The following is a 107,427-nucleotide window of genomic DNA, read 5'->3' as shown; positions in this document are numbered from 1 at the left end:
TAAAGAAAAATTCATTGTCTTCCATTATGAAGAATAAAGACAAAGTTCTAGAAGCCTTTGAATCTCTGAGATTTGATCCAAAGAGAAAGAGACTGAGAACTGCTTTTTACACAGATCTAGAAGAGGCATTAATGAGATGGTATCGAATTGCTCAGTGTCTAAATGTACCAGTTAATGGTCCAATGTTGCGCCTAAAAGCTAATGATTTTGCCCAGAAACTGGGACATAATGATTTTAAGTGCAGTAATGGTTGGCTGGATCGCTTTAAATCCAGGTATGGTTTAGTATTCAGAGCTCAACCTGTAGAAGCTACAGGTGTATCAGTAGACCCTTCAACTGTTTGGCAGCAAAATATACTTCCTTATTATTTAAATGATTATCATCCTAAAAATGTTTTTAATATAAAAGAGACTGGGCTGCTTTATCGAATGTTACCTACAAATACATTTGCATTTAAAGGAGAAACATGCTCAATTGGAAAGTTGTGCAAGGACAGAATAACCCTGGTAGTTGGGACAAACATGGATGGCTCAGAGAAACTTCCTTTGCTCATCATTGGGAAAAACAGAAATCCACACTGTTTCAAAGGTATAAAATCATTGCCTGTGTATTATGAAGCTAACAGAATGGCATGGATGACCTCAGATGTATTTGAACAGTGGATGCGGAAACTCGATGAGAAATTTCAAGCCCAGCAGCGAAGAGTTGTGATTTTTGTTGATTCTTTTCCTGCACATCCAGAGGTAAAGAACCTAAAGTCCATTGAGTTAGCATTTTTTCCATCATGTTTGTCTTCCAAATTTATAGCTATGAAACAAGGTGTTATTAAAAGCCTTAAAATCAAATATCGGCACTGTCTTATCAAGAAATTTTTAAGTTCTGTTGAAGGCAGCAAAGAATTTACGTTTTCCCTATTAGATGCAGTTGATACGTTGCATCTCTGTTGGAGGGCTGTAACCCCAGAGACTATTGTTAAGAGCTACAAAGAGGCAGGATTCAAATCTCAACAGGGAGAAAGTGATAAGACAAATTCAGAGACCGACACTGGTCTTGATTTGGTTGCCCATGCCCAAGCAGCGGGGGTAGAATTTCCTGAAGGTTTATCTATAGAAGAGTATGCTGCCCTGGACGATGACTTGGAGACATGTGAAGTGGCACCAAATGGTGATGAGGTGTTGACCAAAGAAAGTAAATCGGATGAAACTGGATTTTATACTTCCGATGAAGAGGATGATGGTGGATCTCTGGGAAATGAACTTCCTGTACCATCCAAAAATGAGGCAATAACTGCTTTAGATACTCTTAAAAATTTTCTTAGAAGTCAAGATATGAATGATGGGCTTCATAATTCTTTAGCAGACCTTGAAATTTTTATTAACTCTTTATCACCTAAATGATTATTTATTTTATAACATCTGAAGAGTAATACCTTTTCCTGATGTATTTTACTGTATGAGGTATGTAAAGGGAAACTACCACTTAAACATAAAAAAAATGAAAAAATTAGTAATCTTGGTTTACTTGCAAGTGTCTTTGGTCTGAATAGCAAAATTCCCTAGGTAGATTAAATAATAATTAAGTAAATGAAAAACTTGAATTTCAATTTAGCAAGTAGAAATGTATTTCAGAGGCCTTGTACTTGAAAAATATGGTATATATGTTAAAAATAAAAAACTCTCCAGCTGTCTGATTTATACAGGCTGAACTGCTGATTGCTATTTTTTTTATGTTCCCATCATGTTCTAGAATATTTTAACTTATCTACCTCATTTAAGAAAGAAAATATCTATTATTGCTTAGGTATTTATTTTTATAAATACATATATATGCTGAGTATATCCTAACTACGCTCTTAAGTATCAAGTATTAATTTTAAATTACTTATTTTTTCTCATAACTAGCTAATCTTCCTAAAAAGAAATTATAAAAAATTATTGAAAATAAAATCTGAGCCAATTATATACCAAAATGATTAAAAATTTGTATGAACTATTTTCAAGTTATTTCTATATAAGGTCAAACAAAAGACTGTGGCCTTGTCAGATTTTTTTGTCACCTATAACCAGAAGATGATGTGGATTCTTCCTAAATATTTGTATGTATATGTGTGTGTCGAATAGCAAAATACATTATTGAAACATTTGTTAAACTCTTACGATATTTATACTTTAATAAGACTTCTCCTGAAAGTAAATATGAAGATTACATATGCTGTTAGTAGAAAATATGTGGTTCTTGGTTTCCTCATTTTAACAGCTGAAGCTTATAATCTATAATATTTAATTATTTTCTTGATTTTACTGAATTTTATTTTTAGGGAAAACTGAGTGCCCTTTCAGCATATTCTAATGTATTAATCCACCCCACCTATGGTAATATTTTGGATTAAATTTCTGTTTGAGGAAGTTTGGTCTACAGAATGTTTTAAAATATTGTACCAAATTGTTTACTCTTTATCCATAAAATAGTCTTTAAACAGTAGAAATATAACAATTTGTCTGACTTTTCTATTGTTAAATTTTAAATTGTGTGCTTATTTAACTCATTATAGCTAAATGAAAAGTATTTTGAAAAAATATAAACTGTTTTTCAGATTATTTTTGTTATGAATTATTAGTGTGCCAACAAAAGACACATTTGGAAGGAAATATTTATAGAAAGTATTTTTATTTTCCACTGTTGACTTACTCTGTTTTTGAGATTTTGTAATAGTAAGCCTTAAAAATGTATTAAAATGAAGAGAGTTTCTTTTACAGTGAAATATGGACTATTTCAATTTAATTAAAAGCATTTTTATTAAAGATTTGATTTAAAATTTATTGTGGTAGAATCATGGAGCTCTTCAGAGCCCCAGCTGTAACTATAGTGCCTGGCATATATTGAGTCCTCAACAATTTTTTCCTTTCTTTTTTCACTTTATAAATTTTTTTTTTTAATCCTCACCAGAGGATATTTTTTCCATTGACTTTTTTTTTAGAGAGAGTGGAGGGGAGGGAGAAGGTGGAAAGAGAGAGAGAAACATCGATGCAAGAGAGACACATTGATTGGTTGCCTCCCGCTTGCACCCCAACCGGGCTGGAGATCAAGCCTGCAACCGAGGAACATGCCCTTGACCGGAAATCAAACCCAAGACCCTTGGGTCCATGGGCTGATGCTCCAACCACTGAGCAAACCGGCCAGGGCATCCACATTATAACATTTTGATATCAAATATTTTTATTTTAATCACTCAAGATATTCTATGACATAAGAATTATTATCTTCATTTTTACAGATGAGCAAATTAAAACCTGGAAATACTAAATTATTTGTTTAAAATCTCAGAGCCCAAACTAAAATGCAGTAGTTACCTAGTCCTGTGTTATTTTGACTATATATCTTTATGCTTCTTTTCTATATAAAAGAAAATTCTATAGTTTCCCCTTGAGTTTAGGGGCCTGAGGGTAAAGTATTCAGAGAACATGCTGAATCTGTGCTGTCAGCTCTATTCGCAAGATCTCCCCTGCGATCCCTATTACTATGGAAATGCTGGGATACCTTCTATTTGGTAATTCTGTACACTCTAACGCTCAGGTTCCAGTGGGGTTCTATTGAAAGCATTTAAAGCAACTTCTCTATACAGTCAATGCAAGTTGGAACTAAATGCCACTTTTTTGTTTGTTTGTTTGTTTGTTTTTGTTGTTGTTAATCCTCACCTGAGGATATTTTTTCCATTGATTTTTCTAGAGAGATTGGAAGGGAGGGGGAGAGAAAGACAGACAGACAGACATTGGCTGGTTGCCGCCCACACGTGCCCCACCTGGGCTGGAGCCTGCAACTGAGGTTCATGCCCTTGGCTGGAATCAGACCTAGGACCCTTCAGTCCTCAGACCGACGCTCTGACCGCTAGGATACTGGCTAGGGCTGTCTTTTCAAAAGCCACTTGACTTACAGTTCACCTGTTTTTCAATTAAATGTGGTATTATTTTCATTGTTTCTTGCCTTATAAATCCCCACTGTTTCAACAATGTTTTTGCTTCTTTCTACTTCACCAAGCAACAGATCTTGAATTTGGGACATTGTTTCACTACCAATGGCTACAGAACTGCTGCGAAAAGCTTGGTTTAGGATAAAACAGGACAGTCAGTAAATCAAGGCCTGTGGGTTTCGTGTCGCCCGCCTGGCTTCTCCCTGGGACCTGACGTCAAATATCAGGCACCCCTTTTAGTGTATACAGAGCAGAATAATTGGGAGGGGGAGAAAGCTAGGGGAGGGAAGAGTTGAAGGAGAGCTTCCCAAGCAAACACCTAGCATGTCAAGAGAAGCCCTTTCCATTTACTGGCCCAGCAGGGGCTCAGTAGAGACTGGCAGAAAGAGATTTGCCCTTTAGGAGAGGCAGCACCACACATGCGCCCACGGGCGCAGAGTCCAGCGGCGGGCTGGGTCTGTGGCGGCACCAAGAGCTACCTGAGCATAAGGCAGCCGAGAAGCTGCACCAGATGCTGAGAGATCCTACCACCACAGGAGATAAAGGCCTAGGTTGGGGGCCATGGTGTACACGTAATAAGTTTTCAGAAAATAATCTCTCAATGGAGTGAATTAAACGAAACCCTAGTTTTATGCTACCTTGTGAAAGACATTTCGTTTCTCTGAACTGTTTGCTCCATCCATGAAACGAGACTGACACTTCATTTGAATTTCTTTTGTGGAAAGATATTTTAACATATGAATGTATTTAGCAAACTCTAAGATGTTCCACAACTATAAGGAATGACTAGAAAGGTGCTTTGTTTACTACCAGATATGCCCAAGTATTAACACTGTGGTCACTAAACATCAATGACCAATTTTCTTATTGGCATTCTTCTGTGCAATAAAATTGGGAAGCCAGCATTTCTAGAAATATGCAATTTATCCGTAGAGCTAAAAATTTATTTTCATTTTGCATGAGGGAATAAAGAGAAATCTTTATTTTTCCTGAATTGATCCTCATGCAAAGCAATTTAATAAAATAAGTACTCATCACAAAATAGCCCTTTCTGTCACCACATTAGTTCATTCAATTATACTATTTCCTTGAGCTGTGAAACCAAAGGTAACCCAGAGTTGTGGGGAGACTAAGTTATATAAACACTACTGTACTAACCAGCTTGGGCTGCCATAACAAATACCCAAACACCATGGACTGGGTGGCTTAAACAACAGAAATTTATTTTCTCATAGTTTTGGAGGCTAGATGTCTGAGAACAGGGTGCCAGCACGTTCAGTTTATAATGAGGGCTCTTCCCTTTCTCCCCTTGGTTTGTAGATAGTCACAAAGACTTCTTCTTTGTCCCAGCACAGACATGGCAAGGGGGGGTGGGGACCAAGCTCTCCAGTGTCTATCTCTTATAACAGCACTAATCCCATGATAGGGGCCTCACCCTCACGGCTTCATCTAACCCTAATTTGCTCCCAAAGACCCTATCTCCAAATGAAATACCATCACACTGGGTTTGGGGGTGGAGTTAGGGCTAAACGTGAATTTTGAAGGGGACACAACATTTGGTCCATAACAACTACCTAGTACCAATAAAGGTATTCACATATTTAATTTCCAATTTGCTATAGCTATAAACTAAAAGGGCATGCATATTTCAGAATATATTAATCAGCTACAGCTATTATAAAGAACTTTAAAGTTTATGAAACTTAAGCAATGTGGAAATATATCATGTCCTTGGAATAAACGGGAAGACTCAATATTGAAATATATCTTTGCCCAACTTGATCCCAATCAAAATGCCAATGCAGGTTTGTTGAAAATTTTGCAAAATAATTCTGATTTTCACCTGGAAGAATAGGTAGTATGTATCCATAAAATTTTGAGAAAAACAAGTATTTGATTTAACAGAAGTTTAAACAATATGGTATAAGAAAGAATTAATAGGTCATCAAAGAAATAATATATGATGTCTAGAAAAAGACAACACATGATAACATGGTTTTAAATCAGTAGTTAAATAGATGAATTATTACAATAACTGGTATTGGGGTAACTAGCTAACTATAGGATTTTTTTAAGTCATACATCAAAATGAATCCTAAAAGCATTAGACTCTTAGAAGGAAGGGAAGGAAAAACCGAGAGCAGAAACTTGCAAATACTAGGAAAAATATTGTTAAATGTAAATATTTTAATATTTTAGTAGGAAGATAATTTAAAAAGTGACACTCAAGAAAAGTCGTTGAGAATAAAAATACTAAAAGTATGAAAATGTTTTCAACATCACTAGAAATCAAAGAAATGCAAGCAAAGCAATGAAATATCTTTTGAGGGACTATCACAATAGACAAGATTATAAAGAATGATACTAGCCAAGAGCAGAGAGAAGTAGGTGCACTGTTGTCAGGACTATAAGCTCGCACACTCTTATAGCTGACATGTATTAAATACTAATTACCAAACATTGTTCTGTTGTGCGTGTGTTACCTCAATTAATTCTCAGAATAACTCCAACTATTCCCATTCTCATTTTGCTGCTGAGAAAATTTAAGTATAGGTATAGCTAATAAATGACAGACCTAGGATTCAAACCCAGAAAGTCTGACTGACATACGTGTACATGATATAAATTTAACCTAGCGAAACAAACATATCGAGGACATTTGTTGCAATGGATCCACGTCTACTGTCCCTTATCCAGAAGCTGAGAGCACGTTTCAGAATTCAGAATGTCTCAGATTGGAAGAAGATAATATATGTGTACACTCTATATTAGGTAGCACCCCCAGGGGCAACTAGGGCAGCGTTGCTCAAACAATGATTTTGCAGGAAACATTCACATGAAGTCAGATGTGAAGGTTATAAATAGCTTAATAGTTTCATAGGCTTATTGCCAAGTAAGTTCATATCAGGTCAGCTTTTGCCACCAAATGGGTTACAAACAGGCTTTCAGGGCTTTTCATGTTTCGGAATGCAGATAAAAGATTGTGGGGCGATAACAGCTTAAAATAAAAAGACTGAAAACTATTTGAGTGTTTTAGAGGATTGATTCAATATGCCTGTTCAAATGAAATGAAACATCAAGGTCCAAACTTTTTTTAAAACTTCTTTTACTTGAGTGTAGATACAAATTTGCTTGTCTTAACCGAAGTGATTATTTTCTACATTTGACTTGCAAACTCTGGAACTGAAATTTCCTATGGTTCTCTTTGTCGAACATCTTACTGTCATCACAAAAGCTACACAATTTCTTGCCAAGTAAAACAGGAACTATAGCATAGTATTGACTTGGCGAAAAACTAGACTTGCTGGTTTAACATCTGTTCATGCATTAGTCCAATTTAAGTCCAAAGAAGACAGCTTCCTTAATCAGAGAACTCTCAGTCAGTGTGTCAGAGAGGAAAATCGAAAGGATAAGGCCGCCAGTTCACTCCACTTTTATTTTTTCTTAGTTGTCAAATCCCAACAAGATAGTGGGGTGTGTGTTTTTTAAGGCAGGACTGTTGTATAATTGCTTTATATCTCTTAAATAGTACCTAGTGAATACAAGCAGACTGCTGAATATTTGCTCAAATGAAGAACTAAATGAAAAGTTTTGGTCTTGTTTCTTGTACTAGGATATAAGACCAGACTCTTGTTTTTTCCTAACTTCCTCTTTGTATGCCACTAAACTGTCCTTGTTATGAATGCAAAGTCACTGCTTGTGTTATTGGCTGGTACCACACCTTATTTTCTATTTTGCAAAACAGATAACTCAGCATAATGATATAAGCTATTTTCATGCCTCTACCTGCCCCATTAAGGAGCAACTCCTCAAAAAGATCCAGAATTGCATCTCTCAACTCTTGGAGTGGTTTATCTGCAGAGAGATATTTGCCCCAGTCCTATACTCTAAAAGAATAAGAGAATTTCATACTGTTCACATAATTATTATAAAAATTAAGGAAACAAAGCAAATAATTAAAAAGACTCAGGCCAGGCACTGCATCCACATTAATTTCTTATAATTATTGTAAAATCAGCTAATAATAAACTTGGAAAAAGAAGACTCATGTATAACATCACAAAAGAATAATCATTAATTTGACATACTCTAATGTTAATTTTTAAAAATATACATAGATTTCAGAGAGAGGAAGGGAGGGGGGAGAGAGAGATAGAAACATCAATGATGAGAGTCATTGATCGGCTGCCTCCTGCATGCCCCCAGCTGGGGATGGAGCCTGCAACCGGGGCATGTGCCCTGACCGGGAATCGAACCTCCATCTCCTGGGTCATGGGTTGATGTTCAACTGCTGAGCCACGCCCAGCTGGACTAATTTTAAATTTTAAATTAAAAAGTATAGGAAAGTGTATGCAATACAGATGTTTACCAATTTACATAATTAGTGTTGATATTATGTTTGTTTCAGATTACCATATGTATCCTTTATTTTCTTAATTCATTCCAAAATATTTTATAGTTTAGTTGCTACTGCAAATGGAATATTTTCCTTTTTTTATCTTTCTGATTATTACTAGTATAGAGAAAAGTGAATGATTTGGGGCTGCTTTGTACCTAGTCACATCACCAAAGTTTCTTATTGTTTGAAGTATTTTCTAGCCAGATCATTTCATTATCATTTAGAGATAGAGGTCACTTAATTCTTTGTTTCTTTTATTTATACTAATTATTTTCCTCTTGTCCCTACCTGAAGGCCATGAAATATTCCTCTCTATTTTCTTCTACTAGATTACAAGGTTGTTTTCCTATTTAGGTTTATTTTGTGTGCGGTATGAGGCAAGGATCTATCTAATCTTATTTTTCCTGTTGGGTGAAGTAACGGCCATATGCTGACTAGCTGACTGTTTCATAATGCCTTATCTATTTGTGACAAGTTCCTGTGCCTGTACCTATAGGTAATGCTGGGGAAGCATTTAATTCCTACAGTGTCTGAATAATTACCAAGAAGTAATTGTTTTAAACCAAAAGACATATTTAAGTGGAAATATTGTTTGTTGTTTTTCTGTACTGAAGGAAATAGGGGCTTACGGCCAAGTAAAGTTTAATTTTTAAAAAAAGTCTGTTTCTGCATTCCTGGCCTGTAGTGTGTGCAATTGACATCTAAACAAGGCTAGTAGCCTTTCACAAAATCAGCTTCTACTTGGCTATATTTCAACTTTGAGTCTTTTTCTTCCAAATTTGATCATTGTGTGCTGGGTTCAATTATTTAGTTAGAGAAATAATACAAAATCTTAGCAAGTCCAGATTTATCTTACATAAGTCATTTATTCAGGGTTTTCAAATTGAATTGATTCAAGCCTAGAGACTCAAGATTGTAGTGAAAACAAAACAAAACACTGTTTACTCCACAAGAGCCCATCACACTCATTATTGGAGGAACTGAGGATTTAACGGTGAGAGTGAAAAAAGTCGCTGCCACCACGGAACTGGCAGTCCCGTCGGGGAGGCAGACATTACTCAGCAATGACACAATTCTCTGAAAGAGCGGACCTGCTTCTATAAAATCATATAATATGGGGGTTTGACCTAGTCTCAAGGTCAGAAAAGGTGTCCCTGGAGAAGTGTCTGGAGCTGAGACCTGAGATGTGAATGGTAAATAGGGGTTGACTAGGCAAGGGAGGTAAAAGGAGACCCTTCTGGGCAAAGGCCCTGAGAGGAAAAGCACATGAATTGGTTAAGGAACAGAAAGAAAGCATCTAGGGTAGGGACAAGTGTCATGAGGTTGGTGGAGGCCAGGCCTTGCCGGGATGGCCTATAGTTCTGGGTAGGTAGGTAACTATAAGAAAAATAATGTAGGAAGAAAAGGAGATATCTTCCCACTTTTGTTTTCCAAAGCCAGGACCACAGTAGAATAGTGGGACTGGGAACACAGACAAAATGTTTTGCGGGAAGTGGGGCCTCCTGCGCAGATGGAAAAATGATTCCCTCCCGGTGTGAGAAGAACAGACAAAGGCCCCGAGAACAGAGATCAATGGGGCCAACGGGGGTGATGAAAGATCACAGTCAGGGCCACTGAGAGGGGCATTATTTGAAGGTCCAAGAGTGTGGGAGCCGAGTTGGTTCTGCACATGGCCCAGTCCCCCCAAAATGAGCACTGGAGTGGCCAGTGGCCAGTGCCTGGGCCTGGGGCTGCCTCAGTCACCCTGCTTCCTCCCAGCACTGCCAGGGAATTCTTACTTTGACAGCAGCTGGTATGTCACTTGGTGACTACCTTGCACGAAAGAGTCCAGGCTTAGCCCCACAACCTTAGCAGATCTCACCCACTTCCTTGTGTAGGCAACCTGCCTTGTAACTTCCAAGAGAAGGGCGGGTGGACTGCTGAGATGGTGGAATGAGGAAGGGGAATCTTCCCGGCCCTGAGCTTGGAATAGGACCTGGACTGAGCTCATGGGGGATCCCTGTAACTCTCCCCCTTTCCTCCCAACACGCACTCCTGTAGTGGTGAAGCCATTTCCTTCATGCTAACCGTATAACATGACCTGGAAGGAAAGAGTGTATATATATGGAACAAATAGATAAGGTCACACTATAACACACACATCTTTACAAAAACAACAAGGTGGATTTCAAGTGTCATATTAACATTCTTGATTTACTTTCTGTCACTTCTCTGTAAATATGCATGACTATAATATGTAATAAGGAAGCACAGAATGATTAACAGGGTTCTCCTAACTCACTGTTTTCAGGTGTGGTTTTACAGGGGGCAGCCTGAATTATGTTAGGCCAATGTTCTCAAGTGACCTCACGGGGAATTAACATCCTACTTGGAATAAAACCTCTCCAATGCGACTGGAAAAGAAGTGACTAATCCACCTGAAAGCTATGTATTTCTTAAGGTTCAAGCCTCAAAAGGAAGATTTAAAAACCCAAGGAGGGGGGAAACCATGACAAAAGGCAAAATAAATGTTTAAGAACAAATGATTCTTGTCCAGCTGGCGTGGCTCAGTGGTTAGCATCAACATAGGATCCAAGAGATGGAGGATCGATTCCCAGTCAGGGCACATGCCCGGGTTGCGGGCTCGATCCCCAGTCGGGGGCGTGCAGGAGGCAGCCCATCGATGACTCTCTCATCACTGATGTTTCTCTCTCTCCCCCTCTTCCTTCCTCTCTCTGAAATCAATAAAGACATTTAAAAAAACACACAATGGTTCTCTACTAAATGATTTCCCCCTCTTTTGTTTCTTATCTAGCATAGTAACAAGATGTGTTCTATGTAACAGACTGGGGCTTGGATGTCAAAAAGAAAAAGGAAAAGTACATCTTAGGACACGTAAAGCACAACAGATAAGATTCTTTGATTTTTTATTTTGGATATCTTCTTTGGTATTTTAATCACACTCTGCAGCTATCTTAAGCATAAAAGATAGAACATCTATTTTTAGAACTATTTGCTTTCCAAATGCTGCTGTTGTCACTGGAGTGACCACTGTTCCCAGCTGGGGTGTCACTCGCCCCTATATGATGAGCGGAGGCACAACCTTTAAAATTACTTTCACTGGAAACCTGTTTTCCTTCCCTCACTGCTTCCCCTCCACCCTACTTCATTAACAAGCCAGAGTTCTCAGGAACTAAGCCTGGTTAGAAGGTGGTTCTTTTGATTTTGATTTTCTGTAAGAACTTTTCCCACAGGCTCAGGCCACTTCTCCTTGCTTTCAATAATGAGTGTCATAGACACACTGTGCTGAGCAGTTTGAAGAGAGTCTTTGAGTCTGGAAAAGGCACAGCTCCTAATTAACTGTCCAGTGAATGGTTTCACTGTGTGGGAATCAGTTAAGTACTTCCAGTGGGTTTTGTGGGACTTAAGAGAGACGATACTACGTTTTTAATCAGGCAAATGAAAAAACTAACAGTTTTTAATGACTTAGCAGCGCTATTCCTATGAGGACCCCAGATGGTCAAAGCTCTCAAGAACAGTTCTAGAAACACTTGTCCCTTTCCATCGGCACCTGGGATCTTTAGAGAAGTTCAGCCTTTGAATAAATACTACCTGTGAGTTTTCTTTCTCCTTCTCTTAAATTTTGAGACTGTTAAAGATCAAGGATTGTTTTTTAAATTTACTATAAAATAAGTGAAAAATGCATTGAAATGTGAGATGGACCTGGAATAAAGATAATTTGAAAGTGTCTCCATCTCTCCTGTGAAACTCAAAGTAGTGGGCAGAAAGAACACCTATGTTTTTAAATCTCTCCGGTTAAAAGCCCCCTTTGAGAATCCAAACAAAGTTTTGCATTTTCTCCATAAAAAGAACATGTATACAAAGTTTGCTTAAAATTTCAGGAGATTTACTATTAGAAAATCCTGCTTCATCTTTCTACCATTTATAAAGTCTTCATTATTAAAAGCTATACAAAATGTTAAAATACAACCCAGTCTTTGAGGCCATTGAGATAACATCCCACATCTGCTTCCTCTTTTTAACCATCTCAATGTTACCAATAAATACTTTAAAATTTTAAAATAGAATTATTATTTTTTAAACTTGGATTTGAATTGAGAAATTCAGTCTTATTTTACACATTATTTTTAACTTTCTTCTTTGAGTGTTATTTTTAACAGCTTGCTTGTGTATTTTTATAAGGAATTAACTCCCATTGCCAATTAATAAATAGAACTGTCTGAGGCCTTCCTCTCTCTAAAATCTGAGCAGAGTCTGGAATTAGTGCCAGGTTGATTCTCTGTAAGCAGGACTCACTCACTGTGACACTCTCTGATATTATCCTCTAGTGAAGCCTCAGAAACACAATGTTTAAACACTGAGCATTACGAGCCCCAAGCTAACCTCCCAGGAATGATGTGTTTTCTGTTTGCAGAGAAAAGAAAATAACCATTCAATCATATAATCCTTTTTCGTCAAGTTATTTCAGAACTAGGAAGCCCTGGCCAGGTAGCTCAGTTGGTTAAAGCATCGTCCCAATACGCCAAGGTTGCAGATTCGACCCCTGGTCAGGGCACATACAAAAAGCAACCAATGAATACATAAATAAGTGGAACAATAAGTTGATTTCTCTCTCTCTCTCTCTCTCTCTCCCCCCCCCCAATAAAGAAAAGATAAAAATAAAAATATAAAAGAACTAGAAAGACTGTCACATAAGGGTGGAATGTGATTTTGAGAGACTTCTCTGCCAGGGATGGTGTTATATAGTGAGGGGGATACAGAGGAGTTAGATACTTGGTCTCTACCTTGGAGTTTGCTATCTAATTGGGAAGACAGAGTAAACGCTCTGGGTAACAGAAGCCACCATATGCTGTTTCGAATCAGTGTAGCAGAAGAGCTCCAAGAGTGCAGAGTGGAGCTTGGTGTGAGCTGCTGTGTCAGGATCATGCAGAGGGTCACAGGCCTGAGCAGGTGAAGTGCAAGGAATGTATCCAGGTTGGCATAATTTCTAGTTTTTTGTGTTTTTAAAAAAACTCTGTGTTGTATATAAGGAAGAAAGAGTGTACATTGACAATATTTCCGAATGTAGATTGTAGAAGACTACCCATTGATTCACCTAGGGATTGTGCATATTGTAGATTAATCCACAGAACCCCACCCTTGATTGCGTAAAGCTCCGAGAAAATGCTGTTTCATCCCAACTGCACATGTAATTTTCAAAAAGAAACTTTAAAAAATGATTAAAATAATAATTCCTGCCATTGACATGAAAGGAAAAGTTAGACAGGCCTTTACTGAAAGGATCGGGTAGGGCACACCAGAGTCAAAAAGAGCACCAAGGTCAAGAAAATTATTTTGGGAGCTAGCTGGTTATATCAAGCCTGTGAAGGAGTGGCTGGAAGGTAAGCCGGCTCACGTTGCTTCTTGTCGCCTGCCCCAGCAGCAGCAAGGAGACTTAAAAGAAGCACAACAAGGCTGGCATGACAGGGTTTGAAGCAAGAGCAAATTACCTCTCCCCTAACTTACTGTTTGGTTTACTTTCCAGTAATTCAGTTCCACAGGAAGTTTAACATTAACCAATTTAAGTATGAAATTTATTCCAACTCTCACTCCCCACTCCCCAAATCCAAGCCATTAAAATTTAAAAGTCCAATTAAACCAAGTTTGTGCTATTAAGGAAGTCTTGTGTAGGTGAAAATCACTAAGTTAACGATATATTCTAAGGAGCCAGGGCTAGCTCCATTCTCAGATGGGCTCGACTAGTTTTCTCATTCTTTCACAAGCTTCTATTTCTGTCCTTCTATTTCTTCTGTGGTAATAGTAATACTAGCTACCTATATTGGGTGCTTACAATGTGCCTGGCACTGTGCTAAGAATTTATGTTTATTATTTCATGTCATACCCAAATAGCAATAACCCTGTGAGGCAGCTGTTATCCTGATTCTGCAAATGGGGAAACCAGCAAGTGGTCAAGCTGGAATTCAACCCTTTGGAGGGTGACTCTCACTCCATTCTCAGCGACATGTCTCCCTGGCTACCTCCCCCACTCAACCCTGCCTGTCCAAATTTAGTGAAGGCCCAGTTTAGTCCTATGTCCTCTGCAAACGCTCCTACTGCCTACATTGATCTCATCTCAGAATTAGTAAAGCATTTACTTATTGAATGTAGAACAACAGCACATTACTAAAACATGGAGTGGTGGAGATATCACAGCCTAGTCAGAGTTAAAGCATATTGAGTGCTTACTGTGTACAAAGAATTGTAAGAATTATATATGGATTAACCGATTTCACAACAAAGCTATGAGGTCAGAATTATTATTTCCACTTTATAGATGTGCAAACTGAGGCAGAGAGAAGTTAAATAACTTTCCTAAGGGCACAGAAGTTAATATGTGTGACCACATAATATAGTACCTGCTACACGGAGTATTTTAGTGTTACCTGTTATTACTATTTCACTCTACTGCTTCTCCAAAAATTTGTCTCTGTCCAATTGATTCATCTTCCCAGGAAGAAAATAATGTGTTTTCAACAAGCCAGATGCTGGGTGAGAAAGTTTCACGCTTGTCATTTCAGTTCATCCATTCAACACATTCACTGAGCATCCGCCTTGTGTCAGATACTGTTCTAGGCATCAGTATATAGCAGTAAAATCAAACGAAAGGTCTTTTCACAACAATCCTGTAAAGGGGCTTTATTAGCTCCATTGTTATAGATAAAACTGAAGCTCATGCTGGTCACTTGAAGGCTTGGGATTTAAATGCAAATCTCTCAAACTTAAAAGGTTTGGGCATTTCTCCCCAAGGAGATTATGTTACTTCTGTCTGTGAGCCACCTGATATGACCTATTCTCCCCCATGGGACACAATGCATTGGGAGATTCAGAAGCTGCTGCTTCCCTTGCTCGTATTCATGTTACAATTTCCTAATAACATCGTCATCATCCTCAAACAGTATCTGAAGAATATGTGCAAGTGAGGCTGCTCCTCTGTGCCGCCACTCTGCCCCCCCCCCCCCCCCCCCCGAAAATCTTCAGGCAAATGAACTATCCTGGGAGAAGCAGAGTTGCTCTGGTTTGGAGCAAGGGATAGAGGTTGGTGGGCTTTGAGACCCGATTGCTCTCCCTTCTCCTCAAGTCCCTAAGGTAAACCCCCAAAGAACTCTACTGCTCCACACGACACAAGAGAAACCATTGTGATAGAGGGAAAAGCTCTGTTTTTTGGAATCAGAAAGCCTATTTTATTAACGTCTTTTATTATTTATTTAACCAACACCCAACATATCACTATGAGCCAGACACTGTTCAAAGCATTTCACAAATATGAACCCTTCCTAGATCTCAACTTGAGTCCCAATTTGCCACTTACAAATTGTGTGATTATGGTCAAGTCAGTTAACTTCTCTGAGCTTCAGTTTCTTTATCTGTTAAATGAGGATAATAAAATTCCTCAAATTGCTAGAAACAGATGAAATAAGTCAGTGTTTTACAAACTAACAAATGTTAGTTTCTGTCACTTCGGTAACTCTACAAGAGTTAGACATTTCTTCTCCTAGGAGGTCCTGACCTATGACGCTGGGAGTGGCCTTCTACAAGCCTGAGCTGTGGAGCCTGGGCGATGGAAACTACATCTCAGGTTTCAGAAGAGCATGAAATAGTAAGACAGCAGTCACAGTTAGTCTACAGGGGTGTGTGTGTGTGTGTGTGTGTGTGTGATGACTACAATGAACTTAGCTGATGTTTAATCCACAGGAGAGTTTCGATGTGGTCCCCTCACTATTCCCTTATCTAAATTCTCTCACTTTTGAGATCTCAGCTTAGACATTGCTTCTTCTGGGAAGCCCTACTGATTCCCAAGACCTGTGCAAGAGACTTCTTTTTTTTTTTCTGTGTGCTCCCATGGCATTTTATACTTTCTAGCCCCTTTTCTTCATAGTTTTCTAATCTGACTCCTCAATCAGACCAGAGGCTCTGAGAAACTAAGTCACACCTATCTTTTTCAGCATTGTATTCTCAGCACTTAACAGATATCCTGGCACTTAGTAGGACCTCAATAAATAATTGTGTGAGATAGTGATTCTGTATATGGACCAAAGAGGTAGGAGAACTTAGAGTCCTAATATGTATATAGAGGACTTCCAGAAAGTTGCTATGCTAGGAATATGGATCTCATTATTATTATTATAAAGCATATAGTGATCATGTGCTCCTAAGGTGACCCTGAGACCAGCCCAACATCCAAGGTCACACTGCAAATGCTTAAAATATTTGTTGATCTGATTTCTAGACGACCTTTGCCTACTAGCTTATTCAAGACCTTCACATGACAGCTTATTCCTGGCGACATGTATCTATAGTCAAGGCTTAAGTCCAGTCCTGGGAGTCGAGTGCATGTGGGACAAGTGCTTCTTTTTAAGAACTCAGCCTCTGAAGTGTAGGCTAGCTTGGAGGAGCCCGCAGGGAAACCAAGCAGTGTTGTATTATTGAACTTGTTTGGGGAATACAAGTATCAAGGGTCAGTAAGTATCCTGTTCGCTGAAAAATTTCATGCATTGCAAGGAGATGAAATGGTATTGAGAATGAAATGAAATGTCATCCACAGTGAAATGAAACGTCTGGGAAAAGGAAGCGGAGACAGGCAAGGATGATAGAGTTGACAGTCATGGGCAGACAGCCGTTTAGCATAAGTTAATTTACCAGCCAGCTCAATAAAAAAGAAGCTTATATCTGGCTTGCACTATGATATATTAGATTCTGACATGATGGTAGGAGGGGAGGGGATTAAAAAAGGCCATTTCCAAGGGCATAATATATTTTATGTATGAATTGCAGAAACGGCGTAAAGGCCAAGGAGAAACTGCTAAGTGTTTTTCATGTTTTTTAGACTCTTGTCATCCTTGTGTCTATGCCAGCTCCTCTGGAAGGCAGGACTCAAACAGTTTGATGCAGCAAGTTAAACTATGCATCTCCATGGAGGCAGATAAGAGATTTTAGCGGGAACCAGCCAGAGATATGCATATACCTGCACCCACATACACAAGAACATGCTTAACTTTCCAGGAGCGTCAATTAGAAGAAACAAGCCAGCCATATTCCATACATATGTCTTACGATGTGACTTTTTACTGGATATTAGTAAATAAGTCCTCTGGTTATAATTCAAAAACACTTAAAATGCAATAAATAAGCTCTTGGTTTTGAAAAGCATGAAATACTCAGAAAGACTAGAGGACAACTTGATTAGTGCTTTCCTAATTATAAGCTGGCGACAAAAGCAGTTCCTAGTACGGCATCTTAAACTCTGCTTTTCCTCCCCAAGTACACAGGGAGGGAAGCACAGAAGCAGTTACACAACCAAACATCAAGGAGATAATGAAGATAAAACACAATTAGACTGCAAACTACTCCCCTTGGAGCACCTCGGACGGAGTAGGTATTCAATACTTCCTTTAAACGAGAGGGGTTAGGGTTTCCATCTGAAGGAAAACCAAGGTCATTGTAATAGCTATCTAGTGACCTAGCCATTGCCTTCGGGTTTTGTCACGTGGTGAGCAAACACAGTAAAGGCATGGGGGGGAAAAAAGCCAATGTTCTGGGCAAAATGACTATGTCCTGGTGGGTGTGGTTCCCGCTTCTGCAGTCATTTTACCTGCCGGGTCTCAAAGTGCCTGGTGAGCAGCCAGGCGGGTAGGAGAGGTGAGCACCACAGTGGGAAGATCTCGCCTACTGGCAGCTGCCTCAGGCGAAAACAGGGGGCGTAATCTGATTTGCAAAGTGTCTATACTCTCGAAATTTTGAATTGAAATACAAAATGGAATCATATTATAAATGCACTTTAGGAGTTTATTGTGTAAAGAACATCTCTGATGAACCTTCTCTCAAGTGCAAACTCTCTTACTTTAAATCAAAACAAGACATAGTTTTTTTTAACCCATATATCCTTTAAGTTTGACTTTTACATGACAAATATATAGTGAAATACTTTTATATTCCAAAATCTATTTCTTTAATCATTCTGTGTTCCAAAGCAATAGGTTAATAAATTGTTGAAACATAAAACATATTCAGTACATTTTTTAAAAGTATGGAACAAACAAAAAGTTGCCCCCTTTATATTTTGTGAGGTAGAAATCTATTTTTATAATCATTTCATAAAAGAAGAAAGAACTTGACATCCAAAAAGTAAAAAGGGTATAGCAGAAAGAGCAGCTGGTAGCCTAAGAACAAACACAGGTAAAATATAGTTTTACAAGTACAGAGTGTCCCCCCAAAATGTATATACACTTTAACAGCTGATAGCTCAGTTTTGAAAATGAAATGTATTTTAATAAACACTGCCTTTGTAAATATTCAAAGTGTGTGTATACATTTTTGGGACACCCTATATATACATAACTTTTGAGTTTAGAAGAATTATAATATGAAATTTTACTTTACAAAATTACATTGTATATCATTGTTAGTTTGATATACATTTATCAGCTTGTGGTTATATATTCAACAGGATACCACGAAGTGAAGCATAAATGCTCAATTTACTCTCATATTTTACTCTTATCATTCACTATTAAGCTCAATTTCTTATTCGGACTTATTTGGAAGTAGGGCCTTTGCAGATGTAATAGATTTGTTAACAAAAATGGAAGTAACACTCTTAATGGCATTTCCCTTATTTGGAATAGTCTGTAAACTGAAGCAAGTTTATGGACAGCTCTGATGCTATTCTTCTTCCTTACTGGGCCCTGAAGAATTTGGGGATGGAGGCCAGGTGCCTATAAGAAGCTCCTACTGGACAACTCCTCTTAGCTGAGGCTGGGAAGCTGGAGGCCCTGGGGTCTCAACTACAGGGTTTATGGGGAAAGATGCCCTGATCTGTGTAAACTTCCCCTCTGACCAGAGCACCTCCATTGGCCAGCATCTGGGAACCACTGTCCTATGGAATATAGATAAAGGTCAAGTTTACTTTTGATTATCAACAATCATTAACTGTAGTAAGAGCAAAAAGTTAATAACAAAGAGTAAATAGATTTCCTGCCTTATAAATGTATAATCTCCCCATTTTGTCTGTTTTCTGTAATGAGTCACACATTGCAGTGGGTTGAATAATGCACCCCCCCAAAATCATGTCCACCCAGAATCTCAGAACGTGGACTTCTTTGGAAATAGGGTCTTTATAGATACAGTTAGATGTAATTAGTTAGGGATTTAGAGATGTAATCATTCTGGATTTTGGGAGGGCCCCAAATGCAATGACTAGTGTTTTTATAAAAAGAGGAAAGGCCACAGAGACACATCCCTAGGGAAGAAGGCCATGTGAAGACACAGGCAGAGACTGAAGTTAAGCTGCATGAACCATGAAATGCCAGCCGCCACCAGAAGCTGGAAGAAACGAGGAAGGATAGACAGTCCCTTCGAGCCTTTACAGGGAGCATGGCTCCACTGACAACTTGATCTTGGGTGTCTGGCTTCCAGCACTGTGAGAGAATACATTTTTGTTGTTTAAAGTCACCAAATTACAGCAGCCTTAGGAAAGTAATACAAACATCTTTTGCTTTTTATGGCTCAATTCTCTTGCTTCTGTATCCTTTGCAAGAATGAGGTTATTAAACTGAACAAGAGATTCTTTATGGAATCTCTTTGTTGACTACATAACACTTCTTCACAAACTCCTTGCTAGTCTTCAGGCTCCATCTTTCATCGTCTTGACTTCTCACCCTGGGCCATTTATCCTGTTTTTGCTTCTGTTTGGTTCCTTGTGCCCTGAGAGGCACTAGCAAGAGTGTGTTTGTACGGATGGACGGGTGCCCGTCTGCTGCCCTTTTTTTCCATGTGATGCCCAAGGAGACTCAGAACTAACTCAGTGATTTACACTTGGAAGAGTCAGTTATGCTCAGGTCTTTTCTAAGACAGTCATGTCTTTACTATTCATCTTCTTACATCAGCATGTAGGTATTTGCCATCGATATTTATAACTACTGGCCCATTTCAGAGACTCTTTTTTTTCTTTACAGAAACAATGTCTCCTTATTTGGTAACCCCTCCCTGGCCCCTGCGTGTCTGCTCTGGAGCTATAGTAATCTCCTGCTAAATTCAACGCCGAAAGCAGACTCCTACTGCCCTTTTTTAAACAGCTCACATCATAACTCAGTCAAGAAAGTACACAAGTATTTATTAAGCACGAGGTAAAGTCCTGACACTGTATCAGAGGGTTTCATGAGTATGTATCATCATATATCCACCAAATAGAAAGGAGAGAAAAATCCTTTAGTCTTCATTTCCAGCCCCCTGGCTCTCCCCTTATGCTAATCTTCTCTCCTCTAAGTCCCCCGGTACCACAAACAGGGCTGTTTCCTTGCTTTGACACCTAGAGTTTCTCCAGCTAATGTAAAAACAAAAGAGAAAATACATTCTCCAGTTTCTGAGCCCTATTTTTGTCTTTTGGGCAATAAAGCAGAGGGGAAGTGAAACCAACTATGCAGCATACCCCCTTTAAAGCCTCCTGTCCTGGGCTGCCTCTCTCCTGTGGCTCCCTGTGCCCCACTCCTATCTCCCCAACACCAGTTCCCAAAGGGAGCCTGTCAAGGCTGAGCAAAACCATGGTTGGACCCAGGGCCCCTGGAGATACTGGGCTATAGAGAGATCCGGAGGGTTTGCAGGGGAGGGGCCCAGGAAGCAGGAGTGATGGGGGTTTTGGGGGAGCTTGAGCCAGCAGCCATTGCCAATCTGTATATAAAAAGTCACCACTTTAATGACTGGTCTGGTCATACGGCTGGGTACCAACGGATAGTAGCCCTGCCTCACTGTGTGACCAACACTGAATGACTTAACCTCACCAAATTCTTTCTGCATCAAAGGACTCCTGTTTGTCCTGCCTGCCTTACAGCATTATAATGAGTCACAGTCTGTAGCAAATACTCAGTATTTAATAGCAGAATTAAAATGGGTTTTATGAAAACTTTACCTTTATATTTATCAGGACTACTATATAACCATGAGCACATTATTTAAATATGTATCTGTGCTTCTTTCCTCCCTTGTAAAATGAGAGGGGGAAAAGCTCCCACCCAGTAGGGTTGTTGTGAAGATTACATGAGGTGATGGGTATAGGGTGGTTGAGTAGTGCCTGGTGCCATAACAAGAATTAGGGGGCACTGAGCTGGCAGCTACCTAAGATAAGTCCTACAAGTTGAATGAGAGGATCTGGGCTCCAGTTACCAAAATGAAAGCCTTGAGGATCCAAACGGGAGGCTGTACTTTAGTTTCATCTGCTACATATTTATATTACCAGATGTTAATAGCTTACCGAAATACACTGAAAACACAAGATTATTTTTCAACCCTTTTATGCCTTCTAGAAAATTCTCTCTGATTTTCTGAGTCATCAAATATCATGCACCCTTTTTTCTTGACAACCTTGTTACTTTTTCACTATTCCCTTATGGGAACTTAGGCGAATTGCTTCACTTCCTGGAGCCTCACTTTCTTTTCTGTTAAACAGGAACAAACACATGAGAATCAGGCAAAATTAGGTATACGGAAGTCCTTTAAAGGTGAGAAATATTGTGTAAATATTATGGAGGAAGACATTTTTATGATTTATTAATTACATAAGCACAAACTTCTCTTTAAGATTGGAAATGTTCCCATAAGATGCATTAAAACCTCAAGATAGACAAGACCTCTGGAGATATTCAAGAGGATGGAGGGCTGTGTGTCTTGAATGTAGATAGACCGGAAGGAAGGTTGGAGACTGGCTTAACAACAGTGTTCACATACAGAAAATGTTGGAGAGGATTACATCCAACTGTTTCCATCTTCACTGACAACAGAATAAAAGGAAATGGGTATCCACAGGAGGGATTTAGATTAGACATGAAGAATTTTTCTGCTAGCGAAGATTTTTAAAAATTGAAATGCATGACTCAGTCTGCATGAGGTTTCTTCTCTGAAGGTCCATAGGTTGGATATATAATAAGGACATGAGAACTGGTCTATGGGGTCAGATCAGGGGTTTACTAGGACCCAGGAACTCTGGGTGAAAACATCCCAGACTTTCTTAAACTACCATGTCCACATCCATTCTTTACTTGAACAAATTTATATTTTTAGCCTTTGCCAATTTACTGATTTATGTGCCTCCAGTGTCTAAATTAGCATTCCCACTTATTAAAGGGTTGTTGCATCCAGAGATTAGGAGCATAGACTTGGGAGTGAAACAGCCTGGGTTCCAATCTTGCTTTTGCCCCCTTTCAGCTGTGTCTGTCACCTTGGCTAATTAACTGATTTCTACACCTTGGTTTCCTTACCTGTAAATGGACATAATAATGGTTCTTACATTAGGGGTGGTTGTAAGCACACCTGACATGAAAAAAATGCTCAAAAGTGGTAGCCAGCATTAGGGAGACTAAAGCAACCTCTTCATGGTTTCAAGGAGGTGCCTCTTACACGTCACCCTTGGAGATTCGTTTGTACTGTTAGTTCAGTGTTCTATGCATGTCAGCGTTCTAGTCTGTAGTGTATTTTTCTTCATTTAAAAATAAACATACAGGAAAAGACACCTCCTTCCTTGTTTACTCTAGTTGCCATTCTCTGAGTTCTCAAGCTCCATTACATCTGCCTTGAAGGGGAGTGACCTGGAATTGTTCAAGTGATGTCCTCCCTAAAGGCAGAGAGGTGAGCTGAATCATTTATTAAGGCTCCTTCTGGCAATATGAATGTATGCCGTGACTCTTAAATTGAGGGGGTTTTTCATTTTCAGACTGCCTCACCGGCTAGCAGAGATCTCTTTGTAACACTAGAGGTCACTGTTAAAGCAATTTTTCAAAAGCAGAAGCCTATAACAGCACTAAAATTCAGAAAGAATCCTTCAGGACACGGGTAGATGAAAAGATATCATACGGGTAGTCTGAGGGCGACAGCTGGGATTTTATCAAGTTCCTAAATTGAAACCCATTTCTAATCTCTTCTTGTTTCTCACCCCTAGAAAACAATTCCTTTCTCCCTGTGGTAGTAAGAACTCTATGGGGAAGCTTTGGGACTGAAAAGTCTGCCCTGCCTTGGACTTCTGACTTCCAAATCAGCCTCTCCAGCCCTGACACATAAACCCAGCCAGTGTATTTCTGACCACCTTTAACCATTTCCACGCGTCAGTGCCCCCTGCCTGCGCCGTCAAGTCAAAACCTGTTAAACGAGTATTCGCTTCCTAGTCCTTTCTTCCCCTCACTTTCACAACCAGCCAGACTTCTTACCGGTGATTAAGACCAGGTTCAACCTGCAATTTAAGGCCTCCCTCACTCACCAAGTTCTGTTGATTTTATGTCCTAGTTGAATGTATCTTCATCTGTAAAAATCAGAATAACAACAGTACTCACTTCATAGTGTGGCATTTAAATAAGGCACCATGAAGCGGTGTCCAACAGCGGGCCCTGCCCACTGGGAGACCGCCCTGTGCTGGATGCCACAGCTCTCCCTGCAGCCATCAAGGGGGATGCCCAGAGCCTGCCCAGATCCCTCACTACCTGCCTTGTGACCACTAGGACTAAGCCCATCATGTCCTTTATCTCTGCTGATGTCCATCTCTATTAGACCCAGGACTCTCAGGTCATCTCCCCTCCCTGAGAGCCTAATCCCCACATGGCTCTGTCCACTCCCCCCTTTCTGACCTCATCTGGAACCCCTTCCCTTCTCCTGAAACCCTCTCACCAGCCCTCTGGAAATTGGATTAATCACCAGCAAAATCCTCCTTTCCCTCCACCCCTCATCTCCTCTGAGTGTTCCTTCGCCTCCCTCACTGAAGCTCGACTCTGTCCCTTTGTCGGCTGGGGACACGGCTCCCCCTGAGCCCTTGGCCGTGAGGGCTGGGTCCTTTCCCACAGGGCCGGGAGGTGGGCTGGGGCTCCTCTTGCTCTTGCTTGTGTGTGGCCATGCTCACTTCGCTTTAATGATTTTACTGTTAAACTATAAAGCATACTCTCCAGTCATTTTTATTACTTTTTGATTATTTTAATGCCTGTCTCACCTTCACTCTCTCCAATATCACTCCTGTCTTGAGTGTTTGTAATTTTAAGTTACACACAGGTAATCCTTCCAACACCCAGGCCTCTCCTCCAATGATCTTGACCTCTACTCGACCTCAGCCACTTATTCCCATGGACATACCCTAGGCCTTGTCCAAAGGGCTTTTTGCGATGATAGAAATGTTTTATATCTGTCTGATAGGATAGCCCCAGACACAGGTGGTTACTGAGCACTTGAAAGGTGACCAGTGTGACTGAGAAACTGAATTTTGAGCTTCATTTAATGTTTAACTCATTTGAATGTAAAGCATCTATCTGCGCTTGTGATCTCTCTGTGCTCTCCGGTTTCTAGTGGTCCTAGTGGTCAGCTCAGCACCAGTGCACAGAGCCCACCCCCTCGCACTACTTAAGAATCCTCCCTCCTTTCTCCATCAGTTTATCTCTATAATTCCACCCACCTACCAACATGCTGTTATTTCTCCCATCTTGAGAAAAACCTCTCTTGACTCCAACTCCCCACCTGGCACAGCCGTCTTCCCCTCATTCCGTCCAGGGCAAAACTCCTTGAAAGAGGTACCTATGCTCGCAAACACCTATTTCTCTCCTATTATTTCTTGAATCTCTGCTCAGAAAATGCTCTTAACAGTGACTCCATATTGGTAAGTCCAGTGATTATTCTCCCATTGTCATCTAACGTGATCCATTAGCAGCAAGCGACGGTTGCTTGACTCTCCTTGAAACCCCCTTTCACTGGACTTCAGGACGCTGCCTGGTTTCCCTCCCAGCTTTCCAGCAGCTCTATCTTCATTCCTAAAATACTGTAGTTTCATCTTCCTCAGCTTCTCCACCTCTGGATGCCAGGATGCCCTCAGCCAAAAACCCTTATACGTATTCTTGGTTTATCTCCCCCTGACCCCCACCCCTTACACACACACACATATCCTAATCCTTGGATCCCCCTTCCTCCTTCTGCCATTTTTTCACTCCCTAGTTTCTCTCATCTAGTCTCACAGCTTTAAACATCGCCTGTATGCTGATCATTTCTTCATCTTCAGCTCCAATGCAGACCACGCCCCTGAAGCCCAGGCCAATGTATACAACTGTCAACCTGACATCTCTAGTTTAACAGGTTCCAAACTGAACTCCTGATATCCACCTCCCTGCAAAAATAACTGGCTCCTCCTGCAGTCTTCCCCATATCAGATAAGGGCAATTCCCTTCTTTCCAGCTGCTCAGCCAAAAACCCTTATACGTATTCTTGGTTTATCTCCCCCTGACCCCTGACCCTTACACACACACACACACACACACACATACCCTGTCCCCCCTTTTTAAGCTAACATTCAGGGAGCATTTAATATGGGGTGAGCACTATGCAAAGGCTCTACATGCATTATCTTATTTAATTCTCATCAAAACCTAATGAAAAAATGTAGCATGTGGATTCTACACATGAAACACACACACACACACACACACACAAAGGTTAAATGCTTTGCCCAAGGTCAGCCAACTTATTAAGTGCTAGAGGTAGGATTTAAATCTAAGGAATCTGATTCCAGGGCACCCATACTCAACATGGTAATCAATGGCCTTACCCTCCCAGATTTACCTGTCTTCAAATCCTGTGCTTTCTGAAAGCTCAGTTCTCCTTCCTTCATGAAGCCTTCCTGTAGACTCCAACGCACACTGAAGGATCCCCTTCTCAACTCCTGTAGCACTCACTTGTCAACCTATTGTGCTTTTATTTCAATTTAGTATTCTATGCTACAATATATTGTGCTATTATTTAGTAGTTTCATACAGATTTATTTTTTCTCAGTTCATTTCTGCTCCTCTATAACAACCCAATACTTTTGTATGCCACTTTAGCAACAGAATTAGGCTAGGTAGGGCTTAATAAAGACTAGGGGTCTGTGTTTTTGAGGCTCATTCTGTTATACTCTAGCTGAATTTTCAGTTCTTACAGCACAAATAATAGACAGCACATAGGCTTTAGGGCCAGGCTGACCCAGGTTCATTCTAGTTCTGTCATTTTATGACCCAAATAAATGACCTGTTTATGGAGCCTATTTAATCACTTGTACAAATGGAGAAAATACCTAAAACACATGGTTGCAATGAGCATTAAAGGTATAAATAAGTAAAACCTAAATGTTCAATAGGATTTTATATTCTCCTTTGTCCACTGCCCCTCACCCCCAAGATGGCTCTCAAGAGACTTCTGAGAATCATTTTATTTTTAACAAAACCAGATAAAGCAGAGTTTCTCAACCTTGACATTATCGACTGACCTAAAGATTGGAAACACTTTCCTTTTCCCATTTAAAGTCAAGATATAAGAAGAAGTGGAAGGAGATCTTTTCTATTTTTTTTCCTACATGCAAAATGATGTAAACTTCTTGTGTTTAGCCTGCTCCAGTGTCTTGGTAAATGTTGAACAACAACAGCAACGCCTGGCTTAATTAGTTATAATCAATAATTAAAATAATTTATAGAGCACCTGACCAGACTCCCAAGGTGAGCATTTTAAAGAGAAGGACAGCTTATAACATGATTGTTCTTTCTTGGGATTTAAAGGACGTTTTCGATATTTCTGAAGCCAGCTTAAAACATTTATTAGGAAAAAGATATTAATTTATAGTGAAGGTTTAAATATTCTTACATGTAGCTGCATTCAACCATTTTATAAGACAACTATTTTTCTCTTGCTTTCTTTTCCATTTTAGAGAACTATAGAATTTCTAACCTGAAAACCACTGTTGAGGTTTTAAAGAGTTTTTCATCTTATTGTGTCATTTGTGAAGCCTACTGACCACTTTCAGAATAATATATTTAGATACATAAAATAAAATGCATAAGATTCCATAAGTTGAATCATGTTGAAATACAGCTATCAATATATATTTTTGATTATTTTTAAAAATTAGGATAAAATACACAGGACAAAATTTGCCATCGTAACCATTTTTAAATGTACTGTTCAGTGTCCTTAAGTACATTCACAGTGTTGTGCAACCATCACAACCATCCATCTCCAGAACTCTTTTCATCTTGCAGAACTGAAACTCCACATCCACTTAACATAACTCACCATTCTTCCTTCCTCCACCCCCACCCCAGCCCTGGCAACCACCATTCTACTTTCTCTGTAAATCTCACTACTCATAACTCACCACTGTCCATAGTTTCTCTTCCCGTGTTTCAGTTTCCTGAGGTCAACTGTGGTCTGAAAATTAAATTAAAAATTCCACAAACTAAGAACACAAAAGGTTTAAATTACACACCATTCTGAGTAGTGGTGAAATCTCGGGATATCTGCTCAATCCCACCTGGGACATACAAGAATCGCCCCTTGGTCCAGCATCTCCAAGTTGAAGACACTCGGGCACCATTAGATAAGTGGGGACTCCTGTATTTGCCCTTTTGTGACTGCCTGATTTCACTTAGCACGGGTTATAGCATGTCATAATTTCCTTCCTTTTAATGGCTGAATAGTATTCCATTGTATGTATGTACCACATTTTATTTATCCACTCATCTAGTGAAGAACATTTAGGTTGTTTTCACTTTTTGGAGATTGTGAATAGTGCTGCTTTAGACATGGGTGTACACATACCTGTTTGCACCCCTTTCAGTTCTTTTGTGTATATACCCAGAAGTGGGATTGCTAGATCATATGGTGATTCTATTTTTAAATTTTTGGAGATCCACTGTACTGTTTTCCATAGTGGTGGCACCATTTTACATCTTCATCAACAGTGCACACTGGTTCCAATCTCTCCACTTCCTCACCAACACTTGTTATTTTCTGTGTGTGTTTTTAATAGTAGCCATCCTAATGAGTATGAGGTGAAGTTTTCAATATATTTTAAAAAACAAATTTGTAATATAGTTTAAATGTAAGCTTTTTATTAACTAACATTAATTACCAAAAAACTCTAACAGCAGGTCTAATAACTTCCATAATTTCTAAGTAATAATAAGCCTAAACAATATTTCAAAGTATCTGCAACAATTGCCATATAGTATGAAGATACTTGTGATTTCTGTTGGTGATAAAACACAGGTAATACATAGCTAATACTACTGGGGCTTGTTGCCTGCATTCACAATGGTAGGAAACACCCATTTTCAGTTAGAGGTTGGTGGAATTAAAACGCAATCTTTTCCCCTATACAAGTTTATACCTTGAAAATTATCCTTGAACTCCTTGAAGGTCGTGGACCCCAGGTTAAGAACTACTGATCTAGTTTCTCCCTCATTTATAGGTGAAGATAGTAAAGATGGGTTAAGTGATCTGCCAAGAGTCACATAATTTGGTGATAAAGCCAAGACTAGAACTCAGTCTCTTGGTTCCTAATCCTGTGTTCCTTATCATAGATATCCCACGCAAAATGATCCATTTCTAAGCCATCTCTAAATGTACCAAAGTTTTTCAGTTCATTTGTTTGCACATAGTAGGTCTCAGTAAATAGAAAGAAAAGGAATGCTACATATTATAGTCAAGAGAGACCAAAGTGGAACATGTGAGCCCTCTTTGCTGAGAATCTCAGTGTGAGGGCATTTTTTCCTATCCAGCAACAACATTAAGATAGAAATTATTATTTCATTTATATGACTAAAGAAAAGGAAATTAAAAATTAAAGGTGTTGTTTTGGTCCCAACATTCATATGCAGCAAACTTTTTCCCCCCCAAGTGAATTCACGAAAGCTTGGGCTTTTAAAAAGTGATTTGACTGATATTTATACATAAGTCTTAAAAAATAGTTTCAGATTGCAAACTATTTTTAAAAATATTGTTATCATTTCAGTCATGTGTTTTGGAGGATATCTCAACAGCATACGTCCCTAGATGTGTTCTTACCTGTTTAGTTTCTAAGACATTAGCTGGGCACTAGGAAAGCACCAGCCTCAGCATGAAAGAAACAGAACAAGAGACCCAAAGTAAAAGAAGACAGTAAACTCAGCCTTTCCTTACATTCCTAGGTCATCTTTAGATCCTTGCTTACCATTTTAAAAAATCTGCTTGATCTTGCTAGTAGTTTTAAGTTTGTTCTTAAAACTTATGATAACTTAAGAAGAAAATTTAGATGACAATTCTTCTAAAGCAGATGTCTATGTATTGTTAGATGTGTTTAGATTGGTTAGATTAATCATTTGTATGATACAAGACCTATTGCAATAAAATATTTAATGCCAGTTTTTCAAGTCCATAATCAGCTGGTTTATATAAGCAACTTTCTGTTTCTTTGACTGTGAAAGAAGCTAGAGAAACTTTCAAGCTGTCTGTTTGCTTCAGCTTTATCTGTCTGCCAACAGGACGCTTACCTATTCACCTGATGAATGGCTAGACTGATATTTCTTCCTGGAAAGGAATCACCTCCATTTCTGATATGTCTGTGGACTTGGCATGTCTAGCTTTTATTTGAGGCAAAGGGCCAAGTCTCTTAGCAAGTTTTACCTGTGTCAAGGCCAAGCGACTGTTGTTCTTTTGTCTAAACAGATGGACTGTTCCCTAAAAAGATTTAAAACTCACTAGCAGAGAGAAACATTGAAATAAGTTGGCATCATACCACAGCTGGTCTAGTTAAAAAAAAGAAAGAAAGAAGTTGGCATCATTTTTATTTTGTTTTCTTGGCTTTGGGGAATGATATAAAAATCCCTTTAAATTTTTTAAGCTTTTAGCTCCTTAGATGCTAGGTGTTTACTCTGACATACAAGTCATATTTGGTCCATAAATCCTATTTCTATGACATGACACATCCTGTTTTTACTTTTTAAAGTTTGGCAATCTCAAGGCATTTTACAATGAATGAATGAGCAAATTTTCTGGAGAAGGGGAAGCAGCCTCAAAGGTTCGCCCACACCACACGTGGAGCTGCACTCAAACACCTGCTGTCCTTAAAGCACGTTCAACAAGAGTGCAGAGCCTGGGGCACCTGTCCAACTCTGGTTTTTAAGGTCCAGAGTTACCATTTTATTTGATCTCCCAGACAGCTGTTTTCTTTTTTTCTTGGCACAGGAATAGGCCTGTCTGCTAAAAATGAAAAAATGTAGCCGAGGATCCACTGAATTCTCCCAGATCATCAACATTCTTAGCAGGTCAATGTAAATCTCCCTTTAAATCCCGCCTGCCAGTGTGTATTTACAGGTTGAAAGATTATAATAATAAAATCAGTCGAAGCGGGGAGGGGGGTGGTGGGAGAACCCTATAAACCTTATGAGATCTATTGCAACAGGTTGTGAGCCCAGGAGGGAGCGCGGTGAGGGGCCTGCGTGGTATTTTAACCCTTGCCCCTTTGAGTCCCTGTTTCTGGTCAGACAGGGCTGCTGAGCAAAGATGACTTGGCACCCAGCATCCCTCCTCCACCCTGCCCCCCACACGAAAGGAGGGTTCACAGAGGGAAAGGGAGGGTGGGGCCCAAGCGATTACACGGAAGGATTTGAAAAGCAGGCTGGTTCCTCCCTTTAATCCTCTTGTGCCCACCCCGACGGCCTCTTCCCCAGATGTTTACCATTCCACTAACACACCACCCTCTCCCTTTGCTTTCTCTGCAGTGGGGGACCGGGACAGCCCCTGTGGTTGACATCACTGATTCCTTCCCTCCCCTCGGGCCAGCAGGGCGCTGGAGAACAGGGGAGCAATCAGCCTGGGAGGCATTTTTGAGTTCAGCCGTCATTTTGACCACTTCTTCATACACGGTCACTCAAACAAATACTCATTAAATTCCCACTGCTGCAGCTCTGTTCTGGGTGTGAGATACAGTGATATGGGGCTCACATTCTAGTGGGGAGAGAAACAGATTACAGAGCAGGATAAGTTCATACGGTAATAAACATTGTGATGGACTAAAGTGGGATCTGTAAGGGACACCTGTCTGGTTTTGGGACCCAAAATTTAGGTTTTAGCTCTGCCATGCTGGCTGCCTGGCTAGGGTACCCTGAAAGGCTTCATTCCTGTGGTTCCCTGTTCAGGAATGTTCTTTCCCCAGATTTCCACATGACACTTGCTTATGCAGAGAAAACATTTTTCTTTACTTTTACTCAAAATGGGGAGGGAGAAATATAAGAACAGCGAATTCATAGGCTCTTTTCTCACCAATGGTTCAATTTGCTTGACTGTCAGCTTCTTGCTCAGGCATGTAAAATGCATCTTGTGCATTCTCTACCTGCTAAAGTTCACCTAGAAAGATACCCTGTGCCAACAGTGTGTGACTCTCTTGGTCTGTTATCTTTTTCTGACTTCCAGTGGCTGCTGAGAGAATGCAGCTCAATACCCTGACTCTTCCTATCACCCAGCAAGAACACCCGGTAGGGCTTGGAAAACAATCTTACTCTTAGCATCACAGCCAGGTAGAGAGTGGTCCCCTGGGTGTGGCTGTCCTTGCAGGGACAGTGTTTATTGGGCATCTACAAAGGCAATTATCTTTTTTTTTTTTCCTTAAGAAAGGAAATGTTAGAATCCTTGCACCAATTTTTCAATGTCTTTGGAAGCTCTAGGTGTTTGTTTTTCCTAAACATATTCTCTGGAGAAGCCTGGAGAGGAAAGAAAAGTGGCCCAAGTGTACACAGATGGTAAACCCACAGCTCTTACCAACAGCAGCACAGAAATCATCTTGACTCAAGCAGGCAACCTCTGAGATAGGAAATGTAGCCTCTGGGGAATGTGGGGAATGAAAGTCCCTGATCAGAATGATAGGCAGCTCCCAGGAGACCCACAAAATGGCACTGAGTCCCATCTTCCTCCAAGAGAGACATTTTTTAAATAGCAGCAAAGTTGATATTGAGCTGGGCAAACAATCAATTCATTGGGATAAGTTGTTTTGATTTTCTTCAGTTTTTCTCACAGGATCATTAAATCATTAAATAATATTGTTTGGAAAGAGTGGCAAGGAAATACCAATGAATATTCATCTTCTCTTGAGGTAGGAAAATACTTTCTAAATGTGGCTTTTAAGATAGAACATAAGGGAAAACATCAGGGAATTTCACACAGTCAAAACTAAAAATGTCTGTATATTTTATTTATTTATTTTAATTTTTTATTTTTTTAATATATCTTTATTGATTTCAGGCAGAGGAAAGGAGGAGAGAGAGAAAGAAACATCAATGATAAGAGTCATTGATCGGCCACCTCTTGCATACCCCCGACTGCGGATCGAGCCCGCAACCCGGGCATGTGCCCTGACCGGGAATCAAACCCCGATCGCCTGGATCCTAGGTCGATGCTCAACCGCTGAGCCACGCCCTGCTGGGCTGTCTGTATATTTTAAAAACTACTATAAACAACATTAAAAGGCAAATGACAACCTTGAATAATAATGTTTTCAATATACATAGCCGATATAAGATTTAAAATCTTAATATATAAGGAACTCTTATAAATAAAGTAAAAGAGAATACCCTAATAGAAAAACTATGTAAACAAGTTGGCTATTTATAGAAGAAAAATGTAAATAGCCAACAATTTTATGAAAAAAATTTTTTTATATAACTAGCAAAGGAGGAAATGCACATTAAAGCAATCATGAGGAAACATTTTCACCAAATAAATTACAAAGAAAAAATAACCAGCATTATGAAGTGGTCATAAAAAGTAGTACTTCCATTTATGTAGAATATCATTTGGTATGTTTCTGAAATTTGGAAATATGTATCAAAGTTCTCGAAAGTAAGTTTTCCCTTTGGCCTAGGAATTGTCATCCAGAAATAATTAAGCATGTGTATAAAAATGTGTATTAAGAATGCTCAAATTAGTATTGTTTATGATAGCAAAAAGTCTTTGAGTTGGAATATCTGTCAATATGGAACAGGTTTAGTAAATTATATTGCATCTTGAGTAAGAGGTTATGAGCATGGCCACTGAGACCGCCTGGGTTCAGGTTCTGGCTCTCCACTAATAGCTGTGTCTCTTTTCTGTGCTTCAGTTTCCTCAGTTGTAAAATAAGGATAATTTTACAGCATCTGCCTCATTAAGTAATTGTGAGAATTAAACTAGTTACTCTATGTAAAGTGCCTCCTATATTCTAAGTATTGTTTATGCTGTTATTATTTCTGTTATTCTAGCTGCTGTTATTACTACTATTCTTTCTATAGATACAACATGGCCATTAAATACGTGGTAGAAGGACATCTAAAAACATGGGGAAATGGACATAATATATGAAGGGGGGAACAAAGTACAAGAGTATCCATAATACTCATAACAACTTTGTAAATACATAACATGTAGAGAGAGAGGCAAAGAGAAAAAGAGTGGCAACAGACGAAAGGTTTCAGTTGTTTATTTCTGGGTGGCCTTTATTTCTCCTCAATCCTTTTCAATATTTTACAAAATTTCCACAATGGCAATATTTTTGCTTTTAATCAGAAATTTTAAAAATACGAATCTACTTTTAAACAAGCTTTACTTAGATTCTGGCCTGTGGCACATTCCCCCGTCCGATGGTGGCAGAGTGGGATGGAACATCCTTCTCTCTTGTTTGTTAGTCTTTGATTTTATCCCTCCTTGCAGTAGCTACCCCTGCCTCCTCCTGTCCCTGGCCAAGGCTGGGCCCCACTCTGGTCATGGAGGAGCAGATGGAGCTGGTGAGATCTTGGGTCCTGGAATCCTGCTTGGAAAGGATGTAGAGCCAGAGCAGGCATCTCCAGGTTGGGACTGGGATGGTCTCTGACTACTAAGCAGTGGAAGGCTGAGAAGCCCTGGGTAATGGGGCTTCCACCGGAACAGGGCCTGGCGGTAGAGCAAATGTTACAAAATACTCATTTTCCGGTTGCCGTGATGAACAGGAAGAATTATTAAGCAGGTAGGGTTCATCCCACCCCAAGATTTGGCAAGCCATTTAAGGTCTTTAAATGACTTGGCATCCTGGGCTTGCCTCATTGCCCAGAATTGCCAAATAATGGCTTTGCTCACACTTCCTGGGGGAGAACCAATGATCCTAATTGGTTAAGGGAAATGCCACTGAGATGTGTGAATAAAACAGGTTTTCCCCTTTTTCCCTGGCTGAAAGTAAGAGAGAATTTGGGCATACTTAGGTCTCTGAGTCACTGATGGGCTAGTTTCTGTCTTTCCTGAGGCTTTCTCAGTGTTTTTGTCTCTTGTTTCTGGAGCCTGGCACATTGTGGGTGCTTCACAAATTTTGTGAGCTGGTAAACAGATAAATGAGTGACTGAGAGGATGAACGGGTTAGGTGGATGGCTGATGGGCTGGCTCTGCTAAAACTCCCTAATCTTTCCCCTCCTTTCAGCCTCCGGGTAGGAAGGGTGCACCCCCACTCGCATCTTTATCACAGTTTTTCCTGCTCTCAACACTGAAGCTGAGGTTAAGCTAAACTGGAAAATGCTGGATGCTGGTTATTTGGTGTAAAGAAGACAGGTTATTTGATAGCTGTGGGTTTAAAGGTGTTTTCCATGTAAAGTCTCTTGGGAGAAGAACACAACTAGCAAACTTTCTAACCCAAGTCTCTAAACCTGGGGTCAAAAGCTGGGATTCATAGAAATCTAGGTGGACAAATAGTCTGCACTTAACTGAGCTGTCATTAATCTCAGGATTCTGGTGTTCAGGGTTAGGAAAACCAGTTTCTTGAGATCTTTGGGTCTGGTCAAGAGTTTATGTACAGGCAAGAACACTAGGAAACTGGGCTTCAAATGGCTGATTCACTCTCAGGGGGAAATAGAGTATAAGGAGAAACCACTGATCAGGGCTTGGTGGCTCCAGGAACACTCAGGGTCCAGCTGACTGAGGGCCCCATTTTCCCCACCAAGGGCTGCAACCCCAGGCGAGCAGCCAAGGAGAACTTTACACTCCCCTGCTGGAATCTAGTTGGCTAACCATCTCCTCTATTTTTGAACATTCCCACTCTATTAGTTCCTTCTCTGAATACCAACATGCTCCAGGATTTCTCGTCTTAAAAAAAATTCTCACCTTGAACTACCAGCATTATTTCCCCTTTACTACCAGAACTCTCAAAAAACACAGCTGTACTCAATGTTCCTCTACCTCCTCATAGCCCGCTTATTTCTTAATCCCTTAGAACATGACTTTCTCTGATGCTCTGTAATTGAAATTGCTCCCAAAGGTCACCATGACTTCTAAGTCCCCCAAATCAGTCATTTCCACTCAGTTATTATCCTTCTTGACTTTTTGGTAGCATTTGATGCTGATGACCACTGTTATCACTTGGAATTGTTTTCTTTTTTACTTTGGGGGCATCTCAGTACCTTGATTTCCTCCCCCGGAGCCTTTTCTCCCCATTTCCTTCCCTGACTAATTCTCTCTTTTGCTTGCAGAAGGCAGATGTTACTTAGTGGGACAGTATGCACAGTGGTCATATAAGTCCATACTTTGCAGTGCATAATATAGTGCCGGGCACATTGTAAGCTCTCAAAAAAAGTAAGCCTGAGAGAAAAGAGCCTGCCCCCTCCCTACCCCTGCCTCCTCAGCCCTCTCACCCACCCCAAGGGTCCCCCCACCATCAGCACCCTGCAGGTACCTTCCCACGGGCGTTGGAATCTGTTACTGCGGGGCCTGTTTTCTCTACTAATCTGAGAGCTGCATTAGGGAGGACTCTGTCTTTCTCACTTTTGTAGCCCAGTGAGCAGCACACTAGAGATTGCCATGTTTTGTTTGCTTGTTGGTAGAAAGACCTCAGTGTGGGTGACCTAAATGTCTGTCTCCAGGAAGCCCTTACTTTCAAAGCTGCAGAATTATTTTTCTAACTGGACATTTTCACAAACACGTCTCAGTTTTATTAAAACCAAGCTCATGGTTGGGAACTGTCCTTCTCCCAGAATCGCAGCATGACCACTGCCTTCTCTCCATCACCCCTGACATACAGCCACCAACCCTGGGGCATCTTCTTCCCCCACTCCCTCATCCAACCCACATTTCCTGCTCCCACAACCCCATGCGGGCAAAGGCCCTTCTGCCTAGACTGACACAGTGGCCTCCTAACTGTTCTCCTCACCTCCCAACTCACCTACTCTTTTTTTTAAAAATCCTCACTTGAGGATATTTTATTGATTTGAGAGAGAGAGGAAGGGGGGAGAGAGAGAGAGATGAGAGAGAAACAGATCTGTTGCCTCCCTTACACAGCCAGACCAGGAATCAAACCTGCAACCCTTCAGTGCAGGGATGACGCTCCAACCAACTGAGCCACACTGGCCAGGGCCATCTCACCCACTCTTATTTATCTAATTACATTAGGGCCAAGTCAACTTTAAATCACTATTTTGGTTCTTTCATTTCTGTATCTTCATTTAGCCACAAAATATACAGTTCAGGTAGTGCCAGAGGCCTTCCTTCACCCCTTCCTGTTTCATTTCTTCCCATGCAAAGACTGGGCAACATCCTTTCCCCAAAGACAGTGGGCACTCCCACCTTTGTGCCTTTCTCTTGGAATACCCTCTCCCTACCTGTCCTCCTAACCAGCTCCTAGTGCCACCACCTCCTTCCTGAAGACCATAGCTAGAAGTGACTCTTATCTTCTCTGACCTCTTGAAACATTTAGTTTATTTCTCCCAAGGTAAATGAGTGCAGATATATCAGCTTATGTCCTGTCCTTCCTTTAGGGAAGGGACTGTATTTACAGTGCTTTGCACATTACAGGAGATAAACATTCATTTGCATGACTGAATGAATCACTTTATCAGAACTTTGCACCCAGTGATCTGTGATTTCCAGTTACCTTTACTAGCTCATTTCCACCTGCGATAGGTATGTGATAGTTCGTCCCTATGGAAAAAAGATTCCATTAGACTAAGGCTCTGGGCAAAGTAAAATGGCCAACATGGCAGAGAGCCACATACCGAGTCCTTGGCTCAAGCAGCACTGAGAACATTTCTCGAACATTTCTATTGTTTCCAGGTTCAGGGAAACCTTTCTCTTAAACCAGCCTGGCTGGCATTTTTTTAGGAAACATCTAGAGCTCCTCACTGCCAAGGCCTCTTGCTCTGACCCCTCCTGACCTACCATGGTGGGAGCGGCAGGAATCATTCCCCAGAGCATGGAAATAGTTGTAGGAAAACTGACGTGATATCTCCATATACCACTCCACTTCCCCTTCTTCCCACCACCTCAGCCCAGCAGCCTCTCAAGTCACAACAGCGCCTTCACTTGAGTCAGGAAGGGAGGTGACCACATGAGGACTGGGAGGAATGGGGCTGTTCGATGGTGACAACTTTTCTCACTGTTGGCCCTTGGAGAAGGCGAGTCTCTGTAGAGTGGTAGGCTGCTGACAGCTTTTATAATACTGGCTCTTGGAACATGTTTTTAAGAGACCAATACAGAATGCCTATGGCAGTGCTTCTTAAACTTGGATGGGGGCACAAGTGATTATAGGATTGTGCTACGACACAGGTTCTGATTCAAAAGGACCTCAGATTCTGAATTTGTAGCAAGATCCTAGATGATCTGATGCTACTGTTCTTCAGACCACACTCGTGGAAGGGTCAGTCACAGGTGTTTAATCATTTAATAATTGCTTTTTAACAAGTGTTTAATCACTACCTATAAAACTCTGCTAAATACAGGCTAATTCCAGTCTTCCTCTCTCCTGGATCCCTGCAGCTATTGTGAATTGGCCAGGGCCTCCCATGTATGTGAATCTTTCTGGGGCTTCAGTCTGCACAGACCCTCTGAGTGCTGAGAGGTGGAGACAGAACCAGCCATGGACAGTCAGGCTTGGACTGGAATGTGGATTTCGTTTACAGTAGGCAGGCAGACTGGGCGGGGGGGGGAAGCCCTCCACGCAGGTGTGTTCCAAAAACCACTCCAAATAGGAAGTGACTCTGGGATGCAATTAGTTCAGCTATAGGGCCAAGATATAATCCAGAAGAACACCTTCAAGAAGCACCCAGTAGAAATGTAGCCTAGCTCTTGGCTATTAGGTGCCCACTTGCAAATAGTTACTGTGCTCCCTAACCTGCAGGATGGGGTCTGGGAAGTCATTCTTTTTTGTATACCCTGTTCCAACACCACATGTCTGATGGTGGCAAGACTTGGATAAGGCTCAGGAGAAGTGCCAGGAATGCCCGAGGCTGACTCTCCCAGATAGTAAAGACACATGAGATGGTTTCACTACTTTTGTTCTGCATGTGAAGACTTTAGAAAACAGTCATTCATTTAAGCAACCAGCCTACAGGCCAGACCCAGCAGGTCTGGAGGAGGGGTAGCACCTTTGTTTTCCTCAGGAGGGGTGTCTAGGTGACACATTTAGGGTTTGGGACCTCGACCAGAAATTGCTTTCACTTCATGATTCTATTCTGAAAATTTATAGATTTTTATTTGCAAGCTTAGTGATGTTCTAGTTTCAAACATTCTTCTTTGCTCAGTGAATGATTCCACACACACACACACACACACACACACACACACACACGCACGCACGCACATACACACACACACTGATGCTTTCCATAAACTCACATGAAGAGACAAATTCCTTCCCTAGAAAGGTCAAAGCTAGTTCTGTTTTGGGGGATACAGGATAGCCACCCCCTCCCTTTATCTGGGTGGGTGGTTTGGATCTGGGCATTGGGTGTGACCAGGGCATCCCCTGGCGGTTCCTATTTCACTGAAGAAAGTTCTTTCCTGGAAGAGATCTGGACCCGAGGCTTGCTTCTCAGGGGGCCCTGGCTTTACACTGCATAATCTTCCTTCTTCAAAACTGCACAGCTACGGAGTTCCCATTGCACTGGAGTCTCAAACAGGCTCGCTTGGGCAGAGAATTGATAAAATTTACTACCCTATCGAGGGCTTCAAATTCCAGCTATTAATTTTTGAATGTTGTTTAGGTGCTGCTGCTGCATATAAGTTTCGTTCATTTGATTTTTGTAAGTATTTGTTATGGTATATTTGGTGTTGTTATAAATCATTTAGATTTACCAGTTGGTGTAGTCCATTCTTACCCACTCCCGGCAGAGCCCAAGAATGCTGAAGAACTCATTACTAAATATATACTCTGCTCTTAGATGCCCTGCAATAGTGCTCTTACCGCACCCATGAAATTTGAGTCCAAGGACAGATTTTGTAGCTGCCTTATTTTCTCCTTGCACTGGACATGGGTGTGAAGCTGGGTTTTTCTTTCTGCTCCCAAAGAACTCTAATTTTCTGATATAGAGAAGAACGTGGAGCTAAATATTTAATTAGAACAGCAGGAACATGTAAGAATGTAGTGTGAAGAAAAAAGGGGGACATTTTAAGGACAAGCACAGGAGGCCTTCTCGCATTAAATAATGTACAGTTGACCTTAGAACAACATAGGTTTAAATTACGCAGGTCCACGTACACATGGATTTTTTTCAACTACTGTTTTCGATTCATGGTTTAGAGTGCATGGATGCAGAGAGCCAACTGTATGCATCGATCTACACGTTTTTATATAGGGGACTTGAGCCTCTGTGGGATTTGGTATCTGCGGGGGGATTCTGGAACCAATCCCCTCTGGAGACTTAGGAGCAACTAAGTTTTGGGGAAGTCAAAAGTTATATGCAGAAAAGTGTGATTTACTCAGTATAGTACCCAGCACGGTGCCATAATTAAATAAGTACTTTCCTTTCTCGTGCTTTTGAAGGTGATGATCTTCATTCCAGAGTTAGCCAATGCCAATGACACCAGACACCCTGGGAACACACTGTAGCCTATTTTGATTAATTTGAATTTAGAATTGTAGTAATAAACCTATTTGGGTTGGTGTCAGATGATAGTTACTCATGTGAGTATTTGTGCTATGACTTCACTTACTATGTTCTTAAATAGGCACTCAAAAAGACAGCTGTTCACGATGCTATTTTCACCTGTCTTCAATTTCTCAGTAAATTGTTTCCTCCAAATTGGAGCAAAACACTCAGTCCTCGATGGAAACCCACCAACACCAAATGCAGTGCTTTAAAGAACAACCCATTTTGTAATATGGTCAGGAGGAATAAATGTTATTTACAAGAAGTGTTCTTCATTGAGTAAGCTTACTAAAATACCAGTTAAGTCATGCCGCTACTGCCCTTAAAAACTGTCCAGGGTTCCTCACTGCTGACAGAATCCAGTTCCAGTCATCACTTGATCTCCAGGGCCTTGTAAAGGATTTTCAGCCTCGTAGCCCAGTGTATCTCTTTATACACCCTGCTTTCTAACCACAAGGAGCTGCCCTTCCCTGAGCAAGCCAAGCACTTTCAGATCCGTACATCAAAAATTCTTCCTGCGGGTGTAGACAAAATGTGACCAGGAGCCACTACCAACGAGAAAACTCTGCAGCTCTTCCACTGACAGTTGAATAATTTTCCATCCATTTCTTCCAGTTGCTACACCCTGGAATTGGGGCCTTTTTACTTTTTGCTTCAATGGCCGTCCCTTTCCCCTAAGTCACCTTCTGGAGTATAGCACATAGTCACTCAGCCATTTAGTTCAAAGATGACTTCAATGTGTCACAGTTGCTTCCACAAGAGAGTCAGCAGAGCAAGGAACTAGGGGCAGAGACCTGGACTCCAAGGTGTGTGACCTTGGGTCAGTCCCTGGAGTGAACTTCCTCAGCTGCCACTGGAAAATAAGGATGTCTGCCTGGCTTACCTCAGGGTTTAAGATGAAGAGAGATAGGTGTGAAGACACCTTGTAAACTGTAGAACATGCACAGTGAGCAGAGTTAACATCTTAATTCATCTCATCATTCCCTTTAGTTAACACAGGGTTTCTCAGCCTCAGCACTGTGGACATTTTGGGCTGAATAATTCTTTGTTGGGTTGGGGTGGGAGACCTGGCCTGTGTGTTGCAGAATGTCTACCCACTCGATGCCATAGCACCAAAATGTCACATATAGAAATGTCTTTAGACATTGCCCAATGTCTTTGGGGAGAAAATTGCCCCTGGTGAGAACCACTGGTTTATTAACGGCTTTTAGGGTTGTGTTCTGGTCACCCTTCAATCTTTTCCCCCCAGCCCCATGCATGGTCTCATTTGGCCATCAAATAAACAAGGCTTTTTAAACCTCCATGTTGGAGGCCTTCCCCTGTGCTCTGCTGACCTGTTACAGAGACATTTTTGTAGTTGTCCATGTGCACATTTAGTAGCTTCTCTGGATTGTTTCCACAGAATCTCTGGAACAAAACATCATGCCCTGGACCTTGAACTTAAAAACGCTTCCTCTTTTCTAACCCATCCCTTCCATCTTTGTGTACTAGACAATTCTACTTTTGACATGCAAATTCTCTTAAAAATCGAAGCATTTTCCTTCATTCATCTCTTCTGTTCCCCATGGCATCACCAACCTACCTACCTGTGGGACTAAAAGTCATTCCAGACTTGTAGGTCTCCTTTTCTCCTCACACACATCTTTTGGTTTGTTTCAGTATTAGGAAGGTAATACGTGGTATTACATTTTTTCCCCAAATACCAATGTGTAGTAAAAGAAATCTATCCTATTCATTTCTCCTCCCCCGTCTCCTTCTTGCTCCCCTCCCACCAAGCTTTCAATGTCCCTCTGTTCCTTCCTGGTAGATCCAGTCCTTCCTGTTTTCTATCTATATGCAAGCATATGTTTTTTTCTCACTGCTTTTTCAATATGTTAATGTTTGTATGTGAGGGCAATGATTTCCTCTTATTCTGTCCATGGCCAGAATAATTGTCAGTCCCTACAGATGGCCAAAGAGGAGGTTTTCTTAGTTGGCAGGTATAGAAAATAGACTCCCCCTCCTTCCAAAGCCCCACAGAGGTGCCACGTGTGCTGGACTTGCCAGCAGCCTGAGCAGAGCTCCCAACATGGCCAAGCAAACCCCTCAGGTAGTTACACACAAAACCCCAAACATTAAAACCTTCATTCTATTGTGTTTGTGTTTTTCTGTTTGTTTGTTTTTTAAAGAGGCAATGCGTTTTGCACAGGATCCTGAGATATTGTAGGGGGTGGGATCTACACAGGGTGTTAGACCAGTGGGGTCACATTGGACCTGAGTTCAGCAATCTCCGTACTTGGGCTCTGGCTAGGAAAGAATTCAGAGCCAAGACCCAAACTGTAAGATAACATTTATTTGGTAAATCACAGAGGCAGAAAAAGTAATTTCTAGAAGAAATGGGCTTAGGGAACAAGTTCTAGCAGTAAAGGCAGGGCCCTTGGATCTTGGGACTGAGGAAGCTAATGGTAATTCACGAGGGGGGGGCGGGGGGGCGTGAATGGAGGGGGAGGGGGAAGGGAAAGTGAAAGGGCAGGGGATCGTTATCCAATGCAGCTGGTCCTGAGGTCAACTGTGGCTAGTTTTGTTGCTTTTCTGGGCCTAGATGTTATCTCTAGGGAGGAAAGGTCGGGGGCCTAAACCACAGGACTGGCGATATGCTAGGGGAGGAAAGGCCACCTGGGGGCAAGGTCTCATCCTAGGCACCAGGGGCTTTCCACCCTGATGACCTTCTGTACCTAGCCCATCATCCTTGCTCTGCTGTGTCTAACTGCCTAGTACAGAGAGAGGACAGACAAGTTTATGCAATGGGGAAAAAAATGACTACACCAGAGGAGAATTTAGGCAGGGTGTGCACTGGGGCTCACTTCAGTGAATGTTCTCCCTCACTGAGTTTAATAAGTTAAACTCCTGGCACGGAAATGGTAAGGATTATTTAGTTTCTGATTCAGTAACTTGTGATCATTTACAAAAAGAGGTGTCCAAGTGCAAAGAAGAAATTTTTTTAAAAATCCCATTTGGATAAGGGCCATTTTAATTTTTATTTCATTTTATTTTTTAATCCTCACCTGAGGATATGTTCTAATGACTTTTAGAGAAAGAGGAAGGAACAGAGAGAGAGAAGCATTGATCAGTTGCCTCCCACATGTGCCCCAACTGGGGATGGAACCCACAACCCCGGTATGTGCCCTGACCAGGAATCAAACTCATAACCCTCTGGTGAATGGGATGACACTCCAACCAACTGAGTCACCAGGCCAGGGCAAATAAGGGCCATATTTTAAAATTTTATTTTATTAAATTTTTAAATACATCTTTATTGATTTCAGAGGGTGGAAGGGAGAGGGAGAGAGAGATAGAACTATCAATGATGAGAGAGTTGTCATTGATTGGCTGCCTCCTGCACACCTCCTGCTGGGGATCGAGTCCACAATCTGGCATGTGCCCTGATCGGGAATCGAACTGCGATCTCCTGGATCCTAGGTTGATGCTCAACCGCTGAGCCACGCCCGGCTGGGCAGGGCCATTTTTATATTCTTTCTTTCATTCATTTGTTCATTCAACATGTATTAATTGGCTTCAGGTATCTCTTGGGGCAGAACTTTGAGAGGAGGGAAGGCATAAAGTTAACTCAGACAAGGCTCCTACTTCCAAAAGTACATGGTCAATTAGGTCAGAAAGAGATTGTCTAAGTGATATAATCCAAACATAATGTGATAAAGATCATGAGTACAGCTAAAATGCTGCAGGTGCTACCCAATACTTCCTCTCCAATAAACACTGTCATGGACCTGGGTTCTAGCAACTGTCTCCAGGGACTCAGAAATCTAGGAATGCCAGGGGTGACACCACAGCATGGCTCAGCCATTTATCTTTGCTGGCTCTGGACTGAACCGGGGTCCCTGCAGGAGAAGGGAAGAAGATGGCAGTAGTGAGTTAGGTGTGAACGGCCCTATCTTTACAGAGTCCTATCTTTACCATCTACAGTAAGGTGTGACAGCCATAGTTCTCGCTATCTCAGGGCTTGGCCAAAAGCAGCTCTTATATTCTAATCTGACTTTCTCCATTCAGGTTTACAACTTGCGAATGAAGAATCTTAAGAGATATATTAGTCAGTAACAAACAATCCTAAATCTTTCTGTAGCTTATAATCATAAATATTTATTTTCACATTCATGGATCTGTAAGTCAGTGGGGTTTGGGTGAGCTAGGCTGAGTTAGGCTGGAATCAGGTTTCTGATCTCTTTGAGATCTGCTTCACATTACAGAGATCATGATCTCAGGTCACAGAAATGTGTTGCTGGTGGGAATGCAGTCCTGTGCAGCCACTGTGGAAAGCACTATGGAGTTACTTCAAAAAATTAAAAATGGAACTGCCTTATGGCCTAGTGATTTTACTTCTGGGGATATATCTGAAGAAACCAGAAACACTGATTTGAAAGAATATATGCACCCCTATGTTCATGGCAGCGTTATTTACAATAGCCAAGATTTGGAAGCAGCCCAAGTGCCCATCAGTAGATGAGTGGGTAAAAAAGTTGTGGGATATTTACACCGTGGAATACTACTTGGCTGTAAAAAGAGAAGGAAATCTTATTCTTTGTGACTGCATGGATGGACCTGGAAAGCATTTTGGTAAGTGAAATAAGCCAGTCAGAAAAAGACAAATACCATATGATTTTACTCTTATGTGGCATCTAATGAACAAAAATAAACTAATAAACAAAATAGAAACAGATTCATAGATAGAGGACAGACTGACAGCTGTCAGAGGGGAGCAGGGTGGTGGGGCTGGGTGAGAAAGGTAAAGGGATTAAGCAAAAGACAAAACAAAACAAAAAAACTCATAGACACAGACAACAGCATGTTGATTACCAGAGGGAAAGGAGGGTGGGGGAGGCAGAAAAGGAGGCCGGGGGATAAACGGTGAAAGAAGGACTTGACTTGGGGTGGTGAACACATAATACAATATATAGATGATGTATTATATAATTGTACACCTGAAGCCTATTTAATTTTATTAACCAATGTCACCCCAATAAATTCAGTTTAAAAAAAAAGAAAGAAATGCAAGACCACAGAAATACAAGAAGATAAGCCCTATTATGTGATGGCTCGTAAAGAAGTTTGCCTACATTGTCTCTTCCACTCATATTTCTTTGATCATAGCAAATCATGTGAAGCCTGGCCCTATGTCAAAAAGGCAGAGAAATAAAGATTGCCTATGTGAGTGGAGGGTTACTGTCATGTCACAAGGGCATGGATATAATTTGTGGGATTCAGAGAAAGCATAAAGAACTGGGGGAAATGATCTAATCTACTATAAGGGATTGCCATTTTTCACGAAGAGAGAACCTAACCATGAGATATATAAGTGGCATCTTCTGTGCAGTGCACTTGTGACCTGTGGGCACCGAAACGTAGTGACAGACACTAGCGCCCAGTGCCATGTGTGGCTGTAGCTGAAATGATCATCACTGTAGACGTGAACAATGCTGTTCCTGGCTTCAGATAAGCTTTGCATTTGCTGCTTCCTAAACAGTGAAGGCACCACTTCATCTTTCTTTTCAGTGTCCTTGTCCACTTATTTCCTTCCTTGTGCCCCAAATCCACAGCAGTCACGCTCCTCCAGCCCACCGTGTTTATGGGGGCTCCATTTCAACTCAGTAATGCTCCCCTGATTGGCAGTCCTGCAAGGCCCCTGCCCTCCATTCTCACCCTGCCTGGGGCTGCTCCATTGCTGCAAATACATGCCTACATTTCTGGGTCTTGCTGATGATGGAAAGGCTCAAGAGCCTGGCTGGGTTCTGTCTTTAGAAGCTAAGGTGTATCTCTCCCTTGAAAATCTTTATATGAGCCTTCCCCTAAAAGAATCTCAGAGACTCATAGAATATGAATGCGGGGGGCTTTAGAGCTCATCTGGTCAGCCCCACTGTGTTACAGACAAAGCAAATGAGGCTGAGAGAATCTAGTTAGTGAATGAACTGAGACTGTAGCCTTAGACTTCTGATTCTCAATCCAGTGGACGCTCAGTGTCTCACCACATTCATCTTTCCCAGGGGAGGGGGTTAATTGCATTATATTGAAATTAGCATAAACATGTATGGCAGGATCCTAGATGAAATTCTATGGATATGTGAATTTGGGGTCCTTGGGCTCTCTCTGTTTACATACCCATCTAAAGCCACCCAAACTAACAAATTAGACTCTTTGGTCTAGGAAAAGGACATCTCAGCTACAATGCAAAGATAAATATAAACAGTTCTTAGCTCTTGATCTTCTAAGGACCCAAGGACCAGAGTTGCATTTTAGAAACAGCCTTCCTACCAACTCTGGCATTCCCAAAGCAATCTCAGAGCAAAATGGGAGTAGCAGAGATTGGGGAGGAGAGGCCCTGAAATAACTGAGGTTAATCCTAAATAACTGGGAAATCACTAAACTGACTGGTTGTATTTGTAAGTGACTGTATTCAATTTACAATTACCAGAATCAAATTTCAAAATCAATGCTTTAATAGAAAACTAGAGTAAGTTACCATTTACTCATACCTGAGTTTGTGACCTGTGAATTTTGTACATACAGTGAGTTGGCAGGATAGTAATACCAACTACTAGTACTGGAAATAAATGTAGACATAATACTGCTAGCTTAATATGTATAGGAAAAGATATGAAAGGATTTAAAAATGGGAGAATTTATTTTTGCTTATATGCATTTTTAATTTTTCTGTAATAAACATGCATTGTTTTGTAATAAGAAAACTTGTTTATTTTAATTTTAAGACAACCACCTCCTACCTACTATCCTCCACTGCTCTCTCTCTCTTACCTGATACAAATCTTCTCAACTTTCACTTACTTTTGGCACTACTTACACCCCCTGGCATCTTTCTTAATTCTATTACAATTTGCTATTTCCCCCAAACCTTTGTGCCTTTGTATTTTCCAGTTTCATTGAAGCTGTGGATTTAGTGGGCCACGGTACTATCAACTGTGAATCTGGGAAGTCAAATTAAACAGACAAACAAATACAAGAAAAAGCATGATACTGCTAATACGCATTCATCATTTTGAAGTGTCTTTGGTATAGATACTACATATTTATTAACGATGTGTGTCTTACTTCAAAAATACTTGAAGAGACTTTGAAAAAGATAAGTTGTCAAGACAGCATTTGATCAAAAACAAAACAGTGGTGGAAGGAAGTTTGGTTCCTTTTAACTGGTGTGGGAGGCCACAGATGAGTAAGACTGGGGCAGTGAGTTTCGGGAGATGTGACCAGAGATCTTCTTGGTATATTCTGATGGACACTTGGGGGTGGGGGTAGAGGAATGGCACTTAGTCCTTCCCAAGGACAGGGAAACTTCTGGAAAGGCAAAGGCTCCCTGGTGGAGATGGCTCCTGATCTAGGTCTTGAAAGATGAGTTAAAGTTTGCCAGGGAAAGAAATGTTCTTAGAAGTGGTAAGGAAACCTGGGTTTCCTGGCAAGCAAGGCAAAAAGGGAAAATATTGTGTTATTTATTTCTTACTACCTGAGAAAAAGGACATACCTTTTGAGGTGCTAAAAATGAAACTCTAGAGTAATGATTCTCAAGTGTTTGTGCATAAAAATCCCCCAAACATTATGGGACATCAGCTCTAGAGATTCTGAGTCAATAGTTCTAGGGTGGGGTCCAGGATTCTGAATTTTAATGAGCTCCCCAAATAATTCTGATGTAGGTGGTGCCCACTTAAGAAATATACTACTGTAAAAGAAAAATTTTAATTCACTTATTCATTCAAAAAATATTAAGCACTGTCCTAAATGTTTGGGGATAGACTGGAGAATAAGACAGGGAAGCCCCCTGCACTCAGGGAGACTAGTCAGTTAGGGGAGGGCCATAGAATCTGAGGTTCTGCCTCTGTTCCTCGGGTGCTCCCCAAAGGCCCTCCAAACCAGAGCTCTGCACCTTGTCTGGCAGGCCAAGGGCCACTTCAGCTCCAAACCACAATCCTTCTCAGTTTCATTTTTGGTCACCAGGCTATTTGTCTAGGCTCTGGGACTCTTCATGGAGGGGGTCCAGGCTGAGGCCTGTGGTGGAAGCCCCTAGGATTCTCCAAACCCTGTAGCAGCTGCTCTGAGTGACCAGCTGAAGAGTGCGTGTCTGGGGCCAGCAGCCAGAATGCAGGGACAGAGACCACTGAGGGTTCTGACAAGCACAGAAAGGCTGTCAAGGTGAACTTTGGTGTGTAGGCTCCCTGCTTCAAATGTAGTGACCCCCCAAATTCAGATGTTGAAGTCTTAGTCCCCAATGTGATGATATTTGGAGATGGGGGCCTCTGGGAAGTAATAGGATTAGCTGGAGTCACTGGGGTGAGGCCCTCTTGACGAGATTAGTGTCCTATAAGAAGAGACACCTGAGAGCTTGCTCTCGCTCTCTGCCATTTGAGGACACAGTGAGAGGCAGCCAAGCAGGAGGAGGGCTCTCACAAAAACCTGACCTGCTGGCACCCCAATCTCTGACTTCCAGCCTTCTTGATTTATAAGAAAATAAATGTCTGTTGCGTCAGCCCAAGCTGACTAAGACACAGCAGAATTGATATTGGCCCCTCTCCTGGCTTCGGCTTTTCTGCTTACTCTGAGGCCCAGTTTAATCCTTCTGTTCCACCCCCTGCCCTGCCCACTTATCTCTCTGGGCACTCCTTCAGAGCCTGAAACCTTAATCTGCCCCCTATGCCCTCCTAACTGGCTTCAGAGTGAGCCACAGGCCCACCTGGTATTGCTCTTACTATGTCTGAGTCCTGGCCACCTTGTCATGCAGAGCCATCAACTACCACCAGTTAGCATTCAGGCAGAACAAGAAGCCCCAGAAGGTGTATGCAAGTGTGTCAGTGTGGGTGTGAGTTTTTGTGTGTGAGCATGTGTGTATATTTATGTGTAAGTATGCATGTAGGTACGTGCTGAGAGAGGCTGGATACAACTGAACAATGGCCAGACACACAATCTGCAGCACACAACCCAGGAAGCCAGCCTGCTGGAAATCAAACTCGCAGGAAGTCAGACCCTATCTCTAGTAACCACAATCCCCGTAAAAACTGGCCCAAATTTTTTCCTCCCGCTTTCAATTCAGAAGAAGCAAATGTGTACCCCAAACCAATAACCAGGGCTCGCTTCTAGTTCCCCGTGCCAGTAGCGTCCCATTGGGGCGCACCTGAAGCCCCCCCCCCCCCCACTCCTCTTTGGCCTGCCTTTGAGTCTCGGCCAAAACACAAGTGATGGTGGCTGACTGCCTGGCTGTAGCAGGCTCGGAATAAACAGCCTTTGCTTGTTCTCAGTTGGTTGGCCTCCATGGGTTTCCAGTGTGTGTGGGAGGGAGCTCTGTATACATGCGTGAGTGTGCGTGTGTGTGAGTGTGTGCGCCTGTCTGTGTGTGGGGGGAATGGCAAAGTTGGTGAGAGGGAGTGTAACAGGAGCCTGTACTGACTGGAAGATCTCATCACTCTGAGTTTGTTCCCTTGGCAGTCCTCTTTTGGAGCTGACAGGAGGGAGGGGAGATGGGACAGGAGGGAAGGGAGGAGGAAGTGGACAACAGTCTCTCCTGTAACAGAGAGGAGATTGTAAAAGCTGGATTTGTTGGGGTAAAGTAACAAAGAGTCCCCAGAAACAGCACTTTCTCCTCCTGCCCTTCCGAGCGTGCGGAGGTCTCAGGGCAACTCCTAGGCCCCACACTTCATTACCTCCCTCCTTTCACTGCTACAGCCAAGGGCAGGTACCGATGTGTCATTACCGCTGCCTGAGTGCCTGCTGTTCCCTCCAGACGCTCCCAGTGCCTCCCTGTCGAGACTAGAGCCCTGACTTCCTGCCATGAGTGCATCAGGGTTTAATCTGAGGCTGGGCGGCCACTTGCCAAAATTAATGGTTGGTAAAATTAGAACAAACAGAGGTAAATAGCCCATTACCTACCACAGTCTCCCTGTGATTTTAACTGCAGTAAAGAGATCACCAAGGTGCAGCTATTTTCTGATCAATGATGGTAATTTTCTTCCCCCTAAGATCAGCTTAATCACAGCAAGGGTCTTAGAGAGCACAGGGGTCAAAGGAAAATTACACGGTTGTGCAGGATGTCTCCGCAGCCGCTGTTTATTTTGCACGTGATTCTAACTGATGCAGTGTCGTGCTTGCTCAGAAGCAACGCGTGGTGCACTTGGAGAAGCTATGAGGGACTGTCTGGCTATGCCTCGGGCCTCTGCAGAGGACTGCAGAACAGGGCAGTCTGTGGTACAGCCACAGGTACCTGGCTCTGCAAAGCTTCCTGTCAGCTGTAGTTTTAAAATCAAAGTAACCAGGGCTGACACCTTGCCCTATCCAAACACGTGCCTCAAGCCTGGCATCCAGCAATGGTTTTAAAAGGGTGTAAGTGGCAAAATGAAGAGAGCTCCCAAGCCCTCGGCATTTTCTGTTGCATGTGTGTGGCAGCTGGAGAAATGTGTGCTAATACAGGAAAAATTGCGAGCCAAACTCAGTGCTAGAGGGTCTCCGAGCTGGTGGTCTACTCGCTTGCTCAGCAAGAGTTTGATTAATACTTCCTTCCTTCCCTGTTGTTTTCCAATCAATCATCCAGTTTTGATCGCGTCTATTTTCTTCCACCGTTTGTTCTGTATTGTCTCCTAAAGGGCAAAGGCATATTAAATCAGGAGTTGACTTAATTGCCAGTTTAAAACATTAAAATCCATAGTGTAAACCAATTAACAAACTGATCATTACATGAATCACCAACCTACTTCTTGTGCATAAGAACTGAGACAAACAGTGACTAATGACATTAAAAAGCAGCAGTGCACCGAACAAAAAATTAATGGCTGTGTCAGGAGCATCGAAATTCCAGTCACCTCGAGTGTTTACAACAACCAGATCACTGCAGAAACCTACCGGAAAGTGGTGACTCATGGTAACCTGCAGGAAAGGGGTGAGAGATAGGTGTCTGATGCCTCTCTCTATATGCCTGTCTCTCTTGGCACCACAACAGCCATGAGTATTGCATTCTCTAGTGCTTAGACCCTAACCCTAGACCAAAGGAAGAACTTCAGTTAGAACACAAAAACCTAACACTCTAATCTCCCCTGCATACTGGTTTAAACAGACACCTCCTTCCTGCATTGTTTCAATTGGGTAGAATTTCCACTCCCATTCTAATCCATCTCAGTCCTATTTTGTTTGTTGTTAACAACCTCTGAGAAATTTATTGTTATGCAAAGAGGAAGAAAGGTAACTTGCAGACCCCACCCCCACCCTCAGAACAGACTTTGCTTTGGAAACAGGTCCTTTAAAAGATCATTTCTCCCTTACAATACAATCCAGCAATCAAATACCCTTATATTTTTCCAGAGGCGTTGAAAACTTATGTCTGCACAAATACCTGCACAGGGATGTTTATAGTAGCTTATTTATAATTGCCAAAACTTGGAAGTAACCAAGATGTTCTTCAGTAGGTGAATGGATAAACAACTGTGATACATGCAGAATATTATCCAGAGCTAAAAAGAAATGAGATATCAAGCCATAAAAAGACAAGGACGAATCTTAAATGCATATTGCTAAGTGAAAGAAGCCAATCTGAAGAGGCTACGTACCGTATGATTCCAACATATGATGTTCTGGACTAGGCAAAACTTTGGAGACAGTGAAAAGATCAGTGGTTCTCAGGGGTTGGCAAGGGCGGGGGTGCATGAGGGAGGGATGAACAGGTGGAGCACTGAGGATTTTTAGGGCAGTAAATCTAAGCTGTATGATACTACAATGAGAATACATGTCATTATTGTACATTTGTCCAACCCCAAAGAATGCATAATACCAATAGTGAACTTTGGGTAATTATGATGTGTCAATGCAGGTTCATCAGTTATAACAAATGTACCATCCTATGGGGGATGTTCACAATAGGGAACGCTATTCGCACATGGGCGTGGCATGGCCCTTCCCCTCTCCAAGAGTCTGGGAGAGGGGCATTCATCCAGGGCCCAGGAAGGAAGATGGGTCTGGCTGGAGAGAAGTGGCCTGGCCATGTTCTGATGGTGCAGATGTCCCTGTTGCCTGGGCCTGCACTGTCCAACACAGCAGGGCTAGCCACATGGAGTTATTTAAATTTAAATTAATAAAACTGAAAACTAAACATTCATTTCGCACTAGCCTCATTTCAAGTGACCAACAGCCTATGTGGCTAATGGCACCATCCTGGACAGCACAGATTTGGAACATTTTCGTCATCTCAGAAAGGTCTACTGCTGGCTAGCGCTGTTCTGCACTCTAGGTAGCCACAGAGGCTCACATGTGGGTTGAGTAAAATCACAAATCAAAACTGCATAGTTCAGGGCCCCCAGTTTCAGATTCCAAATGACACCTGAGCAACCGACACCGCATCCACAGGGACAATTTCAAAAGACAGAGGCCCGTGGCTGAGCCAGCCTGGAAAGGGCTTCAGAGGCATGCTAACTGCATCAGTGACTGAAGGGCAACTTCTCTTTTGCAATCCTTGCTGGTCTAACAGGCTCCTGCAGAATTACATCACTTCCTAAAAAACAGGCAAACACTTCTCCTTCAAGTTAGCACCTACCCAAACAAGCAGGAAACAGGAAATGTTCACGTTTCAGGGAGGCTGAAGCCAGCGCAGCCTCATGCCGGAGGGAGAGCCCAGGCGAGCTGACATGAAGGCGCCCCGAGCCGCCCTCATCTTCGCCCTGCTACTCGCGCTCCTTCCCACCGGCCGGGCTCAGGGTAAGCTACCTCCACTCGGGGAGCAGGGTGATGAAGCCTCGGCTGGTGCCCGAGGCTACAGAACTCTGCCCGGGAGGCTAACACCCAGAAAATGTTATCCTTTTTGTGAAAGAAGTGGAGAAAAGGAGAACTGTCTTTTTAAGGTGGTGGGGAGGGACGGTGAACTTGGCTTTCCCTGCAGCTATCAAAGCGCGCTCTAGCTCGCTCACTTAATGTAACCTCCCTGAAATCTTTTTGTCTTCTGAGATATGGGAGTCCCTGTAATTTACCAGTTTTAATGGGCATATTAAGAAAACCATAAAGTCTTTGGCAGTTCACGGAAAAGAACGTTTCATTCAGCTGAAACAGAGAAATCATAATAAATTTGATTCTAATAATGTGGGCTGAGAAGTCTGCTAGTTTTGAAAACTGGAAAAACTGGGGTATGGTAATTTACTACTCGAAAGTATACTAAAGAAAAGAATAAGTTTAAAAAGAATGTAAACAGGAAATTATCTGAGGAGTTCCCAGGCATCTACTCCAGCTTTTCAAGAAAGGTCTTTCATCTGTTTTTCTTTTATCTTGTTATTTTGGGGGATATTTTCTTTGCATTGATTGTTCCTAATGAAGCTTTGTTTAGGAAAGTAACGTGATAACAGCAAATCAAAGGTATTGAAAAAGAAAAAATATTAAATTTCATTCTTTTGATCTAAGAGCAGTTATTGGTTTATATCCTTGACAGTTGTTACAACAAACGTAGTCCCCCTCAAATGCCTCCTACAGTTTTGTTGACTCTCCCTTGGGTAAATAAACTTGCTGCCCATAGTTTCTTCAGTGGATACTACCTGCTTCTAGTGTAGGGCAGTGCTTCAAGCAAAAGGAAAGTTCTCAAGCTACAGTTCTTTAAATAGGATGGGCATAGGGCACTGATGACTTAACAGATGTCACAACTTCCTGGAGATGAGCAGTCAGCATCCAACTACCCCTACCCCGCGCCATCAATTTCTCTTTCCCTGGGTGCTCTCCAGGTGGTCTCTCCAGGCTTTTGAGGAGAAAGGCAAGCCATTCCAACTGTAAAGATGTTTGGTTGAAAATGAGGCTAGCATTCAAAATAAGTTTGGGGACAATGTTGTTTTATTCACAAAGTTTTGGAGCTGGAAGGGAGCCTAAAGATGAAGCAGCTCAAGCTGCACTGGGGGTACAGACGAAGAAACTGAGGCGGAGGAAGGTGAGATGTCTAGATCCCTGCTAGTCAGCTTTTCTGACTTGGACTTCACGGTTCTCTCCTCTCACCCAGGGGACCAGCCACACCCCCTGCCAAGACCACTGGACTAGACTCCTTTTTCCTCAGGGCATCCCTCAGCACTCCCAAGGAAGTGGGGCCTAGCCATCCCATTTCCACTTCTGGTAACTCTTATCACTACCACAAACACACCCCAGAGAGTAATATTAACCTTGCCTGAAGATTTTCTTGAGCGTCTTGAAAATGATTGAATCGAAGTGTTTGCAATTTGGGAGATGTAGAAGGAAAATCTGAAGCGACTCAATCTGTAAAACTTCTCTTCCTGGGACCCATACCTGATCACATGAGTCTTCCACTTAAAGAGCTTCAGTGGCTCCTCATCTATGCTCCTTGGACTCTCACATCAATCTCCTTCCCAGTGGCACCTCCTTCCATGTGTCCTCCCACTCCCCAGCCACAACTCCTCTAGTCACACTGAATGGAGCATGTGCTCCAGGCCTCTGTGGTTCCTGCCACAAACGAATGACAGGTTCTCTTTTTTCTACTTAGTGAATTACTATATAACCTTAAAATGCTCAAACTGAATGTCACCTCCACCTTGATGTCTCCCTGTACTTCACCCTCCCTGGTGCTGTGCCTTTACCCCTGTTATGCCCCTTAGACCTAAATGTATGTAAACAGAGCTCATCACTTTGAATCACAATTATGTCCATGTTCTTATCTTCCACCAGGCTGTGAACACCTCCAGGGGAAATCCTTTTTAGTTCTTTTTTTGACTTCCTAAAACTCAGTCAGGGGTCAACATAAATTAGGAACTCAGTAATTGTTAATAAATACTAAAACCATCCAAGAATGGCTATGAGGCTAATGACTACACACTGGTGAGCTATTGATAACAGGTAGTGTTAGTATGTCAGAAGAAGCCAAAGATAAAAAGTTGCATTTAAATCACAGATGAAAAGCTGTATTTTAGTAGAGCACAGGGATTATCTAGCTAATCCAACAAGTTCATTGGGTCCTTGCTGGATTCCCAAGGTCTGGAAATATAAAAAATACCACTTGCAAAAAGCTGTATGATCAAAGCATATTACTTTGAGCTTAGTCAAGGGAAAGGCTATTCCAAATTAAAGACTGATTATATATTTTTAAATTAATGAAGGTATGTCCTTTTGATTTCATGGTGCCTCAGACGTCAGGATGTGAGTTGGTTTATGGGTGTCACAATTGTATTTCCTGGAATTCTTCAAGAAATACCTTGGAGATGTTTGGTGGAAGAATCTAATCTACTGAACAGCCCAACTCTCTCCCTTACAAACATATCATGGGACGTATCTCAAATCAGGTCTTTATTAACCACAACCTGGCAACATTATCTAATACCTGCAGTTACCTGAGACCTGCATCATTACCTCTGAGTCAGCGTCTTCTTCTTTACGTAGATTGAGAGCCTGACGGAGACTTGATTACTCTCCCAAGTGAATAATCCACTTAGAAGTCTCCTAGAGAGAAATGAGAAAACAGTTTATCGGGGATTTTGACCAAACACATGAGCGTAGTTAAAGGAAAGCTCTGGGCCTTGGTGTCTTGGCCAGTGTAGGATATTAAGAAAGTTCAGACTCAAGGTGACATTGTGCCGCTGGAGTGAAAGGAGGCATTCCTCCCCCATTCCTCACCCTGGGCCCTGTCAGTGTCAGTTTAACACTGTCAGGAAGCTAAAAGCAGCTTCCCAGATACCAGCACCGTGGGCTTTGTTAGCTGCCACAAGCAGAATGGTTTGTAGGAAGAAGAGTCATAAGACAAAGCAAGGTGGCTGCAAGTGTTTGATGGGGCAGAGCCAAACACCGGATTTGACAGAGAGGACTGGGAGATATTCTGGGCTATTTCAGAAGAGTAAGAACCATGTAGTTATTGATTAATGAACCTTGAGAAGATAAAGAAGAGAAGAAAATTCTAGTTGCATAAATGAAGTGGCACTTTCTGACATTGTTCTCGTTTCGGTAAATGTGACTGCCACCTGCTGTTTTCTGGGACAGTCCCAATGAAGTAGTAATAATGATGATAGGGAACATATACAGTGTTCATTATATGCCAGACATTTTCTAAACACTTTTCATATACTAATTCATTTCATTCTCATAACAGCCTTATAGGATGAGTACTATTATTCCTGTTTTACACATGAGAAAACTGAGGCACAGAGAGAGGTTAAATGATTTGCCCAAAGTCACACAGCTAAGTAGTAGATCTAAGTAAGATTCAGCTTCAGGAGTCTATGCTCTAACCATATACTATATCACCTCTGGGTTTTCAGGCTGTGTATCCAGTTTCAGGTTTGGAAAAATGTCTCTGGTGAATTCCCAACTATAGATAGACACATAAACTCTTGGCTGGGCTCTAAGGTTACGTACCACATATTCATAAAGGAGCTGTATTTGGTGCAGTCAGAGACTGGCTGACAGGAAAAGGAGTGGTGAGAGTTGGGTTAAACTTTGGCCTGAAAAAGGGGAAGGGAGGGGCTGAAAGGTACAGAGTGAGCAAAACAGAATCTAGGGATTAGCACAGTTAAAACCAGAAGCAGGTAGATGAGTGTTGAAGTCACTGGGTGAGAGGCTTCAGAGTGTGGGAACCAGGGAGGAAAAGCCCAGCTTTGCTGTGGGGAAGGCCTGTTGAGAACTGACCCCAAAGACCAGACACACACACACACACACACACACACATACACACACTCACCAGAGAGGGATTTATTGAAGCTTAAAGTCCCTCTGTGTCTAAAAGGCTGACAAGTCTGACCTAGAAAACCAGAAGAGGGCAGGGTCTTGGCTGGGATGAGCTCAATTCTATAAAGAAACAATGCAACCTGTAATTTGTCTACCTGTTTGCACCACCCTCAAATGTTGGCGAAGATGTGGAGAAACAGGAACTCTGCACCGCTGGTGAGAGGGTAGATTAGTGCCATCACCTAGCCTACTTTGCTGCTTAACACAGCCACTGGGCTTTTAGTTTCAGCTATCATATTTTTCATTCCTAGAAAAAAAAAATTATTTCTAGAAAATTCTTCATATGTGTAATATGTATATGCATATATAGTGTCTTGGTTTTATTATTGTCTTGATATTTATTTCTTTTATGTCTTTATTTTAAACATATTATTTGGTAACTGTTATCTGAAGTTTTTGTAGACCTATTCTTGTTGCTTATTGTATATGTCGACTCCCATTCATGATGGAATTCTTGAGGCCACTGAGGGCAGAACTTGCACATAGAGGATGACTCACCTTATTTAGCAGAACCCCAAATTTTCTGATCCTATCACCAAGCTACTGTAAATGTTTAACCAATGCAACCCCTGTCCTGTCACCACAAAATAGCATTTGAAAGAGACTCAGACAGGGATGTGCTGGGCTTGAGGGGAGCGGGTGCTTGCACCCCACGCTTAAACCTCAATCTGGGATGGGGAGGGGCAGCCTCCGGGATCAGCCTTCAAGAGTCACATAAAAAGGTGCCAAAACCTCATTAAAAGTGTAGGCCAGCAAACCAGAGTTAGTAGTGGTAACCAGAAGCAGATAATCGAGGGGACCAAAGTGATGGCCAAAGAGAAAGAAGTAGACAAAACCAAATTCAAAATCTGAGGAGGGGCCAGGGTCTACTGTGTCAAGACAATGGAGAGATCAGCCTGACTTTGACTTTGGACTTTTCAGGAATCATTGCAGTTGCTCTTTTTTTTTCTCCTTCTCTCCCTTTCTCTCTGTCTCTCCTTCCCTCCCTTACTTTATTCTTCAAGCCTTCATCTTTGGACACTCCTGTGACAACCCTCCTCACCACTCTCCCTGCCTCAAGCAGCTCCGTAATAACCTCAAGTTACTCTTTTAAATTGTAATTTTGAAACTGGCCACTTAAAAGAAAGAGAGAGAAATACAAAAAATAGAAAAGTATTCAAGTTAGTGATGATAATAGCTTATTTTAATAATCCCTGATCTTTTCTTTTTTAAAGCACTTTTGTGTCTACTATCCCACTGATGGTAGGGAGAAGTTTTAAATGTTAAAAGTGTGTATGTATCCTGTCCTATACATTCCTGTCTGGCTGGTGTGGCTCAGTGGTTGAGCTTCAATCCATGAACCAAGAGGTCCCCAGTTTGATTCCTGGTCAGGGCACATGCCCAGGCTCGATTTTTAGTAGGGGGTGTGCAGCAGGCAGCCCATCGATGTCTTTCTCTCATCGATGTTTCTATCTCTCTATCTCTCTCCCTTTCTCTCTCTCTAAAATTAATAAAAAACCATATTAAAAACATAATAAAAACCATATTAAAAAACATTCCTTTAAACTTCCAGACACTACAGGCCAGAATAGGATTCCAGCGTATGAAAATACAGTCAGATGGAACAAAAACGCAGCTTCCCCAGGTGGTTAGCTTCAAACAAGAGACAGCCTTAGGGTCTGGGCAAGCCTGATTAGATATGAGCAAACTTTCTCCAAAAAAGACAACAAAATAAAATAGAAACAGACATCAGGGCCTCACAGGCCCCCATTGTGGGGTGTGTTTTAATCTGACAGCAACTTGCAAATACAGGTGTGCGTTTCTCAAGGCAATGGGATAAAAACACAGCCTGGCTTCACAAGTCAATTCCCAGAGCAGATGACTGCATGAAGGCATTTTACTAGATGGCCCTCCTCAAAATAAGCAAAGGAAACATTTTTTTAACATTCTTTAGATATAAAGTGTTTTCACCATCAGATGGCTGACACGAAAGGGTGTACAAAACATTGGCATTGCTTTACCTGAACTACCCTTCAATGCATACAGTCTGCCATTAACTTTCCACGCATGCCTTTGCCTTGCATCTGCTAAACCAGCTATTTATTCTGACCCTACCTTCTTCAAGTGAGTATGTCAGGAAGAGCATATCAAGTGAATCTTTTCACTTAATAAAAATGGTTGACTACGTAGTACAACAGAGCTTCCAATGAAAGCTGCCCTGTCTCCCCATCAACTGATCCTGCTCCCAGGAGAATGAAGTCACTTCGCCTCTACACATGGAAGACATGGGGACAGTAAATCTCCCTGCCAAAAAAAAAGTAAACAAAACCAAAAATAAAGAGAAACAGGAAGTTTCATCGTTAGGGATTCACAACTTTACATTCAATAATTCCTCTCATACCCCAGTGTCCTTTAAAAATTCAGATAGCTTTTGGAGAGAAAACTGCCTTGGAGTCCTATTTCTCTTCATGATGAAGAATCCCCTGTGTGTTTTCCCAGAGGGGCGTTGATGGAGAGAGGAGACTCTCCGTAACAAGGTGAGAGGTGTGACATTTTACCTCAGACTAATCTGGCCTATTTTACATTTCTTAAACAACTATTTATGAATGGCCACCATCCAGCAGGCAGGTTCCAGGTGCTGGAGTAGACATAGTGCAAAATAGTAGAGGAGACAGACAATAAGCAGGTACATGAGTGATGATTTCAGATAATAAACAATAAATTAGTACTGTCTTGAGACCAAGTAAACCAGAGAAAGGGCAGAGCACTGCAGACCATCATCTGGGGCCCATGCAGGAAAGCGTCCCAATGGCCCAACACCAAGGAGCGTCCCCCACCTATTTGGTGTTTGCTCTCCCTGCATCCAACACCATCATCCTCCCACAGCCAGCCTGGGAGATTATGAGTATGGTAAAGTCATTTGTTCCCAATTTGTTCCAGTTTTGTCCCTGGTCCCATCATAGTGAGATTCCACAGATACTGAAAACTGATTTTTTTAAAGATATGAGAGCTGAAGAGATAGACTATCTGATGGGTGCATACGCCTATTAATTTTGCTCCCAAAGGCTTCTTTCTGTGTAAGCTTCACCAATCACCTGTAAAGTTAATAAGGAATGTTTTCATGATTAACAGCAAGTTAAAGTCAGTTGAGTTATGATTTAACTCAGTAATTCTCAACCCAGCACACATACTTAGTGGAGTCATTTGGGGAGCCTTTAAAATATACTGCTGACACCTGAAACTAATATAAAATAATATTGAATGTCAACTGTAATTGAAAAATAAAATAATGAATAAGTAAAATAAGATATATTGTTGCCTAGGCTAGAGCCTCAGGTATCCTCAAATAAACTGATTTGGGTGGAACTTAAAGACCATCATGTGATGTTGGTACACTGTAAACGTTGAATACAATAACAGGGGTGACTAATGTTGAAACACAACTAAGTGAGAATGTTTGGGCAACTTAAACCAGTGGTTCCCAAAGTATGGCTCTTGGATCAGCAGAATCAGCATTTTGTTAGAAATGATCATTCCTGGGCCTCATCCAGACCTACTAAATCAGGAACACTGGGAGCCACGTGCAGCAATCTGTGTTTAAGAAGCCCTCCATGTGGCTCAGATGCACGCTAAGGTTTGAGAACCACTGGCTTAAAACTCCAAGCTGTTCTTTCAGCAGGGAGCTTTACTGGAGATGTGGCTTTGAAGCTCCAGCACGCTCTTCTCTTATCCAGGCTCACTTGGGAAGGCGTGACTATCACAGTTCACTCTCAATCCATCCTGGCCAGGGTCTCTCTGGTGCTTGAGGCTTCAGTGATGATTTTTATGCTATTGTGTGCTGGTGACAGAGTTGGTAGCTGCTAGGCAAGCCTTTGGCATCCAACTCTCTGACCTATGATTCTTCTCCAGTTCACTAAGGAGGAGCATAGAGAACAAGAGGGGAGAGTGACTTGCTGTGGCCCCAGGGAAGGCAGGGTGGATAGGGTCTGGAGTTGTGGTTGGCAACCTTGGCTGCACAACCTGGAGACCTGTAAAAATACTGAGGTCTGGGTTCACCTCCCAATAATTTGATGTAATGGTTTGGGTGTGGTCTGGATATCAGGAGTGTTAAAGGGTCCCCAGATGATTCTAATGTGTAGCCAAGCCTGGGAAACACTAGAGGACATCTTGCTTTGGTTTCATGCTATCCTTCTAACACTCTGGCTCTTTGTATACAGAAGTGGGGGTGGGGTGGGAACAGTAGGCAGACTTCTTGGGTTTGGTTTCTTGAGCGTCCTGAAACTCATATACCCCACTTAGTCCATAGAGCCAGATAGAGTTTGAACACCTGTCACCTGACTTGTCTTTTTTTTTCATTTCACAATCTGTATTATAAAATCATTTAAATAATTTGTGTATGGAGTTTACATAAATGAAAGAATGGGGTGACTGATTGAAGTCCAACATACTTCATGATATCCTGAATTTAATAATATCCTCTCATCACTATTTTATTTTACATTAAAATATCAGTTTGACAATCTTTCATTTGGTATGTATATATTACACAGAAACATTTTTTACTTTTTTTTTAATATGTCTTTATTGATTTCAGAGAGAGGAAGGAAGAAGGGGAGAGAGACAGAGAGAAACATCAATGATGAGTCATTGATCGGTTGCCTCCTGTGGGCCTCACGATGGTGATGGAGCCCTCACCCCAGGCATGTGCCCAGACAGGGAATCGAACCTAGATCTCTTGGATCATAGGTTGATGCTCAACCAGTGAGCAACACCGGCTGGGCTACATTTTTTACTTAAAATACTAGAGCTTGGTTGCGCATTTGTTCCACTTTCAAAAAAAAAAAGAGAAGTGGGCTCCTTTGCTTCACCGGGAAGCAGCGTCATTTCCGCTTAGAGAGGATGCTTAGGGCAGTGATAAAGGTGGCCACGTGCCCACCCTGCTGCTGGGGCTGCCAGGCTCACCTCACATTTCCCCTATTTTCCCACTTACAAGGGTTCCCCCAGGGTCCTCGCCAGATGTGCGAAATAGGAGTCCCAGATATGTTTGCATGGATATTGTCAATAATCATTTGTAAATGACTCTGTACACTGCGCAGCTTATTATCTGGTAATTGTAGGGTTTTAGGATTAAAATAAGTGAAATACTGTGGCTTAGTTTCATCATTCACATGACCACTCTCATTCTCTTCATAATGCTCCATTATCTGAGCAGAGAAAGAGAAACGATGGGAGGGAGATCTTCCTGGGAGGGTTTGCATTGGGGTCACTTGAGATAGCTGTGACTGGGCCACCTGAAAGGAAGACAGAGCATTGGCCAACCTGCCACCTGGAGCCCTCACACCCAGTGATTCCACCCGCAGGTCACACACAGGGTACACGGCCTGGCAGGGGCCTTCTCACAGACCTTCTGCTTCTAACATATTGTCCTTTTCTCTCCTCGTCTGCACTTTTGCTTGCTGATGCCTCTCTCTTCACTCTCATGTGTGATCCTCTTCATGTGTATCTCCTGCAGCTTCTTCTGTTTTTACCCGCTGGCCCCACCCTTTTTACCCAGAAATACGTCCAAATTTAGATAAGAAGATACAACAGTAAAATGAAGAAGTTACATCAGGCAGACTAGTCTCCTGGGCAACGGCAGAGACACAAATAAGTCTAGAGATGGGGGAAAGAAATGGGTAGACAGAGGAAGTAGCAATCTACCAACACCTGGCATATGTGTGGTACTTTGTGGGTTTTACAGCATTTTCACATTTGTGGTTCCCTTTGCTCTTCATTCAAACACCTTGGGAAGGGTAGAGCAGCAGGCCTCCATTCTTGGCCTTCAGGAAAGGAAGGGCTTCAGAAGTGAGGGGCTCTTCCCAGGCCCCGTGACTAGAGAGGGCAGCACCAAGGCACAAGCCCCACACTTCTGAATCCAGATCCTTCTCTCCACTTTGCCATGGAGATGCCCACGAAGTCCTCACACAACACAGGAATCACTCTATGCCTTCTGCAGGGCTCATCCTGCAACTCATCAACCTAAAAGAGAGTTCTGGTTCCTCGATAGCAGTGCTGGGCTCCTAAGGTTCCTATAGGACATCACTGTTGACTATTATGGGCCTCAACAAGTGTTTCTTGGAAAAGGCTGGTCCCTCCTGGTGCCTGAGGCCATACAGTGCTAAGGGTTCCCAAGGGTTAAGAGTTGCTATTAGCCCACAGGCCATGGGAGGAACTTGTAATGCTTCAGAACAAGTCTGCCACCTGCCCTCTGCCAGCTCCACTCCCATCCCTGCTCTTGTGACTTTGGCTCCTCTCTTGTTTCCACCTTGGTTTTGTCCACCTCTGGTTTTCTTCCTAACATTTACCTCTGTCCCCTTGGTCCTTACTCCTGGTTACTGATTTCATTCTATGACCCACCTGGTTTTCCAGCTTCCATTTGATGACATTTGATGCTCCTGGCACAAATTCTTTTTTTTTTTAAGAGTATTTTTTTTTTTTAATATATCTTTATTGATTTCAGGGAGAGGAAAGGAGAGGGAGAGAGAGACAGACAGAAACATCAGTGACGAGAGAGTTATTGGGGATCGAGCATGTGCCCTGACCGGGAATCGAACCTCGATCTCCTGGATCCTAGGTCAATGCTCAACAGCTGAGGTACACCCGGCCGGGCCTGGCACAAATTCTGATCCCCAATGTTTTCAACTTCCCCCTCTTTCCCATCATAGACTCCCTGCATACTAGCAGTTCCCTGACTTCATCTCTGCCAGTTCTCATTGTATGAGGACTGAGCTAGAGTTGTCTTGGAGAAGTTGTGAAGGCAGACCACCAAGAGTGGTTTGGGGCTGTTCCCCTTCCCACTGCACCCAACACCTCTCCCCTGCTGTCCCTGTTCTTGTGACACACTGCAGAAGATACTTGCATATGTGTAAACTGAACGATATACAAGATGCTTGTTGCAGCATCATTGAAAATACAGGAGAAATTACTTAAATCTCCATTAATAAGAATAGCTTATACTTTCAAATAATGAGAGGAAGACAGCTTTCTGTATACAGACATGGAGGAACCTTTAAGGCAAATTTTAATGAAAAAAGAAAGAAGCAGAACAATATTTAACTTTTTCCTCCCATTTGTGTTAATAAAATAGGAAAAGATGCTTGTATATGCATGGAGTTTCTAGGCAAGGCAGCAGAAACAGTGGTTATCTCTGGGGAGGGTAACTGAGTAACTGGGGAAAGGGTAGTAGTGAAATTTCCTTGCCGAGCTTAGTACCATGTGTATAGCACCTATTCAAATATTCTAATGAAAAACAAGATTAAGGCTTTAGAATCAACACAAAGATGTGGAGATAGATGGGACCTTGGGGATCGCTCCTATTGTACAGGTTAGCACATTAAGTCTTTAAGGGATAATTTGTCCAAATTTCCACAATTACCAAGTGACAGAACTATGTCTAGAACACTCCTTGTCACTGGGCACTTATGCTCAAGGGAATACAGCCTCCAAACCCTGTGTATCAGCGGGACTTACAACATAAATGACAGGGTTATACCAGCCTGAGACATCCGAGACTCAGCTTCTTCATCTGCAAAATGTGAGCAAGAAAGTTGTGAAGTTTAAATTAGGTACTACATGCTTATCCTAGTATCTAGCACATACAAAGCATTCAATGTCCGTTACTGTTGTTTATTATTTGGAGTTGGTTGGGAGAGCTGCCAGGAAGGTTGTCATGGGAGTGTCTGGAGATGATGGCTTGCAGAATAAAGAAGAGAGGCAGAAAGAGAGAGACGTGAATCACATTTGTTTAAACAGTCACTAGAGAATCTCACTGAGTAAATGATGTTTAACATGGAAAACACATGTGTGAGAGAGATATTGTAGAGAGAACTTCCAGCCCCTTTTAGTCACAAAGGCCACTAAGGGCCACCTGTGACCAGCATTGCCTCTTATGCTGAAAAATAAATGTGCACAACCCAGGACCAGCTAGTGTGCTTTTTTCCATCTCCTGTTCATTCCCTGTTGTTAGAAAGCCCTCATTATTCTTGCTAGCCTATTTCTTTTCCTATTTTCTCTTCTTCTGGGGCCACAGGTCAAGTGGTGACTGAGCGCTAAGTGTTCCACTGGGAACTTGCTGGCCTTCCTTGGAGAGGCACCGAAAAGGCCCTGCATCCCGGGCAGTTTGGCTCACAGCGGTCTGGGCTGAGAAGCTTAGCGAGAGCTCCGGCAAAGCGGAGGCTTCTGGGGACCCCTCCCGCCCTTCCCCTTTAAGCCAGAAAGCCATCTCCTTAAAAGCTGATGGGCAAGAATATGAGGACCCCTCCCTGGTTCACCATCTCATGATCTGTAATCATTATATTCCAGCCAGGTTCTGCGATCAGCCCTCCCAGGTTCAAACCCTCACTCACCAGCCATAGCTCTGCGATCGTGGGCAAGTTGTGTAACCTTTTTGTCCCAATTTCTGTATGAAAAAATGGTGACAAGAATGAATTAATGCAGGTAAAAGGCAGAGCACAGGACTGGGCTCTTAGTAAATTCTTTATAAAGGTTCGTTTGAAACCGTAGCAGCAGCTACAGCAATAGCAGAAGTAAACAAAAGAAATAAAAGGGAGGCCTGGGTATTTGAGAAAGGTCCATAATCGATGACCTCAAGGAAAAGGGTCATTACCACCAACTGCACTTGTGTATGTGCCCCTCTCCCATCCCTCCTCCCCAGCCCCCTCATATGTCAGGTCTTCAGTGGCCTGGGTTGGGAGTAAAGAATGCTGTTTGGCCCGGCCAGGCGTGGCTCAGAGGTTGAGCGTCGACCTAGGATCCAGGCGATCGGGGTTCGATTCCAGGTCAGGGCACATGCCCAGTTGTGGGCTTGATCAATGACTCTCTCCTCATTGACCTCATTGATGTTTCTATCTCTCTCTCCCTCTCCTTTCCTCTCTCTGAAATCAATAAAGATATATTTTAAAAAAAGAAAAAAAAAAAAAGAATGCTGTTTGGGCTCTGGTGGGTTTTCTCAGTGGTTAGAGTGTTGGCCCATGGACTGAAGGGTCTTGGGTTCAATTTCAGCCAAGGGTATGTACCTCGGTTGCGGGCTCGATCCTCGGCCCTGGTTGGAGCCCATGTGGGAGGCAACCAATCAATGTGTCTCTCTTACATAGATATTTCTCCCCCGCTCTCTCTTTCTTCCACTTTCTCTGAAAAAGCAATGGGGAAAAAATCCTCAGATGGAAATTAAAAAAAAAAAGTGATGTTTGGTTCTAATAGTTCTGCAAGTAAGATGACTGACAAATATCTTTTCCTAATCCAGGATGATATGTGATATATCAAAGCTTGAGTGAATACAGCATTGACTTATGTTATTTCAAAGACATAAACATAGGACAAAGTCACTTAACCCAGAAGGCAGAGGTCAATAAATGGTAGATCTGATGTATTTTAAGTCCCACTTTTGGTACATACAGGTGAGGAACACCAGTTAGTTATACTCTGTAGTTTGAAATTGATTTTGATGGTTTGGGCTGGCATTTACCCATGTGATTATCAAGTGGATTCCCTGGTCTTGGGGAAAACTGAAATGTTTATCTATGTAACCAAAATAATTAGACTGTGATCAAACAACTGTTTTTATAGATCAATTCAGAGGAATTCATTGTCATACAGTCATCTAGATAAGGTATTGAATTGGCTTTCAATGTGGCCAGCTCTGTCATTCTATGGAGCAGTGGTCTGACAGGGCACTGTGGTGTAGTAACAGGGCATAGCTTTAAAACAGCCAACTTTTCCATTTGCATAGCCCCTTTCACCTTAGAAAGAGCTTTCACATAAATTATCCATTTGATAAGTTTCTGTAGCCTAAACTCATATTCTGTTTTCCCCAATGGGCCTCATCTGAATGACAGGCAACATTATACCATGCTGGGATGAAAACCTTTAGCCTACCTTACCATGATCACTACATAGCCAGATGAGGAAAGATTTTTCCTGTCCTGTGATGAGCCACAGGATGGTTTTCCAACACAATCTGAAGTTAAAAAAGAATCAACTTGCTTAGAGCTTATAAATAGGGAAAGTTCTAAAAATGCATTTTACTGAATACATTTAAATATTGGTACACTTTCTTTAGTCTCTAAATTCCCCTTGAGAATTTCACTTTACAAATGAAATGCACATTGTATTTTTATTTAGAATCCAGGAAGAGTTCTGCAGATAATCTCAGAGGCAGACTCGGTTCTCTGCAGAATGTGAGCCGTGATGCCGAAATCTAAGCAGACACCCCAATTTCAAAGAATTATTTTCCACTGATAGATAACCTTTTATTAAGAATTTGGGCACAGTGCATTCCTTTATAGTTAAAAGTGTTCTGTGGCAAGTACTTACCTTTCAGTAGTGAATTTCGATTTCTTCAGAAATGTTATTAAAATATGATACCTTATAGACAATGTCTTGGAATATCACCCATGACAGGGGAAACCTTCTTAATGTCTTTGCTTAAATGTGTCTAAAGTATTGGTCTTTTTTTTTTTTTTCTATCATTTTAAAAAAATTTATCTTCATTGTTGAATGTACTATAGATGTCCCCTTTTTTTCCCCATTGACCCTTTATCAGTCAAGGCTAAACTACCTGCAACTTGTGAGAGGTTTATCTAAACTCTGACTGCATGTTCAATATACTCCCAGGTTGGACTCCATTTATGTTAAATCAATACTCTATAGCACACTGAACTGGAAGACCCAATACAGTGAGTCAAGTTTATAACTGGATGCATGTAGAATAAATTTAAAAATCATTGAAAACATAACATGCTAGCTTTGTCTCCATGGCAATCGCAATTTTGTGTGTGTTCTCACAGAGTATAATGAGACAACAGAAGATGTGTCAGCAGATGAACGCCAGGAAATGGAGCTTACAGATGAAGATGCTACTATTATAAGTACAGTTGTTGCAGTGACCACAGAAACATTCATTGAAAATACGAATTCTACCCTCATTGATGAGGAGGATCATCAGCTAGAGTTTATATTAATGGTGCTGATCCCAGTGGCTTTATTGGCACTCCTACTCCTATCAGTGATATTCATTGTAATAAATTATAAAAGAAAAAAAGCTAAAGAAGGTAAATATTTTGTGTGTTCCCAGTTGCAGACAATTGCTTCATGTGTCAATGAACAATCAATAAAATGAAATGCTTTTTGCTTTTACACAGAGCTGCCTTCTAGCCAAGGATCTCAGAGTGCTTTACAGACATGTGAGTATCATCCTAACACCTGCCTGGAGTTGGGGATGGGGTAGGAGAAGGAAGTGAAAAGTTTTAAGTTAAGCAACAAAGGACTGCATAAAATAGTAAGTCATGAATGACATATTTCAATGAAATTTTCCAGGGTTTAAAAATGCCATATTTCTTTCTTTTTAAAAAAATAGAATGTTTTCAGCCTAAATTGAAATTTAATATACACAGCTGCCAGCTCTGTACCTAATCCAGATGAGGGCCCCATATAATCTTGGCCAATGGGTCAATGTAACCTGTCCCTACTATTGGAGGAGAGGGTAAGGCTAGTGAAGCAGTGAGTCAGAATGAGGTCAGGGATGGGAAGGCAGAGACCTTGGGGTCATTCCACAAGAAGAGGATTCTTCCACCTATATTTCTGTCATAGACATTGTTTTCTCCCCCATGCCACATCCCAGTTTGATCTTGAAAAGGCCTGGGTGAAGTATTGTTCTTATTCCCATTAAAACTATGCTAACTTTCATAAGCAAAGTCCTAACTGGCTAAAGATTACTATCATCAATCTCATAGAAAACCAATCTCAGAAAATTCTCTAAATCAGAGATTTACTCTGAGAGTATTCAGCTCCAAATCTGGGAGCATCAAATACTAGGTTTTAGGACATCTAGGTCCAAAGGAGACTTGAGTATTTTTGGCTTGTGCTGGTAAAAATGATTCCAATCAGATTTTTAAGTTGAAGCCTATAGTCACTCAAAAAATCATTCAAGGGAAGAGAATTTCCCTAATAAGATGCATATTCATATGTGCATACCAAACTCACTGGATGTCCCTTACACCCATTAACGGGGCACCTCTGGCCTTGAGATCATGCCCTTGGCCTGCAGGCCTTGCTCACTGTCCTAGCACCAGGAGAGCCTTTAAGCTCTCAGCGGGAACTATAGATGGTCATTTTCCACTATGCCCTCAGATACAGAGAATGTGAGCTGGGGAAAAGCCCTGAAGTGCATTACCTTTCCTGATGGGGGCTAATATAATAGATTCCAAGGAAGTGCGAAATACACATGTTCCTCCATTGCTTGAAATTTCAGGGTGACCTAATAACAGTGATCACATGGGAGCTCTTTGGTAAGCTAAAGAAAAAGAAAAAAAAACAGAGCCGCCTGGACACACACACACACACACCCCTTTTTAAAGTAGAGAATGTGAGAATTTCCTGCCCAAACCATAGATAGTCCCACAGCTAGTTTTACCTAATGGGTTCCTGGGGTTGGGAGGAAGTTGGGGGTATCCAGTCGAATGGTCATGCTCTTAGGCTCTAAGTCCAGGGATCTTTTCATTGAACTTTATTGTGAGAATCTCAAAGTTCAGAGGCCATCCCAAGTGAGAGCCAGCTCCACCTCAGACGTGCCCTATCCTACACCGAAGCCATGCTCAAAGCGTTTTCTGTGGCGGAGCCTGGCTTGCACTTTGATGAGGCCTCGGTGAAATGGCGCCTGGTTGACACCGTTTCTCTGCCTGGGATTGCCTTCTTGTCTGCTTGGCACACTGCAACCCCGTTCTTCAACGCTCAGTTCTAAAGTGGTCATGAAGCCTTGAGTAATCACTCCTCGGGCAAAATTAATCACCGCCTCTTCCGTGCTCTCATAGGCTGTGGTCACATTTATTGTGCACAGTTGAGCGCAGTGTTTACAGTGGCATAAGCTGGTGGCTTGCCTCTTTTGGGTCTTTCTTTCTTACTAGGTTATGTTCTCTTTAAGGTCCGAGAGAACCAAGAGCAAGTCTTATTTATCTTGTTTAACAATGTGGCATGGAGACTGGGAGGACAGACTCTGGAACCACACTGCCTAGTTGGCTTTTGCATTTCCTAGTTCTGTGACTTCTCTGTCAGCTTCCTCATCTGTAAAATGGGCAAATTCAAAACTTACCTCACAGAGTTTTTGTGAGACTTAAATGGATTCATCCATGGAAATCACTTAGAAAAAACAATACCTGGCATATTGTGTTAACTCAGTGCCCTTTTACCTGACATAGTGCCTAGCCCAGCATATAGATTAGCTGCTCAATGGATGTTTGGTGAATAAATGAAACAATGTTAGAACTTATTTTAAAGAACACCTATTCTCAGAGATCAAAAACAAAATTTTCACATATCCTTATCACAAACTGGCACATTCTGTTTAGTTTAAAGAAACTAAGAAAACACAGCAAAGAAAACTTAAATTTCAAAGTAGTTGCTTATCACAGAAGGTTTTGATAAAGAGCTTTATTTGAATATTTTTATTAGCCACTCCTTTAATATAGGTACAGGTGGTTAACTGTTTAACACTTGCATATCTCTTCAGACAAACTGGATGCTAAAGGGTTAATGACCACTGTCCACTGAATTCTACACATTCATATTTAACATTATAAGCAAGTCAATAAAAGGAGAATGTTTAAATTCACAGACTCTGATTTAAATACTTTATTCCCCCCAGGAAAAATAAAACTGTCATTCTAGGTTAGCATCTTGCTTGAAAAGTTCCCGAAGGACTGTTTTGCGGAAGGGCATGGATGATGTCCCCTCAGAGTTAGAGCCTCCTATATTCTTCTACACCTGGAAATAAGCGTTTAAATCTGACAACTGGGAGGACTTGGCAAAGCGTTTTTAGGGAGAATGCTTCATCTAATTGGGAATTACCTTTAGCTTTGGGCCTGTCAGGTTCGTGTCCAAGAAAAGGGAAGCACTGTGTAGTAACTGGCTGTTCCATTGTCATTCTTCCTACACCTCCAGGCGTTAAATTTGCAGTTGTTATTATTTAGCGTTTATTAAATGTCTTGGTGTGCTGTGTCTCTCGCAGGAAGAGCTGCAGGGGAAACAGCTGGCAGTAAACCATCACTTTAAACAGGCTGTGGCCACATGGCACCTGGCTCTGCTCAGTAAATCTCCAGGGAGACTGTCTCCCTTGCTCACTGTTCAGCATGGAAACAATATGAGCAAGCCGGTCTCCTGCTGGGCTCTTGCCGCCATCCTCCACCCCACCACTCCCACCGTCGGGTGCCCAGAGTAGCTGGGGGTGGGGGATCCTCAGGCCAAGTGCAATGTAGGAACCGAAAGAGGGGGACAAAGTGGGTAGAAGGATGCGAAGTGGAAGGGCCGTGGGAGGGACATGGAAGCAAGGGCGGGTGAGGGGCTGTGGAAGGGCTGCGTTTGCCTCCTGGTTGCAAGGGAGTAGGTGGCTATTAACAGAGAGATGGGGGCCAGGTGGAGGGGAGCAGGCAGGCCTGATTGCTGAGGACGGTAATGGGTCTCCCTCCCGGTTTAATGCTCGGCTCTGGAGCGCTCTCCCAGATGTTTTCCTGTTGCCATGGCGGCTGGGGCAGGGGTAATGGTCCTGGAGCAGGGGAGATGAGGCTGCAGGAGGCTTTTTGCTCTGTTTGAATACTGATTGCAGGAGCTTCACATTCGGTGCATCTGGAGCACTTTGGTAATGGGGTTTTAAACTTTTCCATCATCTACTGCTAGGGCTAGTTTTTGCTTCCTGAGAAGCCTGCGGGCCCTCAGATTATAAAGATAAATCCATGCCCTGGACAGTGGGGCTCCAGGGACACTTGCTCCCTGAGAAATTAGCAGGGGGTTATTAGGCAGGGACAGAGGGAGAGGGAGGAGGGAATGACAATACAGGGGGATTTTTATGGGTCACCTGCAGGGGCTTTATTTATAGTTAAATCCCTTAAGGAAACAGCATGTAAGTTTTAGATGGAATATATATATATGATGTACAAACACACTTTTCCCCAAAGTCTTGAAGAGTCAGGACTCTGCAGGACTCTTCGGCTTCCTATTGCGGCATCAGGGGTGGATCGGGAGGACATAGCCGACAGCCCCTGGAAGGTAAGGGGTGATGGCATGAAACTTACATCGGTGCCCAGCTTTCCTGGATTAGCAATGCCACTCGAGCTTGCCAACCCACAGAAAATCACAGCAGCTCCCAGATGCTGCCAGGAGCTCAGTTCCAGGTGCCTGTTGGTTATGTCCCCTCGCTGGGGACCTGCATTTCTGCAGGCCAGACAAAATGAGGCCTCTGATTGCCAAGGATCAGGACCTCTACAAAGTGGTTTGCTTCTTAATGGTTTTCACATCATAAAAGGTGCAGCAGGCCTATGCTATCCACTTGCTTGACATCATTGCCTCATTTCTCTGGGTGCGTTGACCCCCTTGCCAAGCAAAACAGAGCTTGAGCTGGGACATTGGGCTCTGATTCTTGCCACATGTTCATTTGGAGTCTGATCTGCATGCATTAGAGTCATTTTGCAAACTGTCATCTGACTCTTACCTCAACCAATAGCAGGGGAAAGCAGGCTTGTTGGAAGTTTAAGTACTATGATAATGCTAAGTCCGAAACACTGGCCATGAATTTAACCCCAGTGCCGGACAATCCAGATTAGGATCTATTCATTTATTCAGTACATGAATACTGTGTGCTTACCAGGTGCTGTGCTAGATGGATGGGGAGTGAGGGGTGCTAGGACAAACAAGACAGACACAATCCCGGCCCTTTGGGGGCTAGGGTCTATTGCAAGAGACAGATGAAAAAGAATTAAACAGGTGAATCCATCAATGACAAGTTGGGGCAAATGCTATGAAGGAAGCAAGCAAAGCACTAGCTGGGAAACAGTAGGAAAGACGGGCCCCGCTTCCAGTAGAGGAGTTGGGAGAGGCCTCCCTGAGGAAAGTGTGTAAGTTGAGGACAGAAGTGAGGGTTTCAGCCACGCAAAGAACAAGCGCAAGGAGAGTTCTGAGGGGAGCTGTGGATGGGGTCCCCCACATCCTACTCTAGGACAAAGGGACAGTCACAGTGTTTTGAACTGGGACATTTTGGAGCAGGGGGCCAAGGAGTAAGCCCTCCTGTAAGACCCTTCCTCCTTCCCCTTCCCACTGCTTTTCTCTTTGTGTGGAGAAAACAAAGAGGGCTGGACGTCTGATCTGAAATGAGGGCTCTCAGGGTACCATCCTGTCTGAAAGAAAACAGATTTTGCGCGAGTTGGGACCCCTTTTCAATATGGCAATCAGCACGTGCTTGACTTACAGGTTAATTATTGCTCCTTTAAAAACACAATTGACTTAAAACCATTTTGTTCTCTTTGTAAAGCAGATTTCAGCTGTTGTTGAAATAAAAAGCTGTTGCAGACAAACAAAGCTAACATGACCTTTATATTTATTCTCTTTTAGATGAACAGGGAAGCGACAACTTAAAAGTGTAAGTCTTCCCCACTCCCTCCAACCCAGCTTAGTGCGGACAAGGACCTAGGGAGAGGAGCAGATTAGAGGGGTATCTGACTTTTCAAGAGTTTTTGTTTCTTGTGGGGACCTCTTGCTTCCCGGGCCCCAGGAGACAGCCTCTAGTGGTCTACAGCCATTGAAAGGATGTCCCTGTCCACAAACTTCGATCCAGAAGGGGACCTGGGCTGAGGACAGGGTCCTCTGTTGAGAAAAGAATCTTTTTCTGACAACTGCTACCAGTTCCAAATGCATAGTAGTTAAATATTCTGACCCTGGGTGTTTTCCAAAGACATCGATTCATTTATTTGGATTAAGACTTTTATCACCAGGGAAGTTACTTTGGCTGGTACTAAGGGAGGAGAGCCCTGGTAGAAGAGGAATGGAGGGGAGGAAGGTCTGAGGGAGAGGAGGGAGGAGGGAAGGAAGTAGACGATTCACCGTGGAAGAATGTTCTAGAGCGATGCCCAAGTCCCCCTCCTGTCTGCTCCCCACCCCCACCCCACCCCACCCCCAGCAGCCTTGCTCAGACACTGCTCACTTCCTATACAAGGTGTAACACCTTCACAGCTGCTCAGAGCTGGTGCTGGTGGCCCCCCTTTCCAGCCCCACCTCCATTAACTAGGGGCCTCTTTCCCCAAACTGGATGCTCTGAACCCTGGCACGTGAGGGCAGTGGATTTCTGAAAGCAACGGCTCCCTTTCTCCAAGACAGAAAAGCATGGGAATTGAAGGGAGAGGTGATGCGAGCAGTTTGTTGGCTGTGGCCTCTTGACTTGGGGGCACTGATCAAAAACACCAAAGAAAGGGAAGTGAAATTCAGCAAGGTGAAAATGCTAAATGTGGCAACTCCCTGGAGGAGCCTCACAGGGGAAGCCTTGTGGCCTTGACTCTGTACCTTCAGGGGAGCAGCCTCCTGGTTCCCTTTCAGCCCCAGAGCTGGGTTATACGCCCTCCATTTTTGGATCAGTGGTAGGTCAAGGCTGGTTTTTGGTTTTCTCCCTATGAGTTTGGTACACTTGAATAGGGCACATGCTCAGTCTACCCTGGAGTGTAAGACACTGAATCAAGTCCATCTTCCTCACAGCCAACATTCTAGGCTCCCACAGAAATTCAAAAGGCACACCACACTTTTATTTTTTTCTTTCAACAAGCTCTTTGCTCTCTTTCTAGCCCTATTTTTGAGGAAGACACACCCTCTGTTATGGAAATAGAGATGGAAGAGCTTGATAAGTGGATGAACATGCATAGAAATGGTATGTGGTAACCTTGTTTTTTCTGTCCTCTCTAGTAAGAGAAGGCTGCAACCGCTTTATAAATACCCCATAAATCCTGGAGTGGGACAGTGTGAGCCCAGTTCACGTAACCTCTGGTGCATGCAGATAATGCACTTGGGTCTGACCGTCTTTAAGAATTCAGTCTAATCACGTCGCCGCAGCTTGTTTTTATTTTTTTATAGGTTTTTCTAATGGTCTTTTCAAAATGAAAGTGCTTTTTCAAGCAAGGAAATCTGAGTCCAAATTATCCGGAAAAAGTTAGCATCTGGCATCACTTTATATTTAGAGATTTATGATTTTAATCTGCATATAGTTATAAACTTTATCCAATATAGTTGACATAGATTGGTGTTGTCCAATATAATAGACACTAGCCATACGTGGCTATTTAAGTTAGATTTTTAAAAGTAAAATTTTAAATATTGTTCCTCAGTCACTCTAGTCACGTTTTGATTGCTCAGTAGCCACTTGTGGCTACTTTATGAGGTAGTGCAAATCTAGAACATTTCCATCACTATAGAAAAAGCTATTGGACAGAGCTAATATAGATAGTAATATAAATATTCCCATTAACTTAGCTTCTAATTGATATCTGGCAGGAATTATAGTATATGTTCCTTACTTTTCACTAAATTAATATTTGGATTTAAAGGAATGACAGCTATTTTTTTCTTTTTCTGATTTCTTTAAGAATCAATAAATTATTTTTAATGCTCAGATTAAATTAATAAAATCTATTATTTATACTGTCAGATCATTTGTATTTTTAACATTTATCTTAAAAAATACCCTGGGTGTCCTGGCTGGTGTGGCTCAGTGCTTAGAGTGTCAGCCCCCGTCTTGGGTTTGATTCCTGGTCAAGGGCATATACCTGGGTTGCAGGCTCAATCACTGGCCCCAGTTGGGGAGCGTGCAGGAGGCAACCAATCCGTGTGTTTCTCTCACATTGATTTTCTCTCTCTCTTTTTCTCTCTCTTCCACTCCCTCCCTTTGACTTTCCCTAAAAATCCTCAGATGAAGATTAACAACAACAGCAACAAAATTAACCTGGGGTCTGTCAGATTCAACAACCTACAATGGAGTTTCTCTAATTCAAAGATTTGTTATTAGAATTATTGTACCAGAGACTTATCAAGATGAGTTTTACAAAAGATTAGAACCACTCAATTAACTTGTACAATTCTGAACAGTTTTTCATAGTCCAATACTGAGGGCAGAATGGCTCTGGAAAGCTTTTGAGGAAAGGAGTTCATCATTGAGATAACCCTTAAAAGTAGGCTCATTTTGTTGTTTTTAGTTCATAAAAGTAATATACATAACACAATAGAATTTGGAAAATTAAAAAAAGTAGAAAGAAAAAGAATTCCACCACTCAAAGATGACCTCTCTTACAATGTTGGTGTATTTCCTTTTGTTCCTGAGATCATTTTAATACAAAATCATGATCCTGTTACACTCACTAAAAGCCTAAAATGGTGGAAAGGCCTTTCTGTTGGACTTTAACAAAAGCTGAGTTATTTTGATACATAGGTGATAGATCCAATAGTCTTTATTTTCCTTAGAAACAGCAGTGGTGTAACAGGAGAGAACTCTGATGACCACAGGGGGTTAGTTGCTCCCTCCTTTCCCAGCTTTTCCATGGTGCGCCCTGACTGCAATCACCCTGCTGGCCCCTCAGGCGCTCAGGTGAAGCCGTTTTATTCCAGATTCTTGCAGATTCGGGCTTTTGGGGTCACAGCGGGGTTCTTCAGGGACTGAATGACCAAGCGTGATGAATTGTGCCCTTTCCAGCAGGGCCAGAAGCCCGTTGGAGCCTGGCGTCCGCGCTCTTAGCGCTTTGTGCGGTTCAGGAGCCTTGCGGCCGCCAGCCTCTTGCCCTCTGCAGCTCCCGGTGAGGCCGGCTCTGCACCGGCGACCCGCAGGCTGGGGGAGTGGGATGTTGAACTGTGAGCCTTGTGGATGGAAAACGGCGTTGCAGTGACTAACACCGCGTTTGCTTTCCTTCTGTCCTAGCCAACAGCGAATGTTTACCTCCTCTAAAAGAAGAAAAGGAGCCAAACCACAACCCAAGGTACTTCTAATTTCTGCCACAGAGCCTGTGCGTGTGGGGGAGGGGGCCGGAGCCCACAGGAGAGCACTTTTGCTCACCTGCTCTGTGCCTATAACTTTCATGTGACATCTTACGTGGCTGCGTATGTGGGCAGTGTGGAGAAAAGGAAGGGCGAGTTATGGAAAATAGAAAGGTACAAAGTGGATAGTTACTCTTTATCTTCAGAAATAATTTAGTATTGACATGTTCTTGCCTTTCTAAAGAGACACAGACTGTTAAGTCAGCTTCTGTTTTAGTTATAAAACTTTCTGATTATAACAAACGGTAGGTTTGTTTATCTTGGATGAGCAGATTTTTGGTAAGGAAAATAGATGGAAGTGATAGTGTCAAGGGGGTAGCTGTAAACAAGAGGGACTAAAATGAACATGAAAGAAAGAGAGGGAGGGAGGGAGGGAGGGAGGGAGGGAGGGAGGAAGGAAGGAAGGAAGGAAGGAAGGAAGGAAGGAAGGAAGGAAGGAAGGAAGGAAGGAAGGGAATTCCACCTGGATGGGATTGTTATGTGAGAGAACTTAAAGGAGAATTTTAAAAAACATTTCATTCTACCACTAGGTGGCTCTGCTTGATAGAAAATTTTAATGCTTTGGGGCCTGGGTGTCTTTTAGCATCCCACAATCTCATTTAAATTATATTATCTTTTGTGAGGATAGAAATTACCGTGTTTGGGGTGTGTGTGATAAGAGAATTGTGTAGTCAGGACGTGGGAAGCGCTTGCAGGAAATAGTATTGACCGTTCAACGAGCCGGGGACTTGCTCCTCAGAGCACTGCTGTGATTTGGAAGGCGCTGAATTGTTGACAGTTGACTCGAGATGACCAGCGAGCAGAGAACTTGACTGAACCTGTGACTGACACATTACACTTCTGTCAGAGTAAACTTTCAGAGCAGGATAAATACCACCCACCTTCTCTCCCTCCATGTTAACCAGAGGTCCTGTGCCAATCAACTTAAATGCCTCCAAAGTGCAATCACTTATCACCGGGGGTCCCTGAGGTCAGAGCATTGCAGGGAAGGACTGATTATTGGAGCAGTCAGATATTTGTCTTTTGGACCCTTATTTTGCATCTTCCCCTAAACCTCACCTAAGAAGTCACCATTCTCTCTGTCCCCAAGTCAAATTCCCACACTCTTACTGAGGCAAACCGAGAGGTTTTCTGCTCTGATGCAGGATTCTACATCGTATTGCAGATGTTACCAATTGTTACCTCACCAGGTATTTGCATGTTAAAATTTATTGCTGGTTCAGAAAAGACTCTGTTTAGATACTTACAAGTAGATCAAACAAAAAATGTTAGGGAGAGTATCACAAAGGACATTACAAAGAAATATTTTCCCTGCATTTTTATCTTACCTAAAAGTGAGCCACTATCTATGTCTAGTATAGGGCTCAAGTCACCACCCAAACCCTACAGATATCTAATTACCGTGTCTCTGATGGGTACTGTCAAATGATGTGAAATGTCAGTGGTTTTTACATACCTGTCTGTCTCTTGTTTTTTTGGTGTGCGTTTTTTTTTTTTTTATTATTGTTTTTTTTTTTAAAATGATTGACAACTTGAAGAAGCTCAATGTTAGAGACTTGTATGAGGGAAAAAGCTTCTTAGAAATCATATTCTTGAAATACTGAGGGGTTGGTCTAAGAAATAAGCTCTAGCTCATTTCTACCTGTCAGACAAAACTCCTTAACTTATTTAGAGATCTGCTTTATGCTAAAGGGAATGTCTATATTCCTCTGTTGGTCCAGAACCTTCTGGCTTTATTTCACAGGATGACTGTCAGGCCTTTACCCCATTCCTTCTCCGGGAAGCCAGCACCAGAGCAGCAAGTCCCATGTCTGGTGCCATGGACACTTTCTGGTTACACCAAAGGGTGTTACAATATTGCAAAGCAAATTTAATTTTTATTCAGTAAAAATTAAGTAAGGTAAAAAGCACTTAGAACAAAGCCTGGCATAAAATAAACTCTTAATAAGTATTGGTTATTATCATTAATAATTAAAATTGATGTCCATAAACTCACTGTCTTTTGGGCTAATGTGGCTGTGTCCTAAGGCCCAGGCACATCTATATTGTTGGGTGGGCATTATTTTTGTACCTGGTTTCCCCGGTGACTTCTTTTTGAACCTCACTGATCCTGAAAAATCAGGAATTTGTTTGATCTTCTAGGAATGATCTGGAGACTTTTGATTTCTCTCCATTACCAGCATGGGCCCATTAATGTTGGCCATTTCAGAACAATCCTCTTAGCAGTCGGGAGTTTTACAAAGGATATGTGTGTGTATAGTTTGGATCATTTTTGTTTTCTGTTGTGATTTCATTTACATTTCTTTCTCCTACTACTGTCTTAATGACAATGATAATTGGTGAAACTTTTACTTTTGCTGGATTTGGTCACCATCCAATACTTAATGCACCATGATGTGTGCAGACTTCAACCTTCTCTTGTTAGGGTCTCATCTCAGGTCTTTTAGAACTTTGAATATTTAATCTAGGACAGAAATAAGATCTATTCTTTTCTCTAAAAGCTTGTGAATCCTAAGAGACACAGGTGGAGAGTGCACTGGTCATTGGACTTAAAATCAGAAAACTAGTTTTAAGACCTGACTTGAATGGTCATTTGTTCCTCATACGAAAACAAGTCACTTTAACTCTGAGCTTCAGTTTCCTCATCTTGAAAAATGGAAATAATTACACCTGTTCTTCCAGTTTCATGGGATCATAAAGAAAAAAACCACTTTGCAAGTCTAACATCACCATGCAAATGAAACGAGTTCTTTTATGCTCTGGCAGCAGTTCTCCCCCTTTCCCCAATTGGCTTTTTTTAAAAGACTGTATTTTAGAGCAGTTTTAGGTTCACAGTAAAATGGAGTGGAAAGTACAGAGATTTCCCATGTACCCCCTTCCCCCACACATGCACAGACTCCCCACTAATGACATCCCCCACCAGAAATCAGTTATAACCGACCTTGACACATCATTACCCCCAGAGTTCCCCATTGGCTTTTCCCAATGTGAGTCACCCTTCCTCTAAGTGTGCAGGTGACTTGAATGCTTCAGAAAGTATATCATAGTCACTGAGGATTGAACTTAGGGGGAAACACACTTCCTCATCCTCCTGCTAATTAAGACTTCTGGAATCTATTTATAGAGTTCAGCCCTTCTTGAAGCTAGAAAGTCACCCTGACACAGAAGCTCTATTATACATTGTCTATTTTGCTTTTGGGAAAAGGGAGTCGATCTGGTCACCACCCTAAACTTAATGCAGCAGACTCGGTGTGCAGAAACTTCAACCCTTCAAACTCCTCTTGTTAGGGTCAATGATCTCAGGTCGCTCAGAACTTTTCCCACATATCCCTTTGGCCAGCCCTGTCCTCCTTGAAGGGACATTTTCCCTTGAGCTGTGTAAAATTCCTAAAATTTTACATAGGATTTAAATAAGGGCCAGAGATATACAAACTATATGGGGAATTTATATTATGGTTTTCATGTTTTTTAAAAAAACCAATAGGAACAGACAAAGGAATTGTAGGGGAGGTGAAGTTCTATAGTCTCATTTCTCACATTAACATTTGCCCTGAAATTCATACCTGTTATGTGCCAGGCATTGTCTGAGATACTGGAATAGTATCAATAGAATAGTGTCCAAGGGGTGGGGCAGGGAGGTGGGCGAGGTCTGCCTTAGAGTTGAAGAGATTTCATCACTGACATTGCTAAGCATTGCCAGCCCATGGCGATAACAGAAAACAGACCCACTGAGTCAGTTTCATTATTGTTTAAGTTCTCTGTAAAGCATTCACTTCTTCATTGTCTACCCCTACCCTCACCACCTTCCCGAATGCCACTAGACAGTGATACAAGCAAGAAAGACGGATCCTTTTCATTATGGTGCTAGCCAGCCTCTTCCTTCTTCCTGAGCCTCTTATAGTTAGACAGTTTCCCGAAAGCTTGGTTTTTTTGTCTCTGCAAGCTTAGGTGAACAACCACAGAAAAGAAATTGCTAATATTAGCCAAGTGACCATCTTCTTTCCCTTTATGCCCGTTGGCCACAGTGGTGATTTTATATTGAGTAACAGCATCGGGAAAGATTAGGGGGGAAATTAGATTAGGTTCCCTTCAAGTGGATTTATAATTTTGTAAGTACAGTAATAACAGCAATAAGACATTTATATAGCATTTTCTATATGTCCAATGCCTAGGTACTATTACCTAGGAAATTAACTAAGTTAGAGAAGGTAAGTAACAGGATACTTGTTCTGGTTTTGTGATAACTTTATTGTTTATTCTATTGATTCATCTCTGAGCTCAATGACATAAAAATGAATCACTTCAATATTTTTCAGGAAAATACAGGTTAGATTAATAGAGTATATTTTGAATTTCTTCCTATTTTTCCCTTCATTGTCTTTTTTTTATTTTTTAAGAAAGTACAATTGTTGATGTAGTTTTTCGAAATATATTTATTGGACACCTAACATGAGTCTGTCTACATCATGCCAAGACAACCAGATAAAAATGAAATGTTTCATCTGAGTAAACCTGGAACTCAGAGAGGTCAATTGACTTGTGCAAGTTTACATAATCAGTTTATGATAAATGTTCATCTAGAGAAGAGTTTCTTTTAAAACTGCAATTTTCATTCTTTTATTAATTAGTTAAAATAAAAGAGATATTCCATAAATTAAAAGACAAATTGGAGACAAAAAGAACAACAGCAACAACAGTTAGCAGCAGGAAAGCCGGCCCCATGAGGCTCAGACGTGAAAAGTATTGGAGGATGGCATGTTCATCTAGTGCGGTCCTTGACAAGACCTGAACCATTAATTGCAAGAAAACAGGCGTTTTGTATGAACTCTTTTGGACTCTCCGCTCAAGTAAATCTCTGTGGCCACTTCCAATTATTTTGTTTATGAGTATCTTTTCGCTTTTCCTCTCTAGCCCCTCAAAAGTCATTTATAAGTCAAGAAATACTGACTATTAAGTGCCAACTGGCTTCCCTCAAACCTAAGCTAAGTATTATGAGGGATGCAAAGTAAGTTTATAATCCTACAAGAGAATAACCTCAAGTGATGTTAAAATGCAGGTGTGGGGGGAGAGGAGAGGGAAGATGTACTAAATTTAATAAATCACAGCATTGCTTAAATAGTGGCCCAGATTATGTCTACGCTATGGGCATGATCTATGTGCCCTGGACTAATTCTAGGCCTGGCTCTGATGTTAGCCAGATGCGTGACCTCTGTAATTTCACCCGGGCCAGGCCTCTTTTGGGAAGGTGAAGGGACGTTATATCGATGCAGAGAAAAGGAGCCTGATCTAATTGTTACGTGACTTTGTGCTAAACTGAACTCTGCACTCTCCAAAAACCAAGTTCGAGAGCATCATATAGCAAGAAAGGTTTAGCGTAGGTTTATTGCCGTCTTTGGAGAGAGGGAACATTAACTGTGGTCATAAAGAGGGATTGTTACAAGATAAACTGGTCAGGAGAACAAAGATGGCTTATCTGATCCTGAGGCAACAAAGGGGCAGTTATGAAACAAGGTGTCAGAGCTGCATCTGTCCTCATTTAACTGGTAGCTTTCCAATTAAATGCTTTCTTAGAAATAATTAGATGATGCTTTTTAATCAATTCAATTTGTTTTTCCAGTTTGTAGGCCTGTTACTACAACAGGCTTTTGGGAAAGCTGTCCCATATTCTTAAAATATCTATACACACTCCAAAAAAAATTATTCGCTAATGCTATTGTCATAAATAAGTTACCAAGACCTTACGAATTAACATCAAGGCAAGCAATAGAGGTTTGAAGCAAGATCACTTATATTATTTGTTACAATTCTGTGGCAGTTTGCCAAGATATTTTTAACAGGGAACTCTAGAATTTGCCAGAGTTTAAAATGTCCAGGCTTATTTGATTATCTCACAGAGATGATAAATAGCCACAAAGACAGCAGGAAACACGTCTAACTAAACAAAGGAATGAGCGTGAGAGAGAGAATGCCTCCAGGCTCAGATGGTAGGCCAGATCCCAGGTTGTTGACTTACTAACAGGCCTAATGGCCATCCAACCGCTGGTGAAAGTTTGCTTGTGAGAGTTGCAACACTAGGAATGACATGATCTCCCACAGCTGACGCAACTTGTACCCACATTGGAACTGTCCCATGTGTTGCGGAGTCTGTCACGTTCGTTGCTCAGGGTCCACAGAGCTATAGTAGGAAACCCCATTCGTGAGCTCCTGTGCGCTTTGGTGCTTTAAGTAAATGAGTTCTGGTTGGTGGACAGTGTCCTACGCGAAGACTTCAAGATACTTGTAGAGCGTTCTAAAGAAACCACATTTAAGTACATTCTGCTCAGAAGTGGAAAGTTTGTTTTGGAAGATGGTTCTTTGAAGCCTTTGGCTATTTGAAGCAATGTTCCAGCTCCTGTTTAACATACAAATATTTGCGAGTGTAGAATCTTCAAAATAAGAATAGCGTGCAGCCTGCGGCCACTCCACCCCGAACACGCCCCGTCTCGTCGGATCTCGGAAGCTAAGCAGGGCTGGGCCCGGGTAGTACTTGGATGGGAGACTGCCTGGGAAAACTGGGCGCTGTAGGCTTAAAAAAAGCCTAGCATGCATTCACATGTCTGTATGTCAGGCAGGCCTGGGTCATAGTGCTTTACCTACATTTTCTCATTTATTTTTTACAACAGCCCGATAAGGTACATGGTATTATTATGTATGTTTTGCAGATGAGATGAGAACAGAAAACAGAGGCTAAGAAAGGTTAACTTGCCCAAGGTCACATAGCAAGGAAGTGGCTGAGTCCCGGTTCAAGCTCTGGCCATCTGACCCTATGCTCTGTCTACTAGGCTAAAAAAGCCACAGTTAGCATGTCCTAGCATTAGTACTACCCTAAAAGCAACACGAGCTGTGAAATGCCCAGGCATAAACATAATCAAAACATGCATGGGGTGATACAAAAAGACAATGTTCACATTTTAATTGAGGGACGTAAAAGAGTTATACAAACGGAGAGAGACATTGCTATGTTCCTGAATGAAAGATTCAACAATATAAAAATTATTTTAAATTCAACCCAGTCTCTTAAAGATCCCAATGGACATTTCATCTGGAAGAACCACTGTGCATAAATAGCCAGGACAAGTCTAAAGGAAGGAACAAGTGCAATTGTGAGATTGGGGGCAGAGGCTGGGATTTGCAGGGAAAATGCTCCAATAATTAAAGCTATGTACACCCAGAACCAAATAAGAATTATTAATGGAATAGAATTGAATAATAAAAAATAGCCTCAAATGTATATAGACCTTTAATATGTTATAAATGTAGCATTTCATAGCAAGTAGATTACTCAATAAATAATCTTGGGACAGCTAACATTTGGGGGGAAATTTTAGAACTCTACTGCACACTTTAAATTTAAGTCAGCTCCAGATAAATTTAAAAGTTAAAGATAAAGAAAAAAATCCAGAAAAAATATAGGTAAATATAATTTTAAGATGCAGACTAGTTTGAAAGCATGACATACAGTCAGAAACCATATCAGAAAATGATAGCCTTAACTACATTAAAAACTCAAATTTTCTGCACTTCAAAAACCACAATACATAAAATTTTAAAAAAAAGGGACAAACTGGAGAAAAGTGCTCACAATGTATATGATGAACAAAAAATATTATTATTAATACACAAACTAATACAGAAGATAATTGTCCCATTTTAAATATGAGCAAAGAATATCAATGAGCAATTCAGAAAAGGAAGAAATTACCAATAGGACTTTGAAAAAAATGTTTATTCTTTCTAGTAATAAAAATAATAATAATAAAAAAATAAAGTTAAATACTATACTATTTTCACCTATTAGATTTACAACAAAAGTGAAAATAATAATATCCACTATTGGAGAGGATGGGGGAAAGGATATTTCCCTAAAGGAAAGTTTTGGGAGAAGGTAAATTGTACAAAATTCCTAGGGAAGGGGGTAACTTGACAGCAGGCTAGTCAAGCTTTAACATTGCATATATTTTAACTTAGCAATTCCTCTTCTAGATACTTATGCAAAGGTTAATAATTGGGAGTGTACAGCAATTTTATAATAAATAAAAACTAAAATTTGGAAGTAGCCTAAATGTTTAACACTGATCATCCCTCCTTAACACAGCCTCTTCTCCATCTTCATAACACAAACACAAACACACAAACATGTACATCGTTTTCATGGATCTATGCATCTATATCTATCAGAGTCCTTTTTGGAAACTCCTGGTGTTTCACTGAGCAGGAGAGCACTGAAGCAGGAGTCAAACGAACAGAGTCTACTGCAGACTATACCTGTCTATGAGCTAAGGGGACACCAGGTCCTGTTGATGGTTATCATTCAGGCACTTCCTTGGAGACACATCTTCAAGTAGAGATGTGCTAGGATTTGAGTGGAGGGGCACTAAACTAAAGAGAGATGCACAGGGCGGTAGAGTGGCCTGCCTTCCAGGAGACTTGGGTGGTGGCAAGGTCCTACTGGGAAAAGGCCGCAGAGCCAGATATGTGGCAAAGACAGCCACGTTAGAAACAATAGCACAAGTTAGCCGGCCAGCGTGGTCATGTCCAAATACCATGTCCATAGTTTATGTCTGCTCACACGCCAGGATGCCTGATGGTTGGGTTCCAACCAACACCGAGAAGGCACCTCCAGATCCTGTGGATGTGAATAAAATGGGCTTCTGAAAACATGCCAGGACCACAAACTCTTCAGGGAAAACAACACATGGGAATTTTTTTTTTAAAAGTAAAGAAGAAGAAGAAAAAAGGGCATTTATTCATAGAGAATGGGATTAGATTTAATTAAAGGGGGAAGCCCCGACTCCATCAGGTTCTCTCCAGGTCAGCACTGGGGAAGGATATTAGAGCAACAGTTAGGGATTATTTCTTGGCCCTCATGAGTTTTCTTCTCAGGGATCATACGTAAAATCCTAACCGACCTTTGTTTTAGAAATTGCCAACTGGACGCTGTTGGCTTGCTGACTGTTTATGCTCTCTTGAGTCACCTCCACAGTGGAGTGACCAGCTCTGGGCAGCTTCTTGGAAATACACTGTTGTTCTGTTTTTTGCAGTGACAATGAACCCTAAAACTGAATGGCGCTAATGTTCTCCAAGGGAAGCAGCCCGGGGGGAGCCTGCCGGGCCTGCCAACAGAGGATGAAGAGGAACAGATTTAATTAATTTCAAGTCAACATAGACACAAGAACCTTCCGCCGTTCCTCCCAACGCCCACTCTTCCTAAGGATGGCATCACCTGTACTGGGAAGAATGTGCTATTGAGGAGTCCGAGGGAAAGGCCTGGCTGACAGCCATGCCCAGGGTGGAGGAGCCACAGGGTGCGCTCGCCTCTGCTCGGACCCGCTCCCTCCTCCAGCCCACCTCTCACCCAGGGGCTCGCTCTGGCCTCTCCTGCACCCTTGTTACCTTTCTGCCTCATTCCTTAGGGTTTAAATCAGGGAGCTGTTTTATCTGTTTCCTTCAGGGTCACATTGTTACCTAATTAGCTTTGGATAATTTCCTCTGATTAGTCAAGTGCTTTGATAGGTCAACCTCATTCAGCAGGAACTTTTCTCAAGGCGAGTGTGTCATGGAAAAGACAGCAAACAAAGCAGGTATTTTACTGCCAGCGCCATTCCCAGGGGGTGGAAAAGCTCCTTTCTACCTGCCAAGAGGATGCAGCGAGAGTCCACAGTTCCGAGGAGAGGTCGTGTGGTGACTTGTGGACCCACGTTAGCCTGATCGGGTCACTCTTGGGAACTTCTCAGACGAACAGGACTCTTCAAGGAAAGAGCAAGCATTTCCTCTCTCGGCTAAAATCACCTTCTTGTTTCCATTTCCTCAAAGCGTATTTTTGTTCTCACTACGGCTCCCGTGCACGTGGTAGGTGGGTAGGGAGTGTGCGTAGTGGGGGTCATCTGTCACCTTTTATACCTCTGAGATCTTTAAGATCACTTGAAACAAACAAAATGGGACTAGGAAATATCTGTGCCTGTGGCAAATGTCACTTATCGCCCTCGGAAACAAGCCTCATGTTCTCCGAGGGGTCACTATCAGCCCATCAGAGATGACATTCCACGTGATTTCTACGTGGCGTTTGTTGACATACCCGGGCTGGAGGCAATGGTGCAAAATGCAGAAGGGCCCGTTTATCACTCCCATTCACGTGTAATCAATCTCCATTTAATCCTTAATTTTCAAATTCTGACCTTTAAAGCAATCTAGCAAATAGGAGTCCTCAGGTCAGCTACGACACCTGATATTTTATTCCAGGAAAGGAGCAAAGAATAAAAGCTTTATTTATTTTACTCCTCACATCTAAACTGAGCGGAGGCCAGGTTCACCAAACGTTTGCTGCTGAATTGGGGGTCTTGTGTTTGAAAGGCTGCCTTTAACGCATAACAAACGCGGGCCCCTCCTCCCTTTTATTATCTCTTAACTAGTAGTGCCTGCCTCCAGAACTATGCCCATAACTTTAACGGCAGGCTTCCAAATCCGAAGGCCTTTCCCCACAGTGAGACGGACTGTCTGGCTGTGTTAACTGCTGCTATCATGCCATCCTGGCACTGCAGAGAGCTTTGGCAAAAGAGTCTTCATGGTATCGAACTTCAGATTTATCTGTCATATTCTCTTTGGGACATCCTAATCCAGCATTTTTGTTTCCACTGCTGTTTTACATATTTGTGTTCAACTTGTGGTCCACAGTGACTCTCAGGTAGCTGTGCCAACATTGCCACTTTCTGAATCGCCATTTCTGCCTATTTGGTTACTTTAAGTTTCTTTCTCATCAACGTTTGACTCTCAGAAGAGTCTCAGTTCTTTCCCTCTCTAAGTAGCTAAGATTTTTGCTGAACACTTTGACCTGTAAACTTCACCCAACCCAATCAAATAATGGACCTGAGAAGTTCTAAAAAATATAGGGTCTTGGAATCTTATTTTGATGAAGCAGTGCTTTATATGATAAAAATATTCTCATTCAGTATTTAAAATGACTTCAAATTCCAGAAGAAGCCAACGTCAGCAACATGTCTCTGAGTTTAAATCTGAAAATATGTACTAACCTCTATCATTGCAGGGCACAAGGCACTTTTTAAAAATATAGTTAACTCTGTCAAGATATATGGGTCAAAATAGTCAAGGGTCAGTTCTAGCATCCTGTTTTTTTATTACTATCCAATCAATAGGTATCATAGATTTATGATACTTTTAAGAATTTTTTAAACTTAATTTTATGTTTCAGATTATTGTTTATAAAAATCTCATTAATTTGCCCAAACTGGGTAGCCAATCAGAGCAAAATTTGACTTTAGAATATCTTAAAGATATATATTTTATTGCATTTTTGTACATTTTAAGCACACTAGGTTAATAACATTGCCTAGTTGAACTCCTAAGAAAACTTGTTTTAATAAGTATGTAAAAATATCTATCTTAACTCAGTGATATGACTTCTCTCTCTGGGATGGTCATTGTCATCCAAACACAAGCACACAGCATGGATCAACTTTGATATCCATGGAGTGACAGATGCTTCTACTGACACCCTCATAGCTCTACAATATAAATAGGTGCTTTAAAAAATTCTTTTGTCTATTCTATTATTTTGGTTGTTGAAACTATTGATTTGCCCCAGCTCTGAAGGAAGGCCCTTTGTGGAGTAAACATAAAATATAGACTCTCGTTTCAACTTCTGTCAGAGTTAATACAAATTCTGAATACAGTGGAGTAATAAGATATGGTTTCACACTGGAAAAACACAGCTAAAATTCTCAGTGTGGATAAAGATTGAAATTTGAAATTTTTAAAATTGCACATGATACTTTTTCACACTCCAGACACTCAGGATGAATCCTAGGCTTTCCATTTAGCATCTACTATAGGCAGTCCAGAGTAGCTTCACTCATAAATTACACTTTTTTGATCTTAAAATAATCGGAAGAGTCACTGTAGGTTAGTGAGGAGTGGAATTAGTCAAATTGGTTATTAATAATTTTGTAACCAAATGACCTATTATTATTATTATTACCTCTTTGACCTTGCCTTTGTCTTGTCTAGCACCAAAATTTTATTTTCCCTTTACTCCTTTTGGGAGTGGTTATTTGTAGATACCTGGTAGGCTTTCTTTGTTTTGCTTTTTGCCCTATTGCCTTTTCTAAATAATATGTTATGTTCATGAGATAGCAATCCATACAATTATGTAAAGTAAAACTTTTTTTTACCAACTCTATAGATGCTTTCAGCTCCCTTTGAAATGATGTTTTAAGGAGTTAAATTCCTAAACCAAAGTGCTTACGATACCATGAATACTTTAATATCAGTTCTGTACAAGATTAGAAATATACGGTTAAACTATTTAAGACAACCCAAGGTGGACAGGTTCTTTTTACAACTGAACTTCAGGTACAGAGGGCCCTCTGCACTCACATCCCATTATCGTCATTGGCCTTTGGTGCTCTAAAAGTAAGTAATTGGACATTTTACAAAAATCATATTCCTTACATCTTTCACTTCTTTGGTCAGCATGGATGGACTCAATGAATGATATGTGGATACTACAAACAGTAAGCAATCAATGAGAGTAATTACTATATTACTCTGACTTAGGTGAAACTCCTGAAGTTATAACTAATATCAGGAACATGTGGAAACTCTGCAAGTTTAATGAATACCAGCTTTCAGAAAGAGCAGGGATTGTGGTCATTCAGCAAGTTAAAAACTAATCTGGTACATCACTAGTAATTTAGTATGTGTGCATCTTGCTTTTAAAGTTTAGTGAGAATAATGTTTTAAAAAACAAAGTCCACTATATTAGATTCTCTCATTTTACAAGCAATGCAAAGTATTTCCTCAGGAGATCAGTAAGATCATCAAATGTCGTGTTTATCACTTGGCTTTTGTCCCAGCAACATATAAATTCTACTTTGCAAACCTCATATAAGAAATGGTCCCATTGCTACTGACTAGAACTGATTTGCAGAACTATCAAAGTTTTAAGACTGAAGGCTTGAGATTTTTTTCTCCTAACCTGCATGCTGGGAGTAATATATATAACAACATTTTTCCTTTATGGCTTAGGGCTTTATTAATGTCATGATACATATGTTTATGTGTGTAAATTATTTTACTCTTAGCTGTATGGTTTTTAATAAAAATTAAAAAGTGCATACATGTTTGTATTCTAGATTACTCATTTAGCAGTGATAGACTGAAAAGCATCTCTAAATTTAATTTGAAAATAAAGGACTATGAGATAAGAGGAAGGAATATCTTCTACATTAGTTTCTATATAATTAATGTATATCAATATTTAGGACAAATGTTTATTTGAAGGTAATATATTTGTTTACTAAAATGCTGATGACTAAGAGAAAAGGAGTGAATTATGCATCCTTCTAAAGGAAAATTCTTTCAAGTTCTATGACTATGAAAAAGAAGGGTTTTTACCTTCATAATTGCACTCTTTGATTCATATATGTCTTAAACAAGCAATATCAATTCAAAAAATTCTTATAGAATTGTACCTGTTTTATACAAAATTGTCCAGACTAAAAATTAATTAGATTTTCTGTATATCTAAAATATATTATTACACATTCTTGTCTTTTTTCTTCCTTACAAAATATTTTTAAATTGAGGAATAAAATTTTAATTATCTACGGGAGTGTAATTAAAAAATATTTTTAGAAAAATCTTAGAGATAAAACCTCTTTTTTCTGATTACTTATTTTTCTTCATGCCTTTGATTCTTTAAAAAAAATTTTTTTATCGATTTGAGGGAGAGAGGAAGGGGGAGAGAGAGAGACAGAGAGAGGGAAACATCGATTTGTTGTTCCACTTATTGATACATTCATTGGTTGATTCTTGTATGTGCCCTGACTGGGGATCAAACTTGCAATCTTGGTGTATCGGAACGCAGTGCTCTAACCAACTGAGCTACCTGGCCAGGGCTTCATGCCTTTGATTCTAATTTCATTTTCTACACCTTGACATTTTAACAGTTAGAGCAAGGCTGACTGGCAGGTTCACAACATGTAGATAATATGAAGACTTCCTTGACTAAGGATGTGTTCTTGAAGGTCACAAAAACTAGTCAGCACATTGACAAACAGTAGGCAGAAAGATTGCTCCTCATGGTTCCAACGAAAGAAAAACCTGGTTAATTGTGGCATTAATATACCTCTTGAGTCTGCTACAGTGTGTACTTCCCTTCTTATTTTATTTTATTTATTTATTTTTTTAAAAACATACCTTTATTGATTTCAGAGAGAGGAAAGGAGAGGGAGAGAGAGAGATAGAAACATCAATGATGAGAGAGTCATTGGTCGGCTGCCTCCTGCAGGCCCCAACTGGGGATCGAGCCCACAACCCGGGCATGTGCCCTGACCGGGAATCGAACCCCAATCTCCTGGATCCTAGGTCGACACTCAACCACTGAGCCACGCCCGGCCAGGCTGGATTGGTGTTTTGGCCATCTATTGCTACCCAACCAACCACCTCAAAACTTAGTAGCTTGATACAACAGTCATTTATTTTTCTCATGAGTCTGCAATGTGGATAGGGTTTAGTGGGAATGACTCATCTCTGTTCCACATGGCATCAGCGGGGCACCTCTGTTGGGGCTGGGGGATTTTGACTTTCAGATGGCTCACTCACATGGCTGGCAGGTTTGTGCCAGCTGCTGGTTTAGAGCCTAACAGGTCCATGGGCCAGAGACCTTGGTTCCTATTACAAAGACTTCTCCATGGACTTCTTGGGTTTCCATACAGCATGGTAGCTGGGTTCCAAGGGCAAATATCCCAAGAGAACAAAGTGGAAGTTCATGGCATTTTTATAGGCTAGACTCAGAGGTCATATACGATCACTTCTGCCATACTCTGTTGTTTGAGACAGTCACAAAGCTCAAGGAGGAGAAGACATAAACCCCACCATTCAATGGGAGGGGTGTCAAGGTCACATTGTGAGAAGAGCAAGTGGATAGGAGATATGTTTTAAGAGTCTTTGGAAAATATAACCTGCCAACATTGGTGTCCCATGCAAAATGGAGAAAATACATTAGGCAATCTCAGATCAGGTGTCCTTAGGGATATTTGACCTCCCTTGAGTCCAGTGCCTGTGTGGCTGGCTATCTTGGGCCTAGACATACATCCCTGGTCCAATAATTTTTGGTAGGTGGTAGAATTGGTTTCACCCTCTACATGAAGCTCGATCCATGGCACAGAACATGTTGTGGGTGGGTCAGACACATAGAAACGTATGGCTACCCCATACATAAAGTTATAATGGGACCAGATAGAGTGTGAGCACCTTGAGGACAGAGATGGAAAAGTCTTAGCATCTCTGTATCCTGAACAGTCTTTGGCACTAGTAGGTGCTCAGTAATCATGGAAAAACCAATCACCTGCTGAGTTAAGAGTCACTGTATTACTCTTACTCGAGTAGCTAATTGAGAGCAGGACCCAAAAAGAGAATTGTTCATTTTCCATCACCATTTTCTCTCCAAGTTTCCCATTTTAATTATGTTTTTCTCACCTTACATCTAATGGATTCTGAGATCATTTTTTATCCTTGTTTGAAATTGTCCTATTGTGTGTGCATTCTATTTTTAGCTGCCTTGAATCAATCTGGAAGGACACAGAGAACAATCATAATTGAACTAACAAGCAAGTGGAGGTGGAAGAGATAAAGTGGCCCTGATTTGGAGGGTGAAGGAGCACCTGGGAAAGAACCCAGCTGATCACTAAAACCCTCTCAACAGCTCTTTCTGCCTTAGCTCTGGCCTTCTCTTCTTTGTTCTTTGAAGGGTCCACAGAGAAAAGAAACACAAGTTTTATCAATAAAAAGTATAAATAATCTATTCTCAGTGATGAAACAAGCACAAAGTACTGATTGTTTCTTCTCTGAGCAGAAAATTTCTCCACCTCGTCACAAGTGGCACTGCTGACTTTCTACCTCGTATGACTATGCCTTTCTGTTCATATCCCACCCCGCGCCATTCTAGATGGACCTCCCTTTTTGCTCATAATGCTCAACCTTCTGCCTTCAGGGACAGACCTGGAGAAGCAGCCAAATGGATTAATGTCAAGATTTGTTTTCTGAGTGGGGCTGGAGCATGAGCAGGGAGAGCCCAGTTGGCTGGGAGAAGTGGGGAGAATGTGAGAAAAAGTTCTTATGAAGTTTTCTGATAAATCAGGAGAAATCAAGATTAGTTATGAAGACCAAATGTGCAGGAGAGGAGTTAAAATCTGAGATACAAAGTTGACATTAGAGTTAGACAGGAGCAGACTAGAGAGTGTTGAGAGTGAGGTGAGGAGGGTTCTGATAATTTCTACAATGGAGCTGAGCTATCCAAAGCCTGCCTTTATTAGCCATGGGCACACAGGGAATGGTGGTTGGCCTTGCCTAATGGTGGAAGGGTGGAAAGGACACTAGATAACCAATATCTTCTCTTTGTCAGAGTAGCCCATCCTCCCTTTTAGGTTGGGAAACCCAGGCCCAGAGAAACAGCATGAATAACAGAGCCTATACGAGGACTCATGCTCCCACAGCATCAGGGCACAGATCTTGACTCCTATCAGAGCTGTGGGAGTGCTGGGAGCTAACTGGGTCACTGAGGGAGAGGGCAAGCCACCTACATCTCTGGCCAGATCCACAGTAGGCAATATGAGGTGTGGACAAGGCAAGGTCCAACACTTTCCCTTAAATAAGTAAAAAAAAAAAAAAATATATATATATATATATATATATATATATAGATATAGATATAGATATAGATATAGATATATATAGATATATGTGCTTCTCCTAATTTTCTCTCCTTAAATGTAATGTTGGTGTGTTTGTTTAAATAAGACACTTGGTTCCAGTGAAAAAATGTCCAACTCAAATAACCCAGACCAACAGAAACTTATGGGCTCATATAACTAAACTGGACAAGGGCAGGAAGTTGCTGCCTCAGGGGCAGCCAGACCAGGGACCCAAACACAATAAGGCTTCTTGAGTTTTTTGTCTTTTCTTCATTCTGAGACCAACTTTCTCCATAAGGCTGTAACTATTGCAGCTAGTAGCTCCAGGGAGCTCATCTTTTTATCTTTGCCATCAGAGTAAAAGGGAATCTCTTTCCTTGAATCAAATTAAGAAATGTCTCCCAGAAAGAATTAGATTAGAGAGTCTGGATTTTATGTCTAACCCTGTGAAAATGGGTATCGGGACTGACGGGGATTGACATTTGTCTCTGTGGCCACAGGTGTGTGTGGGTGAGTGCGGTCGGTTGGCGGGATGGGTGGGTGTTTGATTAGCTGACTGGTTGCTTGGTTGTGGCAAAGCGGAAGCAGCTTATAAAGGGAACCAGTGTTATGACCAGACACAGGGCATTTGGGACCAGCCAAGGCCACAGTTATCCACCACTATATACATTCCTCTTTCCCATTCCACTTACTCATCCACATCCAGAGAGCCAGAACTTCAGAACCGGCCAGGTTCTCAGGGTGATAAATTTACTGATGCTTTTCATTTCCTTCTTGTGCATTTTTAATATTTTCTAAATGTTCTATAATAAATATATATTACCTTTGTACTATATGTTAAGTAATAGAGTAAGTTTTCATTAACCAAGACAGAAATATTAAGAACTAAAACATGGGGGAAAAATCCTAATTTTAGGTCTAATATTCTTGCAGCATAAGTGTCTTTTGAAACTTATTTGCAAAGCTGCCAGTGGAGGGTGTAGAAGGGTCATTGGGAGAGGAAGCCAGTCAGAAATCCTGAATAGAGAAAATACTAGAAGACTTCCCTGAAGATGCCACTGGGATCCATCCATTCATTCAGAAAATGTTTATTGAGTGCCTACTACGCACCAGGGGTTAAAGATACAAAGGGGAGGTGGGGCAGCACAGGAAAGCCCATAGCCCATCAACCACACTGGCTGAGTTTGAATGTTGTCTCTGCGCCCCTCATTAGGGTACCTAACCTCTCTGTGCCCTAGTTGCCTCACAATATTTTTGGAAAATCCACATGAGTTGATCCAAGTGAATGCCCTGAGCAGTGAGTGCAGTTGTAGCACAGTTGTATAGTGCTGTGTGTTATGGTCTCTGCCCTTCAGGAGTTCAGAGTTCAGAGGCTAAAACAGTACAAACTGGATATCTGTGGAACAAGGGGAAGGACCTGCCAGGTTTGTTTTGTTAACATATGGGGTTGTTGTGAGGCTCCCCTGCTGAACAGCTTGTACGAAAATTTCCTGCCCAGGACCCTGGCCCCAGGTGCTGTTTTTGTAGGTCATTGGGTCACAGAAGGCATAAATGTGCTTTCTCACATAAGGGGAGTCCTAAGTGGGAGTGAGGGGATGATGACAAAGACTTATTGAGTACTGACTATGTAACAGGTACTTTCCTAAGTGCTCCATGTGAATTAACTCACTTAATTCTGCAGGTAGGTATATTATTACCCCATTTCACAGATAAGGAAACTGAGGAATAAGGAGATGAGGTAGCTTGCCCATCATGGTCATACAGGTAGTATGTGGTAGAGCTGGGATTTGAACCCAGGTCATCTGTTCCCAAAACCAGCCTTCCTGTTACCAGAGCCACCATGCAGATACGCCATTTTCATTGACCACGAAGAAATTGCGCAAAGTATGACCCTGGGTTTTATTTGCCCACATATTTGAGTATCATTTATTTGTTCCTTCTGTTGAAATTTACTGAGCCCCTTGTTCAGTACACAGTGGGACCTATCAGCTGCAGAAACGAAGCTGGGATCCTCCCTTCAAGCTGTTTTGGGAGATAAGGTTTGTGCCCAAGTGCAGCAAGTAACAAGTTCCCGGTGAGCAGCAGTTACAGGGCCCAGAAACGGAGGAGGGGAGATGAGTGGGTTGGGGAGAGCAGGCAAAACCTCAGGGAGAGGCTCAAGTTGGAGCAGAGTCTTAAAGAGCAGGCTTTGACAAGGGGCCGGTCAGGAAGATGGCATCCCAGGTCCCAGGGGACGGTGTGAGGAAGGCCAGGAACGGCAGCGCAGTGCGTGCAGCTTGGCTGGAGCACAGGCACTGGAGGGAGAGTGGCAGGTGGTGACGGCGCCCAGGAGCCACGCGCCTTCAACTCTGGCTCTGAAGTTGGATTTCATTTCGCAGGAAATGAGGAGCTCCTGAAGACTTTCAAAAATGAGAGCAAAACAATCAGTACTGGGACTTGTAAGTATGAGCCTTAGTTCATGGAGTATGAGTTTCAGAAAGAGGAGTGGGTAACAGGGAACCAGAGTGACGGCAGAGGGAATTAAGAAGAGAAAAGAAAGAAGGCGGACGCTGCAAATATGATCAGGCCACTGCTCACCCGCCCACTGCCACTTAAACCCTTCCCGTTGCTTCCCATTGATCGTAAAATGAAGCCGCAAGTCCTTACCGAGGTCTGAACCTAGTGCTTTAGCCAACAGCCTTCTCTCAGCTCATGGAATGTACCCTGCCCCTACCTTCCTTGGGCTTCTCACATGCTGTTTCCTCCACCTACCATGCTATCCTGCCACCCCACAGCCCTCCCTACTCTTTGCCACATCAGATCTCGCTCATCCTTCAGGTTGCAGCTCAGTCAGAGCCTTTCCCAGCCCCCATCGTATGTTCTCAGTCCCTTTCCTTTGCAGCACTTGCTGCCATTCCAGTTTTACATGTGTTTGTGTGATTACTCAGCTAATTCCTGTCCTGATTATACGCTTCGTGAGAACAGATAAATGCCTGCCCTTGGCGGTAAGCATCACGAGAACAGAGAGATATCTGTTTGGCTTACTCTTGTAGCCCCAGCACCAATCATCTCTTGAGATCACATGCCCTCAAGTGTTAGATCAATGGACGGAGAATCTACAGGATTTAGTAACTGATGGAATAAGAGGAATGAAAGTTAGCACCAGGCCTTTGAGCACTAGCGACAGGAAAAGTGATGTTGCCATTTTCTAGGATGGTTATGAATCTAATATTGTCTATATTGATTTGGAGATGCCAGGAGGTCATCAATTTGTCCAGCAGTTTGTAGCAAATTTAACACTACAATTTAAGGGAAATATTACAGCTAAAGAAAGAAGGAGTGAAGAGCTTGTAGGCATATCAGTGAGAATTGGTTTGCCTGCATATAGCATAAAAAAATCTAAAGAGAACACAGAGGCTTAAATTTGAAAGGGTTTCCCTTCCCCCTCACCTAAAAGAAGTTTGGAGGTAGGAAGTCTAGGGCTGGTATGGTGGCTCCATCATCATCTGAGAGCCATGTTCTTCTGCACCACCATTCTTAGCATGTGGATTCTAGCCTCAAAGTCACCTTTGGCCCCACATGGCTGTTGGAGCCCTAGTCATCAACCCTGTCTTTCTGGAAGCGGGAGGGAAAAAGAGGAAGGTGGAATGGACTCCCCTGAAAGCCTAATCCATTCACATCTATCTCACTGGCCAAGATTTAGAAAGGGGTGCATCTTGCTTTAAGGAAAAGCCAGAAAATACAGCTTTTATATGGTACATTGCTACCTTGAAGAAAGTCAAAGATTCTTCTACTAAGGATAATGTATATCAGGTTGGCAACAGCTGATTCTACCAGAGGAAGCAACCGCCTAGATGAGGTCATGAGAGAAATGTGAAGTTTTATAAATGTTCCCCAAACGTGAGGAACGAGTACCCAGTAACAGATACGTGGAATTTTAGAGCCACGAGGAATTTCAGTAATCACCTAGTCCAGTTGTTGCATTCTGCTGATGAAGAGACTTGACCCAAAAGAGACGTGACCAAAGTCACACAGCAAAGGGGTGGCAGAGCAGAGACCAGAAGCAGGTTCCCTGCATGAAGTGATGGAACAGTGTGGAGGAGGTTCTGGCAGCCCCATCTGAACACACCTGAACAAGGGCTGACTTTAGGCAATATGACGGTGATTCAAAGGACAGGCTGGCATGGAGCTGACTTGGATTTGAATCCTAGCTGTATGACCTTGGGCAAGTCATCCAGCTTCTCCAAGCCTCAGCTCCTCATCTGTTTATTGGGGTAGTGGCACAGAGTAGGCAACTCCATAAATGGTAGTCATCATTATTGTTGTTATTAGGAAACAACAAATATTTCTGGAATTACTATTGTATGAATCAGTGAACAAATAAAACATGAATGAATGAAATTAGAACAGACAGCTATCCATCTCAGATGGCTTAGCTGTTTGTTTGCTAAGAGACATAAAGTTGGATAGGTAGCTTAATATGCTCTAGCTTTAAATTCTATCACTCTAGCTTTTTGCAGTTGCCATATTAGCATATGTGCTTCCTTGGACTCATTGTGGCCCTCCCACCAGACCATGCCACTCTCCTTGGTGACACCTGGTCCTGTTCTAAACACACCAGTCCTCTAAAGACCAGCTAGACACACTCTTCCTCTACTTCTTGATTTCCTTTTCTCACACTCACATATCCCCTCTCTCACTAGTTCATTTTCTCCTCAACTTCCTCACCTATTCATCAGGCAACATATTTTGATTGTTTGCATAAGACTGAGCTTAGTGTTGTAGAATAGTTTAAGAAGACAATTGTCAGACTCTGGCCTTGAATTACTTACAATATGATGACAAATGCATGAGCCATTAATGACGTTTTCCAGGAAATCATTACTTTGAGGTAAGGCACAGATATCTGTACTGAAATATTTTTTCTACCTTCCCCCTTTATCGCTGCCATTTTCCCAACTGTCATTATCTACTCTTTGCTACTATATATAGTTTTGTGTTTAATTAGTGATTGTTGTGGAATATGAAAGGCTGGAAAATAGTTATATTTATGGTCTTTTTTTTCTTATCTTAAAAAAAAACTTCATCAATTTAATATCTATACTCAAGGTAAAATGTCACTAAATTACCAAATGAAAACATGCAAAATCCACGAGCACCGTAAGTGAGATCCTCATTAAAATTAATTTCTTTTCACCCAGCCGGAGTGGCTCAGTTGGAAGAGCACTGTTCTGTGCACCCAAGGCTTGCCAGTTCAATTCTCATTCAAGGCACTTGCCTGGGCTGTGGGTTCTACCCCCAATCAGGGCATGTGCGGAGGGCAATCAATAATGTTCTCTCTCTCTCTCTCTCTCTCTCTCTCTCTCTCTCTCTCCCTCTCTTCCCTTTTCTCTTTCAAAGCATGTCCTCGGGTGAGGATTATAAAATTTAATTTACTTTCATTGGGCATATACTGGATTCCAGTTTTATTTGGAAATGCAGAATTTATGTCTGTTGTAGAATGTGGCAAAAAGGCCAGGACTATGCACCAGCTGAAGAGGAAACGGCACTCAGTATTTGCTTGTTTGAGAAGGTCTCCTGGAGCCCCCTGTGCAGTAGGAACACTCCTGCGCTTCCTCTCCTAAGGCTTCTGCTTCCACCACTAACTAGCTGGGTGACTTGGGGAAAGCTGCTTCACTCCTCCAGGCCTCAGCTTCCCCATCTGCAAAATAAAGGGTCTAGATGAACTCATTTCCAAGTCAACAGTTTTCACATCGAGTGTATATAAAAAGTGTGTATGTAAAGTCCTGGCTCTCCACCCAGAGGGGTTAGGCCCAGGAATGAGCAGTTCTAATGAGCACCCCAGATAATTATCAGGCAGGCAACCGGAGGACCACACTTAGAGGTCCACTGCAAACTCTCGGCCAGCCTCAAATGCCGAGCCTTCCTCAGAAGCACACTGCAAAACCGTTCTTGAAGAAAGAGGGGGAGGAGAAAGAGGAAGGAAAGGAAAAAGTGAGACAGAACCTTCTTATACCGAGAAAGGATGTGTGAGGGGAACCACGGTTCCCAGGGCTGGGCTGTTCGCCCTGACCTCTCTGCCCTGAGCCCCTGAGCACTCCCATCTGCACCACACACCGGGAAGCTCCACCAGGGGCTGCCCACCTGGTTATCTAACTGACCCCTAGGAACAGATGCCGTAACTCCTTCAAAGTGGGAGCCCTCCTGCAGCCGGGTCTTCTTTGACTTACCGGATATTTTAGCTGCCCCCTGCATGGTGCCAAGTGAGCCCCCAGGACTGGATGAAATACCAATGCAAGAGCCATGATGAGCACCTTTCGATCCTGGAGGAGGAAGGCCTTTTAAGTCCTACCAGTGGGTAAACTCAAGCATTTCTCCTTCAGCACCCAGGTCTAATTCCCTTCAAAGCCCACTCTTTTCATGATGGATCTGAGAGGGAGAGGGGGCGATGCTTCATTTCTTCTGACCAGGTCTTCCTAATGCTGATTTAGGGGGACACGTACAATTGGTTTGGCATTTATATCAGGGGCTGCTTCGCATAGTAAATGGCTAAAACCTCCTTTGTGCCAGGCAACAAATAATTTACCTGCACTAGGTCATTTAAACCTCCCAACAAACCTCTCAGAGAGGTGTCACGATCGTATTAATTTCCCAGAAACAGAGGCACAATCGTTAAGCAAGTTGCTGTGGGTCACGCATCTAGTAAGCAGTCAGACTCTGCGGCCCAAGTTCTTGACCACTTGGCTCTGTTGCTCTTGCATGTTTTGAGGAGTCTCAGCTCTCCCTCAGCTGGAGCCTGCAACCCCAAGGAGCCAACCCTTTCCCAGTTTTCCATTTGCATCTTTGTTCTGCGGAGGGCGGGGTCTGTGCAGAGGGGGGACCAAACACAGAGGACCAAGTACTCTGGGGTGTCACAGAGGACAGCCTCGCGGTAAACAGGCAGAAAAACCCAGGGACAGCAGAGAGCCTGGTGAGCACAGAAAACACAGGAACTGCTCAGCAGTGAGGATCGGCCCCTTCTGGGCCCTGCGACACACACGCCACCCCAAGGGGAGCTGGAGCCACCACCGGCCTACTCCACGCTAGCCCACAACTTTCAAGATGAAGTTCTATCTCGAGCATTTTCCTTTGAGGGCTGAACTTTTTTTTTTCCTGTTTTCTTTTCTTTTCTTTTTTTTTTCGTGCCCAAGGAACCCTGCTCCTCTTACTCTTCAAGTGATTCGATGAAAAAGATAAACGCCGGAGGAGGGAGATCCACTGTCAGGATGAGTCACTGCCTGGATTTGCAGCACCTACGAAGGCACTCAGGGTGTAGACGCGGTAAGGAACCGGCTAGCTGGCACTTCTGAAGCCAGTTACGGCCCCTGATTCGTTTTCCTGATTTTCCCCCTCCTCATTTTTCTCTGCCCCGGAGCCGTCTGAAGGGGCAGCCTGCTCCCTCTCTCCATTAAAATGCTCAGCTCTGCTGCCTCTTCCACCATCAGAGTCTTGGGAGCCAGACTCAGCAGAGAAGGGAGAAAGGAGGGCAGGGCTAAAGAGGAACATATAAAAAATAAATGAGCCATTCATAAAAATGAATATTATTACCAAAAGGAGCTGTCTGCCAACATCGCCACGTATATATTAACTCAGCTGCCGAGCTCTGTAACAACACGGAATTAAGCCAATGCGTCATCTTTTTAGTGGTTGCTCAGTTGATTTACTGTTAACTTGAAACAACCAATTGTGAAATGAGCGCTTCTCTTGGCCATAACGATGATGAGGCTTCGGCCGGTGCTATTTTTTATCATGTAAGCTTGAATGTAGGTAAAATAAATTTAGCCGTGCATAGTACACTCTACAGCTCTCCAAAGAAACCAGATATGTGGGTGGGTGGAGGGGGTGTGGTGGGCAGAGCTGCTTAACTCAACCAGCTTTATGAAGTCATTTGCACAAATTCTAAAAACTGACTCCAGTCTTCTTTAAGTTAGCATATCTTTCCCAGAGAATTCGAAATGCCAAGAAGTTGGGCCTTTTTGCTGTCTACATGAGCAACTGCAGATGGCTTCTTTTCCTTCGCACTGAAAGACATGCATATCGATGCCCATGTTTTCCTCTGAGGCCCGCAAGTCTATCTTGGTGACAGTCTGAAAGAAGCCTAAAGCGACTTCACGATGACAGCATGGTCCCGGAGCCCTCCTGAGCTCCTGCTTCTTATTTCTTGCTGGGCGTTTTGCCAGGTTGCACGAGTCCTTTTGTTCTTTGCCTCTCACAGTTGTTGCGCTCTGGCCCCTCATGGAAGTTGTGACTCTGAAGAAAATCAACCGACTCCCACACGCAGCTTGTGGCATCGATGTCACTACTTTGCAGCCACACCTTGTAAATCTCTCCAGACCACAAGCTTGTGTCTGTCCCCCACAGTTCCGAGAACAATCTGCAGCCAACGCTGACAGGAAGGGCCATTATGGTCACTGATGTTCTCACCATCTGGAATGGTTACAGTTGTCAGGATCTGAGATGACTCACTGTGCTGAGGAATCATTTCTCTAATGGCAGCACTAATCAGGAGGGATGAGGCCGTTGCTAAGTGCCGCTGCGTGAAGAAAACACCCTGTCAGATGAAAGGAAGGGCTGTTGATTTGCTCTGGCCCATTTGAAAATAAAGTGGCTTGGAATGTCATCTGGAGCCAGCCCCTGGGCCAGTGGTCAGGAGTGTTGGCTGATTCTATGAGCAGCGGACCTGCGCCAGGCTCTCTGTGCTGGGCTCTCCGTCCTTCCCTGTGGCCAGCTGTGCCCATCAGGGCAATTCTCTGATGGAGGCTTAGCAGTTTGGTGTGGAAAGGGGCAGCACATAGATGTGAATACAGTGTTTTATGCAACCCCTCCCTCCAGCGTTTGCCCTGGTGCTATTGTGTGCAAACCCTACCCTGGCCACAGGCACCCCAGCCCACAGTCAGGCCCAGTGGGAATTCCCATTGGCAGCTGGAGAATCTGAGGAACCACCAAGCTCATCCTGAACCCTAACTGTTGCCTCCAGAAGAAACCCTGACAACATCTTGATTTTAGACTTCCAGCCTCCAGGACTGGGAGAGGATACATTTGTTTTCCACCACTCCGTTTGTGGTCATTTGTTATGGCAGTTCTAGGAAACTAATTCAGTGGGGGACCAGCTGACTTTATACATCACTAGAAGAAAACACCAGGCGAGAGCCAAACAGACTCCCATTATGACTAAAAGTTTTCATCAGCTCCTTTGTGAGTTGCTGCACCAAATATCCTTAGAGTCTGTGCTTCAAGTCACTGTATTGTACACATAGAAAGTCTTCATTCCATGCTGGGGTTGGTTCACTAGAATCCATGACTTTTGTTACCACCAAGGATTCCCAAGTCCAAGCTGAAGACTCACCACCTCCCTTTGCCATGTGGTGGCCACTTCACCTTTCCTCTGACCCTCTTCCCAGCCTTCTGTCTGTCCTTGGCCTTGCCTTATGCAGCTGCTCACCCATTTCACCAGTGATCGTAAGAATCTTTTAAGGAAATCCAACAGCATCCTTCACCTTAAAAGCGAATTTGCATATTACCAAATGAACTGATTTGCTCCTCACAACCAACCTGCTACTATCCCCCTTTCACAGACAATAAAATTGAGGCCCTAAGAGGCTAACTTGCCCAAGATCAACAACCAATAAGTGACAGGACTGAGACATAAACCCACAGAGTCTGGCTCAAGACTAACTGCTTTGCATAGCTGCTATGCAAAATGCCTCCAACGTTATGACTCTAAAGCAAAGCACCACTTGAGACTGCAGCTCCCCCTCAGAACACACTGACCCAAAGACTCACAGCTCTCATTCCTCACAGCACAGCCACGACTGGGATGAAATCCATAAAGCCACCCTAAAGAAAACCCGCAGAGAGTGCAAGGATGCTACATCGCCGGCCTTGCTCCCAGGCTGTCCCCACAATGGAGGCCATCTATTCCCTCCCCCACATGGAGAGGGCCAGAAAACTTTGTCTAAATTTTGGCCCAAAGGCAGGAGGACACCACGAGGAGAAGGGGTTTTTCTTCTTGTCTGCAGGCCCTGCCCTCCCACTTCCCTACTGAGGTCCAGGCTCCTTCCCTGGAAGTGACCACCCCCACACACATACACACACACTGCCCACTAGGAAAATTCCCCCCTATGCTCACATGGATGTGGTCTTACCCTATGATCTCAACAAGACCCCTACATCCTAATAGAATGCAACAGACCTGGTATCACACCCTGAGAGCTGCAGGTCCAGGAGCAAAGGGAAGGAGTGTCCCCTATATCCCCTCTACCATGGAGGGGGTGTTTCCAGCTCATTTCTGTCTCTGCGAGCCACATACTCAGTGCTGTAATGAAAAAGACATTTTGGTAAAGAGGTGAATGAGATGAAAGGAACTGAATTTACTGAGGAGGGTAAGGAACATTTGTTCCTTGTTTTGCACATTTGCTGCAATGTGACTATGTGGCCACAGTGGGCTCACAGTGGTATCTAACCAGCCCACAACACTTAGACAACGAACCTGACCATGGCCCTGCAGTAAAAGTTAACACCTGGCTTCCAGGAAGCTGTCCTAAGCCTATGTGCTTTATTTTCTCTGTTCCCTACTCCCCAAAGCTGGCTTCTGATTTTTGCCCGTGCCAAAGACTCTTACCGTTAACTCAAGACCAGGGTGTGGCGCGTTAGAAAATTATTTCAAATTGAGTGACATTTCAGCTCTGGTAGGAGGCTGTGCACACTGAAGAAGTGAAAGTATGGTTTTTGCTTGGAGATGGTCTGCAGTACACTTTCTTAAACCACTGACGGATGAGAAAGAGAGGTTGGTTTTTTTCTCCCCAGTTGAAACTTATTTCTGATTTTGAAGTAAACACGAGTTTGTCTTATGTGCTGAAAATGAAGTTATCTACTTTTTTAACCACTTCTGGTTCAAAACAGCAACTTACTATAGTGATTAGGATAGTGTTTTAGGGTCAAGTTCTTCCAAAGACAAATAAGATGTTCCCAAATCTTATTAGGTTTAGATGTTAAATATTAAAAGCTCAAATTTACCAAGAGTTCAAAGTCTGGGCTATTATGAAAGCAGCTGAATATAGGGGAGGCTCCAACAGAATCTAGAAAGATGCTTAGAAAATGAAGGTTATTGATTTTTTGAGTTAAGGAGCAGGAAGGAAACAGTGATTCAACTTATCTTAAAGATGAGGGGGCAAAAGAGGTTTGTGGGTAAGTTTGGAAAAACTCACCAGTTCCCAAGAAGAGTTCAACTCTGGACTCTGAGTCACCTGGCTAAACGCAGAGCCACGGGTTATTTCTAGTGGCTGACCTGAACTGAGAACCACAGTGAACTACACAAGGGCCTCTTCATCATTTTTAACACCTCCCTTGCACTTAGCTCCCATCCATCTCATTTAAAGTTGGAGGCATTTCCCATTTTTTGCCATCTTTTTAAACTGTAGGGCTGACAGGTTGCACTAATCATGTCAACCACACTCCTGTTCTGTCACCAGTGATGGTGAAAGTCTAGTATTGACAGCACCCATTCTTATTTGCTTGCTTTTCCTCTGTTTTTATTTTGTTTCATGGCTAATTAATTTTCTCTTATCCTTCTGACTGGCTTCATTTTGGTATCTACTAAGCTAAGAACCAGAAGGCTTGGATTTTAGCTTAATCCCGCTATCATATAGTGGTTTGAATGTAGGGTTGCCATTTAAACTCCTCTGCACCTTGTTTTCTCATTGTAACATGGAATTCATGGACCAATGAATTTTTCATTTGATGAGATCTTAGATGCTTTCAGTGCAGCAAAATATTTTCTCTCTCTCTCTCTCTCTCTTGCAGATGAAGAAGTTGAAGATCAAAGAAGTTCAGTGAATTGCCAGAAACTACCACCTCACAGGACTGAGAATAAAAATGAGTTAATAAGCAAAAGACATTATAATAACTTATTTAATACTCTGAATTCATAGTTGCCTTTGGCAAAATACTGAGGTAGATAAAGCCTGCTTTCCTATCTTCCCTTTCAGCTCCCTACATATCTCTGAGAACCATTTAAATTTGCAGCCACTGTTGGCCAGGAGGGACTGGTAATGCAATCATAGCGTGTCTGCTGTGACTCTTGATGTTACGCTGAAGGACAGCTGTATTTGTAGACCTCAGGAAATAAACTATAAGAAGGATTGTTAATTAAGCAACTTTTACAGGTATGAAGGTTGGATCCTGGCAGCTTCCAGCCTTGGCCTTTTATTACTCCTGTAGAATCTTGAACATAAAAGATTACTGCATAATAAAACAGTGCCTGGAAAAAAAGGGACAATATGCTGGCAGTTTAGAAGACAATTTCTGGGTATAAAAACAACTCTCTGTTCTTCCTTCCTAAAAGTTTGATCATTTGGAAACCAATCCAGTATGAAACGAAGTTATTTTAGAAACTTCATGTGAATAAAATACGATTAATTTTCAAATACCTTCATTTCAATGTACTTTGGTTATTTTAGTTCAGAAATGTTGGCCTAATATCTGAAAGCAGACCTAGAACTACACCTTGGTTCAAGGCTGCAAGTAAGAGTTCCAGTGCCAGAAGGTTGTGTTTGGCCTTGGACCAACCACATTACACCCCCTGGGAAACTTCTTTGTAATGGAACATTTCCAGGTCGTCACACTCGATATTTTGAATGAATTAAAGCGGAAAGGAGCCTGGGCACCTGTATTATTTTGAATTTCCAGATGCCTGTCAGTATCTACTGATGGGATGCATGGGTGATATACCCAGGGGCTCTTTGAGAGGTATTCAGTTGTTTCAGGCCTAAAGTGGAGACAGTTCACAGCAAAAGTTCAGCGAAAGTGAGAATCCCGGCAAGGAACCGACAGTACCCTCAAACTGGGTAGTTCAAAAAAGATGAATAAAGAGAAGGACCACAAAGACATGGCTAGGCCCTAGGGAAACCCACAAGGGGCGGCGCAGTACCCCAAGGCCAGCAACAGCAGGGAACTACTACCACCCTAAGCCTAAAGGGCCAAGGAAAGGGAGTGGGAACATATGTATATGTTACCACAATTTTAAAAATGCAGATAAAAAAGAGAAAAAAATGCAGATAAGAAGAAAAAGAATGTAGCCAACCCACAGCAGTTCTTCAGGGAGCAGCTCGGGAAATAAAGACCCAGCTTCTTTGTGCGTCCTCCCTCCAACGGCGGCCAAAGCCCCTTAGGGGCTGAACCCGCGAGAACGCGCAGAGTGCGGGAACCCGTGAAGTAGGTGATGAAGTCAGCCTTGCAGAGCACAACGCAGAGCAGGAAAGCGAAGCTCTGAAGGGACCAAAGGAAGCAGGACAGCGTGAGTCCCGCCATCCAATCTTCTGTTCGCCAGAAGCAGCTTCACACCCACAGCCAAACCACCAACAACGAAAGGGGTGGCGTGAGGAAAGCTCGTGGCGGGTGTGTCCCTTACCCAGAAACAGCCGTACACAGCCAGTTAAACACAGTGGTCTGTTTTCCAGTCAACCTAGAAAAATCGTTGTTGAGATGCCATGATGTTCATTTATGTCTTTTGATCTAGAAATCCCACTTCTAGGAATCCACCTTAAGAAAAAAATGAGAAATGTAGACTAAAAATTACATCCAAGAATATTCACTGAAACATTCTTCGTGGTCACAAAAAAAGAAGCAACTAAATGTCCAGCATGCCCAGTGTATCGAGGGAGCAAGCCGGCTGCAAGCTGAACGCACGATGTAACGCCAATTGTGTGAGAGGCTGCAGAGTACGCTAAAACATTGGAGTGGTTATCTTTGAATGGTTGAATTACCAATGATTTTTTTTTTCTTTTTCAAGCTTTGTTATTTTTCAACATTTCTGTATTGAACACGATTTGTTTTGATAATCCAGAAAAAAACGATACCTGTTATTTTTTAAAACCTCATGTCTGCCTAGCATGATAAATACCCCCAACATAGAGACCTGCAGACTCTCCTCTGTCATCCTATATAAAAGGCATTGATTACCTGCTGGCTGCCATTAATTTGAAAGGAGGCAGCCAGGGGGAGGGCAGCCACCTCCTCTAAAATAGCATGTGTGGCTGAAGGTGCAGCTTC

The 107,427-nt window shown here is 42.1% G+C and overlaps 2 protein-coding genes and 1 pseudogene across 2 annotated transcripts in view; all 3 read left to right on the top strand.

The window, feature by feature from the left end:
- TIGD4 (tigger transposable element derived 4) overlaps positions 1-2,783 on the top strand; it is a 3,303-nt gene extending 520 nt beyond the window's left edge. The window contains exon 1 of the mRNA XM_016197787.2: positions 1-2,783. This exon is cut by the window's left edge and continues 520 nt beyond it. Within this exon, the coding sequence (XP_016053273.1) occupies positions 1-1,397 (1,397 nt within the window). The 3' untranslated portion in view covers positions 1,398-2,783.
- A 49,888-nt stretch (positions 2,784-52,671) lies between these two features.
- Positions 52,672-85,881, top strand: TMEM154 (transmembrane protein 154). The gene is given in 9 exon segments (XM_087815957.1): positions 52,672-52,771; positions 57,534-57,542; positions 60,863-60,892; positions 67,603-67,836; positions 67,927-67,968; positions 73,160-73,187; positions 74,380-74,462; positions 76,497-76,554; positions 85,693-85,881. Coding segments are annotated over 9 exon segments (600 nt in total). The 3' UTR covers positions 85,709-85,881.
- On the top strand, positions 83,061-83,179 carry LOC148093267 (5S ribosomal RNA; annotated as a pseudogene).
- Positions 85,882-107,427: the final 21,546 nt, after the last annotated feature.

This window comes from Miniopterus natalensis, chromosome 4 (genome assembly GCF_054644295.1).
Source record: "Miniopterus natalensis isolate mMinNat1 chromosome 4, mMinNat1.hap1, whole genome shotgun sequence".
NCBI classification, from domain to species: Eukaryota; Metazoa; Chordata; class Mammalia; order Chiroptera; family Miniopteridae; genus Miniopterus; species Miniopterus natalensis.
This window is presented reverse-complemented; position numbering and strand designations above follow the sequence as displayed.